The 144,179-nt window shown below is 46.5% G+C and overlaps 2 protein-coding genes across 4 annotated transcripts; both read left to right on the top strand.

Moving 5' to 3' along the window:
- Positions 1-7,991: 7,991 nt before the first annotated feature.
- On the top strand, positions 7,992-29,341 carry LOC311114297 (uncharacterized protein; the record flags this gene model as incomplete). The annotated part of the gene is made up of 9 exons (XM_084189553.1): positions 7,992-8,082; positions 8,329-8,465; positions 8,770-8,886; positions 9,171-9,291; positions 15,053-15,112; positions 15,526-15,700; positions 17,460-17,540; positions 20,223-21,161; positions 29,239-29,341. Coding segments are annotated over 9 exons (1,824 nt in total), but the record flags the coding sequence as incomplete, so codon positions are not given.
- Positions 29,342-58,269: 28,928 nt separating this feature from the next.
- On the top strand, positions 58,270-105,679 carry abcd1 (ATP-binding cassette, sub-family D (ALD), member 1). 3 transcript variants are annotated; one of them, XM_084189554.1, is made up of 13 exons: positions 58,276-59,402; positions 59,634-59,863; positions 62,743-62,925; positions 63,151-63,282; positions 64,657-64,837; positions 73,234-73,376; positions 75,190-75,361; positions 78,716-78,810; positions 79,003-79,158; positions 92,201-92,346; positions 94,786-95,016; positions 97,159-97,284; positions 102,449-105,679. In XM_084189554.1, exons 1-13 carry the CDS (start codon positions 59,003-59,005, stop codon positions 102,720-102,722), a joined length of 2,469 nt encoding a protein of 822 aa, XP_084045680.1. In that variant the 5' UTR covers positions 58,276-59,002; the 3' UTR covers positions 102,723-105,679. The 3 variants fall into 3 exon arrangements, with proteins under 3 accessions (XP_084045681.1, XP_084045680.1, XP_084045682.1); XM_084189556.1 differs by lacking the exon at positions 79,003-79,158 and adding an exon at positions 62,654-62,689 and having other exon boundaries at positions 62,779-62,925; XM_084189555.1 differs by lacking the exon at positions 79,003-79,158 and having other exon boundaries at positions 58,270-59,402.
- Positions 105,680-144,179: the final 38,500 nt, after the last annotated feature.

The following is a 144,179-nucleotide window of genomic DNA, read 5'->3' as shown; positions in this document are numbered from 1 at the left end:
ATGTGTTGTGGAAACATGCTTTAGGGACATTGGTAGGACAGCAGCAGGCACACACATCAACAGCAGGCACCATGTGCTGTGGAAACATGCTTTAGGGACATTGGTAGGACAGCAGCAGGCACACACATCAACAGCAGGCACCATGTGTTGTGGAGCAGATTGAAACAAATGGTAAAATAAATGGCCTTCCTCCTCTCCCTTCCTCCTCCTCCTCCTCTTCCTCTCCCCTCCTCCTCTTCCTCTCTTCCTCCTCCTCCTCCCCCTCCTCCTCTTCCTCTCCCCTCCTCCCCCTCCCCCTCCTCCTCTCCCTTCTCCTCCTCTCATCCCCTGCCCTCATCCTCTCCTCTAGTATTCCTGTGTCCTCACCCGGTCGTGTCTGATCTGCTCTGCTCTCCAAGCCCCTACTTGACACACAGCCTGTCCCGTCTTGTCCAGTCCTGTCTTGTCCTGTCCTGTCCATTCCTCCTCACTGGTCTGTTATTCACTGTTTGTTACAGAATACAGTCCAGGGTTGGGGTCAGTTCAGTCAATTCGATTTTGATTCATCAACTAAGAATTGACCATAAGTTTTGTTTTTCATTGAGGAGTTTTTAAAATTCGTGGTCAGTTAGGGAAGTTTAAAAAAATGATCATGAGATTCATGTCACAAATCAATTCAACCTAACAAAACAACAATGAAATGAGCATCATAGTGACAGCAGTTTAGCAGTAACCTTTAACCTTTAACCTTTACAAGCTCCCAAAAGGAACTCTATTCCTTACATACAGTTGAAGTCGGAAGTTTACATACACCTTAGATTTACATTTACATCATTTAAACTTAAACTTTTAACCATGCTGCTAACACACTATATTTCTCAGTCATATATATTTTTTAAAAATAACTTTTAATAGTAAAATGTATGAATAGTCCAGTCACTATATTAAATACAATTGAAGTTGGAAGTTTACATACACCTTAGCCAAATACATTTACATTTACATTTACATCATTTTAAACTCAGTTTTTCACAATTCCTGACATTTAATCCTAGTAAAAATTCCCTGTTTTAGCTCGGTTAGGATCACCACTTTATTTTAAGAATGTGAAATGTCAGAATAATAGTAGAGAGAATGATTTATTTAAGCTTTTATTTCTTTCATCACATTCCCAGTGGGTCAGAAGTTTACATACGCTCAATTAGTATTTGGTAGCGTTGCCTTTAACTTGGGTCAAACGTTTCGGATAGCCTTCCACAAGCTTCCCACAATAAGTTGGGTGAATTTTGTCCCATTCCTCCTGACAGAGCTGGTGTAACTGAGTCAGGTTTGTAGGCCTCCTTGCTCGCACATGCTTTTTCAGTTCTGCCCACAAATGTTCTATAGGATTGAGGTCAGGGCTTTGTGATGGCCACTCCAATACCTTGACTTTGTTGTCCTTAAGCCATTTTGCCACAACTTTGGAAGTATGCTTGTCCATTTGGAAGACCCATTTGTGACCAAGCTTTAACTTCCTGACTGACGTCTTGAGATGTTGCTTCAATATATCCACATAATTTTCCTTCCTCATGATGCCATCTATTTTGTGAAGTGCACCAGTCCCTCCTGCAGCAAAGCACACCCACAGCATGATGCTGCCACCCCCGTGCTTCACGGTTGGGATGGTGTTCTTCGGCTTTCAAGCAACCCCCTTTTTCCTCCAAACATAATGATGGTCATTATGGCCAAACAGTTCTATTTTTGTTTCATCAGACCAGAGGACATTTCTCCAAAAAGTACGATCTTTGTCCCCATGTGCAGTTGCAAACCGTAGTCTGGCTTTTTTATGGCGGTTTTGGAGCAGTAGCTTCTTCCTTGCTGAGCGGCCTTTCAGGTTATGTCGATATAGGACTCGTTTTACTGTGGATATAGATACTTTTGTACCTGTTTCCTCCAGCATCTTCACAAGGTCCTTTGCTGTTGTTCTGGAATTGATTTGCACTTTTCGCACCAAAGAACGTTCATCTCTAGGAGACAGAACGTGTCTCCTTCCTAAGCGGTATGACGGTTGCGTGGTCCCATGGTGTTTATACTTGCATACTATTGTTTGTACAGATGAACGTGGTACCTTCAGGCGTTTGGAAATTGCTCCCAAGGATGAACCAGACTTGTGGAGGTCTACAATTTTTTTCTGAGGTCTTGGCTGATTTCTTTTGATTTTCCCATGATGTCAAGCAAAGAGGCACTGAGTTTGAAGGTAGGCCTTGAAATACATCCACAGGTACACCTCCAATTGACTCAAATGATGTCAATTAGCCTGTCAGAAGCTTCTAAAGCCATGACATCATTTTCTGGAATTTTCCAAGCTGTTTAAAGGCACAGTCAACTTAGTGTATGTAAACTTCTGACCCACTGGAATTGTGATACAGTGAATTATAAGTGAAATAATCTGTCTGTAAACAATTGTTGGAAACATTACTTGTGTCACGCACAAAAGTAGACGTCCTAACCGACTTGCCAAAACTATAGTTTGTTAACAAGAAATTTGTGGAGTGGTTGAAAAACGAGTTTTAATGACTCCAACCTAAGTGTATGTAAACTTCCGACTTCAACTGTAGTCCACTACTTTTGACCATGGTCCATGGTATGAAGTAGTGCACTATATAGGGAATAGGGTACCATTTGGGACGCGGCCAATGTGAGGACCTTCTGTTTGTTCATGTATTTTACTGCTGCCTTGTCTGTCATCCCTGGCCAATCACTTTCCTTCTCCCCTCGGTGACCTCTGATATACTAACACATCTAACACATCCTGGATCATAGATCATTGTCTGTGTGTCTCTCTCTCTCTCTTTCTCGTTCACGCTTTCCCTCCTCCCTCCTCCCTCTCCCTCCTCCCTCTCCCTCTCCCTCTCTCCCTCTCTCTCCCTCCTCTCTCATTCAGCCTTATGTGACCTCTGTATAATTATGTATTGTAGATCACTGCCTGCCTTCTTTCTCTCTCTCTCCCTGCCTTCTCTTTCTTGCTCTCTCTCTCGCTCTCTCTCTCGCTCTCTCTCTCCCTGCCTTCTTTCTCTCTATCTCTCTCTCTCTCTCTCTCTCCCTGCCCTCTTTCTCTCACTCTTCTATCTCGCTCTCTCATTCTCTCTCGCTCTCTCTCTCCCTGCCTTCTCTCTCTCTCTCTCTCTCTCTATCTATCTCTCTCTCTTTCTCTCTATCTCTCTCTCTCTCTCCCTGCCTTCTCTCTCTCTCTCTCTCTCTCTCTCTCTCTCTCTCTCTGTCAATTTCAATTTCAATTATCTATCTTGCTCTCTCTCCCTGCCTTCTCTCTCTTTCTTTCTTTCTCTCTCTCTCGCTCTCTCATTCTCTCTCGCTCTCGCTCTCTCTCTCTCTCTCTCTCTCTCTCTCTCTCTGTCTCTCTCTCTGTCTCTGTCTCTCTCTCTATTCTCTCTCTCTCTCTCTCTCTCTCTCTCTCTCTCTCTCTCTCTCTCTCTCTCTCTGTCTCTCTCTCTCTCTCTCTCTCTCTCTCTCTCTGTCTCTCTCTCTCTCTCTCTCTCTCTCTCTCTCTCTCTCTCTCTCTCTCTCTCTATCTGTTGTAATTATATGTTAGGAGTTGTCCTCTCCCAGATCTGTTCAACAGGAACAAGCAGGATAATCATTGTTTACGCTAAGTGTAGTTGACCAAGTGATATATAACGGTCCTGCTAGATTGTCACCACATTGCTTACTGGAGTCTGGAGGTTTCACAGGTATTTAGTTATTCTGTTCCGTTCTGATTGTCTGGTCTACCACAAATTTAGCAGACACTCTTTATCTGGAGCCACTTATAGTAGTGAATGCATACATTTATCATACTTTATCCCCTTGGGAATCGAACCCACAACCCTGGCATTGCAAGTGCCATGCTCTACCAACTGAGCTACACGTCCCAAATGGCAACCTAGCCCCATAGGGCTCTGGTCAAAAGTAGTGCACTATGTAGGGAATAGATTTCTGTGTATTATTGATGTTCTTTAGTGTTATGGTGTGTGTATCTATTGATTCACTACATGACCAAAAGTATGTGGACACCTGTTCATTGGACATCTCATTCCAAAATCATGGGCATTCATATGGAGTTGGTCCCCCCAGTCAAGTTCTTCCACACCGATCTCAACAAACCATTTCTTGATAGACTTTGCCTTCTACACGGGGGGGAATCGTCATGCTGAAACTGGAAAGGGCCTTCCCCAAACTGTTGCCACCAGGTTGGAAGCACAGAATCATCTAGAATGTCATTGTATGCTGTAGCGTTAAGATTTCCCTTCACTGGAACCAGGGGCCTAGCCCGACCATGAAAAACAGGCCCCAGACCATTATTCCTCTTCCACCAAACTTTATAGTTGCCATTATGCATTCGGCAGGAAGCGTTCGTTCTCCTGGCATCTGCCAAACCCAGATTTGTCCGTTGGACTGACAGATGGTGAAGGGTGATTCATCACTCGAGAGAACACGTTTCCACTGCTCCAGAGTCCAATGGTGGCAAGCTTTACACCTCTCCAGCCGACGCTTGGCATTGCGCATGGTGATCTTAGGCTTGTGTGCAGCTGCTCGGCCATGGAAACCCATTTCATGAAGCTCCCGACAAACAGTTATTGTGCTGACGTTGCTTCCAGAGGCAGTTTGGAACTCGGTAGTGAGTGTTGCAACCGAGACAGACGATATTTACGCACTACGTGCTTCAGCACTCGGCGGTCCCGTTCTGTGAGCTTGTGTGGCCTACGACTTCGCGGCTGAGCCGTTGTTGCTCCTAGACGTTTCCACTTCACAATAACAGCACTTACAGTTGACCGGAGCAGCTCTAGCAGGGCAGAAATATGATGAACTGACTTGTTGGAAAGGTGACGTCCTGTGACGGTGCCACGTTGAAAGTCACTGAGCTCTTCAGTAAGGCCATTCTACTACCAATGTTTGTCTATGGAGATTGCATGGCTCTGTGCTCGATTTTATACACCTGTCAGCAACGGGTGTGGCTGAAATAGCTGAATCTACTAATTTGAAGGGTTGTCTACATACTTTTGTATATATAGTGTATTTCTGTTCTTTAGTGTGTGTGTGTGTGTGTGTGTGTGTGTGTGTGTGTGTGTGTGTGTGTGTGTGTATTATTTCTGTTCTTCAGTGTTATGTCTCTCCTCCTCTCTGTTCTGTTTCCCTCTCTGACTTCCTGCTTGATGACGCGTTTTCTGTTCCTGTTTCCTGTTCACTTCCTGTTCCCAGGCACCCAGGGTCATCCTTGTAGTAGGGCCGGCCACAAAAAATAACCTAGCCCCCTACTCCCTAGCCCCCTACTCCCTAGACCCTGCTTCCTAGCCCCCTACTCCCTAGCCCCTTACTCCCTAGCCCCTACTCCCTAGACCTAGGTATCTGTACTTTACTTAACTATTTATATTTTTTACAACTTTTACTTTTACTTCACTACATTCCTAAAGAAAATAATGTACTTTTTACTCCATATATTTTCCCCGACACCCTTAAAGTACTCGTTACATTTTGACAGGAAAATGGTTGAATTCACACACTTATCAAGAGAACATCCCTGGTCATCCCTACTGCCTCTGATCTGGCGGACTCACTAAATGCTTTGTTTGTAAATGATGTCTGAGTGTTGGAGTGTGCCCCTGGCTAACCGTCAATTAAAAATAAAATAGAATTGTGCCGGCTGGTTTGCTTAATATACGGAATTTGAAATGGTTTATACTTTTACTTAAGTACATTTTAGCAGTTCCATTTACTTTTGATACTCAAGTACATTGTAAACCAAATACTAAGTAGTATTTATTTTTACTATTTCACTTTTACTTGAGTCATTTTCTTTTAAGGTTTTCTGACAATTGAGTACTTTTTCTTTTACTTTAATTTTTTTCCAGGCTAAAGGTGAAATTGCTTACATCTATCTAATCCTTTCACGGGATTAGGGGCTAAGGGAGAGGGAGAGGGAGAGGGGAGAGGGGAGAGGGGAGAGGGAGAGGGAGGAGGGGAGAGGGAGAGTGGATAGGGGAGAGGAGAGAGGGAGAGGGGATAGGGGAGAGGAGAGAGGGAGAGGGGAGAGGGAGAGGAGAGGGGGAGGAGGAGGGAGAGGGGAGAGGGAGAGGGAGAGGGAGGAGGGGAGGGGGGAGAGGGGAGAGGGGGAGGGAGGGGAGAGGGGGGGAGGGAGAGGGGAGAGGGAGAGGGAGGAGGGGAGAGGGGGGGGAGGGGGAGAGGGGGAGGGAGGGGAGAGGGGGAGAGGGAGAGGGAGGAGGGGAGAGGGGGGAGAGGGGAGAGGGAGGAGGGGAGGGGGAGGGGGAGAGGGAGGAGGGAGGAGGGGAGAGGAGAGAGGGAGAGGGGATAGGGAGAGGGAGAGGGGAGAGGGAGGAGGGAGAGGGAGAGGGAGAGGGAGAGTAGGAGGGAGAGGGAGGAGGGAGAGGGAGAGGAGAGAGGGAGAGGGAGGAGGGGAGGAGGGAGATGGAGAGGGAGAGGGGATAGGGGAGAGGGAGGGGAGGAGGGAGAGGAGGAGGGAGAGGAGAGGGAGAGGGAGAGGGAGAGGGGGGAGGGAGAGGGGGGAGGGAGAGGGGGGAGGGGAGAGGGAGAGGGAGAGGGAGAGGGAGGAGGAGGGAGAGGGGAGAGGGAGGAGGAGGGAGAGGGGAGAGGGAGAGTAGGAGGGAGAGGGAGAGGGGAGAGGGAGGGGAGAGGGAGAGGGGAGAGGAGGAGGGAGAGGGGAGAGGGAGAGGGGGAGGGGATAGGGGAGAGGAGAGGGAGAGGGGATAGGGGAGAGGGGAGAGGGGAGAGGGGAGAGGAGGAGGGAGAGGGAGGAGGGGAGAGGGAGAGGGAGGAGGGGAGAGGGAGAGGGGAGAGGGGAGAGGGGAGAGGGGAGAGAGAGGGGAGAGGGAGAGGGGAGAGGTGCCTAGGGGCTAAGGGTTGCGTCTGGACAGGCCTGTGATTGCTTGGTTGGTTGGAAAGAGGGGTCGTGGAGTGCAGTGTTGCACTGAAACACGACAAGCCTTTAATCAATCCTATATCACAACACATCTCATAACACAAAACATCTCTCCATCTCTCCATCTCTCCGTCTCAGTCTAGCTGTGTTTTGAGTAAACATGGGGGTTCCTTTTTCTGTCTCACTGACAGTCTGAAACTAGTCCTTATTCTCCAACAATATAACCCCATCCTGATTCAGCGCAATCCTTTAACCTTTATTTACACAGCTTTGGTTCAACTCTGCCTCCACTCTCCAACATGCAGTTGCCTGGTTTCTCATGAAGCTTTGTTGTTGTAAACAGAGCAGGCCTGTATCAGTACTGTTGTGTGGCGCCCCCGTCAGGCCTGTATCAGTACTGTTGAGTGGCGCCCCCGTCAGGCCTGTATCAGTACTGTTGAGTGGCGCCCCCGTCAGGCCTGTATCAGTACTGCAGTACTGTGCTGAATACAGCCCAGCCAGCAGCGGTATAGCGTCCCTCTTGCCTGCCACTCCGTAACACACAAGTATACACAACAGTTTTCTAGGTCGAAACCTGATTTTAGAAAAACAAGGACAAACACCAGCAGACACTGTGGCCCCCAAGGACTGGAGTGGTCCATCCCCCCTCTGTGTGTGTGTGTGTGTGTGTGTGTGTGTGTGTGTGTGTGTGTGTGTGTGTGTGTGTGTGTGTGTGTACTCCTGAGTGGCGCAGTGGTCTAAGGCACTGCATCGCAGTGCTAGCTGTGCCACTAGAGATCCTGGTTCGAATCCAGCCTCTGTCGCAGCCGGCCGCGACCGGGAGACTCATGGGCGGCGCACAATTGGCCCAGCGTCGTCCAGGGTAGGGGAGGGAATGGCCGGCAGGGATGTAGCTCAGTTGATAGAGCATGGCGTTTGCAACGCCAGGGTTGTGGGTTCGATTCCCACAGGGGGCCAGTATAAAAAAAGTAATATGTATTCACTAACTGTATGTCGCTCTGGATAAGAGCGTCTGCTAAATGACTAAAATGTAATGTAAATGTGTGTGTGTGTGTGTGTGTGTGTGTGTGTGTGTGTGTAGGTGAGTGATCTGTTGGGATGCACTGAGAGCAGCGAGGTCACATGGAACACACCTGACATGGAGGTCAAGGGTCATCTCATCTCAGTGCCTGGTGAGGAAATAAGACATTATTTTATGTACCTAATTTAGTGATAGTAATTTTAGGCATTCGTTTTTAGTGAATGTATGTATAGCCCTGTTTGATCAACACTTAACACGTCATAATATAATGTAATAATAATATGCCATTTAGCGGACGCTTTTATCCAAAGCGATTTTACAGTCATGCTTGCATACATTTTTTTTGTGTATGGGTGGTCCCGGGGATTGAACCCACTACCCTTGGTGTGTTCTGTAGACCTGCTGGGTGGCGGTCCGGAGGGAGATGAGCAGCGTGTCGAAAGGATGACAGAACTACAGGAGAGAAAACGCAGTCTGGAGACTCTACTGAATACCAGACTGGCTGAGCTACGGAGGGTCTGTCTGCAGGAGACGGTCAGTGCACTCGCCGTTGACTAGTGTGTTCTGTTAATGTTCTGGTCATGTTCCGGTAATGTTCTGGTCATGTTCCGGTCATGTTCTGGTAATGTTCTGGTCATGTTCTGGTAATGTTCTGGTCATGTTCTGGTAATGTATCGGTAATGTTCTGGTAATGTTATGGTCATGTTATTGTATTGTATCGGTAATGTTATGGTCATGTTATGGTCATGTTCTGTGTCTATGTTTGTCCTCTCCGGGAGCTGACAGGAGAGCTTCCTGGTGATCTCTCCTGTTAATGTGGTGTATTCATCTATAACAGGAGCTGACAGGAGAGCTTCCTGGTGATTTCCCCCTGGAGGCAGGGGAGAGACGCTCCAAGGTACGCCAACGGGTCGGATCATACCGCCACGGACCCAATACTGTTATAAAGTCAGAGGTAAAGGAGGATTGTGAATATTACCACACAAACTGATACATTCTACCCAGAAAGCACAACTGCCCCCCCTCCTAATTTCAACCTGTTATCTCTGACAAATGATCATTTTCCAGATGGATTGTAGGGTGAGAGAATGTTGAGTGAAAGTCCTGTTTTGTACCTCTACGAGAATGGTGTAGAACACTGAATGGTGTAGAACACTGAATGGTGTAGAACACTGAATGGTGTAGAACACTGAATGTGAAGAAGTCTGTAAATAAACCCCATCTTGTGATGAGTAGGAGGAGGAGGAGTGTCAGAGGAAACCTAAGAAGAATCTGTTGAGTGGTGCCCTGAGACGACATGTAGACTCTGATCATCACCAGACACACAGCAGGAGGACCGTACACAGAGGATGCCACACAGGTATATAACTTACCACCTTTCAGTGGCACTGCTGGGATCTAACCACAGGTAACCTCCCCCTTATCACCGTGACTGCACTGGTTAAAATACACACAGGTAACCTCCCCCTTATCGCTGTGACTGCACTGGTTAAATTACACACAGGTAACCTCCCCCTTATCACTGTGACTGCACTGGTTAAAATACACACAGGTAACCTCCCCCTTATCGCTGTGACTGCACTGGTTAAATTACACACAGGTAACCTCCCCTTATCGCTGTGACTGCACTGGTTAAAATACACACAGGTAACCTCCCCCTTATCGCTGTGACTGCACTGGTTAAAATACACACAGGTAACCTCCCCCTTATCGCTGTGACTGCACTGGTTAAAATACACACAGGTAACCTCCCCCTTATCGCTGTGACTGCACTGGTTAAATTACACACAGGTAACCTCCCCCTTATCGCTGTGACTGCACTGGTTAAATTACACACAGGTAACCTCCCCCTTATCGCTGTGACTGCACTGGTTAAATTACACACAGGTAACCTCCCCCTTATCGCTGTGACTGCACTGGTTAAATTACACACAGGTAACCTCCCCCTTATCGCTGTGACTGCACTGGTTAAATTACACACAGGTAACCTCCCCCTTATCAACCTCCCCCTTATAACTGTGACTGCACTGGTTAAAATACACACAGGTAACCTCCCCCTTATCGCCGTGACTGCACTGGTTAAAATACACACAGGTAACCTCCCCCTTATCGCTGTGACTGCACTGGTTAAATAACACACAGGTAACCTCCCCCTTATTGCTGTGACTGCACTGGTTAAATTACACACAGGTAACCTCCCCCTTATCAACCTCCCCCTTATAACTGTGACTGCACTGGTTAAAATACACACAGGTAACCTCCCCCTTATCGCCGTGACTGCACTGGTTAAAATACACACAGGTAACCTCCCCCTTATCGCTGTGACTGCACTGGTTAAATTACACACAGGTAACCTCCCCCTTATCGCTGTGACTGCACTGGTTAAATTACACACAGGTAACCTCCCCCTTATCAACCTCCCCCTTATAACTGTGACTGCACTGGTTAAAATACACACAGGTAACCTCCCCCTTATCGCCGTGACTGCACTGGTTAAAATACACACAGGTAACCTCCCCCTTATCGCTGTGACTGCACTGGTTAAATAACACACAGGTAACCTCCCCCTTATTGCTGTGACTGCACTGGTTAAATTACACACAGGTAACCTCCCCTTATCGCTGTGACTGCACTGGTTAAATTACACACAGGTAACCTCCCCCTTATCGCTGTGACTGCACTGGTTAAATTACACACAGGTAACCTCCCCTTATCGCTGTGACTGCACTGGTTAAAATACACACAGGTAACCTCCCCCTTATCGCTGTGACTGCACTGGTTAAATTACACACAGGTAACCTCCCCCTTATCGCTGTGACTGCACTGGTTAAATTACACACAGGTAACCTCCCCCTTATCGCCGTGACTGCACTGGTTAAAATACACACAGGTAACCTCCCCCTTATCGCTGTGACTGCACTGGTTAAATTACACACAGGTAACCTCCCCCTTATCGCTGTGACTGCACTGGTTAAAATACACACAGGTAACCTCCCCCTTATCGCTGTGACTGCACTGGTTGAAAGTTGGTGTTATTACATAACGTAATATACACTCTGTAATTACTGGGACAGTGAAGCGTTTTTTTATTATTTTGCCTCTGTACTTCAAACGTTTGTATTTGATATCAAACAATGACTATGAGGTTAAAGTGCGGACTGTCAGCTTTAATTTGAAGGTATTTTCATTAATATCAGGTGAACCGTTTAGAAATTACAACTATTTCTGTCCATAGTCCCCCCCATTTTAGGATTGGGACAAATTCACTTTTTATTTATTTAACCTTTATTTAACCAGGTAAGCCAGTTGAGAACAAGTTCTCATTTACAACTGCGACCTGGCCAAGATAAAGCAAAGCAGTGCGATAAAAACAACAACACAGAGTTACATATGGGGTAAAACAAAACGTACAGTCAAAAATACAATAGAAAATCTATATACAGTGTGTGCAAATGTAGTAAGTTATGGAGGTAAGGCAATAAATAGGCCATAGTGCAAAATAATTACAATTTCGTATTAACACTGGAATGATAGATGTGCAAGAGATGATGTGCAAATAGAGATACTGGGGTGCAAATGAGCAAAATAAATAACAATATAGGGATGAGGTAGTTGGGTGGGCTAATTTCAGATGGGCTGTGTACAGGTGCAGTGATCGGTAAGCTGCTCTGACAACTGATGCTTAAAGTTAGTGAGGGAGATAAGAGTCTCCAGCTTCAGAGATTTTTGCAATTCATTCCAGTATTTGGCAGCAGAGAACTGGAAGGAATGGCGGCCAAAGGAGGTGTTGGCTTTGGGGATGACCAGTGAGATATACCTGCTGGAGCGCAGACTATGGGTGGGTGTTGCTATGGTGACCAGTGAGCTAAGATAAGGCAGGGATTTGCCTAGCAGTGATTTATAGATGACTTGGAGCCAGTGGGTTTGGCAACGAATATGTAGTGAGGACCAGCCAACAAGAGCGTCCAGGTCACAGTGGTGGGTAGTATATGGGGCTTTGGAGACAAAACGGATGGCACTGTGATAGACTACATCCAATTTGCTGAGTAGAGTGTTGGAGGCTATTTTGTAAATGACATCGCTGAAGTCAAGGATCGGTAGGATAGTCAGTTTTACGAGGGCATGTTTGGCAGCATGAGTGAAGGAAGCTTTGTTGCGAAATAGGAAACCGATTCTAGATTTAACTTTGGATTGGAGATTCTTAATGTGAGTCTGGAAGGAGAGTTTACAGTCTAACCAGACACCTAGGTATTTGTAGTTGTCTGCATACTCTAGGTCAGACCCGCCGAGAGTAGTGATTCTAGTCGGGTGGGTGGGTGCAAGCAGCGTTTGGTTGAAGAGCATGCATTTAGTTTTACTAGTGTTTAAGAGCAGTTGGAGGCTACTGAAGGAGTGTTGTATGGCGTTGAAGCTCGTTTGGAGGTTTGTTAACACAGTGTCCAATGAAGGGCCAGATGTATACAAAATGGTGTTGTCTGCGTAGAGGTGGATCCGAGCGTCACCAGCAGCAAGAGCGACAAAATTCTATTCTCGAGTCGGCCCGAGAATTGAACCCTGTGGCACCCCCATAGAGACTGCCATAGGTCCAGACAACAGGCCCTCCGATTTGACACATTGAACTCTATCTGAGAAGTAGTTGGTGAACCAGGCGAGGCAGTCATTTGAGAAACCAAGGCTATTTAGTCTGCCAATAAGAATGCGGTGGTTGACAGAGTCGAAAGCCTTGGCCAGGTCAATGAAAACGGCTGCACAGTACTGTCTATTATCGATCGCGGTTATAATATCGTTTAGGACCTTGAGCGTGGCTGAGGTGCACCCATGACCAGCTCGGAAACCGGATTGCATAGCGGAGAAGGTACGGTGGGATTCGAAATGGTCGGTGATCTGTTTGTTAACTTGGCTTTCAAATACTTTTGAAAGGCAGGACAGGATGGATATAGGTCTGTAACAGTTTGGATCTAGAGTGTCACCCTCTTTGAAGAGGGGGATGACCGCGGCAGCTTTCCAATCTCTGGGGATCTCAGATGTTACGAAAGAGAGGTTGAACAGGCTAGTAATAGGGGTTGCGACAATTTCGGCGGCTAATTTTAGAAAGAAAGGGTCCAGATTGTCTAGCCCAGCTGATTTGTAGGGGTCCAGATTTTTCAGCTCTTTCAGAACATCAGCTGTCTGAATTTGTGTGAAGGAGAAGCGGGGGGGGGGCATGGGCAAGTTGCAGCGGAGGGTGCAGAGTTGGTGGCCGGGGTAGTGGTAGCCAGGTGGAAAGCATGGCCAGCCGTAGCAAAATGCTTGTTGAAATTCTCGATTATTGTAGATTTATCGGTGGTGACAGTGTTTCCTAGCCACAGTGCAGTGGGCAGCTGGGAGGAGGTGCTCTTATTCTCCATGGACTTTACAGTGTCCCAAAACCTTTTGGAGTTAGTGCTACAGGATGCACATTTCTGTTTGAAAAAGCTAGCCTTTGCTTTCCTAACTGATTGTGTATAAAAGTAATAAAAAGCTAAGTATTTGGTCCTATATTCCCAGCACACAATGACTACTTCAAGATTGTAACTCTACAAATTTGTTGGATGCATTTGCTGTTTGTTTTAGTTGTGCCCAATAGACATTAATGGTAAATAATGTATTGTGTCATTTTGGAGTGACTTGTATTGTAAATAACAATAGAATATGTTTCTAATTCATTAATTAACGATGAGTGAGAAAGTTACAGACGCACAAATATCATAGCCACAAGACATGCTAACCTCCCGTTTTATTGTCATGGTGAGAGGTTAACATGTCTTGGGGCTATGATATTTGTGCATCTGTCTTTCTCACTCATCATTAATCACGATTTATTCAGGATTATCCGTAACCATGGTAGCATCCACATTACTGTAGAAGTGTTTACAAACACATTTTATTCTTATTTACAATAAAAGTGACTCCAAAATGACAATATATTATTTACCATTCATAAACTTATTACTACTTTTATAAACATAAAAAGTTAATTTGTCCCAATCCTAAAATGTGGGGTCAAAAAGAGTTGTAATTTCTAAACGATATTAATGAAAATACCCTCAAATTAAAGCTGACAGTCTGCACTTTAACCCCATAGTCGGGGGAGGGAGGGAGGGAGGGCGAGGGATGGAGGGAGGGGGCGAGGGAGGGAGGGAGGGAGGGAGCGGGAGGGAGGGAGGGAGGGAGGGGGCGAGGGAGGGAGGGCGAGGGAGAGAGAGAGGGGGCGAGGGAGGGAGGGAGGGGGCGAGGGAGGGAGGGAGGGCGAGGGAGAGGGGCGAGTGAGGGGGCGAGGGAGGGCGAGGGAGGGAGGGCGAGGGAGGGAGGGGGCGAGGGAGGGCGAGGGAGGGAGGGAGGGAGGGAGGGCGAGGGAGAGAGAGGGGGGGCGAGGGAGGGAGAGAGGGGGAGGGAGAGGGAGGGAGGGCGAGGGAGGGCGAGGGAGGGAGGGAGGGGGGGGAGGGGGGGGAGGGCGAGGGAGGGGAGGGGGGGAGGGCGAGGGAGGGGAGGGGGGGGGGGGGCGAGGGAGGGGGGGGGGGAGGGGGAGGGCGAGGGAGGGGGGGGGGGGGAGGGCGAGGGAGGGAGGGAGGGAGGGGAGGGGGGAGGGCGAGGGAGGGAGGGGGGAGGGAGAATTGTTACAGAGGAGAGGAGGAAGTCAGAAAAAGTCTCATTATTACTGGGATGACGCACATGATATCCAGGGAAAGCGCATGGTGACAGACAGAGAACAATGCTACCATTTATGTAACTACCACCTGACTCACTCCACCGAGCGGGCGGAGTCTGAAATGGCACCCTATTCCCTATTTAGTGCACTACTTTTGTCCAGACTGTGTTTTCGTGCACTACTTTTGTCCTGGCTGGTCAAAGGTAGTGCATTACTATATAGAGAAGTGGGCGCCGTACGCAGATGCAGCCCACGTGGTTTGTGAGTACACGGTGAGGGCTGAATACTACCGGAGATATGCAGAGCAATTCTAAACCATGTCCATCATGGACTGATTCTTATAGGAGATTTGCATGGAAATGTGACTCAAGTCACAAGGCACAGATTTAGATATAAGGGAATGTGTGTGTGTGTGTGTGTGTGTGTGTGTGTGTGTGTGTGTATCCCTCCACAGATGACACAGTGAACTCAGAGAGCAGCTCCATATCTGATTCTACAGGGGACCATGACAATGGTAAGACTATACGAGTACACTAAAAGTAGATCCTAGTCATGTTAAATACAGTACATCCCGGTCATGTTAAATACAGTACATCCCGGTCATGTTAAATACAGTACATCCCGGTCATGTTAAATACAGTACATCCCGGTCATGTTAAATACAGTACATCCCGGTCATGTTAAATACAGTACATCCCGGTCATGTTAAATACAGTACATCCCGGTCATGTTAAATACAGTACATCCCGGTCATGTTAAATACAGTACATCCCGGTCATGTTAAATACAGTACATCCCGGTCATGTTAAATACAGTACATCCCGGTCATGTTAAATACAGTACATCCCGGTGATGCAAAGGTTTACTTTCAGTCCTCACCAAACTTTCATCCATCTCTTTTCTCTCGCTCGCTCTCTCTCTCTCTAGATGAGTCTTCGGGTGTGACGCCTGACTGTGTGTCCCCGTCTCGGCCCCGAGTGGCCCCTGGTAATGGCAGCAGCAGCAGTCCAGACAACAGGCTGTGTAGGAAGCTTTCTCCTGTTGAGGTCTATTATGCCATGAGAACCACAACGCCACACAACTCGCTGGCCCACTCTGCCAGGTACTGATGCAGTTATTTACATTTTTACATTTACGTCATTTAGCAGACGCTCTTATCCAGAGCCACTTACAGTTAGTGAGTGCAGACATCTTTTTTTTTCATACTATGACCCAATATCAATCAGTCAATCAGTCAATCACATTTATTTTATAAAGCCCTTTTCTTACATCAGCAGTTGTCACAAAGTTCTTTAAAGATACCCCAGCCTAAAACCCCAAAGAGCAAGCAAAGCAAATGTCATACAATATAACTGTACAAAGTAAACTAATAAACTACTGTATGTACAAACAGATGATCCAAACTAGTCAGTACAAACCGCCAGGTAGCATTGCATCTATTTGCAACTAGGAACCATCTATTCTATCCACATCTACACTGAGTGTACAGAAAATTAGGAACACCTTCCCAATATTGAGTTGCACCCCGTTTTGCCCTCCGAACAGCCTCAATTCGTCAGGGCATGAACTCTACAAGGTGTTGAAAGCCGTTCCACAGGGATGCTGGCCCATGTTGACTCCAATGCTTCCTACAGTTTTGTCTAGTTGGCTGGTAGTGGATCTGTACTCCGAATGGCTCGTTCCATCTCATCTCAAAGATGCTCAGTTGGATTGAGATCTGGTGACTGGGCAGGCCACTGCAGTAAGCTGAATTCACTGTCATGTTCGTGGAACCATTCCTGGACAATCCTAGCATTGTGTCATCGGGCATTATCCTGCTGAAAAAAATGAATTTGCAGATGGATAAACTGCAGCCATGAAGGGATGCACCTGATTGGCAATGATCTCCAGATATCCTTTGGCATTCAAATGTTGCACCACTTTTATCAAGGGGCCCATTGTGTGCCATGAAAACACACCCCACACCACCACCACCACCAGCCTGCGATGTTGACACGCGGCATGATGGATGCAGGTACTCACGTGGTTTTCTCCCATTAGTGTGAAACAGCAGGAACTGGGATTCATCAGACCAGGGAATGTTTTTCCAGTGCCCAGAGTTTTCGTTCCTTAGTCCACTGCAACCGCAGTGTCTTGTTTTTTGCTGATAGAAGTGTAACTCTGTAAGGTTGTCAGCTGCCATACCCCATTCGTGTCAAGGTACAACGAGTTTGGGCACCAGTGTTGTACTGGACTGGCAGTCGACTAACTGTAGCCCGTCTGTTGCTCAGCCTCCTTTGTCCTCTTTCATCAATGACCTGTTTTCGACCACTGGCCTGCCGTTGGCTGCATGTCCTTTGGGTGGTGGACCATTCTTGATACACACGGGAAACTGTTGAGCGTGAAAAACCCAGCAGCGTTGCAGTTCTTGACACACTCAAACCGGTGCGCCTGGCACCTACTACCATACCCCGTTCAAAGGCACTTAAATATTTTGTCTTGCCTCATTCACCCTCTGAATGGCACACATACACAATCCATGTCTCAATTGTCTCAAGGCTTAAAAATCCTTCTTTAACCTGTCTCTTCCCCTTCATCTACACTGATTGAAATGGATTTAACAAGTGACATCAATAAGGGATCATAGCTTTCACCTGGATTCACCTGGTCAGTCTGTCGTGGAAAGAGCAGGTGTTCCTAATGTTTTGTACACTCGGTGTATAACGGCTCTTCTTTCCAATCAAAAGTTCCAGGAAGCCACTGATACACAGGGGGGGAGCGATGTTGTGGCCCAGTTTCATACATTCTAACTTATCCCACTGTGGATATGTTGTAGTCCTAACGCAGACTCTTGCTGTGTGTGTCGGACTCTCTTCCCCCAGAAGCAATATGGAGGGGAGGAGTGTACCCGCCACACCCCTTCTCGCTCGGAACGGACCCGCAGGTGTCCGCAACCACATCAGGTGAGCTCAAGTCTAGATGAAATCAGATCAAGCATTAACCGGTGGTAGCAGACACACCCCCGCTTAGCAGATGTTTTGGCAGTTTAAGATTAAGACTTGAGCTCACCTGATGTGATTGTGAACATCTGATGTGGTTTAGGGTTCGTTTTATAGATTAAGAGCTCTATTTAATCAGATCTGCTTTAGCTGACATCCGCATAGCCGTTGTCTGAGGTGGAACCGGGTTGGAGCCGTCAAATCGGTGAGCAGCTTCTCTTGTGATCATTGTCACACGAAGCAACACCCGCCCCACTCAAGTTAGAAGTTCAGAATGAAAGTGTAGCTATATAGAAATAATGAAACTCAAATAAAAAAATCATTAAACTAAATAATGAAGATTTCTGTCAGCCTAATCGAGGTGTAGATTACATCTGCATGGGAGTTCTGTTACTGTGACTCCGTGCAGCCAATGGCAATGCCCGCTTTAGGTATAATGGGACTCCGTGCAGCCAATGGCAATGCCCGCTTTAGGTATAATGGGACTCCGTGCAGCCAATGGCAATGCCCGCTTTAGGTATAATGGGACTCTGTGCAGCCAATGGCAATGCCCGCTTTAGGTATAATGGGACTCCGTGCAGCCAATGGCAATGCCCGCTTTAGGTATAATGGGACTCTGTGCAGCCAATGGCAATGCCCGCTTTAGGTATAATGGGACTCTGTGCAGCCAATGGCAATGCCCGCTTTAGGTATAATGGGACTCCGTGCAGCCAATGGCAATGCCCGCTTTAGGTATAATGGAACACCGTGCAGCCAATGGCAATGCCCGCTTTAGGTATAATGCTGGGAGCCACTTGTGGATTTGACGGCTCCAACACAGTTCCACCTCCAACAACGGCTATGCGGATGTCAGCTAAAGCAGATCTGATTAAATAGAGCTCTTAATCTATAAAACGAACCCTAAACCACATCAGATGTTCACAATCACATCAGGTGAGCTCAAGTCTTAATCTATAGAACTAACCCTAACCCACTAGTGTCCAAAACGATTTACAGTGAGGGAAAAAAGTATTTGATCCCCTGCTGATTTTGTACGTTTGCCCACTGACAAAGACATGATCAGTCTATAATTTTAATGGTAGGTTTATTTGAACAGTGAGAGACAGAATAACAACAAAAAAATCCAGAAAAACGCATGTCAAAAATGTTATAAATTGATTAGCATTTTAATGAGGGAAATAAGTATTTGACCCCTCTGCAAAACATGACTTAGTACTTGGTGGCAAAACCCTTGTTGGCGATCACAGAGGTCAGACGTTTCTTGTAGTTGGCCACCAGGTTTGCACACATCTCAGGAGGGATTTTGTCCCACTCCTCTTGGCAGATCTTCTCCAAGTCATTAAGGTTTCGAGCCTGCCGTTTGGCAACTCGAACCTTCAGCTCCCTCCACAGATTTTCTATGGGATTAAGGTCTGGAGACTGGCTAGGCCACTCCAGGACCTTAATGTGCTTCTTCTTGAGCCATTCCTTTGTTGCCTTGGCCGTGTGTTTTGGGTCATTGTCATGCTGGAATACCCATCCATGACCCATTTTCAATGCCCTGGCTGAGGGAAGGAGGTTCTCACCCAAGATTTGACGGTACATGGCCCGTCCATCGTCCCTTTGATGCGGTGAAGTTGTCCTGTCCCCTTAGCAGAAAAACACCCCCAAAGCATAATGTTTCCACCTCCATGTTTGACAGTGGGGATGGTTTTCTTGGGGTCATTGGCAGCATTCCTGCTCCTCCAAACACGGCGAGTTGAGTTGATGCCAAAGAGCTCGATTTTGGTCTCATCTGACCACAACACTTTCACCCAGTTCTCCTCTGAATCATTCAGATGTTCATTGGTAAACTTCAGACGGGCCTGTATATGTGCTTTCTTGAGCAGGGGGACTTTGCGGGCGCTGCAGGATTTCAGTCCTTCACGGCGTAGTGTGTTACAAATTGTTTTCTTGGTGACTATGGTCCCAGCTGCCTTGAGATCATTGACAAGATCCCCCCGTGTAGTTCTGGGCTGATTCCTCATCGTTCTCATGATCATTGCAACTCCACGAGGTGAGATCTTGCATGGAGCCCCAGGCCGAGGGAGATTGACAGTTATTTTGTGTTTCTTCCATTTGCGAATAATCGCACCAACTGTTGTCACCTTCTCACCAAGCTGCTTGGCGATGGTCTTGTAGCCCATTCCAGCCTTGTGTAGGTCTACAATCTTGTCCCTGACATCCTTGGAGAGCTCTTTGGTCTTGGCCATGGTGGAGAGTTTGGAATCTGATTGATTGATTGCTTCTGTGGACAGGTGTCTTTTATACAGGTAACAAGCTGAGATCAGGAGCACTCCCTTTAAGAGTGTGCTCCTAATCTCAGCTCGTTACCTGTATAAAATACACCTGGGAGCCAGAAATCTTTCTGATTGAGAGGGGGTCAAATACTTATTTCCCTCATTAAAATACAAATCAATTTATAACATTTTTGACATGCGTTTTTCTGGATTATTTTGTTGTTATTCTGTCTCTCACTGTTCAAATAAACCTACCATTAAAAATTATAAACTGATCATGTCTTTGTCAGTGGGCAAACTTACAAAATCAGCAGGGGATCAAATACTTTTCCCCCCTCACTGTATGTATCTCTTTCCTTCCGTGTTTATGTATCTCTTTCCTTCCCAGGTCAGCTATATCCACCGTGACGACTTCCAAGCAGTGGTCAGACAATCCAGAGGTGACCCAGGTGGTTCCTCATCAGTCTCAGGTTGGCGGCCCCTCCCCCTCCTCTGGCCCCTCCCCTGGCCCCTCCCCTGGCCCCCCGTCAGGGTCCTATGAGCAGGGAGGAGGAGGGGGAGGCGGAGGTTACAGTGATATCCTGATGGACTATGTGTGGGGGAAGCAGCAGCAGCAGAGACGGGTCCAGCAGGTCCCTTCCTCTGTCCCTGTACCTCCTCCTTCTCACCCCCACCCCCAGGGACATCTCCCAGGGCCCCAGCATGTCTCTGGGGGCCCGCCAGCCTACTCCAGCCCCCTGATGCTCCGGGGGAAGCTTGGGGAGCCACGCCGGGTCAAGGTAACCCGTACCAAGTCGTGTGGTCCATTCATCCCTCTACAGCAACACCACCAGGAAGCGCTCCTCTTCTCCTCTTACACCTCCTCTGACCCTCCTCTCCCTCCCACCTCCTCCTCCTCCTCCTCCACCGGGACCTCCACAGCTGCCCTGTATCCCCACCGGGGTTCTGGGGTTGAGTCCTACCAGCACCAGCATGGGTCTGGATCAGGACCCGGTCCCCATCTCAACCACAACCACCAGCTCGGACCACCCCAGTACTCTGACTCCGTCACCCCAGACGACCCCATCCGCAGCCTGCACAAGGCCCTGGCTCTGGAGGGCCTGAGGGACTGGTACCTGAGGAACACCCTGGGTGGGGTAGGGGCGGGGGCGGGGGGGAAGGGACAGGGCCAGGACAACAGGGGACCCCCCAGGAGGCGTACCACCAACTCCCTGCACGGGTCACACCCACACCAGCCCCAGATCTATCAGGGAGACCGAGACAGAGACTACCCTCCCTGCCAGCTGCCACAATCACAGACCTTCCACGGGCTTCCACTACATGGCAGGTAGGTGTGGTTGGTATGTACAGTATGCTATGTCTGAGTGCTTGTTGTAAGTCTGTGTGTGTGTACCCTCTAGTGTTCATCTCTGTTGTTGTCCTCCGTTTGCTGCCAGGCACTTTATGACATAGTAAGTCATAAATATTATTGACGTTCAACATGAGCTTTTTATTCTGTTTCTATAGGATTTTCCTTTTATTTATCTCGCTTCTCTCTTCCATTCACCGAGCGGACAGGACAGTAGAGTCAGAGAAATGAGAGGGGGAGGGGTTTGCCTCTTCATCAACAACAGACGGTGTGCTGAGTCGAGCGCGGTGGTAGTCTCGACCCATTGTTCACCCGTCATGGAATACCTGATGGTCAAATGCTGACCCGTCTACCTCCCGAGGAAGTTTTCAGCTGTTATCGTGACTTTTGTTTACATTCCACCTCAGGACAAGAAATATAACAAGCTGGCACTTAAGCAACTGTACGAGGCTGTAAACAAGCAGGAAAACGTACATCCAGAGGCTGACTTCCTGGGACCGCAAGTTTGTGTCCTGGATTTCTGCTAAAACAGTACAATAGTTAGCGGTTAGCCATCACGCTAACAGAGCAAACACAGCACGTTAATGCTAGCAGAGCTAGAGTCAAAACACCAGTGGTGTTTGTGTGTACGTCTGGGTTCAAATGCGCTAGGTGCGAGATTAACTCTACGCAAGAGGAGGAAGATGAGGTGGAATTTATAAATGAACATCAATTCTTCATCTGTCCCAAATGCATCATCATCAAGCAGCTTAGGGAAGAGATTTTCCGGCGGCTAGCTCAGCTGCGAGGAAAAAACAAGAAGTATTTCGATGGAGCTCAGGCACCCAGAATCTCAGTTCTCAATGCCTCCTACAGCCAAGGTGTTGATGAGTCGAGCGGTGCTGACCTGCTCCAATCCACTGGACAGATGGTAAGCTCAACTCTGCGGCACGTGGGAGACTGGACACTGGGAAGGCATAGGGGGTCGGGAGGGAGGCAGTCTGGAAGATCCCATCCAGCTATTAAACAGCTTTGCCTTGCTGGAGGCGGACCCACCGGCCCGGGAGTCAGCTCTGGTCCTGGGAGTATACCAACGGTCAGCAGCCGACCAGTGGCACCCTCCTCCACAGCTCAGCCGGTTGCTGACCAAAGGAAGCAGGGTGTTGGGCCCTCCTCACCTCCCCATGGGATTCCAACGCCATCCGCTGCCACTGTTGCGTGTGCGGTGAGTCAGGCTGGATCAAAGCTCCCCCCCCCCCCCCCCCCCCCCCCCCCCCCCTGCCTGAGGCAGTCCCGTTCTTTTTCCCCCCTCCTCCTTCCCCATCAGATCCATCACGACCACCGTCGTCGTGGGCAGCTCGATGGTGAGAGACTTTGGCCTGTCTACGGCCTGTGGGCCGACCAAGGTCCACTGTCACCCAGGCGCCTGTGTCTGAGACATCGACTCCCTCCAGCCCTACAGTTCTAGCTAACTACTCTAATATTGGCGCCGTCGTCACTCACGTTGGATTTAACGACATTCGCTTTAGGCAATCTGAGGAACTGAAGAAAGACTACAACATTCTCTTGAACATCCTTTGTTGGCACAGGGAAGACAATAATCATCTCTGGCCTCCTGCCGTGCTATTGAAGGGGTTTGGAACGTTACAGCCGCCTCGCTGCCCTAAACCGAGTTCCTGAAGAAACTTTGCAAAGACGGGAATGTCTCCTTTTTGTGACAATTTTTGACTTGCTGTGGGAGTAACCAACACTCTCTTTAAAAGAGACGGGATTCACCCTAACCACAGGGGTTCCAGGATGATCTCCATCAACATAGCAAACTGCTTAAGAGACTGACGGTCTGGGTTTGGTAGCGCTCCAGTCCTCCCTGTCATAATAAGTGAGGACATTGAAATCGTATTATATCCTGGAGAAATAGAAGTGCAGTCAATGTAAGTAAACTAATCTATGTTCCTTTGGCTGTTAGCTCCAAGAGTATTGTTAGCAATAATCATAAAAGCCCATAGAATTTAATTCCACTGTTTCCACTGAAACTGTCTACCTTAGGAAGAAGCCCACTGTGAACAGCCCACTCAGTACCATTGGCTCAAATGTAAATGTCACTGGCATGTCTACCTCGGATCAGCCTCTCAGAATAGCACTAAAAACAAACAAGCAACCCAGAAAAGGACAAAAAATGACCCAAATTAACATATGTAGCCTGAGAAACAAGGTTAATAAAATTGACAACTTACTAATATCTCAAAACATTCATATTCTGGCCATCTCTGAAACACATTTGATAATTCCTTTGATGATGAAGTAGTAGCTATACATGGTTATAGAATATATAGGAAAGATAGAATTGCAAATGGAGGTGTTGCCATGTATATCCAGAGTCATATTCCTGTTAGGCTGAGAGAGGATCTCATGTCAGATGATGTGGAAGTAATTTGACTACAGGTTCATCTGCCTCACCTAAAGCCTATTCTCCTGGGAAGTTGCTATAGACCACCAAGTCCTAAAAGTCAGTATTTGGACTATATGTGTAAAATGTTGGATAATGTATGTGATATCAACAGCGAGGTATATTTTCTGGGTGACCTAAATATTGACTGGTTGTCAACAAGCTGTCCACACATAAAAGAAGCTTCAAAATAGAACCTGTGCCTGCAACCTGGTTCAGGTCATCAGTCAACCTGCCAGGGTAGTTACAAACAGAACATGAACTAAATCATCCACCCGTATTGACCACATCTTTACTAATGCGGCAGAGATCTGCTCTAAAGCAGTATCAACACCCATCGGATGTAGTGATCATAATATAATAGCCATATCTAGAAAAAACTAAGTTCCAAACGGGTCCTAAAATTGTGTATAAGCGATCATACACGAAGTTCTGCAAAGATTCCTATGTCAAAGATGATGAAAAATATTTGTTGGTCTGATGTGTGTATTGAGGAACAACCTGACGCCGCACTTGAAGCATTTATGAAATTGCTTCTTCCGGTTACTGACAGGCATGCGCCCCATCAATAAACTGACTGTTAGAGCTGCCAAATCCCCATGGATAGATGATGAATTGAAAAACTGTATGGCTGAGAGGGACGAGGCAAAGGCAGTAGCAAATAAGTCTGACAACACAGCAGACTGGCAACCGTACAGTCAATCGAAAAATCACGTAACTAAACTAAACAAAAAGAAGAAGAATCTATACTATGGAACAAAGATACAAATAAACATTTACATAATTTTGAAAAAGCGAACATTTTGAAAAAGTGAACAGTTTGAAAAAACGAACATCCTTCATTGAGGCAGATGGCTTGTTCATAACAAAACCCTTTGATATTGCCAATCACTTTAATCACTTTTTTGTTGATAAGATTAGCAAACTTAGGCATGACATTCAAACAACAAACGCTGAGCCTTCATATTCATGTCATATCGGACCAAATAATGAAAGACAAGCGCTGTAGTTTTGAGTTCTACAGAGTTGGTGTGGAAGAGGTGATTCCTTTTTTTGCTATCTATGAATAAGGACAAGCCACCTGGTACCGACAACCTGGATGGTCAATTGCTGAGGTTTGGTAGCGGAATACAGTGCGACTCCTGTTTGCCACATCTTCAATTTAAGCCTAGAAGATGATGCGTGCCCTCAGGCCTGGATGAAGGCAAAGGTCATTCTGCTGCCCAAGAATAGCAGCCGACCAATCAGACCTGCTACCGGTGCTTAGCAAACTTTTGGAAAAAATCGTATTTGACCAAATACAATGCTATTTTACAGAATACAAATTAACAACAGCATGCTTATAGGGAAGGGCACTCAACATGCTCGGCACTGACACAAATGACTGATGATTGGCTGAAAGAAATTGATAATAAGAAGATTGTGTGAGCTGTTTTGTTACACTTCAGTGCAGCTTTTGATATCATTGATCATAACCTATTGCTGAAAAAACATACAGTGGGGGGAAAAAAGTATTTGATCGCCTGCTGATTTTGTATGTTTGCCCACTGACAAAGACATGATCAGTCTATAATTTTAATGGTAGGTTTATTTGAACAGTGAGAGACAGAATAACAACAACAAAAATCCAGAAAAACGCATGTCAAAAATGTTATAAATTGATTTGCATTTTAATGAGAAATAAGTATTTGACCCCCCTCTCAATCAGAAAGATTTCTGGCTCCCAGGTGTCTTTTATACAGGTAACGAGCTGAGATTAGGAGCACACTCTTAAAGGGAGTGCTCCTAATCTCAGTTTGTTACCTGTATAAAAGACACCTGTCCACAGAAGCAATCAATCAATCAGATTCCAAACTCTCCACCATGGCCAAGACCAAAGAGCTCTCCAAGGATGTCAGGGACAAGATTGTAGACCTACACAAGGCCGGAATGGGCTACAAGACCATCGCCAAGCAGCTTGGTGAGAAGGTGACAACAGTTGGTGCGATTATTCGCAAATGGAAGAAACACAAAATACCTGTCAAACTCCCTCGGCCTGGGGCTCCATGCAAGATCTCACCTCGTGGAGTTGCAATGATTTACATTTACATTTTAGTCATTTAGCAGACGCTCTTATCCAGAGTGACTTACAGGAGCAATTAGGGTTAAGTGCCTTGCTCAAGGGCACAACGACAGATTTTTCACCTTGTCGGCTCGGGGATTAGAACCAGCGACCTTTCGGTTACTGGCACAACGCTCTTAACCACTAAGCTACCTGCCGCCCATTCAAACATGAGAACAGTGAGGAATCAGCCCAGAACTACACGGGAGGATCTTGTCATATACAGGCCCGTCTGAAGTTTGCCAATGAACATCTGAATGATTCAGAGGAGAACTGGGTGAAAGTGTTGTGGTCAGATGAGACCAAAATCGAGCTCTTTGGCATCAACTCAACTCGCCGTGTTTGGAGGAGGAGGAATGCTGCCTATGACCCCAAGAACACCATCCCCACCGTCAAACATGGAGGTGGAAACATTATGCTTTGGGGGTGTTTTTCTGCTAAGGGGACAGGACAACTTCACCGCATCAAAGGGACGATGGACGGGGCCATGTACCGTCAAATCTTGGGTGAGAACCTCCTTCCCTCAGCCAGGGCATTGAAAATGGGTCGTGGATGGGTATTCCAGCATGACAATGACCCAAAACACACGGCCAAGGCAACAAAGGAGTGGCTCAAGAAGAAGCACATTAAGGTCCTGGAGTGGCCTAGCCAGTCTCCAGACCTTATCCCATAGAAAATCTGTGGAGGGAGCTGAAGGTTCGAGTTGCCAAACGTCAGCCTCGAAACCTTAATGACTTGGAGAAGATCTGCAAAGAGGAGTGGGACAAAATCCCTCCTGAGATGTGTGCAAACCTGGTGGCCAACTACAAGAAACGTCTGACCTCTGTGGTTTTGCCACCAAGTACTATGTCATGTTTTGCAGAGGGGTCAAATACTTATTTCCCTCATTAAAATGCAAATCAATTTATAACATTTCTGACATGCATTTTTCAGGATTTTTGTTGTTGTTATTCTGTCTCTCACTGTTCAAATAAACCTACCATTAAAATTATAGACTGATCATGTCTTTGTCAGTGGGCAGACATACAAAATCAGCAGGGGATCAAATACTTTTTTACCTCACTGTAGGTATTTTGGATTTCCATCCTCTGCCTTAGATAGTTACCTATCTAAGAGGGTTTTATTTAATGGAAGCCTCTCTAATGCAAATTCAGTTGAGTGTGGTGTACCGCAGGGCAGCCAGCTAGGGACATTATTGTTTTCTGTTTTTACTAGTGACCTTTCACTGACCTTGAATAAAGCCTGTGTCTATGTACGCCGATGACTCAGCCGTATATATACGTCAGCTACGACAGTAAAATGTTAAACCTGGACTATTGCCCAGTTGTGTGGTCATGTGCGGCAAAGAAGGACATAGGAAAATTGCAGTTGGTCCAGAACAGAGCAGCACGGCTGGCCCTTAAATGTACACGGAGAGCTAACATTAGTAATATGCATGTCAATCTCTCCTGGCTCAAAGTGGAGGAGAGATTGACTGCATCACTATTGGTCTTTGTGCGAGGTGTTGAAGATACCGAACTGTCTGTTCAAGCAGTTGGCACACAGTTCGGACTGTGCCACACAAGACAAGCAAATCAGAGGTCTTCACAGTGCCCAGCTCCAGAACAGGGGCTGGGAAACGCACAGTATTAAATAAAGCCATGACTACATGGAACGCTCTGCCAACCCAGGTAACTCAAACTAGCAATAAAACCAGATAAAATAACACTTGTATGGTAACTGTCGTAGCCGGCCGCGACCGGGAGACTCATGGGCGGCGCACAATTGGCCCAGCGTCGTCCAGGGTAGGGGAGGGAATGGCCGGCAGGGATGTAGCTCAGTTGATAGAGCATGGCGTTTGCAACGCCAGGGTTGTGGGTTTGATTCCCACGGGGGGGGGGGCAGTATAAAAAAAATATTTAAAAAATATGTATTCACTAACTGTAAGTCGCTCTGGATAAGAGCGTCTGCTAAATGACTAAAATGTAAATGTAAAAATGTATGGCACAGTGGGGACTGTGAAGAGACACAGACATTTTTATATATTTTGTAGTGTATTATGTAGTGTATTATGTAGTGTGTTATGTATTGTATTATGTAGTGTATTATGTAGTGTATTATGTAGTGTATTGTGTAGTGTATTATGTATTGTATTATGTAGTGTATTATGTATTGTATTATGTAGTGTATTGTATTATGTAGTGTATTATGTAGTGTATTGTGTAATGTAGTGTATTGTGTAGTGTATTATGTAGTGTATTATGTAGTGTATTGTATTGTGTAATGTAGTGTATTGTGTAGTGTATTATGTAATGTGTAGTGTAGTGTATTGTGTAGTGTATTGTGTAGTGTATTATGTGGTGTATTATGTAGTGTATTGTGTAGTGTATTGTGGTATTATGTATTCTATTTGTTGTGTTTTGTTTCCTGTTCGGACCCCAGGAAGAGTACTGCCTTGACAGCAGCTAATTGGGGAACCTAATAACATACTAGTCACCTTATCCCTGTACATATCTACAGGACCTCTATCGCGCCAGTATCAATATTGTAAATATGGTGTTGGAACTTTGACCCTGTATTTAGCTTCTTACTTTCTCCTGTTCTTCTTATTTTTATTCCTTGTGTGTTTTTGTTCTATCTTGTGTTACGTTGATATTGATTACTGCACTGTTTCACTGTACTGATTACTGCACTGTTTCACTGTACTGATTACTGCACTGTTTCACTGTACTGATTACTGCACTGTTTCACTGTACTGATTACTGCACTGTTTCACTGTACTGATTACTGCACTGTTTCACTGTACTGATTACTGCACTGTTTCACTGTACTGATTACTGCACTGTTTCACTGTACTGATTACTGCACTGTTTCACTGTACTGATTACTGCACTGTTTCACTGTACTGATTACTGCACTGTTTCACTGTACTGATTACTGCACTGTTTCACTGTACTGATTACTGCACTGTTTCACTGTACTGATTACTGCACTGTTTCACTGTACTGATTACTGCACTGTTTCACTGTACTGATTACTGCACTGTTTCACTGTACTGATTACTGCACTGTTTCACTGTACTGATTACTGCACTGTTTCACTGTACTGATTACTGCACTGTTTCACTGTACTGATTACTGCACTGTTTCACTGTACTGATTACTGCACTGTTTCACTGTACTGATTACTGCACTGTTTCACTGTACTGATTACTGCACTGTTTCACTGTACTGATTACTGCACTGTTTCACTGTACTGATTACTGCACTGTTTCACTGTACTGATTACTGCACTGTTTCACTGTACTGATTACTGCACTGTTTCACTGTACTGATTACTGCACTGTTTCACTGTACTGATTACTGCACTGTTTCACTGTACTGATTACTGCACTGTTTCACTGTACTGATTACTGCACTGTTTCACTGTACTGATTACTGCACTGTTTCACTGTACTGATTACTGCACTGTTTCACTGTACTGATTACTGCACTGTTTCACTGTACTTGTGCAACGTGACATTGAAACTTGAAACTCTTTCTCTTTCTCAGGTCTCTGTACCAGGAGTCCTTCCCATCCCAGATGCAGGAGCTGACCCTGAAAGAACCCAGTACTGACAGAGGTGACCTGCCTACCCCGGGTACACTGGTCTAACAACGACCTGCCTACCCCGGGTACACTGGTCTAACAACGACCTGCCTACCCCGGGTACACTGGTCTGACAACGACCTGCCTACCCCGGGTACACTGGTCTGACAACGACCTGCCTACCCCGGGTACACTGGTCTAACAACGACCTGCCTACCCCGGGTACACTGGTCTGACAACGACCTGCCGACCCCGGGTACACTGGTCTGACAACGACCTGCCTACCCCGGGTACACTGGTCTGACAACGACCTGCCTACCCCGGGTACACTGGTCTAACAACGACCTGCCTACCCCGGGTACACTGGTCTGACAACGACCTGCCTACCCCGGGTACACTGGTCTGACAACGACCTGCCTACCCCGGGTACACTGGTCTAACAACGACCTGCCTACCCCGGGTACACTGGTCTGACAACGACCTGCCGACCCCGGGTACACTGGTCTGACAACGACCTGCCTACCCCGGGTACACTGGTCTGACAACGACCTGCCTACCCCGGGTACACTGGTCTAACAACGACCTGCCTACCCCGGGTACACTGGTCTGACAACGACCTGCCGACCCCGGGTACACTGGTCTGACAACGACCTGCCGACCCCGGGTACACTGGTCTGACAACGACCTGCCTACCCCGGGTACACTGGTCTAACAACGACCTGCCTACCCCGGGTACACTGGTCTGACAACGACCTGCCTACCCCGGGTACACTGGTCTGACAACGACCTGCCTACCCCGGGTACACTGGTCTGACAACGACCTGCCTACCCCGGGTACACTGGTCTGACAACGACCTGCCTACCCCGGGTACACTGGTCTGACAACGACCTGCCTACCCCGGGTACACTGGTCTGACAACGACCTGCCTACCCCGGGTACACTGGTCTGACAACAACAACAAACAGAGGTGACCTGCCGACCCCGGGTACACTGGTCGAACAACAACAACAAACAGACATGTTACTGACTGAATGATACGCAATCATGTTATAGGGAAACTTTTATTGTACCCTGCATACAGAAAGGAGAATATGGAAGACATTTATTACCACATTTTTGGGAGAGGATGATGGAAGAATGTGACATTCTAGAACTCAAGAGAGAAGTCAATGTTTTTTTTTCCTAAGGGAGCTTTTCTTTGCATTGCATCATCAAAGTCGGATCATGCATTGCTTCTGCAAGCTGAATGAAAAGGTGCTTGAAAGAGTCCAGCACTTCAATCAGTCTCTGGTTGAAATATAGGCCAGCTGAACATAGCTGTAGTAGTTTATACAACTAATCCAGGTAAAGGAAGTCGAAATGGTGCACGGCCATGGACGGTGTTACATGCTCCTCGGCTGTTACAGAAATACTGCATTTCTCATCATGATGAACCGTCATCATCATCATCATCATCATCATAGAATTCCAGGTCTTAGATAAATACACACAAAACTAACCAAACAGAAAGCACACCCACATCTTGTCACACAGACCTTCCAGTACTATGAATCAGGTTGATGAGAGAATAACTCAGTTACACTGATCCATCTCAGTCTACAGAAGGATCTGCAGTCTATAATCACACATTTCTATGAAAGACAGACAGAACAAAAACAAAGGGGGACTGTCATGTCAGCGATGAGGTTTAATCAGTTGTTTGTCCACAAGACACAGTAAGAGAATACCAGCTCCACTGCTCTCTCAATAATACACAGCAACCTGGACTCATGGGACAGACGTAACATAGGAAAAGTAGAATCCAGGACACTCCATTTTAGTATGATATGTTACGTTTCTTATGGTGTGTATTCATTTGTGGATGTCCCATCATCCGTTTTCGTATGTTATGTTACGAATTGCGATTCATACAATATATTCAGAAATTTGCAAAAAACGTATGATATGTTACGAATTGCGATTTGTTGTGGGGTAACATTAGCTAGGTGGCTACCGTTAGCTTGGCTAGGGGGTTAGGGTTAGGAGTTAAGTTAAAGGGCTTAATGTTAGGTAAAGGGTTAGCTAACATGCTAACTAAATGCTAAGTAGCTAAAAAGCAGTAAGTAGTTGCAAAGTTGCTAATTAGCTAAAAATGCTAAAACTTTTGGGTTGCTAGATGTTCGTGTTATACGCCCACCCATCCACCCCGACCAACAACCCTACTTTCGTCTTATGTAACCGTATCAAACGTATCATATACTAATTTGAGTGTCTCTGATATACATTTACTATATTACTATGAGACTAGGCTGGACACAATACCAGCTCCCTCTAGCACACTGCTCTCTCTCTGTCACCAGTCCTAATCAGGACAAATAAAGAGTCATGTTATTCCTCTGGCTCCGTTTCAAACACAAAGTGGTGTGTCGTTCCAGACTGCTGCTTGCACTAGTGTCCAGTAGGTGGCACCAGAGTGTGCTTTATATTCTTCCCACAGCCCACAGATAATGTCATAGATTACCTTTTTTTTTTTTTTTTTTTTTTTGTATAAAGAACAACTTTATAAACAAATGTCTCCGCTAAGCAGAACTCTAACCCCAACCAAATAAGATGTAATCCGGGTGTCCTACTGAATAAAACAAGCACGGTATTCTTATCTATGCCTTTTTTGATGAGCAACAGGGAAAGAGACACTTGGGTAAAGGAGGATAACCTAATTTTTAACATTTTGGTCATTTAGCAGACGCTCTTATCCAGAGCATTTTACAGGTGCAATTAGGGTTAAGTGCCTTGCTCAAGGGCACATCGACAGATTTGGCTCTGGGAATTCGAACCAGCGACCTTTCGGTTACTGGCCCAACGTTCCTATCTGCTAGGATACCTGCTGCCCCATATAAAGCCATGCAACCGACAGGTCAGATTCAATCCGATTGCACTGTCATGCGGTTTAACACTGCATATGTCGGCTCAATCGGATAATGACTTTTAAATGTTAAGAACGCTATAAAGCGGATGTACCACTGATCAGATTGAATCCAGGCCTGAGGTGAGAGAAACCAGTGTGGAGACAATGACATGACAGCAAGTATTTATCAGGGAGGTCTTCAGCAGCTTATTGTAGTTGTCTTCAGCAATGCCCTATCTGAGAAAACCTTATGTCCTGGTTCTTTGAAACTCAAAGCAATGATTTCTTAAAGCAACTGAAAAACTCAGATGGAAAATTTAACTTTTGAGTTACACCACTAATTTCTTTGTCCCATACTTCCGTTAGATGAAATGAACCCTGTTGTTGTAGTGGAGAGGGAATGACGGGATGTGAATTGTGATCAGAATGAGAAACATGGGGTCGTGATACACCCATGAGACCAGCCAGATATTGACCTCCCTCAGACCAAAACACTGGAAGGGATGAATGGATCATTATTGCTGGTCAATCTGCCTTCATCCAGAACATCTAATCTATTGCTGTCTTCTTGACTTTGTCCTGTTTAAGTCCTTGTCTAATGCAGTCAGGTATAGATCAACTCACTGTAGCCTGGGAGCCAGTCAGGTATAGATCAACTCACTATAGCCTGGGAGCCAGTCAGGTATAGACCAGTCAGGTATAGATCAACTCACTATAGCCTGGGAGCCAGTCAGGTATAGATCAACTCACTGTAGCCTGGGAGCCAGTCAGGTATAGATCAACTCACTATAGCCTGGGAGCCAGTCAGGTATAGATCAACTCACTATAGCCTGGGAGCCAGTCAGGTATAGATCAACTCACTGTAGCCTGGGAGCCAGTCCGGTATAGATCAACTCACTATAGCCTGGGAGCCAGTCAGGTATAGATCAACTCACTGTAGCCTGGGAGCCAGTCAGGTATAGATCAACTCACTGTAGCCTGGGAGCCAGTCAGGTATAGATCAACTCACTGTAGCCTGAGAGCCAGTCAGGTATAGATCAACTCACTATAGCCTGGGAGCCAGTCAGGTATAGATCAACTCACTGTAGCCTGGGAGCCAGTCAGGTATAGATCAACTCACTGTAGCCTGGGAGCCAGTCAGGTATAGATCAACTCACTATAGCCTGGGAGCCAGTCAGGTATAGATCAACTCACTATAGCCTGGGAGCCAGTCTGTTCCTGCTCTCCTGACAACTCCTAATGGAATTGTCATACCCAAACATTTTCATGTTCAGCCAATGACAATGAAGGAGCCAAAAGCACAAACAGATCTGGGACCAGGCTACCCTGTCAACATTCCCATAACCCATAGACAGCAATACATACATTTCTGTACAGTATTTTCCTGAACATATAAAATATTGCTTTCCATGCTGTATTCTCACCTATGCATACACGCATTTCTAAAAATAATGATTGTGCTGTACAGTAGCAACTAAAGCAATCAATCTTTGTTCCAAGGACTTAAGAGCGGACCCCATTCAGGGAGAAAAAAATGAAAATAAACATTATATTGTCACACACCAGTTGCACCTAGCCTCTAAATCCAGACTGGATCACTGTTGTTTCACTTCGTGTGAATTCAGACTGGATCACTGTTGTTTCACTTTGTGTGAATCCAGACTGGATCACTGTTGTTTCACTTTGTGTGAATCCAGACTGGATCACTGTTGTTTCACTTTGTGTGAATCCAGACTGGATCACTGTTGTTTCACTTTGTGTGAATCCAGACTGGATCACTGTTGTTTCACTTTGTGTGAATCCAGACTGGATCACTGTTGTTTCACTTTGTGTGAATTCAGACTGGATCACTGTTGTTTCACTTCATGTGAATTCAGACTGGATCACTGTTGTTTCACTTCATGTGAATCCAGACTTGGATCACTGTTGTTTCACTTCATGTGAATCCAGACTTGGATCACTGTTGTTTCACTTCATGTGAATTCAGACTGGATCACTGTTGTTTCACTTTGTGTGAATTCAGACTGGATCACTGTTGTTTCACTTCATGTGAATTCAGACTGGATCACTGTTGTTTCACTTCGTGTGAATTCAGACTGGATCACTGTTGTTTCACTTCGTGTGAATTCAGACTGGATCACTGTTGTTTCACTTCATGTGAATTCAGACTTGGATCACTGTTGTTTCACTTCGTGTGAATTCAGACTGGATCACTGTTGTTTCACTTCATGTGAATCCAGACTTGGATCACTGTTGTTTCACTTCGTGTGAATCCAGACTGGATCACTGTTGTTTCACTTCATGTGAATTCAGACTGGATCACTGTTGTTTCACTTCATGTGAATTCAGACTGGATCACTGTTGTTTCACTTCGTGTGAATCCAGACTGGATCACTGTTGTTTCACTTTGTGTGAATTCAGACTTGGATCACTGTTGTTTCACTTTGTGTGAATTCAGACTGGATCACTGTTGTTTCACTTCGTGTGAATTCAGACTGGATCTCCAGGCTAGGCTAATTCTTATGCTGTTTATTCGTCTTTGCCAAATGCTGCCATGCTTGTCTCTGGACTAACTAAAAAGAGCTTTTCTGCTTCCTCCATTTTGTATTCACAACCAAGCTGCATGATGACAACAATCAAAGAACTTTTTGACAAGGCAAACCAATATTTCCCTCAGGTTAAATTGTCAATGGGAGTAGTTGTTTTAATTCTGTAGATTTTCCTACTGTAGTTGAGCACAATTTCTCTTTTTAAATTGCACTTCCTTGAAAATGATATGGATTATTACTATGAAAGATTCTGAGTTCATACAGTAGAACTTCTTGTGGCACGATGCTTCCAATTTGTAAAACGTTTACTTCTTGACCAAATAGCTGTGATACGAGCGGCTTACAGCGTGCCCTACAGGTAGTTTGCCCTACAGGTAGTTTGCCCTACAGGTAGTTTGCCCTACAGGTAGTTTGCCCTACAGGTTGTTTGTGCTACAGGTTGTTGGCCCTACAGGTGACATGCTGTGACACTGGCACATAACAGTTGTCTGTATAAATCAACAATGATGACATTTTACTTTATAATGATGTCCAGTTGAACCAGTCTGTGATGTGGTCTGTGATGTGGTCAGGCTTCTCAGTGATGTGTACTGAACATTGAACACCAAACCACCTGTGTAATAGGGGCATTTCCTGGTGAAAGACATGAGCGGTCGTTGATAAAAGTCAATCAAAAATCTATCCGTTTTTAGTACAAGCTGCAACAGCATGGAAAAAGGATCTAACAGGCCTCCTCTGAGAGCATGGAAAAAGGATCTAACAGGCCTCCTCTGAGAGCATGGAAAAAGGATCTAACAGGCCTCCTCTGAGAGCATGGAAAAAGGATCTAACAGGCCTCCTCTGAGAGCATGGAAAAAGGATCTAACAGGCCTCCTCTGAGAGCATGGAAAAAGGATCTAACAGGCCTTCTCTGAGAGCATGGAAAAAGGATCTAACAGGCCTCCTCTGAGAGCATGGAAAAAGGATCTAACAGGCCTCCTCTGAGAGCATGGAAAAAGGATCTAACAGGCCTCTGAGAACGCTCTTCTGTGTTAATCAGACGGTACCACATGTTCTGTAAACACGAGAGGCTGGACGGGCGTCACAACGTCAGCGGCCACAGAATCCCACCATGTCACAGATACGTTGTCAGAGTGCCCTCGGCTACTCAGCGTACCTCCAGTCCGACATCGATCACTGGTCACCACATGACATACAGCATCGAGTCCAGTGTCACAAATAGAACACTGGAAATCATGTGTATTACAGAAAGGGAAAACGTATATATGCTAAGCATTGTGTTAATTAAACTGAATGAACTGTATTTCATCTTACATTTCCCATTACTACCTGTGGTTATTCCAGGCCAGGGGTCTCCCCAGCTACCTGTGTTTATTCTAGGCCAGGGGTCTCCAACAGGTCCTTCCCCAGCTACCTGTAGCTAGCAGCCCACCCAGGAGTAGCTCACCAATCAACTGTCATAAAGCTCCCGGCTACCATCCAATCAATTCTGTTTCTGTATGTGTCCCATCGCAAACTGTCATAAATCTCCCGGCTACCATCCAATCAAAGCAACATTGACATTATCCCACCCCTGGTTAGCCACTATTTGGCTTAAAAACCCCAACGTAAAGCAAAATCTGCCAATTTAAAATATGTTGTCTTGTCCATTCACCCTCTGAATGGCACACATACACAATCCATGTCTCAATTGTCTCATGTCTTTAAAATCCTTCTTTAACCTGTCTCCTCCCCTTCATCTACACTGATTGAAGTGGATTTAACAGGTGACATCAATAAGGGATCACAGCTTTAACCTGCTCAGTCTATGTCATTAAAAGAGCTTAATGTTTTGTACACTCAGTGTATATAATGATTATTTGTATAAATTGGGTGGGGATTGTTGTGCAAACTGTGTCATGACATGCTGCAGCAGAAACATCTTTAGACCGACACGATCCTCTCTTAAAGGGGAAATACACTCAGAAATCTACATTTGACGGAGCTCTTAAAAGGGGAAATACACTCAGAAATCTACATTTGACGGAGCTCTTAAAAGGGGAAATACACTCAGAAATCTACATTTGACGGAGCTCTTAAAAGGGGAAATACACTCAGAAATCTACATTTGACGGAGGGTTTTCCAGACATCAGAAATAGTATTCTGATGTGATTGAATCATAAACATGGACCCAGAACCTCTATGAATAGTTGTAATATTTATAGTAAAAACAACTCTAACTCAAATTCCAAACCAGGAAAAATAAAAATGGGGAAAACAGAATTCAGGAAAATACAAAATATAGTTTTATAGGGCCCCCCCCTTAGAGTTGTTAACTAACCATTATTTTATCGGGTATATTGACAGAAAACCCATCTCTTGTACACCAAAGACCTGGGGAAGAGTTGCAGGGGAGAGGAGAAGAGAATCAGTATTACTTGAAAGCTTTTTTTTTTTTTAAGTAGCTTGCAAAATGTTTCAACTTTTTTTTTAAAGTAGCTCTGCTAAAAAAGGTAGGAGACCCCTGTTTTATTATGGCAATGCAATTTGCTGTGTTTTTGCCCGCCTGCTTTCTTTCTTTGAGGTTGAAAATGACATTATCCTCCCCATATCTCCTTGGATTAACATGGACCATAATGAGGAGGAAGCCAAGGGAACTGCTTTCATTTCTAAATGACTCTTTCATTCATTTTAGCAACAAGGACTGGAGGCAAAAGATGTCTTGACTTTCAATTATTTCACCTACGAGGAGGAGAAAGATATCTCTTCAATTTCTACTTCTCTTCTACTTTATTCATTCTTCTTCTGTGATTGTGACCATTGACTTTTTGATGGACTTTATGAATGATTATTTTGCATAGCAATGAATGAATGAATGAATGAATGAACCCTGTAAAAAAAAAGTTCAGATTTTTCTATCTTTGTCTATATGTAGCTTTTTCTCTGATCTCACTTTGTGAATTATTCAAATGAGAAATTCATTTTCATTATTGTATGAATGGAAAGTGAGTAAAGAAATGCTGTAAATGCTGTTTTTATTAAAGTGATTCTGTTAACTGTAGCTAGAAGCATTCTGACTGAGAAACATTACAGAGATACAGACACATGACAGAGATACAGACACATGACAGAGATACAGACACATGACAGAGACACAGACACATGACAGAGATACAGACACATGACAGAGATACAGACACATTACAGAGACACAGACACATGACAGAGACACAGACACATGACAGAGATACAGACACATTACAGACACATTACAGAGATACAGACACATTACAGAGATACAGACACATTACAGAGATACAGACACATTACAGACACATTACATAGATACAGACACATTACAGAGACACAGACACATTACAGACACATTACAGAGATACAGACACATTACAGAGATACAGACACATTACAGACACATTACATAGATACAGACACATTACAGAGATACAGACACATTACAGAGATACAGACACATTACAGAGATACAGACACATGACACATTACAGACACATTACAGACACATTACATAGATACAGACACATTACAGAGATACAGACATTACAGAGATACAGACACATTACAGAGACACAGACACATTACAGAGATACAGACACATTACATAGATACAGACACATTACAGAGATACAGACACATTACAGACACATTACAGAGATACAGACACATTACAGAGATACAGACACATTACAGACACATTACATAGATACAGACACATTACAGAGATACAGACACATTACATAGATACAGACACATGACAGAGATACAGACACATGACAGAGATACAGACACATGACAGAGATACAGACACATGACAGAGATACAGACACATTACAGAGACACAGACACATTACATAGATACAGACACATTACAGAGATACAGACATTACAGAGATACAGACACATTACAGAGACACAGACACATTACATAGATACAGACACATTACAGAGACACAGACACATTACAGACACATTACAGAGATACAGACACATTACAGAGATACAGACACATTACAGAGATACAGACACATTACAGAGACACAGACACATGACATAGATACAGACACATGACAGAGACACAGACACATTACAGAGACACAGACACATTACAGAGATACAGACACATGACAGAGACACAGACACATGACAGAGACACAGACACATGACATAGATACAGACACATGACATAGATACAGACACATGACAGAGATACAGACACATGACAGAGATACAGACACATTACAGAGACACAGACACATTACATAGATACAGACACATTACAGAGATACAGACACATTACAGAGACACAGACACATTACAGAGATACAGACACATTACAGAGATACAGACACATTACAGAGATACAGACACATTACAGAGATACAGACACATTACAGATATACAGACACATTACAGATATACAGACACATGACAGAGATACAGACACATTACAGACACATTACATAGATACAGACACATTACAGAGATACAGACACATTACAGAGATACAGACACATTACAGACACATGACAGAGACACAGACACATTACAGACACATTACAGAGATACAGACACATTACAGAGATACAGACACATTACAGAGATACAGACACATTACAGAGATACAGACACATTACAGACACATTACATAGATACAGACACATTACAGAGATACAGACACATTACAGACACATTACAGAGATACAGACACATTACAGAGATACAGACACATGACACATTACAGACACATTACAGAGATACAGACATTACAGAGATACAGACACATTACAGAGACACAGACACATTACAGAGATACAGACACATTACAGAGACACAGACACATTACATAGATACAGACACATGACAGAGACACAGACACATGACAGAGATACAGACACATGACAGAGATACAGACACATGACAGAGATACAGACACATTACAGAGATACAGACACATTACATAGATACAGACACATTACAGACACATGACAGAGATACAGACACATTACATAGATACAGACACATTACAGACACATGACAGAGATACAGACACATTACAGACACATTACAGAGATAGACACATTACAGACACATTACAGAGATACAGACACATTACATAGATACAGACACATTACAGAGATACAGACACATTACAGAGACACAGACACATTACAGAGATACAGACACATTACAGACACATTACATAGATACAGACACATTACAGACACATGACAGAGATACAGACACATTACATAGATACAGACACATTACAGACACATGACAGAGATACAGACACATTACAGACACATTACAGAGATAGACACATTACAGACACATTACAGAGATACAGACACATTACAGACACATTACAGAGATACAGACACATTACAGACACATTACAGAGATACAGACACATTACAGACACATGACAGAGTTACAGACACATTACATAGATACAGACACATGACACATTACAGAGATACAGACACATTACAGAGATACAGACACATTATATAGATACAGACACATGACACATTACAGAGATACAGACACATTACATAGATACAGACACATTACAGAGATACAGACACATTATATAGATACAGACACATGACACATTAGAGAGATACAGACACATTACATAGATACAGACACATTACATAGATACAGACACATTACATAGATACAGACACATTACAGAGATACAGACACATTACAGATATACAGACACATTACATAGATACAGACACATTACAGATATACAGACACATTACAGAGACACAGACACATGACAGAGATACAGACACATTACAGACACATTACAGAGATACAGACACATTACAGACACATGACAGAGATACAGACACATTACATAGATACAGACACATGACACATTACAGAGATACATACACATTACATAGATACAGACACATTACAGAGATACAGACACATTATATAGATACAGACACATGACACATTAGAGAGATACAGACACATTACATAGATACAGACACATTACATAGATACAGACACATTACAGAGATACAGACACATTACAGAGATACAGACACATTACAGATATACAGACACATTACAGAGATACAGACACATTACAGATATACAGACACATTACAGAGATACAGACACATTACATAGATACAGACACATTACAGATATACAGACACATTACAGACACATTACAGAGATACAGACACATTACAGACACATTACATAGATACAGACACATTACATAGATACAGACACATTACAGAGATACAGACACATTACAGAGATACAGACACATTACAGAGATACAGACACATTACATAGATACAGACACATTACATAGATACAGACACATGACATAGATACAGACACATTACATAGATACAGACACATGACAGAGAAATGCCTGCAATGCCATCCTCCTCTTTGATGATGCTGAAACGTCTAGGACTGTCATACAGTACATGCTTTTAGTTTTTGTTGTCCTAGGCTACCTGGCTAAAATACTTGCTCGCTAGCCTAACTTCCTTTCATGGGCAACGATACGCCGGGCCAGCTAGTTAACATTAGCATACTACATCTAGCTACATGTTGAACTTCCATCCTCTCAGGCCAGGGGAAAAATGTATGAATTTATGGTTGGATCAGAATCGCCGTTATAGTCATTGGCCAGTATTAAGAATGAAGTAAAACCACCAGTCCAAATCCCTATCTCCATCCTTGGCTAATTTAGAAAAGGGACCATTTTAGCTAGCTAGCTAGCCACCGGAGGACAACGACACAATGAGATGCAACAATTCAAGTTTTCTGTAAATTAAGTTTATGCTTCTAACGTGATGTGATTGGTGTGAAGCCAAATCCAAACTGGCTTCCTTTTACATGTTTTTCTTTGTGCGCCAGGACCATTCACAGTTGAACTCACTCAGTTTAGCTCAATGTTGATTGGCTATTATTTTTATACTTTTTTTTTTTTATCAAGGGAGGCCAAATGCTCGCTGGCTTCCCTTGCATTCAATGCTATGGGTGGCAACAATGTCATACTTTTTTTGACCAGACAGCATCAGATAGATGGGCTACACATAGAGACACAGAGGGGCGCTGTTTCGCTCCTTTGGATGCTTACGCCAATTAGATAAATTCAGCCTCTTGCAAATTGAAGGAAATGTATGACACACAGAGATGAAAGATACATAATTTAGTATGTTTTTTTTGTCTTTTCTTTTTTTTTTTTTTTTTTGGGGGGGGAAAGCCTGGCTTCCCTTGGCATCCATGAATGCATGCCACTGTCCATTCATTGTTCCCTCTCCTTACCAGTCTCCAGTCCCTGCCGCTGAAAAGCATCCCCCATAGTATGATTCTGCCACCACCATGCTTCACGGTAGGGATGGTGTTAGACAGGTGATGAGCACCGCCTGGTTTTCTCCAGACATGGCGCTTTGCATTCAGGCCAAAGAGTAACATTTCTGTCTCATCAGACCACAGAACCTTTTGTCTTATGCTCTGAGTCTTTCACGTGTCTTTTTGCCAACTCCAGGCGTGCTGTCATGTGCCTTTCTGGCTTCCGTCTGGCCACTCTCCCATAAAGCCCAGATTGGTGAAGTGCTGTAGAGACTGTTGTCCTTCTGGCAGGTTCTCCCATCTCAGCCAAGGAACTCAGTAGTTATGTCAGAGTGGTCATTGGGTTCTTGGTCACCTCCCTGACCAAGGTCCTTCTTGCCCGGTTGCTCAGTTTGGTCGGACGGCCAGCTCGAGGCTGGTTAGTTCCATATTTGATCAATTTCCCAATGATGGAGACCACTGTGCTCTTGGAAACTTTTCAACACTCTATAAATTGTTTTATACCCTTTGACAGATATATGCCTCATCACAATTCTATCTTGGAGATCAACGGATAGTATTGGTATTTTTTGTGTGTATTTTATTAGGATCCCCATTAGCTGTTGCAAAAGCAGCAGCTACTCTTCCTGAACATTAATAGATAAGAGACAGAACTACATATGTTCCATGGACTTCATGGTATAGTTTCTGCTCTGACATGCACTGTTAACTGTGGGACCTTATATACACAGGTGTTTTCTATTTATCGATCTACAATAACATGTCAGGATTTTAGAATTGATTGACAACATTTACCTCAGACAAATGGCGAGACGTTTGGCTGGACGTATAGCCCACCGAAATCTCGTGGTTCCACCCCCAGGACAGCAGGTCGTCAAACTGGGCTTTGTTGAGCCTGAAGTATCCCTGGAACAACGCATCATGAACCGCAGCTCCTGCACAAGCTGATGATACTGCCAATGCCGGCTACGGGCGGACAGGATGGGGTGAACCCACATGGAATGGCGGCGGCACCGGTTCTGACCGCAGTTGCCAGGAGTTTCCTCAGAGCTCGATTCATGATGGAAATCGAGATAAATGGATGAACTCACTATTTATAGGTAAATACTCTCCATCCAAAAATAGACCTATAGGCGGGAAGACATTTACTTCGCTGTCAAGAATCTTGTGATTTTTTTTATTATCATATGTAAAGAAACAATTAGATAAGCCGACTTTTCTGATTTTAAATGTGATTTCTATTAATATATATATTTTTTAACTTACATTATTATTTACCTGTGAATAAGTTCATGAAACGGAGAATGGAAGAAAATATTAATACCCATTTTTACCCATTTAACATCCTGACCTTCTTTAATACAAACTTGCTCAGAGCTCAATCCTTGAGGGCGGGGCATAGAAACCTTAGATTGGTCACTTTCACTGGAGTGATGGACAAACTAAAATACGCTTGCCCTTGGCCAGTCCAGTGTTGTGTCCAGTGTGATTGGTTTTGTCTTCATGGGTTCAGAGCCGTCTGTTTAGCTAGCCAGCTTGAACAGTAAGCACTGAACCCAGCTTAAACTTGATACATAAGCAAAGTCATTGGGAAATTAATTAAATTGCTATACTATACCTTGAGTTGAGTGGAATCTACTTGCTAAAGTTAGCTAGCTAGGTAATTACTTGTTACATTTTAGTCATTTAGTAGACGCTCTTATCCAGAGCGACTTACATGAGCAATTATTAATTAGGGTTAAGTGCCTTGCTCAAGGGCACATCGATAGATTTTTCACCTAGTCGGCTCGGGGATTAGAACCAGCGACCTTTCGGTTACTGGCACAACGATCTTAACCACTAAGCTACCTGCTGCCCCACTACACTACGTTACCTGTTAGACGAAAAGCAGACAGTAATTAGTAATCACTAAGGAATGATCATGGTTCACACACACCAACAGAGTCGTGAAGACAACGCCTCTTACCTAACTAAATAGCAGGCACGACAACGCCTCTTACCTAACTACATAGCAGGCACGACAACGCCTCTTACCTAACTACATAGCAGGCACGGCAACGCCTCTTACCTAACTATTTAGCAGGCACGACAACGCCTCTTACCTAACTACATAGCAGGCACGGCAACGCCTCTTACCTAACTATTTAGCAGGCACGACAACGCCTCTTACCTAACTATTTAGCAGGCACGACAACGCCTCTTACCTAACTAAATAGCAGGCACGACAACGCCTCTTACCTAACTAAATAGCAGGCACGACAACGCCTCTTACCTAACTATTTAGCAGGCACGACAACGCCTCTTACCTAACTAAATAGCAGGCACGACAACGCCTCTTACCTAACTAAATAGCAGGCACGACAACGCCTCTTACCTAACTACATAGCAGGCACGGCAACGCCTCTTACCTAACTATTTAGCAGGCACGACAACGCCTCTTACCTAACTATTTAGCAGGCACGACAACGCCTCTTACCTAACTAAATAGCAGGCACGACAACGCCTCTTACCTAACTAAATAGCAGGCACGACAACGCCTCTTACCTAACTAAATAGCAGGCACGACAACGCCTCTTACCTAACTAAATAGCAGGCACGACAACGCCTCTTACCTAACTATTTAGCAGGCACGACAACGCCTCTTACCTAACTAAATAGCAGGCACGACAACGCCTCTTACCTAACTAAATAGCAGGCACGACAACGCCTCTTACCTAACTAAATAGCAGGCACGACAACGCCTCTTACCTAACTAAATAGCAGGCACGACAACGCCTCTTACCTAACTAAATAGCAGGCACGACAACGCCTCTTACCTAACTAAATAGCAGGCACGACAACGCCTCTTACCTAACTAAATAGCAGGCACGACAACGCCTCTTACCTAACTAAATAGCAGGCACGACAACGCCTCTTACCTAACTAAATAGCAGGCACGACAACGCCTCTTACCTAACTAAATAGCAGGCACGACAACGCCTCTTACCTAACTAAATAGCAGGCACGACAACGCCTCTTACCTAACTATTTAGCAGGCACGACAACGCCTCTTACCTAACTAAATAGCAGGCACGACAACGCCTCTTACCTAACTAAATAGCAGGCACGACAACGCCTCTTACCTAACTAAATAGCAGGCACGACAACGCCTCTTACCTAACTAAATAGCAGGCACGACAACGCCTCTTACCTAACTAAATAGCAGGCACGACAACGCCTCTTACCTAACTAAATAGCAGGCACGACAACGCCTCTTACCTAACTAAATAGCAGGCACGACAACGCCTCTTACCTAACTAAATAGCAGGCACGACAACGCCTCTTACCTAACTAAATAGCAGGCACGACAACGCCTCTTACCTAACTAAATAGCAGGCACGACAACGCCTCTTACCTAACTATTTAGCAGGCACGACAACGCCTCTTACCTAACTAAATAGCAGGCACGACAACGCCTCTTACCTAACTAAATAGCAGGCACGACAACGCCTCTTACCTAACTAAATAGCAGGCACGACAACGCCTCTTACCTAACTATTTAGCAGGCACGACAACGCCTCTTACCTAACTAAATAGCAGGCACGACAACGCCTCTTACCTAACTAAATAGCAGGCACGACAACGCCTCTTACCTAACTAAATAGCAGGCACGACAACGCCTCTTACCTAACTAAATAGCAGGCACGACAACGCCTCTTACCTAACTAAATAGCAGGCACGACAACGCCTCTTACCTAACTAAATAGCAGGCACGACAACGCCTCTTACCTAACTAAATAGCAGGCACGACAACGCCTCTTACCTAACTATTTAGCAGGCACGACAACGCCTCTTACCTAACTAAATAGCAGGCACGACAACGCCTCTTACCTAACTAAATAGCAGGCACGACAACGCCTCTTACCTAACTAAATAGCAGGCACGGCAACGCCTCTTACCTAACTAAATAGCAGGCACGACAACGCCTCTTACCTAACTAAATAGCAGGCACGACAACGCCTCTTACCTAACTATTTAGCAGGCACGACAACGCCTCTTACCTAACTAAATAGCAGGCACGACAACGCCTCTTACCTAACTAAATAGCAGGCACGACAACGCCTCTTACCTAACTAAATAGCAGGCACGACAACGCCTCTTACCTAACTAAATAGCAGGCACGACAACGCCTCTTACCTAACTAAATAGCAGGCACGACAACGCCTCTTACCTAACTAAATAGCAGGCACGACAACGCCTCTTACCTAACTAAATAGCAGGCACGACAACGCCTCTTACCTAACTATTTAGCAGGCACGACAACGCCTCTTACCTAACTAAATAGCAGGCACGACAACGCCTCTTACCTAACTAAATAGCAGGCACGACAACGCCTCTTACCTAACTAAATAGCAGGCAAGACAACGCCTCTTACCTAACTAAATAGCAGGCACGACAACGCCTCTTACCTAACTAAATAGCAGGCACGACAACGCCTCTTACCTAACTAAATAGCAGGCACGACAACGCCTCTTACCTAACTAAATAGCAGGCACGACAACGCCTCTTACCTAACTAAATAGCAGGCACGACAACGCCTCTTACCTAACTAAATAGCAGGCACGACAACGCCTCTTACCTAACTAAATAGCAGGCACGACAACGCCTCTTACCTAACTAAATAGCAGGCACGACAACGCCTCTTACCTAACTAATTCCAGGCACGACAACGCCTCTTACCTAACTACACTGCTCAAAGAAATAAAGGGAACACTTAAACAACACAATGTAACTCCAAGTCAATCACACTTCTGTGAAATCAAACTGTCCACTTAGGAAGCAACACTGATTGACTATAAATTTCACATGCTGTTGTGCAAATGGAATAGACAACAGGTGGAAATTATAGGCAATTAGCAAGACACCCCCAATAAAGAAGTGGTTCTGCAGGTGGTGACCACAGACCACTTCTCAGTTCCTATGCTTCCTGGCTGATGTTTTGGTCACTTTTGAATGCTGGCGGTGCTTTCACTCTAGTGGTAGCATGAGACAGAGTCTACAACCCACACAAGTGGCTCAGGTAGTGCAGCTCATCCAGGATGGCACATCAATGCGAGCTGTGACAAGAAGGTTTGCTGTGTCTGTCAGCGTAGTGTCCAGAGCATGGAGGCGCTACCAGGAGACAGGCCAGTACATCAGGAGACGTGGAGGAGACCGTAGGAGGGCAACAACCGAGCAGCAGGACCGCTACCTCCGCCTTTGTGCAAGGAGGAGCAGGAGGAGCACTGCCAGAGCCCTGCAAAATGACCTCCAGCAGGCCACAAATGTGCATGTGTCTGCTCAAACGGTCAGAAACAGACTCCATGAGGGTGGTATGAGGGCCCGACGTCCACAGGTGGGGGTTGTGCTTACAGCCCAACACCGTGCAGGACGTTTGGCATTTGCCAGAGAACACCAAGATTGGCAAATTCGCCACTGGCGCCCTGTGCTCTTCACAGATGAAAGCAGGTTCACACTGAGCACATGTGACAGACGTGACAGAGTCTGGAGACGCCGTGGAGAACGTTCTGCTGCCTGCAACATTACATTTACATTTACATTTTAGTCATTTAGCAGACGCTCTTATCCAGAGCGACTTACAGTTAGTGAATACATATTTTTTTATACTGGCCCCCGTGGGAATTGAACCCACAACCCTGGCGTTGCAAACGCCATGCTCTATCAACTGAGCTACATCCCTGCCGGCCATTCCCTCCCCTACCCTGGACGACGCTGGGCCAATTGTGCGCCGCCCATGAGTCTCCCGGTCGCGGCCGGCTGCGACAGAGCCTGGATTCGAACCAGGATCTCTAGTGGCACAGTTAGCACTGACCGGTTTGGCGGTGGGTCAGTCATGGTGTGGGGTGGCATTTCTTTGTGGGGCCGCACAGCCCTCCATGTGCTCGCCAGAGGTAGCCTGACTGCCATTAGATACCGAGATGAGATCCTCAGACCCCTTGTGATACCATATGCTGGTGCGGTTGGCCCTGGGTTCCTCCTAATGCAAGACAATGCTAGACCTCATGTGGCTGGAGTGTGTCAGCAGTTCCTGCAAGAGGAAGGCATTGATGCTATGGACCGCCCGTTCCCCAGACCTGAATCCAATTGAGCACATCTGGGACATCATGTCTCGCTCCATCCACCAACGCCACGTTGCACCACAGACTGTCCAGGAGTTGGCGGATGCTTTAGTCCAGGTCTGGGAGGAGATCCCTCAGGAGACCATCCGCCACCTCATCAGGAGCATGCCCAGGCGTTCTAGGGAGGTCATACAGGCACGTGGAGGCCACACACACTACAGAGCCTCATTTTGACTTGTTTTAAGGACATTACATCAAAGTTGGATCAGCCTGTAGTGTGGTTTTCCACTTTAATTTTGAGGGTGACTCCAAATCCAGACCTCCATGGGTTGATAAATTTGATTTCCATTGATAATTTTTGTGTGATTTTGTTGTCAGCACATTCAACTATGTAAAGAAAAAAGTATTTAATAAGATTATTTCATTCATTCAGATCTAGGATGTGTTGTTTAAGTGTTCCCTTTATTTTTTACTGTTGATGGCCAAGGAACGGTTTTAACTCATGTGAAGAGTACTGTTGATGGCCAAGAAACGTTTTTAACTCATGATGAATGCGGGGAACTTGAATCGGCAGAGCGGGGACTTGCTCCACTAGTCAACTAGTCTTGACACCTTCGCCAGTCCCATGTACATCACCAGGGAAATGTACGAGAGCGTGTTGCCCATGGTGACAGCGTGTTGCCCATGGTGACAGCGTGTTGCCCATGGTGACATGTTTCCAGTGCATCTTCTTCTCCCCCTGCTGCTTCTTGTCCCCATAGCTGTTGCTATTGGAAACTAGTGTCCCCAACACAGAGGTGGATGTTTGAGTACCGTCCAACTGCGGGCCGACAGGTCGTTTGGGTCTGAACCTGGGTAGTACTGGCCCCACATCATCTTCAATGACTGTATGCCATCTGTCCTCAGGTTCATCTCCCAATGACTGTATGCCATCTGTCCTCAGGTTCATCTCCCAATGACTGTATGCCATCTGTCCTCAGGTTCATCTCCCTCTGTTGTGCTGGTTCCAGTGCCCCTACCTCTGCTCCTCCCTCTTCTCTGTTGAGGTCTAGGTGTCCACCTCTGAACTGGCTGAGAGGGGAGTGGAGCCAGGGCCTGCAGTGGGGGATAGTGGAAGAGGAGTGGGGCCTTTGTGGTGTGGTGGAGCTGGAACCATCAGTAGAGACAGCGTTAGAGACAGCAGTGGGGGTTGTGGATCTGGCAGGGCAGGGTGAAGACCTCATCCTCATCGTCCTCTCTGTGGGGAATAACATAAAGGAACATAGAGGGATCAATACTGCGGTCAGATACACATCATTACAGTTGACTAGTTTTACTGAACTACATTACTGGATCAATACTGCGGTCAGATACACATCATTACAGTTGACTCGTTTTACTGAACTACATTATCCTAGAAGATAACACACAAGCTAAACTGTGTTACAAATCCCCTGCTGGTGATTTTTCTCCATCTCACAACCCTCTCTCACAGACTAACTGTGTAAATGTCTAACTTATTCAGCAGGCTCCCCTCCCCACTGGCCACAATGTAGCAGGCTCCCCTCCCAACTGGCCACAATGTAGCAGGCTCCCCTCCCCACTGGCCACAATGTAGCAGGCTCCCCTCCCCACTGGCCACAATGTAGCAGGCTCCCCTCCCCACTGGCCACAATGTAGCAGGCTCCCCTCCCCACTGGCCACAATGTAGCAGGCTCCCCTCCCCACTGGCCACAATGTAGCAGACTCCCCTCCCCACTGGCCACAATGTAGCAGGCTCCCCTCCCCACTGGCCACAATGTAGCAGACTCCCCTCCCCACTGGCCACAATGTAGCAGACTCCCCTCCCCACTGGCCACAATGTAGCAGACTCTTCACAACTGGCTATAATGTAGCAGACTCTTCACAACTGGCTATAATGTAGCAGACTCTTCACAACTGGCTATAATGTAGCAGACTCTTCACAACTGGCCATAATGTAGCAGACTCTTCACAACTGGCCATAATGTAGCAGACTCTTCACAACTGGCCATAATGTAGCAGACTCTTCACAACTGGCCATAATGTAGCAGACTCTTCACAACTGGCCATAATGTAGCAGACTCTTCACAACTGGCCAGGTAAGAGAGAGCAGCAAGCTCACCTGTCCACAAAGCATCTTACAGTAGGAGTGCTGATATAGGAGCAGATCATAACGAATCAGATTATTTGTCCACTGTCTGGAGAGAGCCTCACACAGAGGTGTGAAACACACACAAACACAACGCAGACAGCGGGACACATTAGAGACCAAAGGAGAAATGGACACAAGAGTTTGATGGCCTCCAGCGGGGGAGGAGGCAGAAATGTGGATTGGCACAACGGCATTTTTGTAGTAAAAGTGTGCTCTTTTTTTGTTTTTGCTCAATCTGATTGGGTGAGCCTGGCAGGGCCTGGCTCCCCAGTGGGTGGGCCTGTGTCCACCAGGCCCACCCATGCCTACGCCCCTGTCTCCCAGTGGAAAACTAATTTGAAATGTTGCACCAACAGGACACAGTTACATAGGTCTATACTGTGTATAGGCTATACATGCAGTCCAGAACCACAACTATAACAAAACGACATTACTGGAATGTAAGCAGCAATATACTGGCCTATACAAAGCAAACAGTGGGACACAGGTAGCCTACCTTCAGAGTAACAATGTCCATGAGAATTTGGTGGCCTCGCCAAAGTTACACTGAAAATATCCAACTTTTACCAGCAAACTAACTTTGGAATGATTCACAGGATATAGACTACACAGGACACCTGATAGACAGGATATAGACTACACAGGACACCTGATAGACAGGATATAGACTACACAGGACACCTGATAGACAGGATATAGGCTACACAGGACACCTGATAGACAGGATATAGACTACACAGGACACCTGATACACAGGATATAGATTACACAGGACACCTGATACACAGGATATAGACTACACAGGACACCTGATACACAGGATATAGATTACACAGGACACCTGATAGACAGGATATAGACTACACAGGACACCTGATAGACAGGATATAGACTACACAGGACACCTGATAGACAGGATATAGACTACACAGGACACCTGATAGACAGGATATAGACTACACAGGACACCTGATAGACAGGATATAGACTACACAGGACACCTGATAGACAGGATATAGACTACACAGGACACCTGATAGACAGGATATAGACTACACAGGACACCTGATACACAGGATATAGATTACACAGGACACCTGATAGACAGGATATAGACTACACAGGACACCTGATAGACAGGATATAGACTACACAGGACACCTGATAGACAGGATATAGACTACACAGGACACCTGATAGACAGGATATAGACTACACAGGACACCTGATAGACAGGATATAGACTACACAGGACACCTGATAGACAGGATATAGACTACACAGGACACCTGATAGACAGGATATAGACTACACAGGACACCTGATACACAGGATATAGACTACACAGGACACCTGATAGACAGGATATAGATTACACAGGACACCTGATACACAGGATATAGATTACACAGGACACCTGATAGACAGGATATAGACTACACATGACACCTGATAGACAGGATATAGACTACACAGGACACCTGATAGACAGGATATAGACTACACAGGACACCTGATAGACAGGATATAGACTACACAGGACACCTGATAGACAGGATATAGACTACACAGGACACCTGATAGACAGGATATAGACTACACATGACACCTGATAGACAGGATATAGACTACACAGGACACCTGATAGACAGGATATAGACTACACAGGACACCTGATACACAGGATATAGACTACACAGGACAGGACACCTGATAGACAGGATATAGACTACACAGGACACCTGATACACAGGATATAGACTACACAGGACACCTGATAGACAGGATATAGATTACACAGGACACCTGATACACAGGATATAGATTACACAGGACACCTGATAGACAGGATATAGACTACACAGGACAGGACACCTGATAGACAGTATGTCAACTTTGTATTTTAGTCAACTTCGTTATAAAGTTATCGGCGGATACAGAGAGACAGATTAACATCTTGATTCTATGTCTAGCGGAGATCTTCTGTGTATAAAATTACGCGGAAGGGCAAAAAAAAGCATCTAACGACGCAGTTACCTGTCCTACGAGTGGTCTGAGGGCAGTCGGTAAATAACAAGTGTTTAAGTGCAACTTTAGTTTTGGGTAACAGTTCGGAGACATAACGATGCTTCCCACAATAAGTTGGGTGAATTTTGGCCCATTCCTCCTGACAGAGCTGGTGTAACTGAGTCAGGTTTGTAGGCCTCCTTGCTCGCACACGCTTTTTCAGTTCTGCCCACACATTTTCTATAGGATTGAGGTCAGGGCTTTGTAATGGCCACTCCAATACCTTGACTTTGCTGTCCTTAAGCCATTTTGCCACAACTTTGGAAGTATGCTTGGGGTCATTGTCCATTTGGAAGACCCATTTGCGACCAAGCTTTACCTTCCTGAGTGATGTCTTGAGATGTTGCTTCAATATATCTACATACTTTTCCTTCCTCATGATGCCATCTATTTTGTGAAGTGCACCAGTCCCTCCTGCAGCAAAGCACCCCCACAGCATGATGCTGCCACCCCCGTGCTTCACGGTTGGGATGGTGTTCTTCGGCTTGCAAGCAACCCCCTTTTTCCTCCAAACATAACGATGGTCATTATAGCCAAAAAGTTATATTTTTATTTCATCAGACCAGAGGAAATTTCTCCAAAAAGTACGATCTTTGTCCCCATGTGCAGTTGCAAACCGTAGTCTGGCTTTTTTATGGCGGTTTTGGAGCAGTGGCTTCTTCCTTGCTGAGCGGCCTTTCAGGTTATGTCGATATAGGACTTGTTTTACTGTGGATATAGATACTTTTGTACCTGTTTCCTCCAGCATCTTCACAAGGTCCTTTGCTGTTGTTCTGGGATTGATTTGCACTTTTCGCACCAAAGTACGTTCTTCTCTAGGAGACAGAACACATCTCCTTCCTGAGCGGTATGACGGCTGCGTGGTCCCATGGTGTTTATACTTGCATACTATTGTTTGTACAGATGAATGCGGTACCTTCAGGCATTTGGAAATTGCTCCCAACGATGAACCAGACTTGTGGAGGTCTACAATTTCTTTTCTGAGGTCTTGGCTGATTTCTTTTGATTTTCCCATGATGTCAAGCAAAGAGGCACTGAGTTTGAAGGTAGGCCTTGAAATACATCCACAGGTACACCTCCAATTGACTCAAATGATGTCAATTAGCCTATCAAAAGCTTCTAAAGCCATGACATAATTTTCTGTAATTTTCCAAGCTGTTTAAAGGCACAGTCAACTTAGTGTATGTAAACTTCTGACCCACTGGAATTGTGATACAGTGAATTATAAGTGAAATAATCTGTCTGTAAACAATTGTTGGAAAAATTACTTGTGTCATGCACAAAGTAGATGTCCTAACCGACTTGCCAAAACTATAGTTTGTTAACAAGACATTTGTGGAGTGGTTGAAAAACGAGTTTTATTGACTCCAACCTAAGTGTATGTAAACGTCCGACTTCAACTGTAAATGATGTGAGACAAAACACAAATTAGTGGATTCTGCTATTTCAGCCACACCCGTTGCTGACAGGTGTATAAAATCGAGCACGCAACCATGCAATCTCCATAGACAAACATCGGCAGTAGAATGGCCTTTACTGCAGGGCTCAGTGACTTTCAACATGGCACCGTCACAGGATGCCACCTTTCCAACAAATCAGTTCATCTAATTTCTGCCCTGCTAGAGCTGCCCCTGTTATTGTGAAGTGGAAACGTCTAGGAGCAACAACGGCTCAGCCGCGAACTCGTAGGCCACACAAGCTCACAGAACGAGACCGCTGAGTGCTGAAGCGCGTAGCGCGTAAAAATCTTCTGTCCTCAGTTGCAACACTCACTACCGAGTTCCAAACTGCCTCTGGAAGCAACGTCAGCACAAGAACTGGTCGTCGGGAGCTTCATGAAATGGGTTTCCATGGCCGAGCAACCGCACACAAGCCTAAGATCACCATGCCCAATGCCAAGCGTCGGCTGGAGAGGTGTAAAGCTCGCCGCCATTGGACTCTGGAGCAGTGGAAACGCGTTCTCTGGAGTGATGAGTCACACTTCACCATCTGGCAGGCCGACGGACAAATCTGGGTTTGGCGATTGCCAGGAGAACGCTACCTGCCCGAATGCATAGTGCCAACTGTAAAGTTTGGTGGAGGAAGAATAATGGTCTGGGGCTGTTTCTCATGGTTCGGGCTAGGCCCCTTAGTTCCAGTGAAGGGAAATCTTAATACTACAGCATACAATGGCATTCTAGATGATTCTGTGCTTCCAACTTTGTGGCAACAGTTTGGGGAGAGCCCTTTCCTGTTTCCCTTGCACAAAGCAAGGTCCATACAGAAATGGTTTGTTGAGATCGGTGTGGAAGAACTTGACTGGCCTGCACAGAGCCCTGACCTCAACCCCATGAATTTGAACGCAGACTGCCAGACCTAATCGCCCAACATCAGTGCCCGACCTCACTAATGCTCTTGTGGCTGAATGGAAGCAAGTCCCCGCAGCAATGTTCCAACATCTAGTGGAAAGCCTTCCCAGAAGAGTGGAGGCTGTTATAGCAGCAAAGGGGGGGACCAACTCCATATTAATGCCTATGATTTTGGAATGAGATGTTGGATGAGCAGGTGTCCACAAACTGTTGGTCATTTAGTGGCGGCAGGTAGCTTAGTGGTTAAGAGCGTTGTGCCAGTAACCGAAAGGTCGCTGGTTCTAATCCCCGAGCCGACTAGGTGAAAAATCTGTCGATGTGCCCATTGAGCAAGACACTTAACACTAATTGCTCCTGTAAGTCGCTCTGGATAAGAGCGTCTGCTAAATGACTAAAATGTAGTGTACATGCCCACTCCACCCCTTTCTGTCACATGTAAATACATTATAATCATTTACTTCAATGTCTTTATCAGAAACAGAACCATTTAACCATGTTTCAGAGAGAACCAGAATGTCAGGAGTTGAGTAGACTGGCGAAGCTTCAAACGCTCAGCATATGAGGGCTGTGAATGATACGTGGTGTGGACTGACTGCGTCATGTGGTGCACTACCCTCAACAGTGTTTTGTCAGACCCTAGGGTAGTGGTCGGTGCTGTGTAGAGTTGAGCTGGGTCTGGTCTGGTAGAGCTGTGCTGTGATGGGCCGGGTCTGGACTGGTAGAGCTGTGCTGTGATGGGCCGGGTCTGGACTGACTGCATCATGTGATGCCCTAACATGTGGTCTGTTAGAGCGACCACTAGAGTATCTGGCCAATATAATGGATCATCTTTTACTGCACAGATTACTGGCTGGAGCAGTCCCATCCTCTCAGGTCCCCGGATCTGTGCAGTGCTGTGAGTGAATTTGAATGACTGAGGATTTTTTGTTTTTATAGGATGTTTTTCGGACGTTTGAGGAAGTTAAAAGTTATGTTTTTCCCTTTTCCATTCCCCCCTTTTTTGTTTTCTGCATCCAGTAGTGGGCGGCAGGTGGTAGTCCGCCCTAAAACACCACCGAAGAAGAACATCTGCACCAATCACTGAGGTAGATAAAGAACAGTGCCTATCAATCCATTATATTGAGGAGTTCGACACCGGGAAGGAAAGATAGCTGAGTTCGAATTAAGCAGTGCGTCAAGTAAATCTGGTGAAGACGAATGTTCTGAATGGACAACAGTAATATCGAAAACTGGAACAAACAGGAAATTGTCATAAATTGGAGTGGCGGATACATGTGTAAATGATAATGATAATGATGCGTTTCCTGAGTAAGGATGTTGATAATGATAATGATGCATTTCCTGAGGAAGGATGTATATGTGGGAAACCCGTCTGAGGTGTCAAATGGTGAAGGATGCACTGGGAAAAGCGGAGTCTGTCAGAGTGACCAGGTGTGGTCTGATTTTGATTCATTGTATTTCTGAAGAGCAGTGGAAGATTGCAGTGGGCCTCAAAAGAATCCGGACAAGATGTCATACAGGGGCAAGGACTCAGAAGATGTAGTGGGGCGTTTCGGACCTCCCCGGTGGCTACATTACAGGTGGAGATGGGGGATATGCCATTGCAGATTAGGAGACAGCAGCTGGCAATGAATTATTGGGTCGACCTACAGGGACATGGTGTGTCTCATCCTGCGAAAGGGATTTTACAGGCATGCTGGGAACATGAGTCGAAGACAGAACACGAGCTTGGGACTGTATGGAAGGGTGTTTGGTCCAACGGTAGTTATTCCTGTAAATCCACCATGGCTACTCCCGCCTCCAGTAGTTGATCTAGAAGTGTTGGTGAGAATACAGAAAGATAGGGAGGGTGTTGATACTGTGTATTTTGTGGCCATTTACACAGATGGTTCAAAAGATCCAAGGATAGGACATACTGGGTCAGCATTTGTAGTGCAGGAATGTGGGGTGGAAGTCAGGAAACGTATTACAGATCATCTGGCTGTATATACGGCAGAGCTGATGGCCATACTGTTGGCCTTGCAGTGGGCGGAGCTGATGGCCATACTATTGGCCTTGCAGTGGGTGGAGCTGATGGCCATACTGTTGGCCTTGCAGTGGGCGGAGCTGATGGCCATACTATTGGCCTTGCAGTGGGTGGAGCTGATGGCCATACTGTTGGCCTTGCAGTGGGTGGAGCTGGTGGCCATACTGTTGGCCTTGCAGTGGGCGGAGCTGATGGCCATACTGTTGGCTTTGCAGTGGGTGGAGCTGATGGCCATACTGTTGGCCTTGCAGTGGGTGGAGCTGGTGGCCATACTGTTGGCCTTGCAGTGGGCGGAGCTGATGGCCATACTGTTGGCCTTGCAGTGGGTGGAGCTGATGGCCATACTGTTGGCCTTGCAGTGGGTGGAGCTGATGGCCATACTGTTGGCCTTGCAGTGGGTGGAGCTGATGGCCATACTGTTGGCCTTGCAGTGGGTGGAGCTGATGGCCATACTGTTGGCCTTGCAGTGGGTGGAGCTGGTGGCCATACTGTTGGCCTTGCAGTGGGTGGAGCTGATGGCCATACTGTTGGCCTTGCAGTGCGTGGAGGAAGTTAAGCCAGACAGAGTAGTTATTTGTTCTGATTCATGTGCAGTGTTAATGAGTCTCCAGTCCTTTAGATCACGTAGCAGACAAGACCTGCTTTATGAGATGCTACAAACCCATGGCAGGATTAGACAGATGGGTATTCAGATGAGATTTACTTGGGTCCCAGCCCATGTGGGGGTGGAGAGGAACGAGGCAGTAGATGTACTGGCTAAACAAGCACTTAGTAGTGGGGATGTTGATGTTGTAGTTTCAATGAGCAAGGCAGACGCAAAAAGACTGGTATATACAGAGATGGTGTAGAGATGACAGGAGCAGTGGAATAGAGAGTCTAAGGGAAGGCATTTATTTAGACATTTTAGTCATTTAGCAGACGCTCTTATCCAGAGCGACTTACAGAAGCAATTAGGGTTAAGTGCCTTGCTTAAGGGCACATCGACAGATTTTTCACCTAGTTGGCTCGGGGATTAGAACCAGCGACCTTTGAGGTTACTGGTACAACGCTCTTAACCACTAAGCTACCTGCTGGGGAAAGTCAGGGAGGACAGCAGGAAGGGACAGAAGAGAGGAGGTTATTTTTACAAGATTAAGGGTGGGACACAGCCAATTGAATAAGACCTTAAATGTGATAGGAAAGCATCCAACAGGAAAGTGTGATTATTGCCAGGAAACAGAGACCGTGGAGCATGCATTGCTAAAGTGTGGGCAGTATCAGAGGGAAAGAGAGAGGATGAGATCTAGTATGAGGGAGAAGGGGATACAGGAAATTAGTTTAAAGAGTATATTGAGTAGAACGTCATTAGATATAGTCTCAAATATTTTGTTATCTTTTTTTAAGAGCAACGGGGCTGGCAGGTAGGATTTAGTTTCTCCCGGTCTCTGGCCCACACTCCAATACAGTAGGTGGCGGTAATGCACCATAACGTTGGATGCCAACCGCCGATAAACCCCACTGAAGAAGAAGACCATAGAAGAAGAAGAATCCATGTTGATAAATACTTTTTCCTCTGACGGAAGACGTTGTCAAAGATTACCAGAGCATTATGACTGTCGAAGTCGGGGGGTTAATTTTCAGAGGGTCACCTTCCTAGCTAGCTACTACTGCGAGCTTGCTGGACGGCTAGCCAGCCAGTGACATGGAAGTTTTGGGGGCAGGCAGAAAGTTTAATCTATAGTTAGCATGCTAGTTAAGTAGCTTAGCAGGTGTTTTTCTTGTCATGTCAGTGGGTATTGTTCGTCTGTAGATACCGCTCGTATAAATATACGGATAGTACATCTAGCTAGTTGTCACTGTACCAGCTATGTAGGAGAGAGCAGGTTCATCTCAATCACAGCTTGCTAGGTTCCTGGTTGTTAGCCGAAGTGCTAAAGTTAGCTAGCAGTAACACTGCGTATGCAATGGATTGTCTATCGACATTTCTGTTTCGCTTGAAAGAGGTTGGTTCATGGTTGCTTTAGCTGGCTAAGTTAGTGTTTATTGCATTTTGTTATACATGCAACGTTAATGTAAAATAGGTAACTATCATTGAATAGGCAGCGAGAAGCACCTTAAGTTGTTATAAAAAAGTTGCTAACTATATAAAGAGGTAATCGAGGGACTGTAACGTTAACAGGTGTTTCAGTTGGAGAACTCCGCTATATTTGGCCTCATTCTGAATGTGCATTCTGCCCTAAAACAGCTTAGCTAACCAGGTATCAAAATGTTGGTCATGTATGAAAAGCTTCCAGAGCAGCTCAAGAAAACCTCCCATGTCAGGAAAGCCGTTATCCTTCTCGTCGCTGCCTACGGAGTCAAGAAACTCTACCCCTACTTGTGGGCTAAACTCAGGAAGAAAGTTGGGTCCGGTACACCGCTCACAGTCCCCTTAAACTCTAACTGGGTGCTACCGGAAGGGTCCGAGAGAGAAAAACAAGGGAAGAAGAAGAGTAGTAAGTCTCCGGCTGTGAACCAGGAGTTTCTGAAGAGGCTAAGCCACCTGCTTCGTATCCTGTTCCCCCAGCTGTTCTGTAAGGAGTTGGGTCTGCTGGGGTTCCACTCCCTGGCTCTCATCTCCAGAACCTTCCTGTCCATCTACGTGGCCAGCCTGGACGGCATGATAGGTAGGTAGGAAAGACTTTGAATGTTGCCGTTTCGAATCACCAGGCCGGGGTAGATGAACTGGCAACCGGCAGGTGGCTGCTTTCAGATTCCAGGTACCGTACTCCTGCTGTTGTGCTCTTGAGCAAGGCACGTAACCTGTGTGTTTGTCTGGGGCTGTTGGGAGCAGAGCAAAAGTAGAATATCCATCTTTGCAGATTGGGGTGACTAATACATTTTCTGTTCTCCTACAGTGAAGACCATTGTGAAGAAGGACCCCCAGGCATTTGTGTGGGAGCTGACAAAATGGCTGTTGATTGCAGTTCCGGCCACCTTTGTGAACAGCATGATCCGTTACCTAGAGGGACAGCTGGCGTTGGCCTTCCGCACCCGCTTGGTAACCCACGCCTACAAGCTCTACTTCAGCGACCAGACATACTACCGTGTCAGCAACATGGACGGACGCCTCGCCAACCCAGACCAGGTGTGTGCAGGGGCTGGCTCTAGCCTTTTTGGGGGGTCCTAAGTAAGATTGGGTTGTTCTGAATGTGTTGTAACGTCATGTTGTACCATTTTTTTCACAGCGTGAAAATGTTCCCAGGCACTAATTGCATTCGCGTCTGTGTGGATGGCAGAGCTCATGCAGATTGTTTCTCTCACACCCCCTCGCCCTTAATTTAGCTAGCTAACTAGCATAATTGGCTGTAAACTGGTCGATATGGCTTGTTCTCAGAGGGGTGCAGTTTTAACTTGTTTGTATAGCTAGCTAGCTAACTAACAAACAAATATATGCACGGTCAATCGAAAACGTAGCACCCAAGTCTTTGCAATCGCAACAAAAAATATCTCTCCTCACATCAACCCTCAGCACTTTGACGAGCGAGTCTGGGTATTTATATGCTGACCCTCACGCCTCAACAAACATCGGATTCAAGTTCACCAACATTTGTTGGTGAACTTTCCAAAATGTCGACAAAACAAAACACGCTAGACAAGGTGGGATCTTTTTTTGTGTCGGTAAAATGATTTATGTGAGGAATGTCGGTGGAAATATTGATATAATAACCATCATATCGAAGTCAACTTGACACAATTAAATGTTGTGCGGCCCTCCCGCTACTACTCGGGAAAGCATGCAGTTTTATTAGACTACAGATGAAATAAATTATTAACTTTCACAAGGTGGTGAAAGTGAAAAGCTTGACGCTCCTTTCCAATAAAAATCGAGGGTCTTATTCTGGTGACCATTGATGCTTGGCTGCCATTTGACCATAAAAAAAATAATGTCCATAATCTCATGTAGGTAATAACTGCACTGTATCTGCAAGCTGTTGGCTAGAGCGCAGGTGCCAATACCACACTTGCTAAATAACGCAACATGTTTTGTGATTAAACCGTCAAGTGGAGTGGAAAATAATGGAAACCCATTTAACTGGTATTTTTGATATGTGCGAATCAAAGTCAATTTCATGGAAACCGCTCTGGTGGGAAAATGCGCATATTGTTTTTATACAGATTTTAGAATATTCACATGAAAATCTGACGCCAATTGGATGGAAACCTAGCTAGCGACTGACATAGCAAGAAAAAATGTTGACGCACAACCAAACAGCAAAATCACTAGCCTATTGTCAATCTACTGTAGTAAAAACGTCTATTCTTTTGGTCAGTTTGTCGAGAAAGAAATCGCCTGTTCCAAACAGACTCTGGGACAGTTGTGGGAGGAGAGATCCCAAATTCATACAACCAGTAGGCCTCGGCTACATAACAAATAAAACGTATTCAAAAGATAAGAACGTTTAGCTTAAAAAGTTGATAAAGTAGTATTTATTCACGTTATAAGCGCAAAAGGCAGTAGGTTACTCGTAAATGTATGTTCCATAATGCAATTACCAGGAAAACACCGTTGTCAAAGGGCACTGCACGTGAGAATGGTTTCATGTGACAGATTAAAATATCCATTCGAAATTTGGAAAGAGGCGATCAGATACGCTACTTTGAAGCAAGGTAAGACATGCTTCATATGTATTAAAACGTTCAGGTTTCAAACAAGTGTGTTTTCAAAAATGCATACTGCCTCCAGCTCATTACAAAGTGGTGCAATGCTGATTTAAGGCCGCCTTCCGTTGTCGTTTGATGCCACGTTCAAAACAACTCAGAACTCTCGGACTTCAGTGCGTTCAAGACATCCTGGGTGGAAAAAACCTCTGACTGGGATTTGTTTTGTTTTTAAACGGTCATCCAACTCGGAATTCCAACTCAGGCTTAGACTTTGTGACCTGAAGATCACTGACGTCATGATTTGACCCGGTATTTTTCAGAATTCAAGACAACTGGGACCTGCTGGGGGAAAAAAAGGAGCTCCAACTGGGAAAAGAGCTCCGTCTTTCTGAACTGAAGATCACTTGTATTTCTTCAGAGTTCCCAGTTGTCTTGAAAGCACCACAAGATGATGCAACAGCAGCTCTTGTGCTCTCTGACAGATTATCCACTCAAACGCTCTGAATCTGTATGCTGCAGGCCTGTGATAAATAAAATGCATAAGGAATATACTGTACACAAGCGCCAATTTGAATTCCACTAAATTATGTAAATTAACCTATAGACTGATAAGCATGACCAGTTTTTGATGTATTTCCATCCACTGGTATTTAACTCAATGAAGAGGATAAAAGGCAATGGGACATTTTCTTCTTCTCCTGGACAATTGGCCGGCACCAATTTTTTTATTTATCTGCTTTTCTAAATAAAATAAAAACTGCTATTACCGGCAAAACGAAAGCTCTGGGCACGTGTCCAGTCGGTATTCGGCCGTGATTACTACAAGTTTAGATTAGATTTAAAATTGTATGTTAAACATCACAGCATAGTTTTAAAGATTATATGGTGTTAGATAGCTGGCTAGACTATCTGAGAATTGGTAGCTGACATGGCTAATGGAGTGACTGACATAACAGAAAAAGAATTGCTGAAGCACAACCAGATATCGAACTTGCACCTTGTGTATTCTACTATTCAACAGTAAGTCGACACCCCGACTGAGTTCCTAAGCGACCGCATGTGGCTGTAGCCGGCCCTGCGTGTTTCTGCGCGTCTCGGTCCGTCCCTCTATCTCAAGGGGTTGAGTTCTAAACAAAAATACAAAATGTTCTGTTCTCTGCAAGATAATGAACAATGTCATATTCTTCTCTCCCAGTGTCTGACGGAGGACTTGGTGATGTTTGCTGGCTCTGTGGCCCACCTGTACTCCAACCTGAGTGTTTTTCTCCCCCAGTCTCTGACGGAGGACATGGTGATGTTTGCTGGCTCTGTGGCCCACCTGTACTCCAACCTGACACCAAGCTGTTTGTTTTTCTCCCCCAGTCTCTGACGGAGGACATCGTGATGTTTGCTGGCTCTGTGGCCCACCTGTACTCCAACCTGACCAAGCCTTGTCTGGATGTGGTGGTCACCTGTTATACCCTCCTCAGGACCGCAGAGTCTAAAGGAGCCAACACCACCTGGCCCTCCGTCATCGCCGGCGTGGTTGTGGCAATCACCGCCAAGGTTTATTTATTTGACTTTATTCAGCCTTGATACCTTTAAAAAAAACAAAATTAATAATTTGGTTTATTGGGATTTTTCATCATTTGTTGATAAAAAACAAAAAAACATAGCAGTTCAGTAGTACTGTGAATACCAACCTTGTGTTATTATGTTGTCTGTTTGGAGCACTTTGGTTGGGTTTTTGAAAAGTGTGTTGCAAAGAAAATGTATTTTATTATCACTAAGGTTCTGAGGATGTTCTCGCCACGGTTCGGTAAGCTGGTGGCGGAAGAAGCCAGGAGGAAAGGAGACCTGAGGTACATGCACTCACGCATTATCGCCAACTCTGAGGAGATCGCCTTCTACGGAGGACACAAGGTAAACATGACCGTTGACCGGTCTCACTGTCAGAATGACCCTGCTCAAAGTTCAGAGATATTATGGCGGTTCAAAGAAATGATAAGACTGATGTCTCTGCCTCTCATAGTGGCTCTGGGATTCTGCAGGCATAGTGTACCGCTTGAAGAAATAATGAAAGGACTCTTTGTCTGTCAGGCATTCCAGACATTGCATTGAGTAAAAACACTGTTTCATGATATGACTTTGTAATGTTCTCGCCTGTGTGGGGAAGAGAACTCTCGTTACAGCCGCAGTCAGGTGGTCAGACCAGAAGTCAGCCGCAGGCAGTCAGGTGGTCAGACCAGAAGTCAGGTGGTCAAACCCGAGGTCAGTCAGGCGGTCAGACCAGAAGTCAACCAGCAGCCACAGTCAGGCGGTCAGACCAGAAGTCAGCTAGCAGCCACAGTCAGGCGGTCAGACCAGAAGTCAGCTAGCAGCCACAGTCAGGTGGTCAGACCAGAAGTCAGCTAGCAGCCACAGTCAGGTGGTCAGACCAGAAGTCAGCTAGCAGCCACAGTCAGGCGGTCAGACCAGAAGTCAGCTAGCAGCCACAGTCAGGTGGTCAGACCAGAAGTCAGCTAGCAGACACTCTTGTCATGTGACCCAGTAGAAACAAAGTTCATGGAAAACTACTAGAGTGAACCTAATCTCCTGTGTGTGCTGTGTGCTTGCCTGTCTGTGTCCAGAGACTAAGCCTTCGTCCCAAATGACACCCTATTCCCTACATAGTGCACTACTTTAGACCAGAGCCCTATGGGCCCTCAAAAGTAGTGCACTAAATAGGAGCCATTTGGGACGCACGCTAAGGGTTTGTGGTGTCAGCCTGCGACCTGAACCTGGGGATCAAACCAGTGAAATGCTGCTGTTTTTAAACCCCTGTGTTTCAACACTCTTTAGTGCAGAGCTATGTTGGTTTGCAATCCTGACTCTTACCCACGCCATGCATCGACCCCATTAATTGGTCCTGTGTGACACATTACATTACATTGTAGTAATTTGACTTATCCAGAGCGACTTACAGGAGCAATTAGGGGTAAGTGCCTTGCTCAAGGGCACATCCACAGATTTGTTAACCTTGTCGGCTCGGGGATTCGAACCAGCGACCTTTTGGTTTGTTGCGCAATGCTCTTACCGCTAGCTACCTGTTGGTGAGAGAGTGGCGCTTGCAAAGCCAAGGTTGTGGGTTCAATTCCCTCAGGGATCCGATACCCATACTAAAAAAGAGTATGCACTCACTGAGCTGTACGTGGCTTTGGATGGAAGTGTCTGCTAAATTACAATATGTTATTATCTAGGCCTTATTATTTATATAATATTATATATGTTGATGTGATGTTGTCCTCCTGCCACTAGGTGGAAATGTCCCAGCTGCAGCGCTCCTACCGCTCCCTGTCGTCCCAGATCAACCTGATCCTGTTTAAGCGTCTATGGTACGTGATGCTAGAGCAGTTCCTGATGAAATACCTGTGGAGCGCCTCGGGACTCGTCATGGTGGCTGTACCTATCATCACCGCCACGGGGTTCTCCAAATACGGTAAGACCCGCCACAGGGTTCTCCAAATATGGTAAGACCCGCCACAGGGTTCTCCAAATATGGTAAGACCCGCCACAGGGTTCTCCAAATATGGTAAGACCCGCCACAGGGTTCTCCAAATATGGTAAGACCCGCCACAGGGTTCTCCAAATATGGTAAGACCCGCCACAGGGTTCTCCAAATATGGTAAGACCCGCTACAGGGTTCTCCAAATATGGTAAGACCCGCCACAGGGTTCTCCAAATATGGTAAGACCCGCCACAGGGTTCTCCAAATATGGTAAGACCCGCCACAGGGTTCTCCAAATATGGTAAGACCCGCCACAGGGTTCTCCAAATATGGTAAGACCCGCCACAGGGTTCTCCAAATATGGTAAGACCCGCCACAGGGTTCTCCAAATATGGTAAGACCCGCCACAGGGTTCTCCAAATATGGTAAGACCCGCCACAGGGTTCTCCAAATATGGTAAGACCCGCCACAGGGTTCTCCAAATATGGTAAGACCCGCCACAGGGTTCTCCAAATATGGTAAGACCCGCCACAGGGTTCTCCAAATATGGTAAGACCCGCCACAGGGTTCTCCAAATATGGTAAGACCCGCCACAGGGTTCTCCAAATATGGTAAGACCCGCCACAGGGTTCTCCAAATACGGTAAGACCCGCCACAGGGTTCTCCAAATACGGTAAGACCCGCCACAGGGTTCTCCAAATACGGTAAGACCCGCCACAGGGTTCTCCAAATACGGTAAGACCCGCCACAGGGTTCTCCAAATATGGTAAGACCCGCCACAGGGTTCTCCAAATACGGTAAGACCCGCCACAGGGTTCTCCAAATACGGTAAGACCCGCCACAGGGTTCTCCAAATACGGTAAGACCCGCCACAGGGTTCTCCAAATACGGTAAGACCCGCCACAGGGTTCTCCAAATACGGTAAGACCCGCCACAGGGTTCTCCAAATACGGTAAGACCCGCCACAGGGTTCTCCAAATACGGCAAGACCCGCCACAGGGTTCTCCAAATACGGCAAGACCCGCCACAGGGTTCTCCAAATACGGCAAGACCCGCCACAGGGTTCTCCAAATACGGCAAGACCCGCCACAGGGTTCTCCAAATACGGCAAGACCCGCCACAGGGTTCTCCAAATACGGCAAGACCCGCCACAGGGTTCTCCAAATATGGTAATGAGGCTGTTCCACTAGTGGTTTTATAACCTTGTATTTGAGTGGTCCTATGTTCTGACTCCCTGACCATCCACTCCTACAAAAATCGTCCGGCGGCTGGATCTAGTTGCCTTCCCGTGGCCTAAGGGAGGAACACCTTAGTCTGTGGTCCAGTGGAGGACTTGGGAGGATGGGCTCATTGTAATGGCTTGAATGGAATTAAGGGAACTGTATAAAACGCATGGTTTCCAATTTGTTTGATACCTTGCCGTCACAATCAACTGGTCCTCCGGTTTCTCGGCCTGCCAGCCTCCACTCCTACGTTCAGGCTTCGCAGACTACTAGTCACCTCAGGCTTCTCCTTCATTTCATTACACTGGTGTCATAAGTGGGATCCTCAGTATGTACTTCCTGTCTGATGTGTAGAGGCTGGGGGCGTGAGGTGGGTAGAGGCTGGGGGCGGGTAGAGGCTGGGGGCGTGAGGCGGGTAGAGGCTGGAGGCGTGAGGCGGGTAGAGGCTGGGGGCGTGAGGAGGGGGGTAGAGGCTGGGGGCGTGAGGAGGTGGCTGGGGGCGTGAGGTGGGTAGAGGCTGGGGGCGTGAGGAGGTGGCTGGGGGCGTGAGGTGGGTAGAGGCTGGGGGCGTGAGGTGGGTAGAGGCTGGGGGCGTGAGGTGGGTAGAGGCTGGGGGGCGTGAGGTGGGTAGAGGCTGGGGGCGTGAGGCGGGTAGAGGCTGGGGGCGTGAGGAGGTGGCTGGGGGCGTGAGGTGGTGGCTGGGGGCGTGAGGTGGTGGCTGGGGGCGTGAGGTGGGTAGAGGCTGGGGGCGTGAGGTGGGTAGAGGCTGGGGGCGTGAGGGGGGTAGAGGCTGGGGGCGTGAGGTGGGTAGAGGCTGAGGGCGTGAGGGGGGTAGAGGCTGGGGGGCGTGAGGGGGGTAGAGGCTGGGGGGCGTGAGGGGGGTAGAGGCTGGGGGCGTGGGGCGGGTAGAGGCTGGGGGCGGGTAGAGGCTGGGGGCGTGAGGCGGGTAGAGGCTGGGGGCGTGAGGCGGGTAGAGGCTGGGGGCGTGAGGCGGGTAGAGGCTGGGGGGCGTGAGGCGGGTAGAGGCTGGGGGCGTGAGGAGGTGGGTAGAGGTTGGGGGCGGGTAGAGGCTGGGGGCGTGAGGCGGGTAGAGGCTGAGGGCGTGAGGTGGGTAGAGGCTGAGGGCGTGAGGTGGGTAGAGGCTGAGGGCGTGAGGTGGGTCAGAAAGGTAGGTTTAGGCTATTTGCTCCATGTTGACTGTTGACTGAACTCACACACCTATGAGACGCACAAGCTATATATGGGAGTGTCTGTGCGCGCTCCTTAACGTGCCCTGATTGGGGAATCGTCGCGCTAACGTGGCTACTTCCAGATGCTGAGTGGGACTCGTCGAGCTAACGTGGCTACTTCCAGATGCTGAGTGGGACTCGTCGAGCTAACGTGGCTACTTCCAGATGCTGAGTGGGATTCCACTACCATGAGAAGTCTTTCCTTCGAACGGACCAGCAAAGTCTATGAAGACGAGACCATTTCTTTGCCGTCCAAGCCGATGGGTGCAAAGCGGCCTTGGGTGGAGCAGGGACCTCGTAGACCCATCCATGTAGCACCCAGCGACGCACCCGGGACAGGACAGGATCCTTCCAGGTCAGTGCTGCTCTCCTAGAAGCATGGAGAGGGGCATCAGCCAAAACCTCCAACAGCATCACTTCCCAGGGAGGAGGAGCATCAGCCAAAACCTCCAACAGCATCACTTCCCAGGGAGGAGGGGCATCAGCCAAAACCTCCAACAGCATCACTTCCCATGGAGAGGGGCATCAGCCAAAACCTCCAACAGCATCACTTCCCAGGGAGGAGGGGCATCAGCCAAAACCTCCAACAGCATCACTTCCCAGGGAAGAGGGGCATCAGCCAAAACCTCCAACAGCATCACTTCCCAGGGAGGAGGGGCATCAGCCAAAACCTCCAACAGCATCACTTCCCAGGGAGGAGGGGCATCAGCCAAAACCTCCAACAGCATCACTTCCCAGGGAGGAGGGGCATCAGCCAAAACCTCCAACAGCATCACTTCCCAGGGAGGAGGGGCATCAGCCAAAACCTCCAACAGCATCACTTCCCAGGGAGGAGGGGCATCAGCCAAAACCTCCAACAGCATCACTTCCCAGGGAGGAGGGGCATCAGCCAAAACCTCCAACAGCATCACTTCCCAGGGAGGAGGGGCATCAGCCAAAACCTCCAACAGCATCACTTCCCAGGGAGGAGGGGCATCAGCCAAAACCTCCAACAGCATCACTTCCCAGGGAGGAGGAGGTTCAGCCAAAACCTCCAACAGCATCACTTCCCAGGGAGGAGGGGCATCAGCCAAAACCTCCAACAGCATCACTTCCCAGGGAGGAGGGGCATCAGCCAAAACCTCCAACAGCATCACTTCCCAGGGAGGAGGAGGTTCAGCCAAAGGGATAGCGAGTGGCAGGTGACTCGGGGAATCCACATTAGCCATCAGCTGCTTCCCTGGACGATAGCGGCGCTCATCACTATGGGGCTCCCAATATCTGGATCCATCTGACCATCGAGGGAAAGAATCTGGGGCATGGGCTTCATATGACGAAGCAGGCCCAGCAAGGGCTTGTGGTCGGTTATGGACCTGACAAATTCTGATGGAACGTCTTGACAGCAAAAGGCTCCAACACTAGCTTTATCAGGCAGGAAGCAGTTGTACATGTTGAGAAGCAAACGAAACCGCTGGCGCTCAGACTTGTTCTGCCTCCTTAACTCTTCGGAGTCTGGAGCTTTTTTGGCCGTTTTTGGGTACCTTCAATTTTGCCCTGATATACTACATAAAGAAATGTTTACCAGACCAATGTTGGGTATCTTTTTTTTCAGCACAACCTCACCTATATGATCTGTTAGTAAGTTTTTCACTTTGACATACTATTTCAACACACTGGACCCAAACACACACAGAAAACACAAAGTCCGTTTAGAAAAAAGATGGTTTTTTTATTGTAAAACCCTCAAACATGGTGAACCAAGCATTTAAAAAGCTTCAAATTGAACCACAAGGTGCAAATATGAACATATAAAAGTATTTTGGTGATATATACAAGCAATAAATAACTATTTACAATAAAAAGTAGGTATAACCACTGGCGTTTTTCTTCTATTCTAACCCTAAACCTTTTTGTGCCACTCCTCAAAACAGTTTCTGTCCAAAATGAAAAAAAAAGCTTCAAATTGAACCACAAAGTGCAAATATGAACATATAAAAGTATTCTTGAGATATATACAAGCAATACACAACTATTTACAAAAAAAGTAGGTATAGCCACTGGCCTTTACCCTATTTGTGCCACTCTTCAAAACAGTTCCTGTCCACAATGACACAGAGAGCCACATCACAGGCCTTGCACTTCCATGGTGTGACAAACCTCTTCTTGTCAACTTGTTTACAGCGTTGACAAACCCTGCGGCCTGCTGTGGCTTTGTCTTTGGCCTCTGCAACATTGGCAATGGCCACAGAAACATGGCTGGTGCTTTTTTGAAGTGGAACCCCTGTCTGGGTCACTCCGCACAGCTGGGCCACAAGTTCTGCCACAAAGTTCTTGTGCGTCATGGGTGTGACCTGTTGGGTCGCACTGATGTCACAGTGCAGGATGTATGCATTTGTTGTTCCCATGTCCAAAAAATGCAGGAAGAGGGTACGGTACCAGCGAGCAGTTCTGCGATGGGTTGAGTAATACTGGAGAAGCTGGTCTGACAGGTCAACCCCTCCCATGTACTTATTGTAGGCCATGATGGGGGTAGGGCAGGGAATGTCTTTTGCTACCCAGCGTCCAGGTCCTTCCTTCACCTTCCTCTTGATTGTCTCGCCCGAAAACGCTGGGTGGATTGTGGAGCACACCGACACCTCCCGCGTATCCATCCACTTCACAAAGACCAGGCGATCCTCTCTGATCCATCTCACAGACCCCCTCTTCGATTTGCTGGTGAGGGCATTTTCTCTGCCACTAGGACACCCTTTTCTGTTGCTTCTGTAGGTCCCACAGGCTCCAAACTTCATACTTCCCAAACTCAGGAACAGTTTTGGGCTGGTGTAGAAATTGTCCATATAAATATGGTATCCTGTACCAAGATGTGATGGCTGAATGAGGTCCATAACAGCATCATATGAAAGTCCATGCACGCTGGGTGTGTGTGCTTTCCCAACATACACGTTGAAGTTTAGAGTGTAGCCATTGTTAGACTCTGCCAACACAAAGAGCTTGATCCCCCATTTGTTAGGCTTGTCCTTCATGTACTGGGTCATGCCAGTTTTGGCTTTTGTAGCCACCATCCTCTCGTCGACTGACAGTTCCTTCTTAGGATGGTAATGAGCCTGGCAGGCAGTGCGAATGTCGTCCATCAGAGGTTTGACCCTGAACAGTTTGTCATGCTGGGGTGTACCTTTGCGCTGGTCATTTATGACATCCTCCTCTGGATCACTTAGGTGGATGTTCCATGAGATGGACCGGAATCTGTCTCTTGGCATGACCTTCGCTGGCAATGAAACAGACAATATGTGGCTTTGTTTCCAGTAGTCCTGGATACTAGGCAGAGTCACCAATGAGGTGTAGATGAGGAGACCCAGAAATCTGTGCAGTTCCTCCACATCAACGTCAGTCCACTGATATTTGCTCCCCTTCTGCTGATTTCTTGCTGGCTGTTTGTTGGTGTTTCTGCAGATTGTCCTCATTGTATCTGCGGCGAAGTAGAGCAGGAAGAGGTCCTTTGGTGTGTGCCCTGAATGCAAATCCACCTGGGCTCCTGGTGGTCTGCGGGGCATGAACCTACTGGCTTGTGGGGCAGTGTCAGGATCAGTCTCTGTTTTCCATGGCTCAGAGCTCTGTTCTGGCTGTGCTGCTGACTGGGCTGGAGATCTTGACCTGGTCTTGGCCTGATCCTTCCTTCCACGCCCCCTCTGTGATGGCCTCCGTCGGCTTGTTGTGGGGGTGGGGGCTGTTGATGGCCCAGGCTGCTCGTCGTCGTCGTCGTCACTATACAAAACAGGTAAACGGATTCAAGATTATTCAAAGTTCAAGATGTTCATTGGCATTTGCACTACAGTGAAGTAGAATAGAATACTATAGTAAGATAAACGAAAGCAATAAAACAAATTCATTTTAGAAAAATGTTTGTCTTCTTACCTCACGTTTTCAGCAACAAAATCAGGGTCCTCGAAGTCATCCTGGCCACTCTCATTGTCTGACGACGAACTTTCCAAAGTTTCTTCATCGCTCATTTGGAATAACAAGTCGACGGCTTGTTCAACGTGAAGTGTGCGCCTCATATTGCTTCACAAAAACGATACTGCTGACAATAAAACTCTTGAAATACTAACAATTGAAATACTAACTCGTGAAAAACTCTCCAAAACTACTCATGAACTGAACTAATTCCTCTCGTTCGTTCTTTCGCAATGGCTAGTTGTCATGGGAATGAATGTTTATATACTCGTGTGCATCCTGAAGAACCGGGTTAGCACAAGCACACGTTTTTTTCCGTTCCTTTTTATCACAAAAGACGACAAAGTTATTATAATAAATGCAAAGCGCTCATAAAAGAGCGCATATTTTGACGCACTTTTTTCATGGAATTGAAATTATCATAACTTTGGTTTTAGTTGGTGTATTTACATGAAACAAACACTCAAAACGTAGCTTCGGGTCTCCATTTCTGCATGAAATCGACGGCAGCCCTCTGCGTCACTTGGTTTGGATGCTGCGCGGTCCTAAAGCCGGCCCGCGATTTGAACGCGCCGAAGCGTTCGCCGACTCGGAAGAGTTAATGGCCTTTACCTTACCCTGGGCCGGTCACACGCCATCCTCGTCAACATGGAACCCCCAGGAACTCAACACTGGGTGCAGCGAAAATGCGCTTCTCGCTCTGGGGTCGCAGCCCTGCTTCCACAAAGCGCCTCAGCCCTTTCCTCCAGCTGAGAGTTATGCTCTTCAAGGGTCCAGCCTGTAATCAGTATGTCATCCATCCAGATACGTCTGGACCGCTGCCCTGTGATGCCTGCTAGCAAGGTGTCCGTGTAGCGTTGAAAAATGGCCACCGCTGTGGACACTCCAAACTGGAGCCTTGTTACCCTGAAAAGCCCCCTGTGTGTGTGTGTGTGTGTGTGTGTGTGTCGATAGTCAGGGCTTCCCCTGCGTCACCATCCAAAGGTAGCTGCTGGTAGGCTTGTCTCATGTCCAGCTTTGTAAAAAGAATAAAAATAAATCGAACATACTCTAGCTATGTGTCCCCTCCGTTTTACAGTAGTGATAGATTTGCAGCATTAAACCTACAGCTGTTGGAATTATGGGCACCCCCCCACATCTGCAACAGGCTCTGATGTCCTCTCTGGACTCTGGGATCATCACTGTGTTTATATAATAATATAATATGCCATTTAGCAGACGCTTTTATCCAAAGCGACTTACAGTCATGCGTGCATACATTTTTTTGTGTATGGGTGGTCCCGGGGATCGAACCCACTACCCTTGGCGTTACAAGCGCCGTGCTCTACCAGCTGAGCTACAGAGGACCACACTGAGCTACAGAGGACCAGAGGACCAGAGGACCAGAGGACCAGGGGACCAGGGGACCAGGGGACCAGAGGACCAGGGGACCAGGGGACCAGAGGACCAGAGGACCAGAGGACCAGAGGACCAGAGGACCAGAGGACCAGAGGACCAGAGGACCAGAGGACCAGAGGACCAGAGGACCAGAGGACCAGAGGACCAGAGGACCAGAGGACCAGAGGACCAGAGGACCAGAGGACCAGAGGACCAGAGGACCAGGGGACCAGGGGACCAGGGGACCATCAGACTGAGGGTGTGAAGCTGTTGACCATGTCCCAGACGGAGAAGGAGCAGGCTTATAAATGTGTTATGTATGGGCTATGAAGTGCTTATGTATGGGCTATGAAGTGCTTATGTATGGGCTATGAAGTGCTTATGTATGGGCTATGAAGTGCTTATGTGCTCCTCTGTAGCTCATCTGGTAGAGCACGGCGCTTGTAACGCCAAGGGTCGTGGGTTCGATCCCCGGGACCACCCATACGTAAAAATGTATGCGCGCATGACTGCAAGTCGCTTTGGATAAAAGCGTCTGCTAAATGGCTTATTATTATTATTATGTATGGGCTATGAAGTGCTTATGTATGGGCTATGAAGTGCTTATGTATCCTATGTATGCCTTCAGACTCCGAGGACGTGAAGCAGTTGGCCATGAATTTGAAAGAGGAGGACCTAGTGAGTGAGAGGGCTCAGGCCTTTTCCACGGCTAGGAACCTCCTCAACTCAGCCGCCGACGCTGTCGAGAGAATCATGAGCTCTTACAAGGAGGTGAGGCTATAGAAACGACCCCTAACCCCTACTCCCTAACCCCTACTCCCTAACCCCTACTCCCTACTCCCTAACCCCTACTCCCTAACCCCTAGACCCTAACCCCTAACCCCTACACCCTAGACCCTAACCCCTAGACCCTAACCCCTACTCCCTAACCCCTACTCCCTAACCCCTACTCCCTAGACCCTAGACCCTAACCCCTATCCCCTAACCCCTACTCCCTACTCCCTACTCCCTAACCCCTCACTGTCAAGAGGTTAATGATTCCCTACAAGGAGGTGAGGCTCTCATATTTTCATTTATTTATCGCGTCCCAAATGTGACCCCATTCCCTTTCTAGTGCACTACTTTAGACCAGAGCCCTATGGGTTATAGTGCACTACTTTAGACCAGAGCCCTAGGGGGTTATAGTGCACTACTTTAGACCAGAGCCCTAGGGGTTATAGTGCACTACTTTAGACCAGAGCCCTATGGGTTATAGTGCACTACTTTAGACCAGAGCCCTATGGGTTATAGTGCACTACTTTAGACCAGAGCCCTATGGGTTATAGTGCACTACTTTAGACCAGAGCCCTCTGGGGATATAGTACACTACTTTAGACCAGAGCCCTATGGGGATATAGTGCACTACTTTAGACCAGAGCCCTATGGGGTTATAGTGCACTACTTTAGACCAGAGCCCTATGGGGTTATAGTGCACTACTTTAGACCAGAGCCCTAGGGGGATATAGTGCACTACTTTAGACCAGAGCCCTAGGGGTTATAGTGCACTACTTTAGACCAGAGCCCTATGGGGATATAGTGCACTACTTTAGACCAGAGCCCTATGGGTTATAGTGCACTACTTTAGACCAGAGCCCTATGGGGATATAGTGCACTACTTTAGACCAGAGCCCTATGGGTTATAGTGCACTACTTTAGACCAGAGCCCTATGGGTTATAGTGCACTACTATAGACCAGAGCCCTATGGGGATATAGTGCACTACTTTAGACCAGAGCCCTAGGGGTTATAGTGCACTACTTTAGACCAGAGCCCTATGGGTTATAGTGCACTACTTTAGACCAGAGCCCTATGGGGTTATAGTGCACTACTTTAGACCAGAGCCCTATGGGTTATAGTGCACTACTTTAGACCAGAGCCCTATGGGTTATAGTGCACTACTTTAGACCAGAGCCCTATGGGTTATAGTGCACTACTTTAGACCAGAGCCCTGTGGGTTATAGTGCACTACTTTAGACCAGAGCCCTATGGGTTATAGTGCACTACTTTAGACCAGAGCCCTATGGGTTATAGTGCACTACTTTAGACCAGAGCCCTATGGGTTATAGTGCACTACTTTAGACCAGAGCCCTATGGGTTATAGTGCACTACTTTAGACCAGAGCCCTGTGGGTTATAGTGCACTACTTTAGACCAGAGCCCTATGGGTTATAGTGCACTACTTTAGACCAGAGCCCTGTGGGTTATAGTGCACTACTTTAGACCAGAGCCCTATGGGTTATAGTGCACTACTTTAGACCAGAGCCCTATGGGGATATAGTGCACTACTTTAGACCAGAGCCCTATGGGGATATAGTGCACTACTTTAGACCAGAGCCCTAGGGGTTTATTTATTTAACACTCATTTTAGCAGGTAAGTCGACTGAGAACACATTCTCATTTACAGCAACGACCTGGGGAATAGTTACAGTGGTCAGAAGCGTGTCATTTGGGAGTCTTGCTCTATCATGATCTAATTGTATAATAAACGTTTTTTAATAAACGTTTCCACCTGCCCTGATTTACTGTATAACCTTTGACCCGGTCCAGGTGACTGAGCTGGCGGGGTACACGGCCCGTGTGCACGAGATGTTCTCCGTGTTCGAGGACGTGCGTGAGGGGGTGTTCCGTCGCTCTGCGGAGGGAGGAGAGGGGGAGACTGGGGGAGGAACACAGGTGGTGCAGCACGGCACCAGGGTGGAGGGACCAATCATGATACGAGGTAAACTGTCTGACAAGGAATTCAACCAATCACTAGGCTATATTTTTTAGACCAGTGGTATTCAGTCGGCGTCTAACTGCAGTTCTATTTTTCTTTTTGTACTTGGATTTCTTTATGTTTTTATAAAATTCAGATTACAGATTATTTTATGGGACAATATACAAACGTTTTTGAGAAGGATAATTAGAAATATACAATTTTATTGAGTAAATATATTTATTGGTTTCTTTTATTTTTTCTAACATGCTAGCTAGGTTTCCATCCAATTGGCGACAGATTTTCATGCGAAAATATTCTCAAATCTGCATGAAAATATGTGCATTTTCCCACCAGTGGTGTTTCTACCAAAAGGACTTGTTGCAGATTAAAAAAATCTGAGTGATGACGTAGTGCTTAAGTGTTCATGTACTGAATAAAAATGTAAAGTTCAATGTGTTTCCATCGCATTTTAAACTCTACCGATTTTTTTGTTTTGTCACAAACCGTTAAATAGCAAATGTGCCTTCTCTGGTCTTGGCACGTGCTCTCTCGCCGACAGCTCGCAGATACAGCAGGCTAGTCTACACGATGAGATTATTATGGATAAGAGCCAGCAATGTATTTGTGAAACGGCAGTCGAGCATCGATCATCATGTCACCAGAATAAGAACCTCGATATTTAATTGGAAAGGCTCATCAAACTCATCACCGTACACTTTCACCACCCTGTGAAGTTCATCGTAACTTATTTCATCTGTAGCCTAATAAACTGCATGGTTTCCCGAGTCGTACTGGAAGGACAGGACACCAAATCGTCGCGTGACTCCCAAGTTTACTTCGATATGATGGTTATTATACTGAACAAAAATATAAACGCAACATGCAACAATTTCAACGATTTTGCTGAGTTACATTTCAAATAAGGAAGTCAGTCAATTTAAATGAATTCATTAGGCCCTAATCTATGGATTTCACATGACTGGGAATACAGATATGCATCTAGGGGCGTGGATCAGAAAACCAGTCAGTATCTGGTGTGACAACCATTTGCCTCATGCAGCGTGACACATCTCCTTCGCATAGAGTTGATCAGGCTGTTGATTGTTCCCTGTGGAATGTTGTCCCACTCCTCTTCAATGGCTGTGCAAAGTTGCTGGATATTGGCGGGAACTGGAACACGCTGTCCTACACGTCTATCCAGAGCATCCCAAACATGCTCAATGGGTGACATGTCTGAGTATGCAGGCCTTGGAAGAACTGGGACATTTCCAGCTTCCAGGAATTGTGTCCAGATCCTTGCGACATGGGGCCGTGCATTATCATGCTGAAACATGATGTGATGGCGGCGGATGAATGGCACGACAATCAATGGGCCTCAGGATCTCGTCACGGTGTCTCTGTGCATTCAAATTGCTATCGATAAAATGCAATTGTGTTCATTGTCCGTAGCTTATGCCTGCCCATACCATAACCCCACCGCCACCATGGGGCACTCTGTTCACAACATTGACATCAGGAAACCACTCACCCACACATACTGTCAAATTCTGTAAAATGGTAGATAAATTAAATTCTCTGGTGGACATTCCTGCAGTCAGCCTCAACTTGAGACATCTGTGGCATTGTGTTATGTGACAAAACCGCAAAATTTGAGTGACCTTTTATTGTCCCCAGCACAAGGTGCACATGTGTAATGATCATGCTGTTTAATCAGCTTCTTGATATGCCACACCTGTCAGGTGGATGGATTATCTTGGCAAAAGAGAAATGTTCACTGACAGGGATGTAAACACATTTGTGCACAACATTTGAGAGAAATAAGCTTTTTGTGCATATGGAACATTTCTGGTATCTTTTTTATTTCAGCTCATGAAACACGGGACCAACATGTTGCGTTTTTATATTTTTGTTCAGTGTATATCAATACTTTCCACCACCATTAGTCGCATAATTAACTTTATCGACCAACACATAAAGATCCCACTATGTTGAACGAACAAATTATCGGTCGGCATTTATAAAATTGTACCGAAACTTCCGGTTTCCATCACAGCTGTCGTCATTGTATTAACTGACTTTACTCATGTGGATGGAAACGTGGTATTCAAACTTTTTCAGCGGGAACTCCATATTTTTTTCCGGCATAAAAAAATATGACGACCTTAAAAATCGGTACATTTTGATTTTTACATCCACAAATGACCTTCAATTCATTTACATTTACATTGATCAAAATGAAAAGAAACCAATAAATAAATGTCTCAATAAAATTGTATTTTTTAAATGATCTTTCTCAAACGTTTGTATATTGTCCCGTATTATTAATCTGTACTCTTAATTTTTTTCCAAGTGGGAACTGAACCACTCACTAGGCTATTCTCTTAGACCTCTCAGCCAATCAACACTCTCCTATTAGGGTGTACCGACAAATGTTAATACACACCATCGTTGTTAATACACACCATCGTTGTTAATACACACCATCGTTGTTAATACACACCATCGTTTTTAATACACACCATCGTTGTTAATACACACCATCGTTGTTATTACACACCATCGTTGTTAATACACACCATCGTTGTTATTACACACCATCGTTGTTAATACACACCATCGTTGTCATTACACACCATCGTTGTTATTACACACCATCGTTGTTATTACACAAACATTTTTACTGGCACTGAAACCCACTGAACCTATGTTGGTGTGTGCTGTGTTCACCACTCTTCCCTTTTGGGTGTGTCCTCAAATGTTATTACACCAGCTTATTACAGTGTTATTACACCAGCTTATTAGTGTTATTACACCGGTTTATTAGTGTTATTACACCGGCTTATTAGTGTTATTACACCGGCTTATTACAGTGTTATTACACCGGCTTATTACAGTGTTATTACACCGGCTTATTAGTGTTATTACACCGGCTTATTAGTGTTATTACACCGGCTTATTACAGTGTTATTACACCGGCTTATTACAGTGTTATTACACCGGCTTATTACAGTATTATTACACCGGCTTATTACAGTATTATTACACCGGCTTATTAGTATTATTACACCGGCTTATTACAGTATTATTACACCGGCTTATTAGTGTTATTACACCGGCTTATTAGTGTTATTACACCGGCTTATTACAGTGTTATTACACCGGCTTATTAGTGTTATTACACCGGCTTATTACAGTGTTATTACACCGGCTTATTACAGTATTATTACACCGGCTTATTACAGTATTATTACACCGGCTTATTAGTGTTATTACACCGGCTTATTACAGTGTTATGTCTAGAAATGGGTATACTGGTGCTGTATAATGTTGGCGTGCGTATTCTGGGTCCTGAACTGTCCCGTTGTGCGTGCGCAGGTCAGGTGATAGACGTGGAGAAGGGCATCAGCTGTGAGAACCTTCCCATCATCACACCGACAGGAGACGTTGTGGTGTCCAGCCTCAACATCAAGGTAACAGAGACCTTGTTTGGTGTCCGGCCTCAACATCAAGGTAACAGAGACGTTGTGGTGTCCAGCCTCAACATCAAGGTAACAGAGACGTTGTGGTGTCCGGCCTCAACATCAAGGTAACAGAGACGTTGTGGTGTCCGGCCTCAACATCAAGGTAACAGAGACGTTGTGGTGTCCGGCCTCAACATCAAGGTAACAGGAGACGTTGTGGTGTCCAGCCTCAACATCAAGGTAACAGGAGACGTTGTGGTGTCCGGCCTCAACATCAAGGTAACAGGAGACGTTGTGGTGTCCAGCTTCAACATCAAGGTAACAGGAGACGTTGTGGTGTCCAGCCTCAACATCAAGGTAACACACAGACACCTCAGGGGTATCATATGAAGCAAGCTCCATCAACATAACTTTAGCAAGTTAGATCTATTCAAGAGTTTTCTAACGCTAACCAGCTAGCAGTTAGCTTCACATTCCAGCTCAGGCTTCATCTGTACTACGACGGTGGATACTGTTCGTCCACGTGCATGTCGCACGTGACACGGTCGAACACAGAACTCTTAGTTGAGACGATGCTGAAACATCAATCCGTGGGCGAGTTAGTGCCACGTTTTTCATTTGTGCCAAATAGTTATTTGCAAATTCATCAGGCGGTGGTGTGAAATAGTCTTTTAGAAGATCCATCTTTATTGTATTACTTATCGATAATGCAGTCTTTGGTGTGCTTTACAATGCACCGTTTTTCCTCCACTCCTATCGATTTTAAAATGTTAGTCATACAAGTTTTATTAACTTTCAAAGGCATCATGTCATTACCAAATGTGTAATGTGATAGGTGTTCTAAAACATTTGATTAATCAAATATCTAAAGAGCGACTGCCCCTAAAGACCTATGTGGCATCTATGAGTCACACATTTTTATTCCAGTGTCAAAATTGACTTCAAAGTGTAAAAAGGATCATTCTGGTCAGTCATTCTCGTCTAAAACAGAGTTTGGAACCGAAGTGTGTCGAAACGACTAAATCAAGGTTGGGTTTTGATTTCGACAATGCGCTCTCTACCGCGGGATAACCAGCTGCGGTGATTTGTATCTATCCACTCGTATGGCCCAGCGGCCCAGAAGCCCAGAAGCCCAGTGGCCCAGCGGCCCAGCGGCCCAGAATCCTAGTGGGAACCGCAGCGCAGCACTGTTTACATTAGACAACACATTTCTTTACTTTAGAAATACTGCACCAAACCTCTTTTTAGCTAGATGTAAAATTACACGACTAAAAGCTCCTCCGCAAGAACGTCAACTCAATAAATCTGTAATTTTTTTTATTTATCTTAGATTCATTCTGACTATTTTGAGGAAGTGATTACTATGGTGTCTCATGGGGGACAAACATCAGTAACTGCTATATCGAATCACACCCCCAAGACAAATCTAATTTGGCTTCAGTCATGGCCGCCAGCATTTTTTTGATGAGCTAGCCAAAAAAAAACAGGCCAAATCAGGAAGTGTAGTCGCTCTTTAATCAGCTGTCTTCCTCAAATGAAGGGGATGATGACAATCTTTGCGAGAGGGAGGAAATCTGATTTCACTGGTCCTCAACTCGCAGCTCCGTCATTTAATTCAGGGTAAGTGGAGTTATCCGTGAGTTAGCCTGCCAAACAGCAGGTTAGATCTGAAGGATTTGTTGCCGTTATAAACTTACCTGGCTAAAAGGTGAGCCACCTTTTTTTTATAGTACTGGTTATCCCCAGTTGAACGCAGAGTTGGCCAAAGTTACCTGGCTAACTCCTGAAATGTGTTTCAAAGTGTAGGACTCAGACGGAGACGAGGTGGTCTCCAGCCTCAACATCAAGGTAAACAATCAAACACACCTCTGTCAAGTGTTTTCCATAGCTACCATTGGATAGGCGGGAGGTGTGTGTCCTGGGTTCTGAACTCTAATGTTGTGTGGCCCTCAAGGACGTTTGCACCCACGCTTTAAACTCTGGGGTAACTTCAAAAAGTGTATTTGTAGCTGTCCTGAGAACATTCAACTGCTGAATTTTATTACAGCTCAATTAACGCAAATAACATCCTGTAGTGCAAAACATGCTAAGGTGACAAATATGCAGATCTCAGCATGTCCAACACAACATAATGTTGGACATGCATGGGAGTAGTGGTCAGCCAGGGAAACAACAGATGTATGGGAGTAGTGGTCAGGCAGGAAAACAACAGATGCATGGGAGTAGTGGTCAGGCAGGGAAACAACAGATGCATGGGAGTAGTGGTCAGGCAGGAAAACGCAACACGGTTGCGTAGGAGAATTTAGCGAAGTGGGGGCTAAACAGACCGGCAAACAGACAACAAAGTCCAACTCTTCACATCATAATATCTGCTACTTAGCAGACATTTTTGTTATCCAAAGCATTTATAGTATGTGATCCCTGCGGGAATTGAACCCACAACCTTGGCGTTGCTAGTGCCACGCTCTTACCATTGGAGCCACTGAAGGCCAATCAGATGAATCCTTCCTCCTGGATTTAAACGCTGTCTCTTTTTAACTAAAGGAGCTTTCTAGTCCCGCTAGCAGCAGCCTTAATCTGGGATTGGGAAACGGGCCCTTTAATCTGTGATTGGGAAACAAGCCCTTTAATCTGGGATTGGGAAACAAGCCGGGATAAAATATCAAATCAATTTTTCAAGAGTCCTGGTCCAACCAAGACGGCAACAGGGGGAACAATGTTTTCGGACAAATATCAACCATAACAATTTAGACACAGCATCAAGACATTTATAGACGTAGACGCATACAGGACCGGTCAAAAGTTTGGACACACCTACTCATTCCAGGGTTTTTCTTAATTTTTACTATTTTCTACATTGTATATTAAAGTGAAGACATCAAAACTATGAAATAACACATATGGAATCATGTAGTAACCAAAAAAGTTTTAAACAAATCAAAATATATTTGATATTCACCCTTTGCCTTGATGACCGCTTTGCACTCTCTTGGCATTCTCTCAACCAGCTTCCTGAGGTAGTCACCTGGAATGCATTTCAATTAACAGGTGTGCCTTGTTAAAAGTTAATTTGTGGAATTGCTTTACCTAATCCACCCTGTATAAGGTGGTATACAGAAGATAGCCCTATTTGGTAAAAGACCAAGTCCATAATATGGCAAGAACAGCTCAAATAAGCAAAGAGAAACGACAGTCCATCATTACTTTAAGACATGAAGAGCTTTGAAAGTTTCTTCAAGTGCAGTCGCAAAAACCATCAAGCGCTATGATGAAACTGGCTCTCATGAGGACCGCCACAGGAAAGGAAGACCCAGAGTTACCTCTGCTGCAGAGGATAAGTTCATTAGAGTTACCAGCCTCAGAAATTGCAGCCCAAATAAATGCTTCACAGACTTCAAGTAACAGAGACATCTCAACATCAACTGTTTTGAGGAGACTGCAGCAATTCGACCATGAAGGCCTGATTCATGCAAAGAAACCACTACTAAAGGACACCAATAATAAGAAGAGACTTGCTTGGGCCAAGAAACACGAGCAATGAACATTAGACTGGTGGAAATCTGTCCTTTGGTCAGATGAGTCCAAAGTTGAGATTTTTGGTTCCAACCGCTGTGTCTTTGTGAGACGCGAGTAGGTGAACGGATGATCTCCGCATGTGTGGTTCCCACCCTGAAGCATGGAGGAGGAGGTGTGATGGTGTGGGGGTGCTTTTCTGGTGACACTGTGATTTATTTAGAATTCAAGGAACACTTAACCAGCATGGCTACCACAGCATTCTGCAGCGATACGCCATCCCATAGGGTTTGGGCTTAGTGGGACTATCATTTGTTTTTCAACAGGACAATGACCCAACACACCTCCAGTCTGTGTAATGGCTATCTAACCAAGAAGGAAAGTGATGGAGTGCTGCATCAGATGACCTGGCCTCCACAATCCCCCGACCTCAACCCAATTGAGAAAAGCAGCCAACAAGTGCTCAGCATATGTGGGAACTCCTTCAAGACTGTTGGAAAAGCGTTCCAGGTGAAGCTGGTTGAGAGAATGCCAAGAGTGTGCAAAGCTGTCATCAAGGCAAAGGGTGGCTATTTGAAGAATCTCAAATCTCAAATATATATATATACTTTTTTGGTTACTACATGATTCCATGTGTGTTATTTCATAGTTTTGATGTCTTCACTATTATTCTACAATGTAGAAAATAGTAAAAATAAAGAAAAAACCCTGGAATGAGTAGGTGTCCAAACTTTTAACTGGTACTGTACATTTTAATTACAGAAAACATACTATTCCGAATGACGATCAACCAAACTTTTAAACTCCTCCTGGAGTTTCAAACTGGTCTGAAGAGAATTCCAAGACCACTGAGCTGAATAACTGAAATCCTTTTTTTCCCCTGATCCGTTGTGTGGGAGTCGGACTGCTTATTTTCTGACCTTATGAAAGAACAGAGAAACATTTTATGAATGTGTTCTGTTTGTAACGCACGGTGGTTATCGTGAAGAGTAGTTATGTTATCTGGAGACACGTCCTGTTCTAGATAGGACTGCTTCAGCTGCTGCCACATTTTTCTGTGTCCTTGCCTGGCCTCGTGTCTGACACAGTGATAACAGCAGCTGCATACATACCATTTAGGGTCACTACCAAATGGCACCCTATTCCCTATATAGTGCACTGCTTTTGACCGGGACCCATATGGCTCTGGTCTAAAGTAGCGCACTATGAAGGGAATAGAGTGGCATTTGGGACGCGACCCCCAGAGACAGAACACCGTGATCCCTTTTTATTCCCCCATGTGGTTTATGTTGCAACCCTGACCGAGAACCTGGGGTTAGGATTGTTAGTATAAACCACATGGGACCGTCGTGCTGAGGCTTCACTTATTTTAGTTATTGAGCAACATCATTCTTTGATCCCTAGCACCTGCTTTAAAACACTGAATGCGTCCCAAAATGGCACCCTATTCCCTATATAGTGCACTACTTTTGACCAGGGTCCTATGGGACAAAAGTAGTGCAGGGGTCCTGGTCAAAAGTAGTGCACTATATAGGGAATAAGGTGCCATTTGGGACAAACTGTGCGTAGTAGGTAATCCATTCCTCCATGGGAATACATGTGATGAGGTCCTCGGCAACATCCCTCCGCTAGCTAACTGGTTCAACTATACAAAACATTATTAACATGGGAAGCATTGGAGGCAACATGGGCCAACATCCCTGTGTAAAGCTTTTAACATCTTGTCCATGCCCTGATGAATTGAGGCTGTTCTGAGGGCAAAAAGGGGGTGCAACTCAATATTAGGAAGGTGTTCTTAATGTTCTGTACACTCATGCCATTTAGTATCAACTCATAACAGTTCAATTTAGTTAATTCCTCTGCCACAACGCTAAGCACTGCTGCTTTTAACCAAAGCATCACCGCCTGGTATGGCAACTGCTCGGCCTCCAACCGCAAGGCACTACAGAGGGTAGTGCGTACGGCCCAGTACATCACTGGGGCAAAGCTTCCTGCCATCCCTGACCTCTATACCAGGCGGAGTCAGAGGAAGGCCCTGAGAATTGTCAAAGACTCCAGCCACCCAAGTCATAGACTGTTCTCTCTGCTACCGCACGGCAAGCGGTACCGGAGCACCAAGTCTAGGTCCAAAAGGCTTCTTAACAGCTTCTACCCCCAAGCCATAAGACTCCTGAACAGCTAATCATGGCTACCCGGACTATTTGCACTGCCCCCCCCACCCCACCCCCCTCTTTTACGCTGCTGCTACTCTGTTAATTATTTATGCATAGTCACTTTAACTCTACCCACATGTACATACAGTTGAAGTCAGAAGTTTACATACACTCAGGTTGGAGTCATTAAAACTCGTTTTTCAACCACTCCACAAATGTCTTGTTAACAAACTATAGTTTTGGTTAAGTCGGTTAGGACATCTACTTTGTGCATGACACAAGTAATTTTTCCAACTGTTGCATGTGGCAAATAAAATTTGATTTGAAGTTAATTTCTAATCTGTCACACGGACCAATGCAATATTGTAGATACTACATTTACCTTCTTTTTGTGGGTGTTGTGGCCTCGTCTCCTTGGTGACGTAGACGACCACATACAGTGGCTTGCGAAAGTATTCACCCCCCCCCTTGGCATTTTTCCTATTTTGTTGCCTTACAACCTGGAATTAAAATGGATTTGTTGGGGGGTTTGTATCATTTGATTTACACAACATGCCTACCACTTTGAAGATGCAAAATAATTTTTTTTGTGAAACAAACAAGAAAGAAGACAAAAAAAAACAGAACTTGAGCGTGCATAACTAGATAACATCACTTAGATTGCACACAAGTGGACTTTATTTCACTAATTATGTGACTTCTGAAGGTAATTGGTTGCACCAGATCTTATTTAGGAGCTTCATAGCAAAGGGGGTGAATACATATGCACGCACCACTTTTCCGTTATTTATTTTTTTGAAATTTTTGAAACAAGTTATTTTTTTTCATTTCACTATTTTGTGTATGTCCATTACATGAAATCCAAATAAAAATCCAATTTAAATTACAGGTTGTAATGCAACAAAATAGGAAAAACGGCAAGGGGGATGAATACTTTTGCAAGGCACTGTAATACTCTTTAGAGATTAGAGCAAAATGGTACCGTTCATCAGTGGAGCAGCAGCCTCTCTCTCTAATACAGACATTCATCAGAACAGTGGAGCAGCATCCTCTCTCTCTAATACAGACATTCATCAGAACAGAGGAGCAGCATCCTCTCTCTCTAATACAGACATTCATCAGAACAGTGGAGCAGCATCCTCTCTCTCTAATACAGACATTCATCAGAACAGTGGAGCAGCATCCTCTCTCTCTAATACAGACATTCATCAGTGGAGCAGCATCCTCTCTCTCTAATACAGACATTCATCAGAACAGTGGAGCAGCATCCTCTCTCTAATACAGACATTCATCAGAACAGTGGAGCAGCATCCTCTCTCTCTAATACAGACATTCATCAGAACAGTGGAGCAGCAGCCTCTCTCTCTAATACAGACATTCATCAGAACAGTGGAGCAGCATCCTCTCTCTCTAATACAGACATTCATCAGAACAGTGGAGCAGCATCCTCTCTCTCTAATACAGACATTCATCAGAACAGTGGAGCAGCATCCTCTCTCTCTAATACAGACATTCATCAGAACAGTGGAGCAGCATCCTCTCTCTCTAATACAGACATTCATCAGTGGAGCAGCATCCTCTCTCTCTAATACAGACATTCATCAGAACAGTGGAGCAGCATCCTCTCTCTCTAATACAGACATTCATCAGAACAGTGGAGCAGCATCCTCTCTCTCTAATACAGACATTCATCAGTGGAGCAGCATCCTCTCTCTCTAATACAGACATTCATCAGAACAGTGGAGCAGCATCCTCTCTCTCTAATACAGACATTCATCAGAACAGTGGAGCAGCATCCTCTCTCTCTAATACAGACATTCATCAGAACAGAGGAGCAGCATCCTCTCTCTCTAATACAGACATTCATCAGAACAGAGGAGCAGCATCCTCTCTCTCTAATACAGACATTCATCAGAACAGTGGAGCAGCATCCTCTCTCTCTAATACAGACATTCATCAGAACAGAGGAGCAGCATCCTCTCTCTCTAATACAGACATTCATCAGAACAGTGGAGCAGCATCCTCTCTCTCTAATACAGACATTCATCAGAACAGTGGAGCAGCATCCTCTCTCTCTAATACAGACATTCATCAGAACAGTGGAGCAGCATCCTCTCTCTCTAATACAGACATTCATCAGAACAGAGGAGCAGCATCCTCTCTCTCTAATACAGACATTCATCAGAACAGTGGAGCAGCATCCTCTCTCTCTAATACAGACATTCATCAGAACAGAGGAGCAGCATCCTCTCTCTCTAATACAGACATTCATCAGAACAGTGGAGCAGCATCCTCTCTCTCTAATACAGACATTCATCAGAACAGAGGAGCATCATCCTCTCTCTCTAATACAGACATTCATCAGAACAGTGGAGCAGCATCCTCTCTCTCTAATACAGACATTCATCAGAACAGTGGAGCAGCATCCTCTCTCTCTAATACAGACATTCATCAGAACAGTGGAGCAGCATCCTCTCTCTAATACAGACATTCATCAGAACAGTGGAGCAGCATCCTCTCTCTAATACAGACATTCATCAGAACAGTGGAGCAGCAGCCTCTCTCTCTAATACAGACATTCATCAGAACAGTGGAGCAGCATCCTCTCTCTCTAATACAGACATTCATCAGAACAGTGGAGCAGCATCCTCTCTCTAATACAGACATTCATCAGAACAGTGGAGCAGCAGCCTCTCTCTCTAATACAGACATTCATCAGAACAGTGGAGCAGCATCCTCTCTCTCTAATACAGACATTCATCAGAACAGTGGAGCAGCATCCTCTCTCTCTAATACAGACATTCATCAGAACAGAGGAGCATCATCCTCTCTCTCTAATACAGACATTCATCAGAACAGTGGAGCAGCATCCTCTCTCTCTAATACAGACATTCATCAGAACAGTGGAGCAGCATCCTCTCTCTCTAATACAGACATTCATCAGAACAGTGGAGCAGCATCCTCTCTCTAATACAGACATTCATCAGAACAGTGGAGCAGCATCCTCTCTCTAATACAGACATTCATCAGAACAGTGGAGCAGCAGCCTCTCTCTCTAATACAGACATTCATCAGAACAGTGGAGCAGCATCCTCTCTCTCTAATACAGCCATTCATCAGAACAGTGGAGCAGCATCCTCTCTCTCTAATACAGACATTCATCAGAACAGTTCCTTGATTACTACAAAACTATGGCATTTAGGAAATTAGCATTTTTCTGTATCGTGTGAGTGGGGATCATGGTGTGGGTGCCCCCACACAGTAAGCCCCTGTTTAAAGTATCCTTTCATGATCAATTCATGTTTCAACCAGGATGAATGGGTCATCAGTGGCTAGTTCCATTCTGTTATCCACACACACACACACACACACACACACACACACACACACACACACACACAGCAGTACCATAGCATGATCCCCTTTGTGAAACAACGTGCTGTTTTAGCTAGCTCCATTCCTGCTCCCTACAGTGTGTTGGAGGGAGCCTGAGGTAGTAGGCCCTGTGGGGACCTTGGCCCTGATCATTGGAGGGAGCCTGAGGTAGTAGGCCCTGTGGGGACCTTGGCCCTGATCATTGGAGGGAGCCTGAGGTAGTAGGCCCTGTGGGGACCTTGGCCCTGATCATTGGAGGGAGCCTGAGGTAGTAGGCCCTGTGGGGACCTGAGGTAGTAGGCCCTGTGGGGACCTTGGCTCTGATCATTGGCTGTTTTTAGTGTGCTACTCTGTAGTGGTCCTCTGTAGCTCAGCTGGTAGAGCACGGCGCTTGTAACGCCAGGGTAGTGGGTTCGATCCCCGGGACCACCCATACGTAAAAATGTATGCACGCATGACTGTAAGTCGCTTTGGATAAAAGCGTCTGCTAAATGGCTTATTATTATTATTATTATTATTATTATTATTATTATTAGTGTGCACTCACATAACTTACCCCCCCCCCCCCCATCTCTCTCTCTCCATTCCCCCCCTCCCCATCTCTCTCTCTCCATTTCCCCCCTCCCCATCTCTCTCTCTCTCTCTCTCCATTCCCCCCTCCCCATGTCTCTCTCTCCATTCCCCCCTCCCCATCTCTCTCTCTCTCTCTCCATTCCCCCCCTCCCCATGTCTCTCTCTCCATTCCCCCCTCCCCATCTCTCTCTCTCTCTCTCTCCATTCCCCCCTCCCCATCTCTCTCTCTCTCCATTCCCCCCTCCCCATCTCTCTCTCTCTCTCCATTCCCCCCTCCCCATCTCTCTCTCTCTCTCTCTCTCTCCATTCCCCCCCTCCCCATCTATCTCTCTCTCCATTCCCCCCTCCCCATCTCTCTCTCTCCATTCCCCCCCTCCCCATCTCTCTCTCTCTCTCCATTCCCCCCCTCCCCATCTCTCTCTCTCTCCATTCCCCCCCTCCCCCATCTCTCTCTCTCTCCATTCCCCCCCTCCCCATCTCTCTCTCTCTCTCCATTCCCCCCCTCCCCATCTCTCTCTCTCCATTCCCCCCCTCCCACCTCTCTCTCTCTCTCTCTCCATTCCCCCCCTCCCCATCTCTCTCTCTCTCTCCATTCCCCCCCTCCCCATCTCTCTCTCTCCATTCCCCCCCTCCCCATCTCTCTCTCTCTCTCCATTCCCCCCTCCCCATCTCTCTCTCTCTCCATTCCCCCCTCCCCATCTCTCTCTCTCTCTCTCTCCATTCCCCCCTCCCCATCTCTCTCTCTCTCTCCATTCCCCCCCTCCACCATCTCTCTCTCTCTCCATTCCCCCCCTCCCCATCTCTCTCTCTCTCTCCATTCCCCCCCTCCCCATCTCTCTCTCTCTCTCTCTCCATTCCCCCCTCCCCATCTCTCTCTCTCTCTCCATTCCCCCCCTCCCCATCTCTCTCTCTCTCTCTCCATTCCCCCCCTCCCCATCTCTCTCTCTCTCCATTCCCCCCTCCCCATCTCTCTCTCTCTCCATTCCCCCCTCCCCATCTCTCTCTCTCTCTCCATTCCCACCCTCCCCATCTCTCTCTCTCTCCATTCCCCCCCTCCCCATCTCTCTCTCTCCATTCCCCCCTCCCCATCTCTCTCTCTCCATCCCCCCCTCCCCATCTCTCTCTCTCTCCATTTCCCCCCTCCCCATCTCTCTCTCTCTCTCTCTCTCTCTCCATTCCCCCCTCCCCATCTCTCTCTCTCCATTCCCCCCCTCCCCATCTCTCTCTCTCTCTATTCCCCCCTCCCCATCTCTCTCTCTCTCCATTTCCCCCCTCCCCATCTCTCTCTCCATTCCCCCCCTCCCCATCTCCATTCCCCCCTCCCCATCTCTCTCTCTCTCTCTCTCTCTCTCCATTCCCCCCCCTCCCCATCTCTCTCTCTCTCCATTCCCCCCCTCCCCCATCTCTCTCTCTCCATTCCCCCCTCACCCATCTCTCTCTCACCATTCCCCCCTCCCCATCTCTCTCTCTCTCTCTCTCTATTCCCCCCTCCCCATCTCTCTCTCTCTCTCTCCATCCCCCCCTCCCCATCTCTCTCTCTCTCTCTCCATCCCCCCCTCCCCATCTCTCTCTCTCTCTCTATTCCCCCCTCCCCATCTCTCTCTCTCTCTCTCTATTCCCCCCTCCCCATCTCTCTCTCTCTCTCTCCATCCCCCCCCTCCCCATCTCTCTCTCTCTCTCTCTCCATTCCCCCCCTCCCCATCTCTCTCTCTCTCTCTCTCCATTCCCCCCTCCCCATCTCTCTCTCTCTCTCTCCATTCCCCCCTCCCCATCTCTCTCTCTCCATTCCCCCCTCCCCATCTCTCTCTCTCTCCATTCCCCCCTCCCCATCTCTCTCTCTCTCTCTCCATTCCCCCCTCCCCATCTCTCTCTCTCTCTCCATTCCCCCCTCCCCATCTCTCTCTCTCTCTCCATTCCCCCCTCCCCATCTCTCTCTCTCTCCATTCCCCCCTCCCCATCTCGCTCTCTCTCTCTCCATTCCCCCCTCCCCATCTCGCTCTCTCTCTCTCCATCCCCCCCTCCCCATCTCTCTCTCTCTCTCTCCATCCCCCCCTCCCCATCTCTCTCTCTCTCCTCCATTCCCCCCCTCCCCATCTCTCTCTCTCTCTCCATTCCCCCCTCCCCATCTCTCTCTCTCTATTCCCCCCTCCCCATCTCTCTCTCTCCATTCCCCCCTCCCCATCTCTCTCTCTCTCTTCCATTCCCCCCCTCCCCATCTCTCTCTCTCTCTCCATCCCCCCCTCCCCATCTCTCTCTCTCTATTCCCCCCCTCCCCATCTCTCTCTCTCTCCATTCCCCCCCTCCCCATCTCTCTCTCTCCATTCCCCCCTCCCCATCTCTCTCTCTCCATTCCCCCCTCCCCATCTCTCTCTCTCTATTCCCCCCTCCCCATCTCTCTCTCTCTATTCCCCCCTCCCCATCTCTCTCTCTCTCTCTCTATTCCCCCCTCCCCATCTCTCTCTCTCTCTCTCCATCCCCCCCTCCCCATCTCTCTCTCTCTCTCTCTCCATTCCCCCCCTCCCCATCTCTCTCTCTCTCTCTCTCCATTCCCCCCTCCCCATCTCTCTCTCTCTCTCTCCATTCCCCCCTCCCCATCTCTCTCTCTCTCCATTCCCCCCTCCCCATCTCTCTCTCTCTCCATTCCCCCCTCCCCATCTCTCTCTCTCTCTCTCCATTCCCCCCTCCCCATCTCTCTCTCTCTCTCCATTCCCCCCTCCCCATCTCTCTCTCTCTCTCCATTCCCCCCTCCCCATCTCTCTCTCTCTCTCCATTCCCCCCTCCCCATCTCTCTCTCTCTCCATTCCCCCCTCCCCATCTCGCTCTCTCTCTCTCCATTCCCCCCCTCCCCATCTCGCTCTCTCTCTCTCCATTCCCCCCTCCCCATCTCGCTCTCTCTCTCTCCATTCCCCCCTCCCCATCTCGCTCTCTCTCTCCATCCCCCCCTCCCCATCTCTCTCTCTCTCTCCATTCCCCCCCTCCCCATCTCTCTCTCTCTCCATTCCCCCCTCCCCATCTCTCTCTCTCCATTCCCCCCCTCCCCATCTCTCTCTCTCTATTCCCCCCTCCCCATCTCTCTCTCTCCATTCCCCCCTCCCCATCTCTCTCTCTCTCTCCATCCCCCCTCCCCATCTCTCTCTCTCTCTCCATTCCCCCCTCCCCATCTCTCTCTCTCTCCATTCCCCCCTCCCCATCTCTCTCTCTCTCCATTCCCCCCTCCCCATCTCGCTCTCTCTCTCTCTCCATTCCCCCCTCCCCATCTCTCTCTCTCTCCATTCCCCCCTCCCCATCTCTCTCTTTCTCTCTCTCTCCATCCCCCCCTCCCCATCTCTCTCTTTCTCTCTCTCTCCATTCCCCCCTCCCCATCTCTCTCTCTCTCTCTCCATTCCCCCCTCCCCATCTCTCTCTCTTTCTCCATTCCCCCCTCCCCATCTCTCTCTCTCTCCATCCCCCCCTCCCCATCTCTCTCTCTCTCTCCATTCCCCCCTCCCCATCTCTCTCTCTCTCCATTCCCCCCTCCCCATCTCTCTCTCTCTCTCTCCATTTCCCCCCTCCCCATCTCTCTCTCTCTCTCCATTTCCCCCCTCCCCATCTCTCTCTCGCCCTCTCTCCCTTCCCCCCCCCGCTCTCTCTCCCTCCCCCCCCTCTCTCCCTCCCCCGCCCTCTCTCCCTCGTCGCCCTCTCCCCCCCCCCCCTCTCCCTCTCTCCCTTCCCCCCCTCTCTCCCTTCCTCTCTCCCTCCCCCCGCTCTCTCCTCCCTCTCCTTCCTCTCTCTTCTCTTTCCCCCAGGTGGAGGAAGGGATGCACCTGTTAATAACAGGTCCTAACGGCTGTGGGAAGAGTTCTCTGTTCAGGATCCTCAGCGGGCTGTGGCCAGTCTATGGAGGGTTGCTTTACAAACCACCACCCCAAAACATGTTCTACATACCACAGAGGTTAGTACACACACACACACACACACACCTCAGAGGTTAGTACACACACACACACACCTCAGAGGTCAGTACACACACACACACACACACACACCTCAGAGGTCAGTACACACACACACACCTCAGAGGTCAGTACACACACACACACACACACACACACCTCAGAGGTCAGTACACACACACACACACACACACACACCTCAGAGGTGAGTACACACACACACACACACACACACACACACACACACACCTCAGAGGTTAGTACACACACACACACCTCAGAGGTCAGTACACACACACACACACACACACACCTCAGAGGTCAGTACACACACACACACACACACACACACACACACACACACCTCAGAGGTTAGTACACACACACACAAAACACACACACACCTCAGAGGTGAGTACACACACACACACACACACACACACACACACACACCTCAGAGGTTAGTACACACACACACACCTCAGAGGTCAGTACACACACACACACCTCAGAGGTCAGTACACACACACACACACACACACACCTCAGAGGTCAGTACACACACACACACACACACACACACACACACACACACACACACCTCAGAGGTTAGTACACACACACACACACACCTCAGAGGTCAGTACACACATACCTCAGTGTTCTATGGAGCTAAAGTCTCTAATGCAATTGCTTGGGGTGTTTTTAAAAACAAGTCTTCAGGTCTCTGATAACTGATCAATGTAGCGTGGTTCACCAAACCGCCCCCCATTTACACAGGCGTGACATTGACCAATAGGAGTTGACCAGGCAGCACTAAAGCCTTGCAGGCCTTAAATCTGTTTTGGAATACTGACTATCCAAACCAGGGACCAGACCCGGGACAGAATATCTTCTCTGAAGATATAGCTAGGTTTTACTCTTTATTTCTAAGCTTTAGAGTAGTTTCTGGCTTCCCAAACAAAGTTTGTCATAAAATGGCGCTTCTTCTACAAGGCTTGCTTGAGATTGCAAGGTGCGCAGTTGACCGTCTTTTTAGTTTCCGGTCTGACGTTGTCGACTGGAAGATCACCAGCACGCTTTACTACAACATGCATGTCGGATTCCCACATGCATGTCGGATTCCCACCTGTTGGTTAGTTTGTGTTTTCCCCGTAGGCGGACACTTCTCACCAAGACTCAGTCGCCAACATCTAGGGTGGAATTGTTAACGCGCTTGTCTAATCTTGCCTGGTTCCTTTCTGCTGCTTTCTCCCAGGTGGGATTTCAGATTTTGCACAAACTGAGTGCGATTTCTGACTTTTGCAGGGTAAACCAAAGGCTAGATCAACGGGCAGCCTTGGTTGTCTTCTGAACATGAATCCGGTTACTTTATTAGTGGTAGAAATTGTAGGCGTGAACGAATGGCTTGACGAAATCACGCTAGTGTTTTTGTCTTGTGCTTCTAACGTACCTAGCATATTTAGCAACGTCCTGCTAAATCGTTCAACTGGTTTGCCCGTTGGGTGGTACGGCGTTGTTCTCACCTTCTGGATTCCTTCCAGTTCATAGAGTTATTTTGAATGTACGTGATTTGAAATCTGGGCCTTGATCACTTTAAATGTTCCATTATCCCATAATGGTCAATGAAGTGATCCCACAGACATTTTGCGACTGTGCAGGCTTTCTGGTTGGCGGTAGGGATGGCCACTGCATACTTAGTGAAATGATCAGTGATTACCAGGATGTCCTTCGTATTGCTCTTATCTGTTTCCAGAGGGGAAAAAGTCCATGTCCGGGGGGGTGGGGGGGAGTCCGGGGGCAGGAGGAGACGAGGGGGATGGGGGGTGGGGGGAGTCCGGGGGCAGAAGGAGACGGGGGGGATGGGGGGAGTGCCTGTCTCCTCTCCTGTAGGCTGTCTCATCGTTGTTGGTAATCAGATGTACTACTGTCGCTGGTCTGCACGTGCTCTAAGGGCGTGGCTAGGGATACCGTCTGGTCCGGCGGCCTTGCGAGGGTTAACACGCTTGAATGACTTGCATACGCCCTCCGTGGAGACCGTAAGATTAGCACCTTCCACCTCCTAATACACTGAACAAAAATAGAAACGCAACACGCAATAATTTCAAAGATTTGACTGAGTTACAAAGCATTAAACAAAGCATGTGTGTCCATGTATGCTGATGATTCAACCATATACACATCAGGCAACCACAGCTAATGAAGTCACTGAAACCCTTAACAAAGAGTTGCTGTCTGTTTTGGAATGGGTGGCCACTAATAAACTGGTCCTGAACATCTCTAAAACTAAGAGCACTGTATTATTTCAAGAAAAAATTACAGATTTTGAAAAAAAAATCTGATTTGATTAACTTCAAACTGCCAATGTGAACAAGGATTAACAGATCTGGCTAGGTGTGCTTTTATATAGCTGATCTTAATGTTTGTTTCATGTACAGGCCGTACATGTCAGTGGGCACCCTGCGAGACCAGGTGATCTACCCAGACAACGAGACCGAGATGGAGGAGAGAGGATTCACCGACCAGCAGCTAGAGGGGATCCTCGGAACGGTCAACCTGGTCTACATCCTGGAGAGAGAGGGAGGGTGGAGTGCAGAAAGCGACTGGAAGGATGTGTTGTCAGGAGGAGAGAAACAGAGGCTGGGGATGGCAAGGATGTTTTACCACAGGTACGTCCCGACTGGTAGAGAACGCAGTCTGGATGTTTCTACCACAGGTACGTTCCGACTGGTAGAGAACGCAGTCTGGATGTTTCTACCACAGGTACGTTCCGACTGGTAGAGAACGCAGTCTGGATGTTTCTACCACAGGTACGTTCCGACTGGTAGAGAACGCAGGCTGGATGTTTCTACCACAGGTACGTCCCGACTGGTAGAGAACGCAGTCTGGATGTTTCTACCACAGGTACAGTGAGGGGGGGAAAAAAAGTATTTGATCCCCTGCTGATTTTGTACGTTTGCCCACTGACAAAGACATGATCAGTCTATAATTTTAATGGTAGGTTTATTTGAACAGTGAGAGACAGAATAACAACAAAAAAATCCTGAAAAACTCATGTCAAAAATGTTATACATTGATTTGCATTTTAATGAGGGAAATAAGTATTTGACCCCTCTGCAAAACATGACTTAGTACTTGGTGGCAAAACCCTTGTTGGCAATCACAGAGGTCAGACGTTTCTTGTAGTTGGCCACCAGGTTTGCACACATCTCAGGAGGGATTTTGTCCCACTCCTCTTTGCAGATCTTCTCCAAGTCATTAAGGTTTCGAGGCTGACGTTTGGCAACTCGAACCTTCAGCTCCCTCCACAGATTTTCTATGGGATTAAGGTCTGGAGACTGGCTAGGCCACTCCAGGACCTTAATGTGCTTCTTCTTGAGCCACTCCTTTGTTGCCTTGGCCGTGTGTTTTGGGTCATTGTCATGCTGGAATACCCATCCACGACCAATTTCCAATGCCCTGGCTGAGGGAAGGAGGTTCTCACCCAAGATTTGACGGTACATGGCCCCGTCCATCGTCCCTTTGATGCGGTGAAGTTGTCCTGTCCCCTTAGCAGAAAAACACCCCCAAAGCATAATGTTTCCACCTCCATGTTTGACGGTGGGGATGATGTTCTTGGGGTCATAGGCAGCATTCCTCCTCCTCCAAACACGGCGAGTTGAGTTGATGCCAAAGAGCTCGATTTTGGTCTCATCTGACCACAACACTTTCACCCAGTTCTCCTCTGAATTATTCAGATGTTCATTGGCAAACTTCAGACAGGCCTGTATATGTGCTTTCTTGAGCAGGGGGACCTTGCGGGCGCTGCAGGATTTCAGTCCTTCACGGCGTAGTGTGTTACCAATTGTTTTCTTGGTGACTATGGTCCCAGCTGCCTTGAGATCATTGACAAGATCCTCCTGTGTAGTTCTGGGCTGATTCCTCACCGTTCTCATGATCATTGCAACTCCACGAGGTGAGATCTTGCATGGAGCCCCAGGCCGAGGGAGATTGACAGTTATTTTGTGTTTCTTCCATTTGCGAATAATCACACCAACTGTTGTCACCTTCTCACCAAGCTGCTTGGCGATGGTCTTGTAGCCCATTCCAGCCTTGTGTAGGTCTACAATCTTGTCCCTGACATCCTTGGAGAGCTCTTTGGTCTTGGCCAAGGTGGAGAGTTTGGAATCTGATTGATTGATTTCTTCTATGGACAGGTGTCTTTTATACAGGTAACAAACTGAGATTAGGAGCACTCCCTTTAAGAGTGTGCTCCTAATCTCAGCTCGTTACCTGTATAAAAGACACCTGGGAGCCAGAAATCTTTCTGATTGAGAGGGGGTCAGATACTTATTTCCCTCATTAAAATGCAAATCAATTTATAACATTTTTGACATGTGTTTTTCTGGATTTTTGTTGTTGTTATTCTGTATCTCACTGTTCAAATAAACCTACCATTTAAAATTAGAGACTGATCATTTCTTTGTCAGTGGGCAAACTTACAAAAATCAGCAGGGGATCAAATACTTTTTTCCCCCTCACTGTACGTCCCGACTGGTAGAGAAGAGAATGCGGTCTGCATATATTGAGAAAAAAACATATGTTAAGGAAACACTTAGCCATAAAATAAACTGTCTTCATCACAAGGTTTGTGTAAGGATGTAAACTAAAACTATTATAATGAGCAGACAATCGGAGCTGCTACCGAGAGAGACTGTCTCAACATGATTTTAAAAAATCTAAATCATTATACCGTATCAGCTTTGAGAGGAATGGAAACAGGATCTGTGGATTTCCTGCTAATGCAGGGTGTTTTGTCTTGTCTTCCGAAGGCCTAAGTATGCCCTGCTTGATGAGTGCACCAGCGCTGTCAGCATCGACGTGGAGGGGAAGATCTTCCAGGCTGCAAAGGATGCTGGGATAGCACTGCTTTCCATAACCCACCGACCCTCCCTCTGGTCAGCACGCTTAACAATCAACCAATTTATTTATTTACATAGCCCTTTTTACAGATTCTATGTATGTGCATTTATTCGTTAATTTAACAATTCATTCCTGAAGGAAACTTGTTTTGTATGGGAACATAAATGAGATTAGATTTGTTTTCTGATCTAATCAATGTGCAAAAAAGATAAGACTTAGACTCCGTTTACACAGGCAGCCCAATTCTGATATTTTTTCATTAATTGGTCTTTGACCAATCAGATCAACTCTAAAAAAGATCTGAAATGGATGGTCAAAAGCAGGGGTTGGAATCAAAATAATTTCTCAATCGTTTCGTCCTGAATAGAACCATTTTTTTTTTTGGGGGGGGGGGGGGGGGTTCCGTTCCGTTCCGTTCCGTTCTGTTCCTACCTGGAAAATAAGGTTCTGAACCGGTTCGGACCAAAAAAGTTTCTTTTTAAGCCTCTGATTTACACTGAACAAAAATATAAAAGCAACATGCAACACTTGTATAGATTTTACTGAGTTACAGTTCATAGAAGGAAATCAGTCAATTGAAATAAATTCATTAGGCCCTGATCTATGGAGTTCACATGACTGGGAATACAGATATACATCTGTTGGTCACAGATACCTTTAACGAAAAAGGTAGGGGCGTGGATCAGAAAACCATTTGCCTCACGCAGCGCGACACATCTCCTTCACATAGAGTTGATCAGGCTGTTGATTGTGGCCTGTGGAATGTTGTCCCAGTCCTCTTCAATGGCTGTGCGAAGTTGCTGGATATTGGTGGGAACTGGAACACGCTGTCGTACACGTCGATCCAGAACATCCCAAACATGCTCAGTGGGTGACATGTCTGGTGAGTATTCAGGCCATGGAAGAACTGGGACATTTTCAGCTTCCAGGAATTGTGTACAGATCCTTGCGACATGGGGCCGTGCATTATCATGCTGAAACATGAGGTGATGGCGGCGGATGAATGGCACGACAATGGGCCTCAGGATCTCGTCACGGTATCTCTGTGCATTCAAATTACCATCAAAACGTTGACATCAGGAAACTGCTCGTCCACACGACACCATACACCCTGTCTGCCATCTGCTCGGTACAGTTGAAACCGGGGTTCATCCGGGAAGAGCCGACTTACCCTCCAGCGTGCCTGTGGGTATCAAAGGTGAGCATTTGCCCACTGAATTCGGTTACAACACCGAACTGCTGTCAGGTCAAGACCAGGGTGAGGACGACGAGCACCTATAGATGAGATTCCCTGAGACGTTTCTGACAGTTTGTGCAGAAATTATTTGTTTGTGCAAATCCAGTTTCATCAGCTGTCCGGGTGGCCGGACTCAGACGATCCCGCAGGTGAAGAAGCCGGATGTGGACTGGGGTGGTTATACGTGGTTTGCGGTCCCTCATTTTGAGACATCTGTGGCATTGTGTTCTGACAAAACTGCACATTTTAGAGTGGCCTTTTGTTGTCCCCCAGCACAAGGTGCACCTGTGTAAGGATCATGCTGTTTAATCAGCTTCTTGATATGCCACACCTGTCAGGTTGGATGGATTATCTTGGAAAAGGAAAAATGCTCACTAATAGGGATGTAAAAAATGTGTGCACAACATTTGAGAGAAATAAGCTTTTTGTGCGTATGGAACATTTCTGGGATCTTTTATTTCAGTTCATGAAACATGGGACCAACACCTTACATGTTGCGTTTATATTTTTGTTCAATATACTTTTTATTTATTTTTTACATTTAGCTCAACAAATTAAATTTACTAAACCAATTAGTGTGGATAGAGCAGCTTGCTGTGGAGCTGATAATTTATTTAATCTTTATAGGAAAGTCGTTAAGAGCTAATTCTATTTTGCCGTAACAGCATGGTTTAACCATAATGAAAGAGGCAGTCACAGTGTAGTTAATAAAAACAATGTGAAAAGTGATCACTATAGTATCCTTAACTAGCATGGAAAAGGTCAATCCATTCTTCTCTAATGAAACATCTCTCCCTAATTTCTGAATTGCGCTTGTAATGTCGTCCGTAGGCTACCGTAACCTGGGCTACAGTAACCTGGGCTACAGTAACCTGGGCTACCGTAACCTGGGCTACAGTAACCTGGGCTACAGTAACCTGGGCTACAGTAACCTGGGCTACAGTAACCTGGGCTACAGTAACCTGGGCTACCGTAACCTGGGCTACAGTAACCTTCAGAGGGGAGGGGCAGGTAGCCTACCCACACACACACACACACACAAACTCCCCCCCCACCCACTGGAATAAGTTTGATTGACAGAAAGGACTTTGCTAAGGCGCTTTGTAGCGATTTTTGTGGGACTGGGAAAAAAATGCCTGAAACGTAAAATGTTATTAACCGGTTCTCATGCTTTTAAAAATAACGGTTCTGTTCCTCAAATGTTGTTATTTTTCTGTTCTGTTCCCTGAACCAATCCCAACCCTTGGTCAAAAGACCAATTAGTGGAACAAAGGGGTGTATACACTAGGATCCAAATGGAATCCAATGAAAGGGACCTTTTTTGTGACTAATGAATACACCCCAGAATTGGGCTACCTGTGTAAAACGTAGCCTTTGAGAACCACCGGGTTGTAGATGTAGTTATATGCATCCTCCAGTAGGGGGCAGTGGTGATCTGAGAGTTCAGCCTCTGCGTCTTATGGAGGACAGTCGTGGTCAGAAGTTTTGAGAATGACACAAGTATTTGTCTTCACAAAGTTTGCTGCTTCAGTGTTTTTAGATATTTTTGTCAGATGTTACTATGGTATACTGAAGTATAATTACAATCATTCCATAAGTGTCAAAGGCTTTTATTGACAATTACATTAAGTTTATGCAAAGAGTCAATATTTGCAGTGTTGACCCTTCTTTTTCAAGACCTCTGCAATCCGCCCTGGCATGCTGTCAATTAACTTATATTTACATTTACGTCATTTAGCAGACGCTCTTATCCAGAGAGACTTACAAATTGGTGCATTCACCTTATAGCCAGTGGGATAACCACTTTACAATATGTATTTTTTATTTTATTTTTTTTTGGTGGGGTAAGGGAGGGTAGAAGGATTACTTTTATACTATCTCAGGTATTCCTTAAAGAGGTGGGGTTTCAAATGTCTCCGGAAGGTGGTGAGTGACTCCGCTGTCCTGGTGTCGTGAGGGAGCTTGTTCCACCATTGGGGTGCCAGAGCAGTGAACAGTTTTGACTGGGCTGAGCGGGAACTGTGCTTCCGTAGAGGAAGGGGAGCCAGCAGGCCAGAGGTGGATGAACGCAATGACCTCGTTTGGGTGTAGGGACTGATCAGAGCCTGAAGGTACGGAGGTGCCTTTCCCCTCACAGCTCCGTAGGCAAGCACCATGGTCTTGTAGCAGATGCAAGCTTCAACTGGAAGAACTTCTGGGCCACATCCTGACTGATGGCAGCCCATTCTTGCATAATCAATGCTTGGAGTTTGTCAGAATATGTGGGTTTTTGTTTGTCCACCCGCCTCTTGAGGATCGACCACAAGTTCTCAATGGGATTAAGGTCTGGGGAGTTTCCTGGCCATGGACCCAACATTTTGATGTTTTGTTCCCCGAGCCACTTAGTTATCACTTTTGCCTTATGGCAAGGTGCTCCATCATGCTGGAAAAGGCATTGTTCGTCACCAAACTGTTCTTGGATGGTTGGGAGAAGTTGCTCTCGGAGGATGTGTTGGTACCATTCTTTATTCATGGCTGTGTTCTTAGGCAAAATTGTGTGAGCCCACTCCCTTGGCTGAGAAGCAACCCCACACATGAATGGTCTCAGGATGCTTTACTGTTGGCATGACACAGGGCTGATGGTAGCGCTCACCTTGTCTTCTCCGGACAAGGTGTTTTCCGGATGCCCCAAACAATTGGAAAGGGGATTCATCAGAGAAAATGACTTTACCCCAGTCCTCAGCAGTCCAATCCCTGTACCTTTTGCAGAATATCAGTCTGTCCCTGCTGTTTTTCCTGGAGAGAAGTGGCTTCCTCGCTGCCCTTCTTGACACCAGGCCATCCTCCAAAAGTCTTTGCCTGACAGTGCGTGCAGATGCACTCACACCTGCCTGATGCCATTCCTGAGCAAGCTCTGCACTGGTGGTGCCTCGATCCCGCAGCTGAATCAACTTTAGGAGACGGTCCTGGCACTTGCTGGACTTTCTTGGGCACCCTGACGCCTTCTTCACAACAATTGAACCTCTCTCCTTGAAGTTCTTGATGATCCGATAAATGGTTGATTTAGGTGCAATCTTACTAGCAGCAATATCCTTGCCTGTGAAGCCCTTTTTGTGCAAAGCAATGATGACGGCACGTGTTTCCTTGCAGGTAACCATGGTTAACAGAGGAAGAACAATGGTTTCAAGCACCACCCTCCTTTTAAAGCTTCCAGTCACCACCCTCCTTTTTAAAGCTTCCAGTCTGTTATTCTAACTCAATCAGCATGACAGAGTGATCTCCAGCCTTGTCCTCGTCAACACTCTCACCTGTGTTAACGAGAGAATCACTGACATGATGTCAGCTGGTCCTTTTGTGGCAGGGCTGAAATGCAGTGGAAATGTTTTTGGGGGATTAAGTTCATTTTCATGGCAAAGAGGGACTTTGCAATTAATTGCAATTCATCTGATCACTCTTCATAACATTCTGGAGTATATGCAAATTGCCATCATCAAAACTGAGGCAGCAGACTTTGTGAAAATGTATATTTGTGTCATTCTCAAAACTTTTGACCACGACTGTAGGCCAGCCAGGAACAACCCCTACCCCATGTCACTTCATGTAGATCTGAAAGGATCAGTTCATATGTTTTGAATAATGAATCATTCCCCTATATAGCTCCTATACTATCTCTGCTCCGATCTCTCCCGATAAGAGTGACTGCTAAAGGACTAAGTTGGGGGGGATAGTATAGGGTCTGTTTAGGACAGGGCTGTGGTGTCATCTCAACCTAACGTATTCCGCATGTTTGAGGGGTTCCGTTTGAGCAAACCGAGACACATAATCACTCATCTTATTATCTTGATCACCATAATGAGCAGTTATTTGGGATGTACGGTGGTTTGAAGATCAGGGATTTGTAGTGATCAGTGAGTCTGAATTTTTAAATACAATGTTAGTAAATCTCAAACACAGACCTTTCCTTTCCTTCCTTCCCATTCCAGGAAGTACCACACCCACCTGCTTCAGTTTGACGGCGAGGGCGGCTGGCGCTTTGAGAAGCTGGACGCCTCCACACGCGTCTCTCTCCAGGACGAAAAACAGAAGCTAGAGTCCCAGCTCTCTGGGATACCCAAGATGCAACAGCGCCTGTCGGATCTCTGCCGCATGCTGGGGGAGGACACCACCCCGTCAGGAACTGGAGGAGAGGAAGCAGGGGAGGAGAAGAAACAGGAGGAGGAGGAGGAGGAGGAGGAGGAGGAGGAGGAGGAAGAGTGATGAACAAGGAAAATAGAAGGATGTGTAGGATGATCATCTGAGGAGAGGGATGGATGGATGGATGGATGGATGGATGGATGGGAGTGAAAAGGTTTGGGCCCTGTCCAGAAACAACCCCTAGGCACTTCCCCCTGTAGCCCCCCTAGGCAAGGTGGAGCTGTATTCATATTAATGTTAACAATAGTAGCAGTCCAATCCTTTCAGATCCTCCCAAGTGCTCAGGCCATAGGGTGTAGGCCCCAGGAGTTGTTTCCCGACTGGGTCTTGTACTGTATAATATGGTTCTGGACTTTCACCGACCACTCAGATGTGGCTTTTAAAGTGTAAGAGGAAACTGAGCAGCAGTTTGGGATATGAGGTTTTTGGGAGAGGAAGTAGACTCTAGGGAGGAAGGTGAGGGTGGTAGTGTAGTGTACCTCTGGGCTGGGAAGTGTAGGGGGAGGAGGAAGAAGAAAGTCTGCCTGGTTTTGATGAAAGAAAACCTTCAGACGACCGTTCGCTCTTCTCTTTCACCGTCTATGGTATCTCTTCTTCTACCATCTCTCTCTCTCTTCTGTCGTCTCAATGGGAATTTAATGAAATCTCTGGTGCACACACAGTCGGAGGATGGCGTCCCAAATATCACCCTATTCCCTATATAGTGCACTGCTTTTGACCAGGGCCCCTTGGGAACAGGGTGCCATTGGGGACGTAACGCTGGTGGGAGAGGTGACTGGCTGGCCTCTTCAGAAACCATCTGCTGTACTGAATTACAATTTCAACATAGAGTTTGACACCCTATATATTTTTGAATAGCGGAAAGATTATTTGAAAGGTTTCTTACGATGAATGTAACAATCTATATTTTATTACAATCTGTGCTGTATGTATACAATTGATTAAAAGGTAATAACCCTTTTTACTTTATTTTAATATAGATTGATTTATTAAATGATATTTTGTAGAGTGTAGATGTTAACTTTTGAGACTTGTGTAGTAATATAGCTACTAGTAATATAATATAGCTTTATACCAGGAGTTTTCATTCTGTCGATTCTGTTGCTAAATGTTTTTTAAAGGAACTAAAAGAGGGGCTTACCTGAATTTGTCCAATTGGAACTCCAAACAGTTGCGAAACGTTCTGTTGTGCAACAGAATTGGCGGCATGAATACACCCCTGGACTTGGGCAACCCTGGTCCCGGAGTGCCGCAAGCGCTTCATGTGTTTTTAATTTAACCGACCTGGAAGACCAGGTGTGTTTTTGAATTTAGTCACTGAACTGATCAATCAGCTCAGTTGGTCTGGTGTGGTGCCTAGTTGGAACAAAATCCTGCAGCACTCCAGGAACAGGGTTGCCTACCCCTGGTTTACCTGCAGCACTCCAGGAACAGGGTTGCCTACCCCTGGTTTACCTGCAGCTCTCCAGGAACAGGGTTGCCTACCCCTGGTTTACCTGCAGCACTCCAGGAACAGGGTTTCCTACCCCTGGTTTACCTGCAGCACGCCAGGAACAGGGTTTCCTACACACCTCTCTGCCAATATTTAGCAATTTGTAAATTTGTTCTAAATTTATATTGAATTTAGATATTAGTCAACTGATCATCTAAAGTAATGTAATCTAAAGATTGTAGCCTGTATCACATTTTGTGCCATAAGTGCCCTTAACCTAAATGATTATGGTTTACTTATTGTTTTCCCACTATTAACTATAGAATATTGAAACGTATCAGTGGGGAACTGTGAGGGCCTTCAGAGAAGGATTTATAAAAAGGTATTTAAAAAAAAAAATGAATTTTCGTTTTTTAATTTCTATTTCATCTTTACAATAATTGTAATCTTCTGATTTCATGTCTTCGGTTTGTTGGAAAGAGAGGGGTTAATACTGAAGAGAGAATATCTAATCGGGATTTTATTTGGTGGTCTCTGGGTAGATACATCTGGAGTTCTCATAGAACGCCAGCAAAAAAACAACAGTCACACTACTTTTGAATTATAATTGGATGTCCTGCTTAATGTTTGTGTCATCGTCGCAAATCAACTGCATTCTACTTTAAAAAACAGTTCAACTTCAGTAAACCAGTAAAATGGTTCTTTGGCTAGCTTTTGCTACAAATGCTGCATCCAAAATAGTTATTTAGCAAAGATCACAACCAAATATAATCTTAGCGACTGTTCAAGCAAGAATCAAAACATCGTTGTAAGCGTATGAGAAACCCCAAAACGTTATTTTGTTTAGAAGTAATAAAAACTTAAATCTAATGGGAAGTAATAGCTGGTTTGTTAATTTCATTTTGGAAATGAAATGGTTGCGCTTTTGTATTGGTATGATTTAATGTGGGCTGCTGGAGTGAATGGGCTGGTTATTCTTTAACATTATTTGATGCTGTGCGTGACTGCTGTCATCTGTCTACCAGCTGTGTCTGTGTTTGACCAAACCTGGCTCCTCTTCGGTGCCTTGGAGCGCACAGGTATAACGGTCACTGTCCTTTCAGCAACATGAGCCTGTCACCTTGGTGACACTGTTGTTGCTATTGGTGATAGTGGTGTTATTAGGCTACCATGTTACGCTGGGTCTCCTGTCCATGCCGGTTCTGTCTCCATGTGCGGCAGCCCGAAGCGCGGCCTGTTTTCATTCAGTTATAATGTCATCCAAAAGCATTGCTCCTCCTTCACTACGACTAGCATGTTCCGACTACAGAAGATATGTCGGCGCATTAAGTGATGCTATGTTTTCTGTTATTTTCATGATTTTATTTTGGTTTGATACAACGTATTGGAAGATGTTTGGTCCCTCTGAAGGCCTAGGTCCTATAGTCACGGTTCACCACTGAAACATATACTATTAACTATAGAATATTGAAACGTATATCTGACAGTTAGCCTCCGATTAGTTTGTTTTTAATCAGAGAAGCTGTCATTGTCCTTTTATGTATTTTATATATAGATGGGTCAATTAAATATGAAAAGATCAAATGAACTGAATAACTCATGTTTGTCCTTGTTATTTAATAATTGTCCATTTCTAATGATTCACTTTTGTCTTTATATGTTGCCTACAAACCATTTGTATTTAATAATTATTTGTCTGTGACCTGTTTTGATAATGCATGTCAATAGTATTGTCCAGTGTCTGTCTATTCAAGAAATATCTGATTTTTTAGAAATGTCCGTGTATCCCAAACAGACTAGTAACATTCAGTTTGTGTGTTCAATATTTTTTCTTAGAAAGCCGATAAAAGCCTTACTAGAATTCACGACTTCCCCTTTAGACATCCCAACTCCCGCTCACCGCTCCCTCCCTTGGAAGAAGCGACGCTCCTTTTTCACGCCCTGTCCTCTACTACGCGTTGCATTGTGGGTGCGTTGTCCAAACGACCGCAACTCACCAAAGAACAGGCAACTTTCCAGGCGGACTGCAGACGGTCCACTTTCCAGGCGGACTGCAGACGGTCTAGTCCGGCAGCGAAAAGCACATCTCCCCTCGCACGGAGCGACACTGTTTTAGGGGGGCGGGGTCCACTCTGTCGGTCGGTCATCCATCCGATGTAAATACTACAACGTTCATATTTGTGAATGCGTTTTATTTCTGCAAGCGTTGGATAAACCGGAGCGCAACGTCAATCTACGAGAGGTAGGTCGCCTTTTCTGGACTTGTGAGTTCGTTGGCTAACTAAGTTGCTAATGTTAGCCACCTGTAGCATTGGCTGCTGATGTCAAAACAAAGTAAATAGCTAAAACTGTTGAAAGTTAGCGTGTTGCTGTCGTATGAAGTGTTTTCTTTGGACGTAGCCAGCTATTTCGCGAAGTTTGAAATGTTATGTCAGCGCTTGCTACTATCCAGCTGACAAAATACTTCCTACGCATTCTCACACACGGATGGACGCTAGAGGTGTTTTCACATCAAACTGAATCTGTCAACTGAAATAACCTAGCTCGCATCAACGACCAGCAGTTGTGGTGTGTTTTTAAGCGAACAACCTGTAGTTCACGCAGAGAACTTTGTGTGTGAATGTCATCCGTGTTTTTTAGTTTGAGTTTACACCTGTCCACCTGTCAAGTCTCTGTGCTGTGGGAGAGCTACGTCTACTATGCCTGGTGCGAAGGGGGACAAGCCAATACATTTCAATTATTGGCAGCATAAATGTATATATTTTACAGATAAGACTGTGTAAACTAAAAGATAGCTGATGTACTTGAAATAGGTCGCATTAATTGAGCCGTGTTTGGATACAGCAACCGATCAGTTGTACCACTGTCTAACTCACACATTCCATTAGTGTGATTTCTCCTGGTGTCATTGTCAACAGATCTAGATGTGGAAGATATATGATGTATTTGACGTTGGCCCCCATTCATCCATTAAAGCTGCTTTAGGATGGGTGCTGTGTCCATGGACATTGATTGGGTTGTGGTTTTGTCACTTCCTCTTACATTCCCATAGTGTGATTCTGGCTTTTTCTCCTGGTGTCTCTTTGGCCAGGGTAATAAACTCTGTCAACCTAACCTCTATCTCCCCCCTCCCCTCTTCTCTATATCCCCCCTCCCCTATCTCCCCCTCCTCTCTTCTCTATATCCCCCCTCCTCTCTTCTGTATATCCCCCCTCCTCTCTTCTCTATATCCCCCCTCCTCTCTTCTCTATATCTCCCCCTCCCCTCTTCTCTATATCCCCCCTCCTCTCTTCTCTATATCCCCCCTCCTCTCTTCTCTATCTCCCCCCTCCTCTCTTCTCTATATCCCCCCCCTCCTCTCTTCTCTATATCTCCCCCTCCTCTCTTCTGTATATCCCCCCTCCTCTCTTCTCTATATCCCCCCTCCCCTCTTCTCTATATCCCCCCTCCCCTATCTCCCCCTCCTCTCTTCTCTATATCCCCCCTCCTCTCTTCTCTATATCTCCCCCTCCTCTCTTCTGTATATCCCCCCTCCTCTCTTCTCTATATCCCCCCTCCTCTCTTCTCTATATCTCCCCCTCCTCTCTTCTCTATCTCCCCCTCCTCTCTTCTCTATCTCCCCCCTCCTCTCTATATCCCCCCCTCCTCTCTTCTCTATATCCCCCCTCCTCTCTTCTCTATATCTCCTCTCTTCTCAATCTCCCCCCTCCTCTCTTCTCTATATCCCCCCTCCTCTCTTCTCTATATCTCCCCCTCCTCTCTTCTGTATATCCCCCCTCCTCTCTTCTCTATATCCCCCCTCCTCTCTTCTCTATATCTCCCCCTCCTCTCTTCTCTATATCCCCCCTCCCCTCTTCTCTATCTCCCCCTCCTCTCTTCTCTATCTCCCCCCTCCTCTCTATATCCCCCCCTCCTCTCTATATCCCCCCCTCCTCTCTTCTCTATATCCCCCCTCCTCTCTTCTCTATCTCCCCCCTCCTCTCTTCTCTATATCTCCCCTCCTCTCTTCTCTATATCTCCTCTCTTCTCAATCTCCCCCCTCCTCTCTTCTCTATATCTCCTCTCTTCTCTATATCTCCCCCTCCTCTCTTCTCTATATCCCCCCTCCCCTCTTCTCTATATCCCCTCTCTTCTCTATCTCCCCCCCTCCTCTCTTCTCTATATCCCCCCTCCCCTCTTCTCTATCTCCCCCTCCTCTCTTCGCTATATCCCCCCTCCCCTCTTCTCAATCTCCCCCTCCTCTCTTCTCTATATCCCCCCCTCCTCTCTTCTCTATATCTCCCCCCCTCTCTTCTCTATATCCCCCCCTCCTCTCTTCTCTATATCCCCCCTCCTCTCTTCTCTATCCCCCCTCCTCTCTTCTCTATATCCCCCCTCCTCTCTTCTCTATATCTTCTCTCTTCTCTATATCCCCCCCTCCTCTTTTTTTTTTTTTTTAGTCATTTTTTAGCAGACGCTCTTATCCAGAGCGACTTACAGGAGCAATTAGGGTTAAGTGCCTTGCTTAAGGGCACATCGACAGATTTTTCACCTAGTCGGCTCGGGGATTAGAACCAGCGACCTTTCGGTTACTGGCACAACGCTCTTACCCACTAAGCTACCTCCTCTCTTCTCTAGATCTCCTCTATATCTCCTCTCTTCTCTATATCCCCCCTCCTCTCTTCTCTATCTCCCCTCCTCTCTTCTCTATATCCCCCCTCCTCTCTATCTCCCCCCTCCTCTCTTCTCTATATCCCCCCCTCCTCTCTTCTCTATCTCCCCCTCCTCTCTTCTCTATACCCCCCCCTCTCTTCTCTATATCCCCCCTCCTCTCTTCTCTATCTCCCCCCTCCTCTCTTCTCTATCTCCCCCCTCCTCTCTTCTCTATCTCCCCCCTCCTCTCTTCTCTATCTCCCCCCTCCTCTCTTCTCTATATCCCCCCCTCCTCTCTTCTCTATATCTCCCCCTCCTCTCTTCTCTATATCCCCCCTCCTCTCTTCTCTATATCTTCTCTCTTCTCTATATCCCCCCCTCCTCTCTTCTCTATCTCCTCTCTTCTCTATATCTCCTCTCTTCTCTATATCTCCTCTCTTCTCTATATCCCCCCTCCTCTCTTCTCTATATTTCCCTTCATAATCTCTGCCTCCTCTCCCCCTGCTCCTGGATTAGAGAATTTCCCCCTGCCTGCAGTCCTGATGACTGTTTCTTCTTCTTAATCTCTAATCCAGCCTACTTCCTAACAGCCCCTAAATCACCACTCTCTAACACACACACACACACACACACACACACACACACACACACACACACACTAGGGTTGGGTGGTATCCGGATTTTCATACCGTTTCTGTTCCATACCGGGGTATACGGTATTACCGGAAGTGCACACAAGGGGAGCTATAATTGTTTTGTTTTACGCACAAAACAATTTAGGCAACAGGGCTCTTGATCCAGGAGGGGATTGAATGTCTCTGCTGTAACCACGAAGCTTGCTCTTGACATCTAACCACTTAGCTACAAAGTTAGCAAACCAAATGCTGAGCTGGATATCATTTATTTGACACATCATACAGTCTGTATTTTGAAATACCCTGGTATAAACGGTATATTGCCCAAGCCTAACACACATGTAGACACACACACACGTGTAAACACACACACACACGCCATCAGACCGTTAAAGCTGCAATAGTAACTTTATGGGCGACCTGACCAAATTCACATAGAAATGTGATGTATAGATCTGTCATGCTCATTGAAAGCAAGTCTAAGAAGAGGTAGATCTGTTCTATGGGCGCTATTTCTGTGTTTCCCCGTTCGGAAGTTTGTAGTTTTTGCATCTTTTTACTTTCGGTTTTGTCCACCAGCTCCAAACAACTGAAAATACAATACTGGTGGTCCCCTGGTCCCCTGGTCCCCTGGTCCTCTGGTCCTCTGGTCCCCTGGTCCTCTGGTCCCCTGGTCCTCTGGTCCTCTGGTCCTCTGGTCCTCTGGTCCCCTGGTCCCCTGGTCCTCTGGTCCCCTGGTCCCCTGGTCCCCTGGTCCCCTGGTCCTCTGGTCCTCTGGTCCCCTGGTCCCCTGGTCCTCTGGTCCCCTGGTCCTCTGGTCCCCTGGTCCTCTGGTCCTCTGTAGCTCAGCTGGTAGAGCACGGCGCTTGTAACGCCAAGGGTAGTGGGTTCGATCCCCGGGACCACCCATACACAAAAAAATGTATGCACGCATGACTGTAAGTCGCTTTGGATAAAAGCGTCTGCTAAATGGCATATTATTTATTATTATACTTGTGGTTATGGAAAATTAAATTTCACAGTGGTTTAGATGGTACAATGATTCTCTACACTGTGACTGCTTGTTTTGTCAAACAAACTGAAACAGGGCTATTTGAATTTTGGCAACCAGGAAATGGTGTAGGCGATTTTCTACATATTGCATCTTTTAAATAGTCCGGGTAGCTATTTGGTTAACTATCTGGTATTGACCCTTTTTGCACTAACTCTTTAGACTCATCACATATACTGCTGCTACTGTCTATTATCTATCCTGTTGTCTAGTCACTTTACCCCTACCTACAGTATACTGCTGCTACTGTCTATTATCTATCCTGTTGTCTAGTCACTTTACCCCTACCTACAGTATACTGCTGCTACTGTCTATTATCTATCCTGTTGTCTAGTCCCTTTACCCCTACCTACAGTATACTGCTGCTACTGTCTATTATCTATCCTGTTGTCTAGTCACTTTACCCCTACCTACAGTATACTGCTGCTACTGTCTATTATCTATCCTGTTGTCTAGTCACTTTACCCCTACCTACAGTATACTGCTGCTACTGTCTATTATCTATCCTGTTGTCTAGTCCCTTTACCCCTACCTACAGTATACTGCTGCTACTGTCTATTATCTATCCTGTTGTCTAGTCCCTTTACCCCTACCTACAGTATACTGCTGCTACTGTCTATTATCTATCCTGTTGTCTAGTCACTTTACCCCTACCTACAGTATACTGCTGCTACTGTCTATTATCTATCCTGTTGTCTAGTCACTTTACCCCTACCTACAATGCCTTGCAAAAGTATAGAGACCCCTTGGATTTCTTGACATTTTGTTATAAAGTAGAATTAAAATGGATTTAATTGTCAGTTGGCCAACACACAATACTCTGTCATAGTGGAATATTATTATTTTACTTTTTTGTTGATAAATTCATAACTAAAATATAGTTGTTGCATAAGTGGTCCCAACTGGTTTCATCAGAACCTCCGATAGGTTATCCGTTTATTGCTTTCAGATATCAGTTTACAGATGAGCCTCTGTCAGTTTGACTTTCATCTGAATTATTGTCATGTTCAGATTTTCAGGCTGATTTAGAATATTGACACTGTTCCTCCCCTAAACCCTAAACCCTAACCCCTTATCACGCAACCTGGATTAGGCAGGGATTGTGTCTGTCTGACGAGACCGCACGTGTGACGCGCAGGCATGCACGCACACACACACACACACACACACACACACACACACACACATCCTTGTTCTAGGTTAACCCGAAGGATCACGAAACAATGAACATAACAGATGACCGGTTTAGTTTAAATGGATGTCCTTATGTTGTAGATTATGGAGCAATTTGCACTTGTCTTGAACGCATTGATAGACTGAGCAACACATGGCAGTAGTTTACTCCTAACAGGGATGGCCTGTGTCGGTAACGAGGGATTCCTCACGAATCCCAGACAAATTAAGGACCATGGATTGTGGGTATTTTCACAATGTAATCCATAGAATGGGCCTTTTGAAGGAAGGATTGTTGACGTACAGTATATTTGGCATTGGTATCTAAAAGCATAATTGCGAAATAATTGATTTTAATGTTGGCATATGTATAACATTTTGGGCCTCTTTAAGACTCCATAATGTTTCATCGGATTTAGAATATTGACACTGTCCCCCCTCTAGCCCCTAACCCCTAACCCCTAGCCCCTAACCCCTAGCCCCTAACCCCTAAACCCTAGCCCCTAACCCCTAACCCCTAGCCCCTAGCCCCTAACCCCTAACCCCTAACCCCTAACCCCTAGCCCCTAGCCCCTAACCCCTAACCCCTAACCCCTAACCCCTAACCCCTAACCCCTAAACCCTAACCCCTAACCCCTAACCCCTAACCCCTAACCCCTAACCCCTAACCCCTAGCCCCTAGCCCCTAACCCCTAACCCCTAACCCCTAAACCCTAGCCCCTAACCCCTAACCCCTAACCCCTAGCCCCTAACCCCTAACCCCTAACCCCTAGCCCCTAGCCCCTAGCCCCTAAACCCTAGCCCCTAACCCCATAATCTGGATTAGGCAGGGTGCTACAAAGCTACAATTGTTGTAATGTAAAGCTTTTACTGCTTTATCTCTAATATCAGTAGCATTTTGATTTCAAATACTATTTTTTTTTTTTTTTACAAGAATGTATGAATATTGACAAATATAAACATTAGGGATCTTTTACTTTCCAGACGATTTCAATACAAATGTCAAATATGTCAACAATCCTTCCTCCAAAGGACCATTCTATGGATTACATTACATTTTGAAAACCCTCAAAATCATGGTCATTATTTATTTTTTGGTCCGGGTTTTGTGAGGAATCACTGTAATGTAAAGGGCTGATCAAAAGAACCCTGTTCAAAAGCAGTTCACTATGTAGGGGATAGGACACAGTCCTTTTATTCACAACATGCAAAGATCTCTCTAGTCTTCCCTGTTGGTTGCAATGCAAATAGTGACCAACCCTACTGGTCTATCCAGTTCTGTGTGTGTGTTGGTGTTAGGCTTAAAGACTGGGAGGGGGAGGGGAAACAGAGGAGTAGGGGGAGGGGTTTAAATACACTTGTTGTTCTAACACCTGCTCTACAACCAGATTAACCCGACTGAGGCCCACCCTTCTGGGGATGTTGACTGAGGCCCGCCCTTCTGGGGATGTTGACTGAGGCCCACCCTTCTGGGGATGTTGACTGAGTCCCGCCCTTCTGGGGATGTTGACTGAGTCCCGCCCTTCTGGGGATGTTGACTGAGTCCCACCCTTCTGGGGATGTTGACTGAGGCCCGCCCTTCTGGGGATGTTGACTGAGGCCCACCCTTCTGGGGATGTTGACTGAGGCCCACCCTTCTGGGGATGTTGACTGAAGGAATCTGTAGCACTCCGAGACAGGATTGTGTCGAGGCACAGATCTGGGGGAAGGGTACCAAAACATTTCTGTCTCCATTAGTCCATTTTAGAATAAGGCTGTAACGTAAGGACATTTGGGGAAAGTGTAAGGGTCTGAATGCTTTCCGAATGCGCTGTACGTCGTTCTAGGGCTGTGAGAGTCATGGGATTTCAGGTGTCGTGATTGGCGTGTCAAATGTACGCGGTCATCAACACAACAGTAGAGCATATAGGCCTTAGTGTCTCGCTCGTAGGCTGTGCGTGAGTGTCAAGTTTGGGGAAAATAATTTCACCATAAACGTGCTCCTTTATAATAAAGCATTCCATGCATCATGGCGTTTTCAGACGTAGAGCTTTCAGAAAGTATTCAGACCCCTTGACCTATTCCACATTTTGTTCTTACAGCCTGAATTCTAAATGGATCAATTCATTTTTTTTCTCTCTCACCCATCTACACCCAATACCCCATAAATGTGAAACCATGTTTTTAGAAATGTTTGCAAATTTATTGAAAATTGAAATACAGAAATAGCTCATTTACATAAATATTCACACCCCTGAGTCAATACTTTCGTAGGAGCGCCTTGGGCGGCGATTACAGCTGTGAGTCGTCTTCGGTATGTCTATCGGTTTCGCACATCTGGATTTGGGGATTTTCTTCCTTGCAGATTTTCTTCAACACTTAAAAATAGTTTTACACCCTTCCCCAGATATATGCCTCATCACAATTCTATCTCAGATCTACAGACAGTTCCTTGGACTTCATGGTTTAGTTTCTGCTCTGACATGCACTGGCAACTGTGGGACCTTATATAGACATGTGTGTATCTTTCTAAATCATGTCCAAACAATTGAATTGGCCACAGGTGGACTCCAATCAAGTTGTAGCGACATCTCAAGGATGATCAAAGGAAATTGGATGCACCTGAGCTCAATTTGGAGTGTCATAGCAAAGGGGGTGTGAATACTTATGTAAATGAGATTTCTGTATTTCATTTTCAATACATTTGCAAAAATGTCTAAAAACATGTTTTCACTTTGTCATTATGGGGTATTGTGTGTAGATGGGAGAGATTTAAAAATCAAATCCATTTTGAATTCAGGCTGTAACACAACACAATGTGGGATAAGTCTGAAGGCACTGTATGTAAGAGCCTACTATTCCTAATGTGATGAGTAAATTGGATAGTCATAATTTAGGCTAATTAATATAACTCAATCACTGTTCTCAAAAAAAGACCGTTCAATGCAGTGTGTAGTGGAGTAGGGCTAACCTATAGTGGAGTAGGGCTAACCTATAGTGGAGTAGGGCTAACCTATAGTGGAGTAGGGCTAACCTATAGTGGAGTAGGGCTAACCTATAGTGGAGTAGGGCTAACCTATAGTGGAGTAGGGCTAACCTATAGTGGAGTAGGGCTAACCTATAGTGGAGTAGGGCTAACCTATAGTGGAGTAGGGCTATATCAGATATGTTTCTTTCTCTTTCTTTGCACGGGAAAAATGTGGGCTTTTATAAAAACATTTCATGCAATTTACGTGCAATTCTTCTGCACTTAATATGACTGGAGACATTATTTTAACTGACATTCGCAACTCAACAATCATCAATGTGGTATTCTCTTCGCGCTGCCGAAATTGCGGGCCCATACATTTTACATTTTAGTCATTTAGCAGACGCTCTTATCCAGAGCGACTTACAGTTAGTGAGTGCATACATTCTTTTTTATTTTTCATACTGGCCCCCTGTGGGAATCGAACCCACAACCCTGGCGGTTGCAAGCGCCATGCTCTACCAACTGAGCTACATCCCTGCCGGCCATTCCCTCCCCTACCCTGGACGACGCTGGGCCAATTGTGCGCCGCCCCATGGGTCTCCCGGTCGCGGCCGGCTACGACAGAGCCTGGATTCGAACCAGGATCTCTAGTGGCACAGCTAGCACTGCGATGCAGTGCCTTAGACCACTGCCCCACTCGGGAGGTAGCCCTGCGCCCTTCCAACAGGCTATTCTATTGAGAACAACCCACAGCTTCCTTTTTAAAAATAAGTTTCTGATCCTCTGATCCTCAATCTTTCTGGTGTAGTAGCCTATATAAATGATTGAATGTTTTTCTATATAGACAGGAGTAGGCAAATTAGGCCATATCATTTTGGCTATTTCATTCAATTTACTTCAGGGGAAGCTTAACCCTATGGACACTGCCTATGGTACTCTTGCTGTTGAATAATTAATTAAATGTCTCACTCATTCACGCACACACACACACCCAACCTGATTTTTTAAAGAAGTAACATTTATTTATTTAATATAAAGCAATAACAATTTTCATTGTAAGTCCACACATAAAAAAAATATATACTAATTGGCTACTAAATTACCATAGGCTAGCACTTCTATAATAAATCACCATTAGCAGCAGTCAAAAGTTTGGACACCTACTCATACCAGTGTTTTTCTTTATTTTTACTATTTTCTACATTGTAGACTAATAGTGAAGACATCCAAACTATGAAATAACACGTGGAATAATTTAGTAACCAAAAAAGTGTTAAACTAATATTTTAGTTTTTAGATTCTTCAAATAGCCACCCTTTGCCTTGACAGCTTTGCACACTCTTGGCATTCTCTCAACCAGCTTCATGAGGTAGTCACCTGGAATGCATTTCAATTAACAGGTGTGCCTTGTTAAAAGTTAATTTGTGGAATTTCTTTCCTTCTTAATGCGTTTGAGCCAATCAGTTGTGTTGTGACAAGGTAGGGTTGGTATACAGAAGATAGACCTATTTGGTAAAAGACCAAGTCCATATTATGGCAAGAACAGCTCAAATAAGCAAAGAGAAACGACAGTCCATCATTACTTTAAGACATGAAGGTAAGTCAATCCGGAAAATGTCAAGAACTTTGAAAGTTTCTTCAAGTGCAGTCGCAAAAACCATCAAGCGCTGTGATGAAACTGGCTCTCATGAGGACCGCCACAGGAAAGGAAGACCCAGAGTTACCTCTGCTGCAGAGGACAAGTTCATTAGAGTTACCAGCCTGAGAAATTGCAGCCCAAATAATAAATGATTCACAGAGTCCAAGTAACAGAGACATCTCAACATCAACTGTTCAGAGGAGACTGCGTGAATCAGGCCTTCAGCATATGTGGGAACTCCTTCAAGACTTTTGGAAAAGCATTCCAGGTGAAGCTGGTTGAGAGAATGCCAAGAGTGTGCAAATCTGTCATGAAGGCAAAGGGTGGCTACTTTGAAAAATCTCAAATATATTTTGATTTGTTTAACACTTTTTTGGTTACTACATGATTCCATATGTGTTATTTTGTAGTTTTGATGTCTTCACTATTATTCTACAATGTAAAAATGAGTAAAAATAAAGAAAAACCCTTGAAGGTTAGAAAAAGGTTTTTGAACGGTTTTGACGGTTATCTTATTTTCATGATGGTCTTCATCCAAAACCGTCAATGTCACGGTTATCCAATTACCCTCGCAACCCTAAGCTATACAGTGTCACCAATGCTATCAGGGCGGCAGGTAGCCTGGAGGGTAGTTTCTTTGGGCAGTAACCGGAAGGTTGCTGGATCGAATCCCGAGCTGACAAGGTATAAATCTGTTGTTATGCCCCTTTGCAAGGCAGTTAACCAAATGTTCCCCGGGTGCCGACGACGTGGATGTCGATTTAAAGGCAGCCCCCCGCACCTCTCTGATTCAGAGGTGTTGGGTTAAATGCGGAATACACATTTCAGTTGAATGCATTCAGTTATACAACTGACCAGGTACCCTCCTGCTATCATCTGTAATCAGACCCACGCTATCATCTGTAATCAGACCCACGCTATCATCTGTAATCAGACCCACGCTATCATCTGTAATCAGACCCGCGCTATCATCTGTAATCAGACCCACGCTATCATCTGTAATCAGACCCACGCTATCATCTGCTGCAATCAGACCCACGCTATCATCTGCTGCAATCAGACCCACGCTATCATCTGTAATCAGACCCACGCTATCATCTGTAATCAGACCCACGCTATCATCTGTAATCAGACCCACGCTATCATCTGTAATCAGACCCACTTCTAGCATTTTATAGCGTTTCTGTTTTGAGTCATTTTAGCCTCTTTTAACCTTGAGGGATTTCAAGAGCTGTTATTATCCCATATTGCATCAGGAGTTGATTAAATACATTTCTTTGCTTGCCTCAATACAATCTGTGAGACCATCTGTCTTGCTATGATTTCAGAGTCTTCATTTACGTTGTCTAGGCTAAGTGTTAGCGCTGTGGTTAAACTGTGTGTGTGTGTGTGTGTGTGTGTGTGTGTGTGTGTGTGTGTCTGTGTGTGTGTCTGTGTGTGTGTGTGTCTGTCTCTTTCTTTCTTTCTTAGAACTGTGGTTGAACAAATCAACACCTTGAAATGAGCGCACTCCTCTAGACTAGATCACATAGCTGGAGACGGTTGCCAGAAACAATTGTTGTTGCCAAGAAATTAGATCCAGAATGTGTCTGTGGTTGGCAGTGGTTTGTCCTTAGTTAGGTTCAAAACGTCTGGATTGGCTCCATGTTCACCTTAGCACCAGAAGGATCGCTAGCTGCAGAACTCTGGCTCCATGTTCACCTTAGCACCAGAGGGATCGCTAGCTGCAGAACTCTGGCTCCATGTTCACCTTAGCACCAGAAGGATCGCTAGCTGCAGAACTCTGGCTCCATGTTCACCTTAGCACCAGAAGGATCGCTAGCTGCAGAACTCTGGCTCCATGTTCACCTTAGCACCAGAAGGATCGCTAGCTGCAGAACTCTGGCTCCATGTTCACCTTAGCACCAGAAGGATCGCTAGCTGCAGAACTCTGGCTCCATGTTCACCTTAGCACCAGAAGGATCGCTAGCTGCAGAACTCTGGCTCCATGTTCACCTTAGCACCAGAGGGATCGCTAGCTGCAGAACTCTGGCTCCATGTTCACCTTAGCACCAGAGGGATCGCTAGCTGCAGAACTCTGGCTCCATGTTCACCTTAGCACCAGAGGGATTGGCTAGCTGCAGAACTCTGGCTCCATGTTCACCTTAGCACCAGAAGGATCGCTAGCTGCAGAACTCTGGCTCCATGTTCACCTTAGCACCAGAAGGATCGCTAGCTGCAGAACTCTGGCTCCATGTTCACCTTAGCACCAGAGGGATCGCTAGCTGCAGAACTCTGGCTCCATGTTCACCTTAGCACCAGAGGGATCGCTAGCTGCAGAACTCTGGCTCCATGTTCACCTTAGCACCAGAGGGATTGGCTAGCTGCAGAACTCTGGCTCCATGTTCACCTTAGCACCAGAAGGATCGCTAGCTGCAGAACTCTGGCTCCATGTTCACCTTAGCACCAGAGGGATCGCTAGCTGCAGAACTCTGGCTCCATGTTCACCTTAGCACCAGAAGGATCGCTAGCTGCAGAACTCTGGCTCCATGTTCACCTTAGCACCAGAGGGATCGCTAGCTGCAGAACTCTGGCTCCATGTTCACCTTAGCACCAGAGGGATCGCTAGCTGCAGAACTCTGGCTCCATGTTCACCTTAGCACCAGAAGGATCGCTAGCTGCAGAACTCTGGCTCCATGTTCACCTTAGCACCAGAAGGATCGCTAGCTGCAGAACTCTGGCTCCATGTTCACCTTAGCACCAGAAGGATCGCTAGCTGCAGAACTCTGGCTCCATGTTCACCTTAGCACCAGAAGGATCGCTAGCTGCAGAACTCTGGCTCCATGTTCACCTTAGCACCAGAAGGATCGCTAGCTGCAGAACTCTGGCTCCATGTTCACCTTAGCACCAGAAGGATCGCTAGCTGCAGAACTCTGGCTCCATGTTCACCTTAGCACCAGAAGGATCGCTAGCTGCAGAACTCTGGCTCCATGTTCACCTTAGCACCAGAGGGATCGCTAGCTGCAGAACTCTGGCTCCATGTTCACCTTAGCACCAGAAGGATCGCTAGCTGCAGAACTCTGGCTCCATGTTCACCTTAGCACCAGAAGGATCGCTAGCTGCAGAACTCTGGCTCCATGTTCACCTTAGCACCAGAAGGATCGCTAGCTGCAGAACTCTGGCTCCATGTTCACCTTAGCACCAGAAGGATCGCTAGCTGCAGAACTCTGGCTCCATGTTCACCTTAGCACCAGAAGGATCGCTAGCTGCAGAACTCTGGCTCCATGTTCACCTTAGCACCAGAGGGATCGCTAGCTGCAGAACTCTGGCTCCATGTTCACCTTAGCACCAGAAGGATCGCTAGCTGCAGAACTCTGGCTCCATGTTCACCTTAGCACCAGAGGGATCGCTAGCTGCAGAACTCTGGCTCCATGTTCACCTTAGCACCAGAAGGATCGCTAGCTGCAGAACTCTGGCTCCATGTTCACCTTAGCACCAGAGGGATCGCTAGCTGCAGAACTCTGGCTCCATGTTCACCTTAGCACCAGAAGGATCGCTAGCTGCAGAACTCTGGCTCCATGTTCACCTTAGCACCAGAAGGATCGCTAGCTGCAGAACTCTGGCTCCATGTTCACCTTAGCACCAGAAGGATCGCTAGCTGCAGAACTCTGGCTCCATGTTCACCTTAGCACCAGAAGGATCGCTAGCTGCAGAACTCTGGCTCCATGTTCACCTTAGCACCAGAAGGATCGCTAGCTGCAGAACTCTGGCTCCATGTTCACCTTAGCACCAGAAGGATCGCTAGCTGCAGAACTCTGGCTCCATGTTCACCTTAGCACCAGAGGGATCGCTAGCTGCAGAACTCTGGCTCCATGTTCACCTTAGCACCAGAAGGATCGCTAGCTGCAGAACTCTGGCTCCATGTTCACCTTAGCACCAGAGGGATCGCTAGCTGCAGAACTCTGGCTCCATGTTCACCTTAGCACCAGAAGGATCGCTAGCTGCAGAACTCTGGCTCCATGTTCACCTTAGCACCAGAGGGATCGCTAGCTGCAGAACTCTGGCTCCATGTTCACCTTAGCACCAGAAGGATCGCTAGCTGCAGAACTCTGGCTCCATGTTCACCTTAGCACCAGAAGGATCGCTAGCTGCAGAACTCTGGCTCCATGTTCACCTTAGCACCAGAAGGATCGCTAGCTGCAGAACTCTGGCTCCATGTTCACCTTAGCACCAGAGGGATCGCTAGCTGCAGAACTCTGGCTCCATGTTCACCTTAGCACCAGAAGGATCGCTAGCTGCAGAACTCTGGCTCCATGTTCACCTTAGCACCAGAAGGATCGCTAGCTGCAGAACTCTGGCTCCATGTTCACCTTAGCACCAGAAGGATCGCTAGCTGCAGAACTCTGGCTCCATGTTCACCTTAGCACCAGAAGGATCGCTAGCTGCAGAACTCTGGCTCCATGTTCACCTTAGCACCAGAAGGATCGCTAGCTGCAGAACTCTGGCTCCATGTTCACCAAGCGGCTCAGATTGTGCTGGTCTAGGATCAGTTTGGCCTTTTATTTTTATATCCTAGTAATGAATAAGATGATATGGACGTGGGGGGATGTTGTCCTAGATCAGCTGAAACGGCACTCCTACTCTGAGAAGCTTTACGAATAAAGGCCCTGACGCCTAACCGGGGAGGCCAAACTACGGCCCACCCCGCTAGCCCATTCAATCCGGCCCATCGCAGTTTAGAAAAAAACAAAATACAAAAAAATGTGTCCTAACCCCATGAAACGGTGAGTGTAGGTGTTGTGATTCTAGAAATCCTTTTGATTTCCAATGAAGTGATAATTTCTCCTGATGATGAAAAGGAGGAGGTATTCCCTGGAGGTGCTGGTGGGGCCATGCCTGCTGTCGGTCCGTCTGTCTCTGCTGGAGATGTGGCCCCTGGGGCGGGTGGCCCCCCTACCTAGCTGGCGTGAGGAGCGCAGGAGGCAAGAGAGTGGCTGGCCTACCTTGAGTGGAGAGGAGATTCAGCAACACTGATCACAGGCATTTTGCTGATATCATTTATTACCATAAGTAGCCTATACTAGAGAAATGTGAAGTTTGAAATGAGATAAAGTTTGCTAATATGGGTGATTTGTTAATGGGACAGTTGATGGCTAAAACCATCCAACTAGTACTAGTGTTTTAAATGGTAATAAATACACTGTGCTGCACATTGTTAGGAACATATCGTTCCAGATATCATTATCACATCAGGCAATTTATTGCGATATGGATTTGTCTCCACATGGCCCATCTCTACTCACCCCCTAACCCCTACCCCCTTCCCCCTAGCCCCTTCCCCCTACCTCCTACCATCTAGCCCCTACCACCTAGCCCCTAACCCCTTCCCCCTACCTCCTACCATCTAGCCCCTAGCCCCTACCACCTAGCCCCTAGCCCCTTCCCCCTACCTCCTACCATCTACCCCCTACCACCTAGCCCCTACCACCTACCACATACCCCCTACCCCCTACCACCTAGCCCCCTACCCCCTACCCCCTACCACCTAGCCCCTACCACCTAGCCCATACCCCCTACCACCTAGCCCCTACCACCTACCCCCTACCCCCTACCACCTAGCCCATACCCCCTAGCCCCCTACCACCTACCCCCTACCCCCTACCACCTAGCCCCTACCACCTAGCCCCCTACCACCTAGCCCCTACCACCTAGCCCATACCCCCTAGCCCCCTACCACCTACCCCCTACCACCTACCCCCTACCACCTAGCCCCTACCACCTACCCCCTACCACCTAGCCCCTACCACCTAGCCCATACCCCCTACCACCTAGCCCCTACCCCCTACCCCCTACCCCCTACCACCTAGCCCCTACCACCTAGCCCATACCCCCTACCACCTAGCCCCTACCACCTACCCCCTACCCCCTACCACCTACCCCCTACCACCTACCCCCTACCCCCTACCCCCTAGCCCATACCCCCTAGCCCCCTACCACCTACCCCCTACCCCCTACCACCTACCCCCTACCACCTACCCCCTACCCCCTACCACCTACCCCCTACCACCTAGCCCCTACCACCTAGCCCATACCCCCACCACCTAGCCCCTACCACCTAGCCCATACCCCCTACCACCTAGCCCCCTACCACCTACCCCCTACCCCCTACCACCTAGCCCCTACCACCTAGCCCATACCCCCTACCACCTAGCCCATACCCCCTACCACCTAGCCCCCTACCACCTAGCCCCCTACCACCTAGCCCCTACCACCTACCACCTAGCCCCTACCCCCTACCCCCTACCACCTACCAATCAATCAAATGTGTTTATAAATTATAAAACTTTTTACATCAGTAGTTGTCACAAAGTGCTATACAGAAACCCAGCCTAAAACCCCAAACAGCAAGCGATGGAGAGTAGGGTGATGTGGTCCTCTGTAGCTCAGCTGGTAGAGCACGGCGCTTGGAACGCCAAGGTAGTGGGTTCGATCCCCGGGACCACCCATACATAAAAATGTATGCACACATGACTGTAAGTCGCTTTGGATAAAAGCGTCTGCTAAATGGCATATTATTATTATTATTATGTGGGCAAGACTAAAGAGGGGCCCCCTCCCCACTGCCCCCCCCCCCTCCCCCCCCCTCCAGGCCCAAGGCTGATCCTTCCCAGAGGCTTTAGACAAGACCAGGGCTCCATGCTGTCTTCAGACACACACACACACTTCTAGCTTACACACACACACTCCCAGCTCACACTCCCAGCTCACACACACTCCCAGCTCACACTCCCAGCTCACACACAGTCACACACACACACACTCCCAGCTCACACACAGTCACACACACACACTCCCAGCTCACACACACACTCCCAGCTCACACACAGTCACACACACACACTCCCAGCTCACACAGAGGATCCCGTGTCCCCCTCCCCCATCTCTACCCCCCTCTCCCGTGTCCCCCTCCCCCATCTCCCCCCCCCCCTCCCCCATCTCTCCCCCCCTCTCCCGTGTCCCCCTCCCCCATCTCTCCCCCCCCCCTCCCCCATCTCTACCCCCCTCTCCCGTGTCCCCCTCCCCCATCTCTACCCCCTCTCCTGTGTCCCCCTCCCCCATCTCTATCCCCCTCTCCCGTGTCCCCCTCCCCCATCTCTATCCCCGTGTCCCCCTCCCCCATCTCTATCCCCCTCTCCCGTGTCCCCCTCCCCCATCTCTATCCCCGTGTCCCCCTCCCCATCTCTACCCCCATCTCCCGTGTCCCCCTCCCCCATCTCTATCCCCGTGTCCCCCTCCCCCATCTCTATCCCCCTCTCCCGTGTCCCCCTCCCCCATCTCTATCCCCGTGTCCCCCTCCCCCATCTCTACCCCCTCTCCCGTGTCCCCCTCCCCCATCTCTACCCCCCTCTCCCGTGTCCCCCTCCCCATCTCTACCCCCCTCTCCCGTGTCCCCCTCCCCCATCTCTATCCCCCTCTCCCGTGTCCCCCTCCCCCATCTCTATCCCCCTCTCCCGTGTCCCCCTCCCCCATCTCTATCACCCTCTCCCGTGTCCCCCTCCCCCATCTCTATCCCCGTGTCCCCCTCCCCCATCTATATCCCCCTCTCCCGTGTCCCCCTCCCCCATCTCTATCACCCTCTCCCGTGTCCCCCTCCCCCATCTCTATCACCCTCTCCCGTGTCCCCCTCCCCCATCTCTACCCCCATCTCCCGTGTCCCCCTCCCCCATCTCTATCCCCCTCTCCCGTGTCCCCCTCCCCCATCTCTATCCCCCTCTCCCGTGTCCCCCTCCCCCATCTCTACCCCCATCTCCCGTGTCCCCCTCCCCCATCTCTCCCCCCCTCTCCCGTGTCCCCCTCCCCCATCTCTACCCCCATCTCCTGTGTCCCCCTCCCCCATCTCTACCCCCCTCTCCCGTGTCCCCCTCCCCCATCTCTACCCCCCTCTCCCGTGTCCCCCTCCCCCATCTCTATCCCCGTGTCCCCCTCCCCCATCTCTCCCCCCCTCTCCCGTGTCCCCCTCCCCCATCTCTACCCCCCTCTCCCGTGTCCCCCTCCCCCATCTCTATCCCCGTGTCCCCCTCCCCCATCTCTCCCCCCCTCTCCCGTGTCCCCCTCCCCCATCTCTACCCCCCTCTCCCGTGTCCCCCTCCCCCATCTCTACCCCCCTCTCCCGTGTCCCCCTCCCCCATCTCTATCCCCGTGTCCCCCTCCCCCATCTCTCCCCCCCTCTCCCGTGTCCCCCTCCCCCATCTCTACCCCCCTCTCCTGTGTCCCCCTCCCCCATCTCTACCCCCCTCTCCCGTGTCCCCCTCCCCCATCTCTACCCCCCTCTCCCGTGTCCCCCTCCCCCATCTCTACCCCCCTCTCCCGTGTCCCCCTCCCCATCTCTACCCCCCTCTCCTGTGTCCCCCTCCCCCATCTCTACCCCCATCTCCCGTGTCCCCCTCCCCCATCTCTACCCCCCTCTCCCGTGTCCCCCTCCCCCATCTCTATCCCCGTGTCCCCCTCCCCCATCTCTACCCCCCTCTCCCGTGTCCCCCTCCCCCATCTCTACCCCCATCTCCCGTGTCCCCCTCCCCCATCTCTACCCCCCTCTCCCGTGTCCCCCTCCCCCATCTCTACCCCCCTCTCCCATGTCCCCCTCCCCCATCTCTACCCCCCTCTCCCGTGTCCCCCTCCCCCATCTCTATCCCCCTCTCCCGTGTCCCCCTCCCCCATCTCTACCCCCCTCTCCCATGTCCCCCTCCCCCATCTCTACCCCCCTCTCCCGTGTCCCCCTCCCCCATCTCTATCCCCCTCTCCCGTGTCCCCCTCCCCCATCTCCCCCCCTCTCCCGTGTCCCCCTCCCCCATCTCTACCCCCCTCTCCCGTGTCCCCCTCCCCCATCTCTACCCCCCTCTCCCGTGTCCCCCTCCCCCATCTCTACCCCCATCTCCCGTGTCCCCCTCCCCCATCTCTACCCCCCTCTCCCGTGTCCCCCTCCCCCATCTATACCCCCCTCTTCCATGTCCCCCTCCCCATCTCTACCCCCCTCTCCCGTGTCCCCCTCCCCCATCTCTACCCCCATCTCCCGTGTCCCCCTCCCCATCTCTATCCCCCTCTCCCGTGTCCCCCTCCCCCATCTCTACCCCCATCTCCCGTGTCCCCCTCCCCATCTCTACCCCCATCTCCCGTGTCCCCCTCCCCCATCTCTACCCCCCTCTCCCGTGTCCCCCTCCCCATCTCTATCCCCCTCTCCCGTGTCCCCCTCCCATCTCTACCCCCCTCTCCATCCCCATCTCTACCCCCATCTCTATCCCCCTCTCCCTCCCCATCTCTACCCCCATCCTGTATCCCCCTCTCCCTCCCCATCTCTACCCCCATCCTGTATCCCCCTCTCCCTCCCCATCTCTATCCCCCTCTCCCTCCCCATCTCTACCCCCATCCTGTATCCCCCTCTCCCTCCCCATCTCTACACCCCCCATCACTTGTCAGATCGCTCCCCACCCTATCCGTCCCACACATAAAGACAGGGGGGGAGACGTGCTCAAGGTGTCATTAAATATGTATGGGGTATTTTTTGATGTATCATGCACAGTTTCCCCCCAGGAGCGCTGCAGGGCTCATCTGATCTGCCTCCAAACAACCCAACCAGTAGCTCAATACTGAGAGAGAGACAATTAATGAAGAGACCTCTCTCTCGCTCTCTCGCTCTCTCGCTCTCTCGCTCTCGCTCTCTCTCTCTCTCTCTCTCCCCGCTCTTTCTTTCTTTCTCTCTCTGTGTGTGTCTGTCTGTCTCCAAACAAAGGAACAACTCAATTTAGGCTATCCAAACAAAAACCCTCAAACCTGATTATTAAAAAAAATAAAAAAATAGCCAATTTGTCTAGGGGGATCTCTCTTTATATAATATTGACTAGGGGGATCCCTCTCTTTATATAATATTGACTAGGGGGATCCCTCTCCCATTTAATATTTTGTTCAGTCAGTGGGTATGTGAGGGATTCACTGAGGGGTGACGATCAACCAATCAACGGCTGTCATTGTGGTGCAGTCGAGGCTCCTCGGAGGAGGAAGGGGAGGACCATCCTCCTCAGTGAATTTCATAGAAATAGCGAAACATTAAATAAGTTTAGATAAAACTATACTAAATAAATTCACGTCACCAAATAATTGATTAAAACACACTGTTTTGCAATAAAGGTCTACAGTAGCCTCAACAGCACTCTGTAGGGCAGCACCATGGTGTAGCCGGAGGACAGCTAGCTTCCGTCCTCCTCTGGGTACATTCACTTCAATACAAAACCTAGGAGGCTCTTGGTTCTCATCCCCTTCCATAGACTTGCACAGTAATTATGACAACTTCCGGAGGACGTCCTCCAACCTATCAGAGCTCTTGCAGCATGAACTGACATGTTGTCCACCCAATCAAAGGATCAGAGAATTAATCTAGTACTGAAAGAATAAGCTACAGCTAGCTAGCACTGCAGTGCATAAAATGTGGTGAGTAGTTGACTCAAAGAGAGAAATACAATAGTTGAAGAGTTTTGAACAAGTTCATTTCTTTAAAAAAAATGAGAGAGAGAGAGAGAGAGATTTTGTTATAAATATTTATTTCACTTACTTAGCTAATGCAGCTAGCTAGTTTAGCCTACTCAAACAGAGAGGGATGCTATGTTAGCTAGCTGGCTATGGCTATCCAACACTGGAACTCTTCCAAGTCAAGGTAAGATTTTGTTTTTATTAATTCATTGCCACCGGGGGCCCGCCGGTGTAACTGCTTGCTGACTGTACACTGTACTGCATGATTGTAGCGGGTTTACTAACGCATTAGTTCTAGTAGCTATGTTGACTATGACGTTAGATCATTTGGTGACAACGATGTAGTCTGTGTGTATCGGTAATCGGTTGTGATATGAAGGTTTGGCTTGGAAAGGTTTTTTCGCCTGGTCACCGACAGCTGATGTTTTGTGCACTGAAGTCCACAAGCGAAGGGAAAAGGTGAGAGGAGGAGAGAGCGTAGACGCGAGAAGGAATTATACAACGATCAAAGTGATCATGCTGTTTGTACGTGGCTGCTCGTTCTGTGTTTGCGTGTGATCAGGGGGTGTGTTCGTTCCGCCTATTCAGTTGAAAAACACTTCTTAAACGGAAGCAAACGGAACGAAACGGGGATTAATATACCTGAATTTGTCCAATAGAAGCTCTTGTTTGCAACTGTTGGACTAATGATTACACCCTAGATCAGCTAGATGCAGGCCAGAGTGTGGAAGGCGGGATTGAATGTGTCAATGTCTGTCACCTTGATTACTCTAATTTCTCTCTCGACCTGTGTGCACCTACGTTGTAAACTTTCATTTATAGGCTAGGTTGTAGCAACCTCATGATGGGTATAGGGAACATTAGAGTATCATGTAGTAGCCTAAACCTATCGATGTTACATTGAACTGGGTGAATGGAATATGAATGACAGTCATCCAGTATGCTGTAATAGAAATAAGGCCATGCTAATTAAAAACGACGATCGTCCTCCCTCATCTTAAACGGCACCAACCGCCAGTGTTGTGGTGGTCTTCCCAATCCCCCCCTGGTCCATCTGCAGATCCCAGATACCACACACACAGTGGGATCCCCCCCTGGTCCATCTGCAGATCCCAGATACCACACACACAGTGGGATCCCCCCCTGGTCCATCTGCAGATCCCAGATACCACACACACAGTGGGATCCCCCCCTGGTCCATCTGCAGATCCCAGATACCACACACACAGTGGGATCCCCCCCTGGTCCATCTGCAGATCCCAGATACCACACACACAGTGGGATCCCCCCCTGGTCCATCTGCAGATCCCAGATACCACACACACAGTGGGATCCCCCCCTGGTCCATCTGCAGATCCCAGATACCACACACACAGTGGGATCCCCCCCTGGTCCATCTGCAGATCCCAGATACCACACACACAGTGGGATCCCCCCCTGGTCCATCTGCAGATCCCAGATACCACACACACAGTGGGATCCCCCCCTGGTCCATCTGCAGATCCCAGATACCACACACACAGTGGGATCCCCCCCTGGTCCATCTGCAGATCCCAGATACCACACACACAGTGGGATCCCCCCCTGGTCCATCTGCAGATCCCAGATACCACACACACAGTGGGATCCCCCCCTGGTCCATCTGCAGATCCCAGATACCACACACACAGTGGGATCCCCCCCTGGTCCATCTGCAGATCCCAGATACCACACACACAGTGGGATCCCCCCCTGGTCCATCTGCAGATCCCAGATACCACACACACAGTGGGATCCCCCCCTGGTCCATCTGCAGATCCCAGATACCACACACACAGTGGGATCCCCCCCTGGTCCATCTGCAGATCCCAGATACCACACACACAGTGGGATCCCCCCCTGGTCCATCTGCAGATCCCAGATACCACACACACAGTGGGATCCCCCCCTGGTCCATCTGCAGATCCCAGATACCACACACACAGTGGGATCCCCCCCTGGTCCATCTGCAGATCCCAGATACCACACACACAGTGGGATCCCCCCCTGGTCCATCTGCAGATCCCAGATACCACACACACAGTGGGATCCCCCCCTGGTCCATCTGCAGATCCCAGATACCACCCACACAGTGGGATAGTGGATTACAGAGCTGTAATCTAGTGGAACTCATTTAGGGACAAGGAGCGACTTAGCCCCCCCCTGATTGGAACCGACACTATACAGCATTACAAACTGTTCCTCACACACTTCATAAAATGAATTAAACTGATCAATCACACAAATAAATAACTAAATAATGGATCTCTGTGGCTCCAGTGTTATGTCTGCAATACTGCCATTAGAGATGGAATAAGATGGAATTGCCAGTACTTTGTATATTGCTCATTCACAAGCCTATTCTGTTGTATTTAATGGCTCCAATCGGTCACGTGGAGTACTCTTACCAGAGAGAGAATTAGACTGATACCTTAGGTTGAAGTATACTTGGTATCTTCCTAGAACTACATTGTTATATTAAGGTGTGGTAACTAAGGCAGTTGAAGTAGACTTGGTATCTTCCTTGGCCCGGCGTGTTAATAATAATAATAAGCCATTTAGCAGACGCTTTTATCCAAAGCGACTTAGTCATGCGTGCATATTTTTTTTTGCGTATGGGTGGTCCCGGGGGATTGAACCCACTACCCTTGGCGTTCCAAGCGCCGTGCTCTACCAGCTGAGCTACAGAGGACCAGAGGACCAGAGGACCAGAGGACCAGAGGACCAGAGGACCAGGGGACCAGGGGACCAGAGGACCAGGGGACCAGAGGACCAGAGGACCAGGGGACCAGAGGACGGGGTGTAAAAGGATGTCCTGGAGATGATAAGCTATTGTTCTGCTGCTTTTTATGAAATCTTTACAATTAATGAAGCTCTTTTTAAATTGAATAACAAACCACTTTTTTTATATGAGGGAGTGTCTGTTCAGTATAAGCCAGAAGAAATGACCCACACCACCTCCATCATGTCCTTACTGTCTCCATCCTCTGTTCTTCCTGCGTTGGGAGCTGTGAAGTTCACCTGGGAACCCTGTTACTAACCGTACTCAGATTGATACAGTGTCTGCAACTGTGACTGCATACACACCCTGCCAGCCCTGGGATTCGAACCCGCCAACCCTCAGGTTGCTGGTTACAGACAGTGCAGTGATATTCACATTACTGTCCTGCACAGCGGTGTCTTGATACTAAAACAGTCTTGAATAGAAATAACAAAACAGATACATCGGTAAAAAAAATAATCACAGTCTTAAAGAACAATGGACTGGGAAAAGTACATTACTAAACTACTACTGCAGTATCAGTACTAGTCCTCTACTGCAGTATCAGTACTAGTCCTCTACTGCAGTATCAGTACTAGTCCTCTACTGCAGTAACAGTACTAGTCCACTACTGCAGTATCAGTACTAGTCCTCTACTGCAGTAACAGTACTAGTCCTCTACTGCAGTAACAGTACTACTGCAGTAACAGTACTAGTCCTCTACTGCAGTATCAGTACTAGTCCACTACTGCAGTATCAGTACTAGTCCTCTACTGCAGTATCAGTACTAGTCCACTACTGCAGTATCAGTACTAGTCCTCTACTGCAGTAACAGTACTAGTCCTCTACTGCAGTAACAGTACTAGTCCTCTACTGCAGTAACAGTACTAGTCCTCTACTGCAGTATCAGTACTAGTCCACTACTGCAGTAACAGTACTAGTCCTCTACTGCAGTAACAGTACTAGTCCTCTACTGCAGTATCAGTACTAGTCCTCTACTGCAGTATCAGTACTAGTCCTCTACTGCAGTATCAGTACTAGTCCTCTACTGCAGTATCAGTACTAGTCCTCTATTGCAGTATCAGTACTAGACCTCTACTGCAGTAACAGTACTAGTCCACTACTGCAGTATCAGTACTAGTCCTCTACTGCAGTAACAGTACTAGTCCTCTACTGCAGTATCAGTACTAGTCCACTACTGCAGTATCAGTACTACTGCAGTAACAGTACTAGTCCTCTACTGCAGTATCAGTACTAGTCCTCTACTGCAGTATCAGTACTAGTCCTCTACTGCAGTAACAGTACTAGTCCACTACTGTAGTAACAGTACTAGTCGACTACTGCAGTAACAGTACTAGTCCACTACTGCAGTATCAGTACTAGTCCTCTACTGCAGTAACAGTACTAGTCCACTACTGTAGTAACAGTACTAGTCCTCTACTGCAGTATCAGTACTAGTCCTCTACTGCAGTAACAGTACTAGTCCACTACTGTAGTAACAGTACTAGTCCACTACTGCAGTAACAGTACTAGTCCACTACTGCAGTAACAGTACTAGTCCTCTACTGCAGTATCAGTACTAGTCCACTACTGCAGTAACAGTACTAGTCCACTACTGTAGTAACAGTACTAGTCCACTACTGCAGTAACAGTACTAGTCCTCTACTGCAGTAACAGTACTAGTCCACTACTGCAGTAACAGTACTAGTCCTCTACTGCAGTAACAGTACTAGTCCTCTACTGCAGTATCAGTACTAGTCCTCTACTGCAGTAACAGTACTACTGCAGTATCAGTACTAGTTCTCTACTGCAGTATCAGTACTAGTCCTCTACTGCAGTAACAGTACTACTGCAGTGTCAGTACTAGTCCTCTACTGCAGTATCAGTACTAGTCCTCTAATGCAGTATCAGTACTAGTCCACTACTGCAGTATCAGTACTAGTCCTCTACTGCAGTAACAGTACTAGTCCTCTACTGCAGTAACAGTACTAGTCCTCTACTGCAGTATCAGTACTAGTCCACTACTGCAGTAACAGTACTAGTCCACTACTGCAGTATCAGTACTATCTGTAATAAAGCCCTTATGTAGGGGAAAACTCATTCTGATTGGCTGGGCCTGGCTCCCCAATGGCTGGGCCTGTCTCCCCATTGGCTGGGCCTGTCTCCCCATTGGCTGGGCCTGTCTCCCCATTGGCTGGGCCTGTCTCCCCATTGGCTGGGCCTGTCTCCCCAATGGCTGGGCCTGTCTCCCCATTGGCTGGGCCTGTCTCCCCATTGGCTGGGCCTGTCTCCCCATTGGCTGGGCCTGTCTCCCCATTGGCTGGGCCTGTCTCCCCAATGGGTGGGCCTGGCTCCCATTGCTGCACCCCTGCCCAGTCAGGTGAACTCCATAGATTAGGGCCTAATTTGTTTATTTCAATTGACTGATTTCCTTATATGAACTATAACTCAGTAAAATCTTTGAAATTGTTTCATGTTGCATTTATATTTTTGTTCAGTGTAATTAATGGACATTTATGTAGGGGTGGATAGATTTTTCTTAAGGGAAAATCAAGTCTGACATTTCTAAGTGGAAATTACAAACTTCAGAAGCCTTTTTAAATCTAAAAAAAATGAAAATTCTCCTGCAACAGGATGATCAAATTAACATCCTACATCTGTATCCAACTGTTTGACTGTGACTACAGTGCAGATCTAGCCTACATCTGTTTATTGAGGACTCTAGTGTCTTATCAAACTGTTTGCTCTGCCTAAATAAATACCCTGACAACACAGAACAGAACATTGAACTGTTCAAGTCATTTGAGGTCCCTGTAACCGTCTGTAGCAGACACAGATAACAGAGAGGTGAATTCACTTCCTCTCCCGTACTAGCTCCTTTCCTGTCATTCTCTGCTGGCCTTGACAGAAAAATACTTCTCATTTCCTGCCTTCCCTGAATATCAGGTCTGTATAGGCTAATGCCACTTCACAGAAAAATACTTCTCCTTTCCTGCCTTCCCTGAAGATCAGGTCTGTATAGGCTAATGCCACCAGAAGTCTTAAAGTGTTAAGAGACAAATCAATGTGTTAGAATGATATTGTAATCTGCACAGGCCTAGTATACACCTAGTATCTACCTCTGGGGTGTCTACACTTTCCACTTCTTCCTCCCTCACTCTTCCTCTATTCTCACCACTCTTCCTCCCTCACTCATCCTCTATTCTCACCACTCTTCCTCCCTCACTCATCCTCTATTCTCACCACTCTTCCTCCCTCACTCATCCTCTATTCTCACCACTCTTCCTCCCTCACTCATCCTCTATTCTCACCACTCTTCCTCCCTCACTCATCCTCTATTCTCACCACTCTTCCTCCCTCACTCATCCTCTATTCTCACCACTCTTCCTCCCTCACTCTTCCTCTATTCTCACCACTCTTCCTCCCTCACTCATCCTCTATTCTCACCACTCTTCCTCCCTCACTCATCCTCTATTCTCACCACTCTTCCTCCCTCACTCATCCTCTATTCTCACCACTCTTCCTCCCTCACTCTTCCTCTATCCTCACCACTCTTCCTCCCTCACTCTTCCTCTATCCTCACCACTCTTCCTCCCTCACTCTTCCTCTATTCTCACCACTCTTCCTCCCTCCACTCTTCCTCTATCCTCACCACTCTTCCTCCCTCCACTCTTCCTCTATTCTCACCACTCTTCCTCCCTCACTCTTCCTCTATTCTCACCACTCTTCCTCCCTCACTCTTCCTCTATTCTCACCACTCTTCCTCCCTCACTCTTCCTCTATCCTCACCACTCTTCCTCCCTCCACTCTTCCTCTATTCTCACCACTCTTCCTCCCTCACTCATCCTCTATTCTCACCACTCTTCCTCCCTCACTCTTCCTCTATTCTCACCACTCTTCCTCCCTCACTCTTCCTCTATCCTCACCACTCTTCCTCCCTCACTCTTCCTCTATTCTCACCACTCTTCCTCCCTCACTCTTCCTCTATTCTCACCACTCTTCCTCCCTCACTCTTCCTCTATTCTCACCACTCTTCCTCCCTCACTCTTCCTCTATTCTCACCACTCTTCCTCCCTCACTCTTCCTCTATTCTCACCACTCTTCCTCCCTCCACTCTTCCTCTATCCTCACCACTCTTCCTCCCTCCACTCTTCCTCTATCCTCACCACTCTTCCTCCCTCCACTCTTCCTCTATTCTCACCACTCTTCCTCCCTCCACTCTCTTCTTCCTCCTCCTTCTGTTCTCTCTCCTCTCTCCTCCTCTCTCCTCTCTCCTCCCCTCTCCTGTCTCACCATTCTCTCCTCCCCTCTCCTGTCTCTCCCCTCTCCTCCCCTCTCCTTTATTCTCTCTCTCCCCTCCCCTCTCTTCCCTGACCCCCGGAGTATCTCAGTCTGTCTTAAATGGTACCCTATTCCCTATGGGCCCTGGTCAAAAAGTAGTGCACTACATAGGGAATAGGGTGCAATTTGGACCACATCTCCAGTGTCTTTAGTAGCCAGTCTGTCTATATGAACCAGTTAATGACATGTTTCTCCTCAGCCCATTAACCTAGGTCGCAGGCTGCGGTGCCAATTTGGCCCCTGGTGTTGTCCCTCAACTTTAAATGACTTTCATTGACAGGAAGACGGGACTTTACGGAGCAAGAGAGGCTGCTTCCCAAATGGCAACCTATTCCTTATATAGGGGCCCACAGGGCTCTGGTCTAAAGTAGTGCACTATGTAGGGAATAGGGTGCCATAGGGCTCTGGTCTAAAGTAGTGCACTATGTAGGGAATAGGGTGCCATTCTCTGGTCTAAAGTAGTGCACTGTGTAGGGAATAGGGTGCCATTCTCTGGTCTAAAGTAGTGCACTATGTAGGGAATAGGGTGCCATTCTCTGGTCTAAAGTAGTGCACTATGTAGGGAATAGGGTGCCATTCTCTGGTCTAAAGTAGTGCACTATATAGGGAATAGGGTGCCATGTGGGACACATAATGTTTACAAAGCTCTTCATAGGGACACTAGAGAATTAGGTATTCACAGACAGTCTGAATGGCACCCCCTTTTCTGAAAGGAGCCCCCTTTTCACCCCCCTCTCCCCCTCCCTTCTCCTCCTCCTCCCTCTCAGGGGAGCTCAGTCTCTCCAGTTGATGTACTTTAACAGAGAGAGAGAGATTAGTCTTTCTTTGATTTCTCCCATTCTCCAACTCAACACGCATTGGAGAAAGGGTCAGAGGGGAGGGATCTTGGATCTTGGAGGAAAGATCATAGGGTCAGAGAGGAGGGATCTTGGATCTTGGAGGAAAGATCATAGGGTCAGAGAGGAGGGATCTTGGATCTTGGAGGAAAGATCATAGGGTCAGAGAGGAGGGATCTTGGATCTTGGAGGAAGGATCACAGGGTCAGAGAGGAGGGATCTTGGAGGAAGGATCATAGGGTCAGAGGGGAGGGACCTTGGATCTTGGAGGAAAGATCATAGGGTCAGAGAGGAGGGATCTTGGATCTTGGAGGAAAGATCATAGGGTCAGAGAGGAGGGATCTTGGATCTTGGAGGAAGGATCACAGGGTCAGAGAGGAGGGATCTTGGAGGAAGGATCATAGGGTCAGAGAGGAGGGATCTTGGAGGAAGGATCATAGGGTCAGAGAGGAGGGATCTTGGAGGAAGGATCATAGGGTCAGAGAGGAGGGATCTTGGATCTTGGAGGAAGGATCATAGGGTCAGAGAGGAGGGATCTTGGATCTTGGAGGAAGGATCATAGGGTCAGAGAGGAGGGATCTTGGATCTTGGAGGAAGGATCACAGGGTCAGAGAGGAGGGATCTTGGATCTTGGAGGAAGGAGGATAGAGAAAGTGCTCCTTTGTTTTCTGTCCGTCACAAGAGGAAATAAGCAGAGCCTCCCTCTAACACCACATCCTCAGCCTGGTTCCAGATCTGTTTGTGCTGTCTTGCCAACTCCTATGGTCATGATACATGGTCTACTTTGCACAACCTGATCTGGGACCAGGCAAGGGGAAGCCCAGAAGCAGATGCCCTCATTCACACTTTTACCCCTGACAAAGCACCACATCCTGGGCAGCTCTTCCTGGCTGGTTGGTGTAACCATGGTGATTGTTGTTAAGGATGTGAACAACTACTGTAACGGATTTATTTTTACTCTCTCTCTCTCTCTCTCTCTCTCTCTCTCTCTCTCTCTCTGTCTCTGTCTCTCTGTCTCTCTCTCTCTCTCTCTGTCTCTCTCTCTGTCTCTCTCTCTCTCTCTCTCTCTCTGTCTCTGTCTCTCTCTTTCTCTCTGTCTCTCTCTGTGTCTGTCTGTCTCTTTCTCTCTCTCTTTCTCTCTCTTTTTCTCTCTGTCTCTCTCTCTCTCTCTGTCTCTCTCTCTGTCTCTCTCTCAATTCAATTCAAGGGGCTTTATTGGCATGGGAAACGTATGTTAACATTGCCAAAGCAAGTGAAGTAGATAATAAACAAAAGTGAAATAAACAATAAATATTAACAGTAAACATTACACTCAGAAGTTCCAAAAGAATAAAGACATTTCAAATATCATGTTACGTCTATATACAGTGTTGTAACAATGTGCAAATAGTTAAAGTACAAATGGGAAAATAAAACAACATAAATATGGGTTGTATTTACAATGGTGTTTGTTCTTCACTGGTTGCACTTTTCTTGTGGCAACCGGTCACAAATATTGCTGCTGTGATGGCACACTGTGGTATTTCACCCAATAGATATGGGAGTTTATCAAAATTGGGTTTGTTTTTTCGAATTATTTGTGGGTCTGTGTAATCTGAGGGAAATATGTGTCTCTAATATGGTCATACATTTGGCAGGAGGTTAGGAAGTGCAGCTCAGTTTCCACCTCATTTTGTGGGCAGTGTGCACATAGCCTGTCTTCTCTTGAGAGCCAGGTCTGCCTACGGCGGCCTTTCTCAATAGCAAGGCTATGCTCACTGAGTCTGTACATAGTCAAAGCTTTCCTTATGTTTGGGTCAGTCACAGTGGTCAGGTATTCTGCCACTGTGTACTCTCTGTTTAGGGCCAAATAGCATTCTAGTTTGCTCTGTTTTTTTGTTGATTCTTTCCAATGTGTAAAGTAATTATCTTTTAGTTTTCTCATGATTTGGTTGGGTTTAATTGTGTTGTTGTCCTGGGGCTCTGTGGGGTCTGTTTGTGTTTGTGAACAGAGCCCCAGGACCAGCTTACTGAGGGGACTCTTCTCCAGGTTCATCTCTCTGTAGGTGATGGCTTTGTTATGGAAGGTTTGGGAATCGCTTCCTTTTAGGTTGTTGTAGAATTTAACGGCTCTTTTCTGGATTTTGATAATTAGCGGGTATCGGCTTAATTCCGCTCTGCATGCATTATTTGGTGTTTTTCGTTGTACACTGAGGATATTTTTGTAGAATTCTACATGTAGAGTCTCAATTTGGTGTTTGTCCCATTTTGTGAATTCTTGGTTGGTGAGCGGATCCCAGACCTCACAACCATAGAGGGTAATGGGTTCTATAACTGATTCAAGTATTTCTAGACAGATCCTAATTGGTATGTCGAATTTTATGTTCCTTTTGATGGCATAGAAGGCCCTTCTTGCCTTGTCTCTCAGATCGTTTACAGTTTTGTGGAAGTTACCTGTGGCGTTGATGTTTAGGCAGAGGAATGGTGTCTAGATGGAATTTGTATTTGTGGTCCTGGCAACTGGACTTTTTTTGGAACACCATTATTTTTGTCTTACTGAGATTTATTGTCAGGGCCCAGGTCTGACAGAATCTGTGCAGAAGATCTAGGTGCTGCTGTAGGCCTTCCATGGTTGGTGACAGAAGCACCAGATCATCAGCAAACAGTAGACATTTGACATCAGATTCTAGTAGGGTGAGGCCAGGTGCTGCAGACTGTTCTAGTGCCCTCGCAAATCCGTTGATATAGATGTTGAAGAGGGTGGGGCTTAAGCTGCATCCCTGTCTCACCCCACGGCCCTGTGGGAAGAAATGTGTGTTTTTTGCCAATTTTAACCGCACACTTGTTGTTTGTGTACATGGATTTTATAATGTCGAATGTTTTTCACCCAACAACACTTTCCATCAATTTGTATAGCAGACCCTCATGCCAAATTGACTCAAAAGCTTTTTTGAAATCAGCAAAGCATGAGAAGACTTTGCCTTTGTTTTGGTTTGTTTGTTTGTCAATTAGGGTGTGCAGGGTGAATACGTGGTCTGTCTTACGGTATTTTGGTAAAAAGCCAATTTGACATTTGCTCTGTACATTGTTTTCACTGAGGAAATGAACTAGTCTGCTGTTAATGATAATGCGGAGGATTTTCCCAAGGTTTCTGTTGACGCATATCCCACGGTAGTTATTGTCTCCACTTTTGTGGATTGGGGTGATCAGTCCTTGGTTCCAAATATTGGGGAAGATGCCAGAGCTAAGGATGATGTTAAAGAGTTTAAGGATAGCTAATTGGAATTTGTGGTCTGTATATTTTATCATTTCATTTAGGATACCATCAACACCACAGGCCTTTTTGGGTTGGAGGGTTTGTATTTAGTCCTGTAGTTCATCCAATGTAATTGGAGAATCCAGTGGGTTCTGGTAGTCTTTAATAGTTGATTCAAAGATTTGTATTGGATCATGTACATGTTTATACTGTTTGTTCTTTGTTATAGAGCCAAAAAGATTGGAGAAGTGCTTTATCCATACATCACCATTTTGGATAGATAGCTCTTCGTGTTGTTGTTTGTTTAGGGTTTTCCAATTTTCCCAGAAGTGGTTGGAGTCTATGGATTCTTAAATTACATTGAGCTGATTTCTGACGTGCTGTTCCTTCTTTTTCCGTAGTGTATTTCTGTATTGTTTTAGTGATTCACCATATTGAAGGCGTACGCTCAAGTTTTCTGGGTCTCTATGTTTTTGGTTGGATAGGTTTCTCAATTTCTTTCTTAGGTTTATGCATTCTTCATCAAACCATTTGTCATTGTTGTTAAAAAAAATTTATTTGATAGGGAAGCTGAGAGGTCAAATATACTGTTTAGTTTTTCTACTGTTAGGTTTATGCACGCCCTGGCCTTGAAAGGCCGGTTGTGTTTAGTTGGTTTGGTCAGGGCGTGAGTATCTATGTTAGAATTTCTATGTTTAAGTTCTAGTTTTTCTATTTCTATGTCTGGCCCGGGTATGATTCCCAATCAGAGGCAGCTGCCGCTCATTGTCTCTGATTGGGGATCATCCTTAGGTAGCCTATTGCCTGCTGTGTATTGTGGGATCTTGTTTCTGTTAGGCTGGTATGTGTATAGCCCTTTGGACTTCTCGTTACGTTGTTGTCTTGTTTGGTTTGTATGTTTATTGGGTGAATAAACATGTACGCTTTTCACGCTGCACCTTGGTCCGACCCGTCTCAACGATCGTGACAGTTTACACCTTCACTATTACAGTGAAATGTTTTGTCCAGGAAGTTGTCTAAAAGGGATTGAATTTGTTGTTGCCTAATTGTTTTTTGGTAGGTTTCCACACTACTTTCCTTCCATCTATAGCATTTCTAAATATTATTCAGTTCCTTTGAGCTTTGATGCCTCATGATTGAGTATTGCTCTGTTCAAGTATACTGTGATTTTGCTGTGATCTGATAGGGCTGTCAGTGGGCTGACTGTGAACGCTCCGAGACACTTTAGGTTGAGTTCAGTGATAAAGTAGTCTACAGTACTACTGCCAAGAGATGAAATGTCTCTCTCTCTCTCTCTCTCTCTCTCTCTCTCTCTCTCTCTCTCTCTCTCTCTCTCTCTCTCTCTCTCTCTCTCTCTCTCTCTCTCTCTCTCTCTCTCTCTCTCTCTCTCTCTCTCTCTCTCTCTCTCTCTCTCTCTTTCCCTCTCTTTCTCTCCTCCAGCTGTCTCTCCACGTCCCCCCTCCACCTCTCCTCCATTGTGTGTCTGTGGGATGGAGATTTGCACTAAAGATTATAGGCTGTGTAATAATGTGTTTGAGACAGAGAGCTGTGTCTGTGTGTTAGAGAGAGGTGTGCGTGTGTGTTAGAGAGAGGTGTGTGTGTGTGTGTGTTAGAGAGAGGTGTGTGTGTGTGTGTGTTAGAGAGAGGTGTGTGTGTGTTAGAGAGAGGTGTGTGTGTGTGTGTTAGAGAGATGTGTGTGTGTGTTAGAGAGAGGTATGTGTGTGTGTGTGTGTGTGTGTAATAATGTGTGTCAGAGAGACAGAGCAGGAGACCGGGTTGGCAGTGTAATTGGTACCTATACAGCTCTTCCAAAGCCACCGGCATCTGTTTCAATGTAATTCCTATATATAGGCATCTGTTTCAATGTAATTCCTATATATAGGCATCTGTTTCAATGTAATTCCTATATATAGGCATCTGTTTCAATGTAATTCCTATATATAGGCATCTGTTTCAATGTAATTCCTATATATAGGCATCTGTTTCAATGTAATTCCTATATATAGGCATCTGTTTCAATGTAATTCCTATATATAGGCATCTGTTTCAATGTAATTCCTATATATAGGCATCTGTTTCAATGTAATTCCTATATATAGGCATCTGTTTCAATGTAATTCCTTTATATAGGCATCTGTTTCAATGTAATTCCTTTATATAGGCATCTGTTTCAATGTAATTCCTATATATAGGCATCTGTTTCAATGTAATTCCTATATATAGGCATCTGTTTCAATGTAATTCCTATATATAGGCATCTGTTTCAATGTAATTCCTATATATAGTGACACGTTTTAATGTCACGTTGCACAAGTACAGTGAAATGCCTTTCTGAAAGTAGCCAGTCTGTACAGGGAAATGCCTTTCTGAAAGTAGCCAGTCTGTACAGGGAAATGCCTTTCTGAAAGTAGCCAGTCTGTACAGGGAAATGCCTTTCTGAAAGTAGCCAGTCTGTACAGGGAAATGCCTTTCTGAAAGTAGCCAGTCTGTACAGGGAAATGCCTTTCTGAAAGTAGCCAGTCTGTACAGTGAAATGCCTTTCTGAAAGTAGCCAGTCTGTACAGGGAAATGCCTTTCTGAAAGTAGCCAGTCTGTACAGTGAAATGCCTTTCTGAAAGTAGCCAGTCTGTACAGTGAAATGCCTTTCTGAAAGTAGCCAGTCTGTACAGTGAAATGCCTTTCTGAAAGTAGCCAGTCTGTACAGGGAAATGCCTTTCTGAAAGTAGCCAGTCTGTACAGTGAAATGCCTTTCTGAAAGTAGCCAGTCTGTACAGTGAAATGCCTTTCTGAAAGTAGCCAGTCTGTACAGTGAAATGCCTTTCTGAAAGTAGCCAGTCTGTACAGTGAAATGCCTTTCTGAAAGTAGCCAGTCTGTACAGGGAAATGCCTTTCTGAAAGTAGCCAGTCTGTACAGGGAAATGCCTTTCTGAAAGTAGCCAGTCTGTACAGGGAAATGCCTTTCTGAAAGTAGCCAGTCTGTACAGGGAAATGCCTTTCTGAAAGTAGCCAGTCTGTACAGTGAAATGCCTTTCTGAAAGTAGCCAGTCTGTACAGGGAAATGCCTTTCTGAAAGTAGCCAGTCTGTACAGGGAAATGCCTTTCTGAAAGTAGCCAGTCTGTACAGTGAAATGCCTTTCTGAAAGTAGCCAGTCTGTACAGGGAAATGCCTTTCTGAAAGTAGCCAGTCTGTACAGGGAAATGCCTTTCTGAAAGTAGCCAGTCTGTACAGTGAAATGCCTTTCTGAAAGTAGCCAGTCTGTACAGGGAAATGCCTTTCTGAAAGTAGCCAGTCTGTACAGTGAAATGCCTTTCTGAAAGTAGCCAGTCTGTACAGGGAAATGCCTTTCTGAAAGTAGCCAGTCTGTACAGGGAAATGCCTTTCTGAAAGTAGCCAGTCTGTACAGTGAAATGCCTTTCTGAAAGTAGCCAGTCTGTACAGTGAAATGCCTTTCTGAAAGTAGCCAGTCTGTACAGGGAAATGCCTTTCTGAAAGTAGCCAGTCTGTACAGTGAAATGCCTTTCTGAAAGTAGCCAGTCTGTACAGTGAAATGCCTTTCTGAAAGTAGCCAGTCTGTACAGGGAAATGCCTTTCTGAAAGTAGCCAGTCTGTACAGTGAAATGCCTTTCTGAAAGTAGCCAGTCTGTACAGGGAAATGCCTTTCTGAAAGTAGCCAGTCTGTACAGTGAAATGCCTTTCTGAAAGTAGCCAGTCTGTACAGGGAAATGCCTTTCTGAAAGTAGCCAGTCTGTACAGTGAAATGCCTTTCTGAAAGTAGCCAGTCTGTACAGGGAAATGCCTTTCTGAAAGTAGCCAGTCTGTACAGGGAAATGCCTTTCTGAAAGTAGCCAGTCTGTACAGGGAAATGCCTTTCTGAAAGTAGCCAGTCTGTACAGGGAAATGCCTTTCTGAAAGTAGCCAGTCTGTACAGGGAAATGCCTTTCTGAAAGTAGCCAGTCTGTACAGTGAAATGCCTTTCTTGCAAGCTCCAAACCTAACAATGGACTAATCAGTATCTATGTAGCACCAAAAACAACAAGGTAGAACAAAAACACACAAAAATAAGAAAAACATGATAAAGTAAAAAGCAAATACAGGATCAGTTCATTACCATATTAACAATGTTCAGGGATACTGGAGTGATGGAGGTAGATATGTATAGGGGTAAGGTGACTATATACAGGGTCAGTTCCAGTACCATATTAACAATGTGCAGGGATACTGGAGTGATGGAGGTAGATATGTATAGGGGTAAGGTGACTATATACAGGGTCAGTTCCAGTACCATATTAACAATGTGCAGGGATACTGGAGTGATGGAGGTAGATATGTATAGGGGTAAGGTGACTATATACAGGGTCAGTTCCAGTACCATATTAACAATGTGCAGGGATACTGGAGTGATGGAGGTAGATATGTATAGGGGTAAGGTGACTATATACAGGGTCAGTTCCAGTACCATATTAACAATGTGCAGGGATACTGGAGTGATGGAGGTAGATATGTATTGGGGTAAGGTGACTATATACAGGGTCAGTTCCAGTACCATATTAACAATGTGCAGGGATACTGGAGTGATGGAGGTAGATATGTATTGGGGTAAGGTGACTATATACAGGGTCAGTTCCAATACCATATTAACAATGTGCAGGGATACTGGAGTGATGGAGGTAGATATGTATTGGGGTAAGGTGACTATATACAGGGTCAGTTCCAATACCATATTAACAATGTGCAGGGATACTGGAGTGATGGAGGTAGATATGTATAGGGGTAAGGTGACTATATACAGGGTCAGTTCCAGTACCATATTAACAATGTGCAGGGATACTGGAGTGATGGAGGTAGATATGTACAGGGGTAAGGTGTAGAGCTGGGACGATAAACCGAAAATTACCAACACCGACATTTCTAACTCATACCGAAGCAATTTTGTGCATGTCGGTAATTCTCGGTGATTACACAATGTTCCTGCCTGCATTAAACAAACCCTACGGAGCAGTGTGGTATATATGAAAGCAGAGATAATACTTTGATACATTAGAAGCTCACCCACGGTACCCATATACTTTGCACACGAACCGCCGCCCTCTTTGAGTAGGAAAGCATGAATGTATTTACGTGCAAGGCCTGGTTCGCCGTGTATCTCTCGGTGGACAGGACCACCCTGGAAAGGGAGTTGGGCCTTCTCGTGGCACGCTTGTAAGGCTCTGATTTGTCCAATGAGTCCCAACAAGTCTTCTACTGTTGTTCTCCTCTGTAGTTGTCCGGTGTCCGGTGACTTGTCGTGTAGTTCTGAACAGAACTACAGAATGGATTTTCCTTCCATTCGCTCGTGAAGTTGCTTCTTTGAAGATAAGCTGGCCAGCCGTATCGATGGTTCCCCAGTGGGGGTGATGAGAGTAGCGTAATACGATGGTTTGAGCAGCGTTAACAGGATGGTCCTACTTAAATTAGCTTTCAAAGATACTTTACTTAGGACAGCTAATCAGCCGTGCCAGTGATTGTCCGGGAGGTGAGTTTTATTCTCTCCACCTCGTGTTGAGATTCAGAGTTCCAACCATTTTTAAACGTGTAGCTGTCGCTTTCACGTTTTCTGGTCTGACGTGTTCATTCGTAAACCCATCCTTTTATACACTCTGCCCCGAAAGGGGGCGGTTCCGTCAGGCTGACGCGCTTTCTGACCTCACTTTGTGCGGTGACTACTAACTGTGCCAAGTTATGAAAAACAATTATCTCAAATAAGTTCTCAAATCACATCCCTCTCTTAACAATTTTTTTTATTTTTTCATATTACATGCACAACATATATTATGGGAACTTCCTACATGTAGTGGGTATACTTTCCAAGTTACAGTATTTCCTTTTATAAAAATGTTTTATGACATCACAAAATGACAAACAGAATGACCTTAGTGTCCAATAGATCACTTCCAACCATTCCCCACGTTCTACGTTAGAAATATTGTTCCAGTATTCGCTTTTGAACATGTTAAAGTTTCAGCGGCAAAAATAATGTTAAACAAAGAGATTCCTTTGGGGATCTTGAGAGGGAGAGCCTGGGCCTTCTCCCTTGATTTACGACAGGTTGTGAGCTGTTAACCCCCCTCTACGGGTGAGAGGGGGTCTGATTTAAGTTATTCATTGCAAACCTGATCTGACCTATTTGGATTCTCGTGGACAGTCATGACAGCGGGGAAAATGAACATCCAAGAACAATTACTGCCAAAGTAGGATGCTGTGACTGTTGTTTTGGTTTTAAACCTAGTGACATGGAGCAGAGTGTTATGAACCTAGTGACATGGAGCAGAGTGTTATG

Source organism: Coregonus lavaretus, assembly GCF_964263955.1.
Source record: "Coregonus lavaretus genome assembly, contig: HAP1_SCAFFOLD_1035, whole genome shotgun sequence".
In the NCBI taxonomy this organism is placed as follows: domain Eukaryota; kingdom Metazoa; phylum Chordata; class Actinopteri; order Salmoniformes; family Salmonidae; genus Coregonus; species Coregonus lavaretus.
This window is presented reverse-complemented; position numbering and strand designations above follow the sequence as displayed.

Coding starts and splice junctions, on each gene's coding strand:
- abcd1 (XM_084189554.1), top strand. CDS start 59,003: ATGTTGGTCATGTATGAAAAGCTTCCAGAGCAGCTCAAGAAAACCTCC. Junction 62,926..63,150: donor TTGTGGCAATCACCGCCAAG/GTTTATTTATTT, acceptor ATTATCACTAAG/GTTCTGAGGATGTTCTCGCC. Junction 78,811..79,002: donor TGTCCAGCCTCAACATCAAG/GTAACAGAGACC, acceptor CTCAACATCAAG/GTAACAGGAGACGTTGTGGT.